The sequence below is a fragment of the Chrysemys picta genome, chromosome 11 (genome assembly GCF_011386835.1).
Source record: "Chrysemys picta bellii isolate R12L10 chromosome 11, ASM1138683v2, whole genome shotgun sequence".
In the NCBI taxonomy this organism is placed as follows: domain Eukaryota; kingdom Metazoa; phylum Chordata; order Testudines; family Emydidae; genus Chrysemys; species Chrysemys picta.
In genome coordinates this window covers 8593579-8737757 of record NC_088801.1, presented here as the reverse complement: position 1 = coordinate 8737757, position 144179 = coordinate 8593579, and the positions used below count along the sequence as shown (strand labels likewise).

General features: G+C 42.6%; 3 protein-coding genes across 21 annotated transcripts in view; 1 reads left to right on the top strand and 2 right to left on the bottom strand.

Annotated features, from left to right (window-relative positions):
* Positions 1-4174, bottom strand: part of RALB (RAS like proto-oncogene B) — an 85688-nt gene extending 81514 nt beyond the window's left edge. The window contains exons 1-2 of one of the 2 annotated variants that reach the window (XM_005279772.5): positions 4017-4156; positions 1648-1743 (exon numbers count right to left, since the gene is read on the bottom strand). The gene's annotated coding sequence lies outside the window, so the exon portion shown is untranslated. Of the gene's footprint in view, positions 1-1647; positions 1744-4016 lie in introns of both variants that reach the window. The other variant, XM_024104787.3, reaches the window with a different exon arrangement.
* Positions 4175-23578: 19404 nt separating this feature from the next.
* Positions 23579-50672, top strand: LOC101939473 (uncharacterized). Of its 2 annotated transcripts, XM_024104785.3 has the most exons (8): positions 23582-23844; positions 38870-39136; positions 40157-40236; positions 40624-40702; positions 42659-42705; positions 43485-43605; positions 45420-45606; positions 46276-50672. In XM_024104785.3, exons 2-8 carry the CDS (start codon positions 38974-38976, stop codon positions 46973-46975), a joined length of 1377 nt encoding a protein of 458 aa, XP_023960553.2. In that variant the 5' UTR covers positions 23582-23844; positions 38870-38973; the 3' UTR covers positions 46976-50672. The 2 variants fall into 2 exon arrangements, with proteins under 2 accessions (XP_065416566.1, XP_023960553.2); XM_065560494.1 differs by lacking the exon at positions 40624-40702 and having other exon boundaries at positions 23579-23844.
* EPB41L5 (erythrocyte membrane protein band 4.1 like 5) lies at positions 45419-143189 on the bottom strand. Of its 17 annotated transcripts, XR_010591253.1 has the most exons (27): positions 141779-141803; positions 139433-139617; positions 131594-131698; positions 123039-123081; positions 121791-121869; positions 116624-116668; positions 115258-115310; positions 112508-112628; positions 111905-111992; positions 111166-111254; positions 109891-109960; positions 108060-108229; positions 106307-106413; positions 105485-105512; positions 99963-100005; positions 98578-98693; positions 81254-81414; positions 80054-80148; positions 73343-73471; positions 72700-72761; positions 71804-71914; positions 66468-66561; positions 65367-65444; positions 64474-64515; positions 63725-63858; positions 52152-52273; positions 45419-51668 (listed from the first exon to the last, which is right to left on the bottom strand). XR_010591253.1 is itself a non-coding variant. In XM_042843054.2 (26 exons), exons 2-26 carry the CDS (start codon positions 139610-139612, stop codon positions 52252-52254), a joined length of 2265 nt encoding a protein of 754 aa, XP_042698988.2. In that variant the 5' UTR covers positions 139613-139617; positions 141779-141803; the 3' UTR covers positions 45419-52251. The 17 variants fall into 17 exon arrangements, 13 of the variants coding, with proteins under 13 accessions (XP_042698988.2, XP_065416560.1, XP_065416562.1 ...); XR_010591254.1 differs by lacking the exon at positions 71804-71914; XM_042843054.2 differs by having other exon boundaries at positions 45419-52273.
* Positions 143190-144179: the final 990 nt, after the last annotated feature.

Here is a 144179-nt window from a genome sequence, read left to right as displayed (position 1 = left end):
ACATAGTCTCCACATGACATTTTCATAAACAAACTACGGAAATGCATTCTACGTGAATTTACTATAAGGTGGATGCACAGCCGGTTCAAAGACCATACTTAGACAGTTATCAATGGTTTGCTGTCAAAATGAGAGGGTGTATCTAGAGGTGTCCCGCAGCCGTCAGTCCTGGGTCCGATACTAGTCAATATTTTCATTAATTGGATAATGGAGTGGAGAGTATGCTTATAAAGTTTACAGATGACACCAAACTGGGAGGGGTTGCAAGCACTTTAGAGGACAGAATTAGACAATTGATCTGAATTCAGTAAGATGAAATTCAATAAAGATAAGAGCCAAGTACTTAACTTAGGAAGGAAAAATCAAATCTACAACTAAAAAATGGGGAATAACTGGCTAGGTAGTAGTGCTGTTGAAAAGCATCTGCGGGTTATAGTGAATCACAAAAATGTGATGCAGTTGCGAAAAAGGCTAAATATTCTGGGGTGTATTATCAGGAGTGTTATATGTAAGACATGGGAGGAAACTGTCCTGCTCTGCTCAGCACTGGTGAGGCCTCAGCTGGAGTAGTGTGTCCAATTCTGGGTGCCACACTTTAGGAAAGATATGGACAAACTGGAGAGTGTCCAAAGAACAGCAACAAAAATTATAAAAGGTTTAGAAAACCTGAACTATGAGGAAAGGCCAAAAAAACTGGGCATGGTTACTCTTGAGAAAAGAAGATTGAGGGGGGACTTAAATATGTTAAGGGCTGCTAGAAAGACAACTGTGATCAATTGTTCTCCATGTCCACTGAAGGTAGGACAGGAAGTAATGGTCTTAATCTGCAGCAAGGCAGATTTAGGTTAGCTATTAGGAAAAACTTTCTAACTATGAGGATAGTTAAATACCGGAATAGATTGCCAACGAGGTTATGGAATCCCCATCATTGGAGGGTTTGAAGAACAGGTTGGACAAACACCCCTCAAGGATTGTCTAAGTTTACTTGATCCTGCCTCAGTTTAGGGGGCTGGAGATGATGACTTCTCAAGGTCCCTTCCACTTCTACATTTCAATGATTCTATGATAAGATATCACTGAGACTAATAGCTTAGTAGGATTCAAAAAAGGGACTGAACATTTATATGGTAATGAGAATATCCACAGTTACATCAGATGAGATAAAAGGGATATAAATCCTCATGCTTCAGGACATAAGTCAGCCATTAACACATGGATATTAGAGAGAAGATTCCTCTATGAACAATTTATTCCATACATTTTCCACTACAGGATTTCTTGCATTTTCCTCTGAAGCATCCGATACAGGATTCTGCACTAGGTGGACCACTGAGTTGATCTGGTACAACTACGCCTATATTCCTAAGTCTAGATCCAGCAGCACATAGGAAGACATTAGACAGACATCATGGAACCGGATGCACCGTGCTCCCACATCTTTACCAGCATGCTTTGGTTCATGCAGAGCTGCACTGGAGAAGCAGACCTTTCTGAGTGAAGAGCAAGCATGTAAGAGGTATCCCTCACCTTCTAGATCTGAGTGGAACTATCAAAATGGAGGAGGAGCCAGAGAAATAACGGTTTGCAATGGATGAGTGTCCAGTAGTCAGCTGCCTTTAACTTCCAAGACAATTCTAAACCCCTTACCTTCTGAGTCTTCTCTGGAAAACTCACAAGACAGAGGAGATGACAGTAGACAAAGATGATCCTCTCTACTGTTCTCCTGCTCAGGCGCTGATAGAACTGCAGTAAGCAGAGAAAAGGTGGATAAGAAGCACAGCAGGAAGGTATTGGAGGATGCACTCAGGCACCACATAATGAAAGAGGTGCAGCTCCTGCTAAACTCTGATAGGCTAAACTATGCCTATATTGTTAGCAAGTCAAGCCACAATTATTGGTCCCTCCCTTTCATTCACAAAAATATCACCATGCTATCTGTAGGTCAGACTCAAAATGAAGTGCATGCATGTAAACCACAGTAGGAGCACGTTACTAGCTTGTATGTATCTTATAGAAAGTGTAGCAATTCTTTTTTGTTTTGAAAGGAACACTTTGGAATCAGACTGGCATTTGCTACTATAATAGGGTTACCATATTTAAAAAATAAAAAAAGAGGACACTCCACGGGCCCTAGCCCCGCCCCTTTCCCACACCCCGGCCCCGCCCCAACTCCGCCCTTTCCCCGCCCCTTCCCCAAAGTCCCCGCCCTAATTCCCCCTCCTCCCTCCCAGCCACGCGAAAAGGGCTGCCCAAGCGCTACCGGCTTTACGGTTTGCCGGGCAGCCTCCAGACCCTGCGGCCCCGGCCGGCGCTTCCCCAGCGCAGCTGGAGCCCGGGAGGGGAAGCGCCCAGCCGGGGGCGCAGGGTCTGGAGGCTGCCCGGCAAACCATGAAGCCGGTAGCGCTCAGACTTCAGGCAGCCCCTATGCCTCCGGACCCTGCGCCCCCGGCCGGGCACTTTTCCTCCCCGGCTCCAGCTGCTCTGCTCCTCCCCGGACTCAGACTTTGGCTCTGTTTGAGAGCCAAGCTGCCCAAGCCAGCGCTACCGGCTTCGGGCAGCCCCCGTGCCTCCGGACCCCAGCCGCCGGCTGGACACTTCTCCTCCCCGGCTCCAGCTGCTCTGCTCCGGCGGCGCAGGGTCCGGAGGCATGGGGGCTGCCCGAAGCCGGTAGTGCTGGCTCGGGCAGCTTGGCTCTTAAACAGAGCCAAAGTCTGAGTCCAGGGAGGAGCAGAGCAGAGCAGCCGCGGGAGAGGAAGTGCCCGGCCGGTATTTTTCCCGGACATGTTCAGCTTTTTGGCAATTCCCCCCGGACGGGGGTTTGATTGCCGAAAAGCCGGACATGTCCGGGAAAAACCGGACGTATGGTAACCCTATACTATAACAGCACGTCTTTTGCAAGCAGCTAGGAAGGGGGTTGCTTCATGAACTAGATATGGGGATTGATTTGAGTGTTTTATATGGCAGTTATAAAAATTTTATACTGAATATTGATATTTTAAGTTTTATGAAGTGTATGAGTGACATAAAACCTAAAGGTTGGATTCTGCCACTCTTATCAAGTAGTACCTTATTCTGCGAGCAGTCCCATTAGAGTCAGAATAAGGTAATACTCAATGTGAGTAAAGAGTAGCAGATTCTGGCGCTATGTTTCAGAGGCTGTTAAAGTAAGTGAAATGTGAAATTGGACAGTATCCTTTTAAAATAAATCAGCTTTCTGTGTTAATGAATAACTTAGCTTGTATCTACAGAACCACATTGCAGAAGGCAAGCTGAAGATTTGTCTTCACTATAAAACTCCTTATACTGGAAGTGGCTGCACATTGTATTTCTAAGATATTCTAGCATTACACAGACAACTAATACAAGAAGGTCCAGCCCTTGCACCACCAAGAATAGTAGAACTCTTTACATTTAGATCTTCCTTTGCTCTAAACGTCAGAGCTAGAAACAGATATAGATTAATGCAGAAGGAGCAATAACATTTGGTAGTTATGCTAAGGAGCGTCAATGACTCACTCTTGATAAGTTTGCTCAGTCTGTGAGCTTTAGGGATGAATCGAGATTAGCAGAAGAAAATGGCCTTTTGATTCCCTTTATATGAAGTTTACTGCCATCTCATACTCTGAAGCTCATTTAAGTCAAAGTAAGAGGTGCTTGTCATACAGCATTATTGCAATGTCAAGTTTTCGTTCAGTCACATGTAAACAAAGTAGTAGTTTTTTTCCCGTATCTCCATAGCGAGTGCTACATTGTCTCATACAATGAGTAAGCCTCATTCCTCCCCTGCCACTGGCACCCACCAATGATCTAATTTCTGTACTCTAGACAGCCCATCCGCTGCCCCTTTCACTCCAGGTATATCAGGAAACTCAGCTGTTCCTTGTTTGCTTCACTGATGGAAAGCGAAAGTGGGGTGTTGTTCTTTGGGTTTTATTAACTATCCCAGGGTGCAAGCAGTTTTCTTGATATTGCTTTCTGATTTAGAGAAATTGTTAGCTTAATTAGCTGATACTCACTGTGCTCAGAAGGGCTGTTAGTCTTCTAGCTGCTGTTCCTTAGAGAGTACGCATGAAGCAGGCAGTCAGTGGCAAAAGCAGCCCCACACAATCAGCTACAGCGTTCCAGGCCAGTTCACAGTGACTGCGGCTGGACTCCTCCTAGTGCTTCACAGGGCAAGGAGAAAGGGGAAGGGCTCAGGATGTGATATCATACACTCGTTCTAAACACCAGGAAACAGAGAACTGAAATGTCAACTCTTCTGAGCCATGGGATGGACAATATCTCTGGCCCTCCTCCCCCTCTCAATAAAAGTTACAACCAACAGACATGACTACTTATAAACCAGTATTTAAGATATCAACAGCCCAGCAACATCATGGACTTGCTGCTAAGGTCTTTGTCCTCCTTTCCTGCTTCCTTTGTTTGTTGCCCTCATTCATCATTTTATGAGGAGTAGGCCCTCATTTTGTGATCAGATCTATGCAGGGACATCCTTGTACCTGCACAGGGTTCCATTGACTCCCGCAGAGCTCATGCAGGCACGAGAGTCCACTTGCATAGATCCAATAGCAGGACCAGGACCTTATCTTTTAAATTCTTCAGTGAAGAAACCATGGGTACGATTTTCAAAAGCACCTCAGTAACTGGGGAGCCTAAACCCCATTTTCAGAAGTGACTTAGCACTTGGGTTCCTAAATTTCATTGAAAGTCAATGTGCAAGTTCAGATCCACGCTTTGTGCAGGTTTGGATCCAGCTCCAGACTTTGTGTCTCAAGACAATCTCTAATTGTAATCCCTTGTAAAAATAATCCAGGCCATGTCACTATAGTCTGTTTCTCAGATTACCATTTATATTCTTTAAAATAGGAATGAGTAAGTCTTTGGAGCAAAGCAGATGTTCTAAATTAACTGTCACCCATTTTTCTCCCTCACATTGTCAGGATACCCCTTGTTTATACAATGACCTCAAATAGCAGTCAAGAAAAAGCAATATAATTTCATTACACAATCTTTGAGCACATAAAAATGTTTTCCATGCTGTTTGCTGTGGCCAACTATTGCATCACTGCACTGCACACGCCTTCCAAATCTCCTTCCCAAGTTTACAATTCCCCATTTGCTGGACTTCCTCTCTAGTTGGTCTCCTGGCTTCAGCTCATTCAGGATTCACCATGGAGGCTACTCACCGGGACTGGGCCTCCACAGCAAACGATACAGTAACTCCTATTTCAGCACTCTTGTATCGGCCTTCGGTCGCAATCTGTGTTGATTTTTAGAACCTGGCTTATGACTTTCAAGGCATTTCAGTAGCTGGGTCCTTGGGATATTTCAGATTTGTTAAAAAAACCCTCCACTCTGATCCACACAGCAGTGTTGCTTTTTCAGATCCAGTGTTTAAACAAGTCCTTAGGTGCCAGTGTTCTTATTCTGCTTGTGCTCTTGGCCAGTGGAAGTCACAGCCTTTCACTTTCAGGAACTAGTCTATGTTATTTAAGAAGAGAATAGTTTACAGCCTAATCGCAGCAGCTGGTAAAATGCTTATTTCTCAAATGTTAAGGTATCCAAAGAAACCTCCCAAAAGAGCAAACAACCAACAGAATAAATTGAAACACACAAACATTTTGGTTGTAAAGCTTTTATGGTCACATTTTGGGGCTTTTCTAATTGATTCCACTTCAGAATGGATGGTTAAACATCTCCAATTACTATGGGGGCTTTGAGCAGTGGAGGCTGGTGGCATCTGAAATTGGGCAGACAAATCTGATGAAGTAAGGCCCTCCGATACTAGGGTGGTGACTATGGTGTAGGAATCTAGATCAATAGACACACGCATCCCCTCTTGGAGACTATGAAGTTTGCCCCCACAAAAAACACTCACACATTTTTGTTTCTCTTTCCTCCACCTTGATTTTTAATAGTATGGTGAAACCTCTACAAGAGATCACCCTTATTAAGCAACCTCCTATCTTAAGAAGCTACCCCAGAGTAGCTCCAAACACATTGGACCCAATTCTGTTCTCAGTTACACACTGATTTTTCACCTGTGTGTGACCTGATTGACCCCAGTGTAAACATGATTAGAATAAGGCCTACGATGTAAAATTCTGCTCCACTTTTATTAAGCCACCTTTGATATGCTACCAATTTCTGCTTGTCCCGTGCATGCATTCCTTGGGGGCTCTCATGCTCTTTTCTCTGTCAGAAGGGCCTCCTTCTCCTAAATGTTTGCAATTTTCTTTGATTCTCAAAGGCACAGTCCCTTGAGCTCTGCCTATCCAGGGCCTTGATCTTAAGAACTGGACCTTGCCTTAATTTAGGAGCCGAGTTTCATTTAACCTTCTGACTCCTTCATTGTAAAGCACTGATGCACCGCATGGATTTGACGTATTGTGTTGTTATTTATATGGCGCTACAGGTACGTGAGAAGGTGCTTCCTATATAGCGATTCAAGAGTGTTTGAGGCCAGTTCATACAAAAAGAGGCTCTCTTCTCTGGATTCAGGGTATCTTCTCTCATTATCAGACAGTGAACATTGATTTGGATACTCTGGGAAGTGATGGGTCTTAGGTGCTGGAGAAGGCCATGAGAGGGAACTGCAGCTGGTGAGAATGGAAGAAAGGAGACTTTAGTGTTGTGGAGGGCAGCAGGAGAGAGCAATGGTGAGTAGGAGGTAGAGGGAAATGATCACGGGAGGGAGGAAGCCTCCATAGACTATAGACTAATTTTTACATGGTGGCCATTTTAATTATAGTCCTGCTGCCTCAAGGTGATTTCCTGAAGCCACTCGCTGTCTGTCCCCAACTCCTGAGAATCTCTTCCTTCTCGCGTCTATCATAGAATCATATGATAGACGCGAGAAGGAAGAGATTCTCAGGAGTTGGGGACAGACAGCGAGTGGCTTCAGGAAATCACCTTGAGGCAGCAGGACTATAATTAAAATGGCCACCATGTAAAAATTAGTTATTGCTTAGGTACCTGTCACATTCCTAAATGAAATCTCTACAGTTTCGTGACAGTGGCTGGCATATAAATTGATTTATAAAAGTCTGAAGTTCATTCTACTTCCTTAGGTTTCTAGATAATTTCAAGTGTATACTGCATTCTTTGCTCTTAAATTACTGCAAAGAGTTGCTGTGAACTATTGAACAGCTGCCGTGTTCCACCCCAGAAGCAGCTGCATTTCAGTACTCGGTGATGTGATTCCTACAACACACATACACACAGAGGATCTGATTCTCCTTTCATTCCTCTGCAAATCAGGAGTAACTCTATTGAAGTCCTTCTAGTTGAAGCATGCTTTTCAAATGTATACTGAGATTGTTATTTTATGACATCATGAGTTACTGCAGTAATTAAAAATTCTAAATATTTAGCAGTGAGCAATGGGAGGTAGTGTTAATTTCCCAACACTGAAACCAACAAACAAAAAAGCATAAATTGGAAAAGGAATCCTCTGCCTTTACTTGCTATTTCTGCACTCAGGAGAATTCAGTGCGACTGCGTTACAATTACTTTCAGGCACCCAGAGGCAAAAGAGTCAGCAGAAAAAGTTAAGTGGGATGCAGATGCCGGAAAATAGCACAGAGGACTTAGCCTTACGTCCTGCCGCGAGCATATGGTCTCTCGGAGCTAAATCCCAAGAGGTTTAGAGCAGGAGGGGGAAATGCTATGGTTACGGATATTTGAATAATAAATCATACTTAGTGCTATAAACACATTAAGTAATTAATCCTTACAATACCCTTGTGAAGTAGGAAAGGACTGTGTCTATTTGACAGATGGAGAAACACAGCTAGAAAGGGCTACATTCACATCACACTCCATGCCAACTTTCCCAGAGTAGTTTCTGATGGAAGAAAGCCTGAAGCTGGAGAGAACACCGAACCTTTCCCTCTACTACCATGGGGAGGGAAAGAAGGTCAGATCTGTTGCAGAACTGGACCATGCTACCATTACCTCTGTGAAGCCCCCAGCGGATTTTAAAGATGTCCCCACCCAGTGGAGGGCAGGTAGCAGCAACCCAACCTGTCCCCCTCTTTGGGATGAATCTCCTGCCCCATCCTCCAGAACGAGAACATAAGAACAGCCATACTGGGTCAGACCAAAGATCCATCTAGCCCAGTATCCTGTCCTCTGACAGTGGCCAATGCCAGGTGCCCCAGAGGGAGTGAACCTAACAGATAATGATCAAGTGATCTCTCTCCTGCTATCCATCTCCATCCTCTGACAAACAGAGGCTAGGCACACCATTCCTTACCCATCCTGGCTAATAGCCATTAATGGACTTAACCTCCATGAATTTATCCAGTTCTCTTTTAAACGCTGTTATAGTCCTAGCCTTCACAACCTCCTCAGGCAAGGAGTTCCACAAGCTGACTGTGCGCTGTGTGAAGAAGAACTTCCTTTTAATTGTTTTAAACCTGCTGTCTATTAGTTTCATTTGGTGACCCCTAGTTCTTGTATTATGGGAATAAGTAAAATAACTTTTCCTTATCCACTTTCTCCACATCACTGATAATTTTATATACCTCTATCATATCCCCCCTTAGTCTCCTCTTTTCCAAGCTGAAGAGTCCTAGCCTCTTTAATTTCTCCTCATATGGGACCCGTTCCAAACCCCTTATCATTTTAGTTGCCCTTCTCTGAAGCTTTTCTAGTGCCAGTATATCTTTTTTGAGATGAGACCACATCTGTACACAGTATTCAAGATCTGGGCGTACCATTGATTTATATAAGGGCAATAATATATTCTCCGTCTTATTCTCTATCCCCTTTTTAATGATTTCTAACATCCTGTTTGCTTTTTTGACTGCCTCTGCACACTGCACAGACATCTTCAGAGAACTATCCATGATGACTCCAAAATCTTTTTCCTGATTTGTTGTAGCTAAATTAGCCCCCATCATATTGTATGTATAGTTGGGGTTATTTTTTCCAATGTGGATTACTTTACATTTATCCACATTAAATTTCATTTGCCATTTTGTTGTCCAATCACTTAGTTTTGTGAGATCTTTTTGAAGGTCTTCACAGTCTGCTTTGGTCTTAACTATCTTGAGCAGTTTAGTATCATCTGCAAATTTTGCCACCTCACTTTTTACCCCTTTCTCCATATCATTTATGAATAAGTTGAATAGGATTGGTCCTAGGACTGACCCCTGGGGAACACCACTAGTTATCCCTCTCCATTCTGAGAATTTACCATTAATTCCTACCCTTTGGTTCCCTGTCTTTTAACCAGTTCTCAATCCATGAAAGGACCTTCCCTTTTATCCCATGACAACTTAATTTATGCAAGAGCCTTTGGTTGGGAGGTTGGTCCAAGAGGTGCAACTTACACCTTCCTGTGCCAGGTTCAGTGAATCTATTATAAAAGGTTAAGGCCCCCAATTCTCCACATTGTCTGAGCTGCAATTTATTGCTGGGTGAGTGGGAGCCTCAGGGAGTTGATTATAACTACCTGATCCTTGCTGGCCGAGCCCCAGTGGAAGTTACAGCAGTGAAAATTACACTAGCCCCTCCGCTCTAATGGAGCCTATGCCTGCAGAGAATCAGGTGTAGTGGAACTCTGCTCCTCCACTCCCCGCTGCCACTCACGCCCCATCCCAGACATGCCCTCAGCCTGCTTCCATCAAATCCCCTCTTTGCCCTTACCACAGGGGTGGGGGAAGCAGTTGGTAAAAGTGTCAGGTATTCTGAGCTCCTAATTCTGTGATCAGCTTGCCATCAATGGATATTCCCTTTACGCAGGGGAAAATTCTCTGGTCCAAATCTGCAGCAGCTTTAAATTCACTTTGTGCTGCCCTAAGTAATCAATCATCTGGCCCAAAGTAGCCAGGGCCATGCAGTGGCCAAGCCAGGTATAGATTTCAGGAGTTCCTTAGCTCCTAACCCTGTGGTCAGTTATAAGACCATGTTGCCTTTCGGACTGTTAACCGTACGGCCAACATCAACTAACTAACATGGTCATTGCTGCACTGGTTTTGCCCAAAGGCATTCCCAAAATCTCTTTAGTTGAAATAATTTGATTACCTCACAATTAAAACAAACCCAATCCAACTTCTTCCTGTACTGGTAACTGTGTAATTTCACTGTTCTGCTAGTCAGAAAGAGGATTTTGTAATTTCTGTGCACAGAGGGTAAAGAAACCACAAGTGAGAGGCCACAAAAGAAAAGCCCGTCTGGAAACTCCCTTCACTGTAATTTCCTTTTTTTTTGGCACGGTATTGTTGTATCAAATCTATGGACACCTAGGATGTCACTGTACCACACACCATGACCCCTCAGAACTCATGATGACTGCAATGACTACATAATTTACAGCCTCCTGCTCCAAAAGCACTTTTGCTAAAGGAGACTCTCCACTGACTTCTAACAGTATAGGCACTATGACATACAGCTGTTCAGTTCTGAATGTATCCAATACCGTTAAAATAGTCCTTTCTCCCAACATGCCTTGCTGAAACCCTAGACCACAACTCTTGTCATGCCGTCAGTGCTGAGAGGGAGGGTAATTTCAACCCACCATGTATTTTGGGGCACCAGTCTTGGGCCCCAGACAAAGTTAATGGCCGAGGCTCAAACCCAGACAGCAAACTACCATCGGAGACCATCATGATACTGTGCCAGTAGATGAGGTGCACAAAGACTATCTGGGCATTGAGAAGATACTAGCTAGCTCAGGAAAGGAGGAGGCAAAGAAAAACAGAATGTAGGGTGGGCTGCTGTAGTGTTTGGCCCGCTCTGGGCAATTTAGTGCAAGCGAAGACAACATTCACCAAAAAACCCTCAGTAACTGAACTATCCCATTCCAAACCACTCACTGATAATAATACTCTGTATGTATATAGTATCTGACTTCAGAGGAGCTTAAAGTGCTGCGCACCAATCAGGAGCTAATGCTCACACTACCCTGTGAGAGGCAGAGCAGGTCTTATTTAATTAAAGCATATATTGTAACCATGACCTTGAATGGGGCAGCATATTGGCCATACCAATACAAATCTGAAGTAGTTCCATCTTGCGGGCCAAGAATGAAGGGCTCTGACCACTCACACTGGTGGAGGATAGGAACAACACCATTGAAGTCAATGGAGTTACACTGATATTACTGAGAAGAGAATCTGTCCCAAAGACATTAAATAACCAATAATCAAGCCAACCCCTTTATGCCCTGGGGAAAAGACTTTACAGGGATTTCATTCAAAAGGGATCAAACTCTTCAGCAAGTAAACAAGCAGGGTCAGGAAACTCCTTGCAGCTGCCAACAGGCAGCCTGACTCCCTTTTCCCTTCCAGCACTCTATCTGCATTCAGCAAGCTTCCTCGATGCATGCACACCTGACCTTTTGGAAATGTACAGCCAAACCCATCAGCATTTTCCAGGGCCCTGCGTCTCTGTTTCCGTTTCGGAAATTCTCTCTCAGATTAGGAGCCACTTCCTCCCTGCTTTGACAGGAATGGATCGGGAAGGAAAAGATCACAGCTTAAAAAAAAACAAACAAAAAAACCACCCAGACAAATGCTACCCCCCAATTACATTGGCTTTTCAGTAACACTGAACAAACTCAGGGCCTGATCCTGCAACTACATGTGTACCGGGGGATCCCTGGGCCTGTATGGAATCAATAGGATTCCACATGGGTGCAGGGGTCTGCTTGAAGGATTCCTGTTATAGAATCAGGGCCTCAGTAGCCTACTACTCTGACCAAAATACTCAGGAGAAGATAAGCATTCTCTTGCCCCATTTCCCCCAGATTGTTCCTGGGAGATTGAGTTTGCCCCCACACCTCATAGTACAAACAAGAGGTTCTGCCCTTCCACACTGCTGATCCCCCAGAGCTACAAAGATACCAGGGAACTGAGGACCAAAAAAACTAAGTGATTTGTACAAGGTCACACAAACAGTCTGTGGCAGAGCTAAGAACTGAATCCAGATCGCCCGAGTCCCACTCCAGCGCCATAACCACACGACTATTTAATCTAATGTAGCCATGCTGTAGTATCTAGGCACCAGCACATGTACCTCTGGTGTATGAACTGCACTGGACAAATGAATTAGTTGTAGGTGCGTTAAAGCTGTAGAGGCTCCATATGAAAACAAAACAAACAAACAAAAAAAAGAGTGAAATGCCTGGCACTGCTGAAGCCCTGAGCACTACAGCAAGAAATTTCCACTTTCCCATTCCTAGAATACTTTGGAAATGTATAAACTCCAGGGATCCACATTTTGTAATTTTCAGTGAAAACTGGAATAACATCTGTAAAATGTGACCAAGGACCATCTGTTGTTCCATTCCCAAAACACTGAGCTAAAACAGCCTTTTTCCTGCCAGCTCTGGTGCAGAGTTAAAGCAGTTCATCAATAGGTCGTTCTGCTCTCTCCGTTTGTCAGCTGCCTATGAAAAAGATGGCAAACAATAATAGTAAGAAGAAGTGGAGTGAAGCTGCTATGTAACGTAAACATATTTCCAAGGGAAACAAAACAGTTAACTGTAGGCCAAAGAGTCTGAAAACTCATCTGAGCTGGCTTATTGCCTAGGAAGAATACTGATGAGTGCAGGAAGACAGGAGATTTAGAGCCCAATGGTACTTCCTCTTACATCAGCAGGAATCAACAGCCTGATCCAAAGCCCACTGAAGTCAATGGAAAGACTCCCATTGGCTTCAGCGGGTTTTGGATTTGGCCTTAAATGGTGGGATGGTGGGTGAACTAGTGTATGGTAGGTTCCAGGGTATTAATCACTGTGTTTTCTAACCCTTCTCAGAGTAGGTCTAGAAGACACAGTGATTGGAGAGCCAGGGGCTGCTGGCGCATTGTATACACTAATGCTCCCAAAAGTGCTACCACCTGGAACTCAACTGATGATAGCAATAATGGGAAATTGTAGCAGTGGAAAAAGGCCTAGAGTAGAAAAGGCTACCGAGTACGCATCAGTTCTGGGAATACAAAGCAGGAACTCTGACTCAAAGTCTTCTACTTTAACTTGTAATTCATTTGCCCTCAGTTCCCCATCTGTAAAATGAGGATAATACCACCTCCTATATCTGCCTTATCTATTTAGCTTGTAAACTCTTCAGGGCAGCGAATTTCTGGCTATGTGTATGTACAGGGCCTAGCACAAAGAGGCCTTAGCTGAGATCAGGGCCCCAAGATGCTACTGTAAAGAAGTAATAAAAATAAGTTCACTACCAGTTATTCAGGTGGTGGTGGAAACAGTGTACAGAGCTGTCAGAGCCCCTTGATGAGCTGGAGGAGAGGAGAACTCCCCTGGTAGAGTCACTGGGTAAGTCAGCTGCAGATTGCCCTATGAGCCTCCCAGCCCTGTAAGCCACAATATAAGGGGTGGGACTGCAGAAATATAAGGGGAGTGTTTGGAGCAGGGTCTTCCCTTCCAATGCTAACGCCATTCTAAGTAAATCCAAGATGCAGAGCTATTCATAAGCAGTCCAGGCAAGTCTCCCAGAGCTGCTCTAAATTATGCAGGGGGCCATTCTGACCCCCAAAGCAGCCCAGAATTAGGAGGGCACCGAAGCTGGCTTTGAGCCACCTTCGCCCGCCTTTCCCAGGGGCTACGAGTTCTGTTCTGTGCTTCTATACACATACAGCACTTACAGACATTAAATAATCAAGCACCATAGAACTCATGAGGTTTGCAAATATTATCAAAACTATACTCATTCTACAAATAGATAAGCAGAGGAACAGAAAAATGGCAGCAAATCAGTGATATCCAGGAATAGAACCCAAATTCTTGGATCAGCATAACAGACTTCTCCCGAGATTCACCATACTTTCTGCTACTGGTTAGGCAGAAAGATCATGAGAACAACCTCCCACACAGTGCTCGGGCTTTTCTACTTCCAGCCCTGGCTGGAACCCAGAAGTAAAGAAACAGCCCTAAAATGAAAAAGGACAGGGTTTTTTCCACTGAGTATGGTGAAGGAGTTCCTGGACTGATTCAGCCATCCGTGATCTTCAGGGTGCCATATGGACTGGTTAGCAGTGGAGGGCAGCCATGCTCATCAGACTGAAAGGAATTCCACCACCCTGCCCACCATCACCGTAAGAAAAGGAAAAGAATCACAACATGGCATAAATTTACTTCCCTGTTCTTCAAATATATCTACAGAACATCTCTGACACTCTTCCATATCCCACACTGATACAGAACACATGCAGGGTGTGTTAATCAGAATAGGTTCACATGAACAATAAATTGTTATATTCATGATTCTATTTTTCACCCTACTAGAGATCAAAGCTGGTCAAAGTTTTTTGAATTAAAAGTTTCATCAGAAAGTGGCCTCTCATTTGAAAATGAAATCTCTTTGTGAAACACACACACACACACACAGATATATATATATATATTTTGGGTGAAAAATGTCATGCCATTTTTCAGTTTCTTTAAACAAAAACATTATCAAAAATTTTCATTGGTAAATTTAAAACTTCATTAATGTTTTCCATAAAAAATTCAAATTACGATTTAAAAAAGAAAGATGAGTCTGTTTTGAATTGTAATGTAATTGATTTCATAGCTCCAGTGGTCTAAACGATAAACCATTGTGACCACCTAAAAAAATGTTTGTGAGTTCCAGCCCCATCGTGGTGAGATTATTAGATTCAATGTAAGGATTAGCATTTATCACCATGGGTGGAGTTGGGACTGGATGTTCTCTGTTTTGCACCTATTTCTGTGACTGCTGTATATATTTAAGGTGCACATATTTTGTTTCTATAAACATTACTGACAAAAAATCCAAAATATTGCTTTCCATCATCTGGTTCAAATTCTGCTCTTAGTACACTGGTGTAAATCTAATATAACATCACTGCCCTCGATTAAGTTACTTCAAATTTATGATGCATACAAAAGATGAAGTTGGTCTTTTGTCTTTAAAGGAACTCTATATTTACAGCCAAATAAAATCACATACAATTGTATATTCTATAGCACAACAGCGCCATCCAGTGGCTATTCCAAAATGTGCATTACAGAAATCATCCCAAGGGAAGTTACCAGTAGCCAAAGACTGCTCTTTAAAGCTGATAATCAGAACTAATCTGAGCATTTACTGCCTGGGTCAAGATGATCATCTTGGGCAAAGGTAACTGTTTTTAGTCATTTTTCCATAATGAAGTGGCTTAGACACAAAATTTAAATTTGCTGTTTGTTTAAAAATAACTACGAAGATTAGAAACGGGTGAAGCAAAAGACTCAATTTGGGTTCAGTGGAATTGTTATCCTGATGTATAAATGCTGTTCTGAGAATAATCGGAATTTACTTGGTCTGCAAAACTGGGCTGGAAGTCCCATAAGAACAAGCTTGGGTATGAGATTCCTGATCTTTCTGCTTCTAGTGCTGGCTAGAAACCAAATATGAAGAAATATTTATCTGAAAATGTGAGAACCTCAAAAATAAAGAGTCAATGCAAATTCCCCTCTAAATAGCTGACAATTCAGAGGACAAGAGAAAACGTAAAGTTTCTCTTAACTACCCATCCTTCCCTGTTAAAGTCATTGACCTACATTTTAAAAATGAAGGGCCTCCAATACTGCAGGTGCAAATTTTTCTTCTGCACTTGCACATGAATGCTAAATTGTGACAAAGAATGGCACTCTGCACCCATTTAGATGCCCAACTACTTGATTTGCAAACTTCTATTGAGTACCACCACAGGGTACATCAGAGGGCCATCGGTTCCAGTTCCTCCCAGTTGGAACTCCATTTGAGTCAACGGAGTTCCTCCATCAATGTGAATTTGGTCCATTAAAGTAAGTTTGCCCAGCTTCAAAACAATTCTGGTAATAGCCACTCATTTGATGTGGAAGATAATGATCCACTTACATTTTTCTCTCCAGTCTGTAATGCTTCCCTTTGTAGTTATCGGCATCTCATGCAGTACAGCTGCATTACAATGATTCATGGATTTGTTTGGCCTGATTGCACACTGATTAAATCATTTTGTGCAGTGTTCCTGTTAGTGTTCCACATTCATCTTAGTTTGAACTGAAATTCAATTACCTGGGGTTCTGAGGTCAGAGCTGCAGATAATCCTTGTAGGGCAAAGAGTTGCTTCCCAGAGACCCACAGTTTCTGCAGTGGACCCTCTCAGTAGCTAGAAAAAGCTGGTGAAAGAGGAGTCTTACATCTATATAAAACCCATTTTATTTTCTGCACAGATAATAATTCAGTTTGGAACCCAGCAAACAAGGATCCCACCCTGCTGCCACTGGCTTCAAAATGATGGCATTTTTGCCAGAATTCAGTGAGAGCAGGATCATATTCAGAGAGAGGAATTTAGTTGGTTGTGTTTGAGCACTTGTACGTTTGTCATGACTGGCAAGGCCCCAGATTTCTCAGCATCACATTTTACTCTGTTCTAGAGGATGCCGAATTATGCACCAAATTACACTAAAATTGTTTGATCGTATTTTAACTAGAGTTAGATCCAAACTAAATTCTCATATCCAAACATCTCTAAAATGTTGGGGAGGGTTAAAAAAAATACATTCTCCACGGAAGAACAAATACTTTCAACATTGAAAATTTGTTTAGTTTCTCTGGACTAAAATTAATACAATCTGATCGAAGCAGGATAGCATAGTATAATCAATTTGATTTACTGTACAGTTTGATCAATAGGTTAAGCTCTTTGTACATTTCCTGAGACCACGCATATTACAGAAAAACAAATTAAAACTTTTTTTAAATCAACGCAGACATTACTAATGGGGGGCTCAAGCTATGCTCATGCAAACAACAGTGAAAACCATGACTTTTTCAAAACTTCAGAAGATCACATTTAGTCTCATGCTTAAAAAAATAAAATCTATTACACTAATTCCAAAGATAATTTAATGTTTGACTGGAAGAATTGTAACTAACTACATTACATCTGCCTAAGAAAGTCCCAGTCCTGCAAATCCTTACTCAGGTGAGTATCCCTTGTCTAGATGAGTTTATTGGACTAAGCCCTTCAATAGGGCTATGTCACATGGGGCAAACTGCTGCCCCATGTGACATATCTCTTCTGAAATGCAGATATTCTGTTGCAGCTGAGAGACTGCAGTTGCTAGCAGCGGAGACAGGGTTAATGTTTTTTTCAGAAGGAGCTTTGGAACACAGATGGGGGATAGAACAAACCAAGTTGCTCTGCCTGAAATGCTACTTGGTGATTATGATCTTCTAAACCCAGCTAATGCTTAATGTTTAGAAATAAAAATAAAATCTTGCTGCCTAGAGGCCCAACTTTGAGGGTAAGAGAGACAGAATCTTTACAGAGTCCACAAAAAGGCCAGTCAGTAAGTAGTGCATCAGTTCAGGACACTTGGATCAGCCCATACAGAATGGCAGAGGTGCTCAGCTCCCACAGTGATGTGGTATGTAGCTGGACCGATTTAACGGTCACCTTCTGTTTCTAGTGAGGGCAATGTAGCATCCCACCAAGATGACTGAAACTATCATTTAGTCTTATTTCAATAAAGTGTTTAAGAAATGGTAAAAATAAATACTGATTCATCAATATCAAGAAAAGCCTAGTTCTCATACAGCAATTTTCATCATTAGATCTCAAAGCGCTTACAAAAGACATCAGTATCATTATCCCCATTTTTATGATGGAGAAACCGAGGCACGGAGCGAGGCAAATGGCTCACCTAAGGTCACTCAGCAAGCCAGTGGCAGAGCTTGGACAGGTCTCTTGAGTCTCAGTCCAGTCCAGTCCAGTCCTCTATCCACTGGGGCCATGTAGTATCCCCTCACATGCATGGTCATATTGCTAATACCTTCTGAGGGAGCTTCTGCTTTAGCAGCTTGCCTAAGGGACTGCTGCTGTCACTGAAGTCAGTGGGTGTTTGGCCAGAGTCAGGAGTCCTCCATGAATGATGAGTTGAGGGCTTCCCTCATGTTATCAAATGGCCTCAGAATTCCCATTGTGTGAGGAGTGGTTTGTTGTTTTGAACCAATAGCAGAAAGCCAGGCAGAGGGTCAGGTGAAGGTTCTGGGCCGACATTCTAGAGTGAAACAGAGAGAGAGAGAGAGAGAGAGAGAGAGATAGATGGTAGGTTTAGCAGTAATATTGCTACACCCTCTTGGCCCTCTACCTTCATGTTTTGATTTGCAACCCACAAGCTGGCCATAAAAAGTCACCTCATATTCACCTCAGTTCCTTTCAGATGTGTCAGTTCCTGTAGTGCATGGCGAGCAGTAGGAAGATTTTTCCAGCCCTTTTGTGTGCTGTAGACTAGAACATGTCAAGAACAGTCTAGAGTGTGGGGCATGACAAAGGACATGCTGGTTTGTCTAAATAGGTGAGAACCAGCAGAACTGGACTTAGCTCATATGTGTTTTACTGAACAATTTGAATGAACAAAAGGGAAGGTGCTAGGGTGCGTAGTTAGTTGTAAAGGCTGGATAGATCTCAACCTGGGGTCATGACCAGCGGATTGAGACCACCCTCCCTTTCTTTATAGCTAAACAGGAAGGGGTTTCCTAAACTTTTTAACAGAAGGTCAGAGTATAGAAAAGTTTGAAAATCACCTGAGATAGTCATAGTCTTTGCTGGGATGGGGAAGGAAATAGCTGAAGCAGGTTTGCAAACCCCATTTTCCTTATCTGTCAGAGCACTACCATAAAATGCTTTCCAAATTACCTTGTGTGGGGGTGACAACAACGGAGACACACAACGAAGCAAAACTACTGTAAGCTATTAGAGGGGAGGTAAGTCAATTTACTTACCAATTCTGTGCTACAGAGTTCTTCTCTCTGACTTCAAGTATTTGCACAGACCAAGAATTTCTATCCTTGCAAGAGATTTTTTTGTAGGATCCTTTCCAAATACTAGAAGTGAAAATTATAATAGGATTCACTTTCTTTCTCTTCCTAGGAATCCAGTACCAGTCTTTACCATAAGACAGTTACCCATTCACAAGTAATAATTTCAGATTTCTTTTATAACACGCCAAAGATCAACCGTTACAGCATAGCAGTTACAATGTACCCTACTTAGATTAACATCACTAACTAAAGATTTGTTATTTTTCCTTTAAAATAAAGAATATAACACAGGCCCTAACCCCCTAATATAATACCTTACAAAATCAATATAGGGATTGGCATTTCTGACAATCAGAGAGATTCTGCTTTCATATAGGCCCACACTGGGTATTATATTGACAATTAAATAAAACATTTAGCTGTTCTGCATAACCAGTTGTTTCAGCAGCTACATAATTAAGGATGTACACAACTTCAAAGAAGAAAGAAAAAAACCTTTACACTGACTGTAGCTGTTATGCTCACACACTGTCTGGTTCAGTGATGTAGTACACCTCCCAAAGACATTTGGCCTCCAGTCTGTAATTGCTTCTTTATGGTGTTTCCCCTGTCTCAATTCCACTGAATTCTGTAAAATTACAGGAAGCTGCTGTGATCCAAACCACAGATCAGTCTGGGTTACCCATGGCAGCTCTATCTTCTCCCTGCAGGAATGGGCTAGATCTGACTGGTGCTCTACTAGTCAGGGCACAGGGCCATACCTTGCATCTCAACAATAGATATATCACACAAATGTAATTGCCCTACTTACTTAATTCTAAGCGTACTTCTTGGAATAACCAGAATAAGGTAGCAGCCTTTTAGGCAAGTAGCAAACTTCCCTATCCCCTTAACTATAATCCACAGCTATATAAAAAAATACTTATTTTCCTTCTTGGGATTAAGGCCAATAAAGACACCTTAACATATAACTGCTGCAGACCAATAATGTCCAACTAATTTGTAAAATTACAGGAAACTGTATTGAGATCCAATTCTCAAATTAGTCTGGGTTACCTCTGGCAGCTCCTATCTTCTCCATGCAAGCTGGGCTGGATCTGATCAGTGCTCAACCTGGCTGCCAGTTTTGTACCCCTGACAGAAATCATTACTGATTGCCCAGGAGCTTACAGCTTCTGACTAAGTGGTGTGGAGTTATATGTATACATGCAGGAATGTCTGCCCTTAATAAAGCCTTCTACATCAGCTTCAAAACTAGGGTTGCCAACTTTCTAATCGCAGAAAACCGAACACCGTTGCCCCACTCCCTGCCCCGAGGCCCCGCACCCTCACTTCATCTCCCCTTCCTCCGTCGCTTGCTCTCCCTCACCTTCAGTCATTTTCACCAGGTTGGGGCACGGGTTCGGAGTGCAGGAGGGGGTGAGAGCTCCGGGATGAGGCTCGGGGGTTCAGAGTGTGGGAGGGGGCTCCAGGCTGAGGTGTGGGAGGGGGTATGGGCTCTGTGCTGGGGCCAGAAATAAGGGGTTTGGAGTGTGGGATTGGGCTCCGGGCTAAGGCCGTGCATTGGGATGCGGGGGACGGGGGGGGGGAGGGGAGAGGGATGCGGGGGCGGGCTCTTATGTGGGGCCAGGGATGAGGATTTAGGGTGCAGAAGGGGGCTCTGGAGTGTGGGAGGGGGTGCAGGCTCTGGGAGGGAGTTTGGGTGCAGGAGGGGGCTCAGGGCTGGGAGTTAGGGTGCGTGGTGCGGTGTCTAGGCAGCGCTTACCTCAGGCGGCTTCCAGAAGTGGCAGCATATGCCTCTGGGCGGCTGCTAAGCAGAGGTGCAGCCAGACGGCTCTACGTGCCGCCCCCGCAGCTCTCACTGGCTGCAGTTCCCAGCCTCCCAGCCAATGGGAGCTGCGGAGCCAGGGGCAGCACATGGAGCCCCCTGGATGCCCCTGCACCTTGGAGCCACAGGACATATTGCCTCTTCTGGGAGCCACAGGAAGCCTGCCTTGGCCCTGATGTGCCACCGACCGGACTTTGGGAGGCCGGGTCCCTTTTTGACTAGCCATTCTAGTCGAAAACCACTGCTGGACACCTGAAAACCCTATTAAAAACAGCTATTGAGCATGGTTACCCACTTCCTCTACTGTGCTGACATAGCAATCACTTTTTTTGCAGTCACTCAATGCTCTATACCAGTGGTTCTCAACCAGGGTTACACATACTGCTGGGGGTATGCAGAGGTCTTCTAGGGAGTACATTGACTCATCTAGATATTTGCCTGGTTTTACAATGGGCTACATAATAAGTACTAGCAAAGACAGTACAAACAAAAATTTCATATGGACAATGACTTGTTTATACTGCTCTATATACTATACACTGAAATGTAAGTCCAATATTTATATTCCAATGGATTTATTTTATAATTATATGATAAAAATGAAAAAGTCAGCAATTTTTCAGTGTGCTGTGACACTTCTGTATTTTTATCTGATTTTATAAGCAAGTAGTTTTTAAGTGAGGTGAAACTTGGGGGTACACAAGACAAATCACACTCCTGAAAGAGGTACAGTAGTCTGAAAAGGTTGAGAGCCACTGCTCTGTACTGCCACCTTTTCTGAGAGCAGGTAGAAAGAGCAGCTGTAATTACAGCAAGTAATGTTTTTGGCTGACCACTAGGAAATAAAAAAAGAAATTGGGGTTATACTGTCATAAGTCAAGGCAGCGACCATAGGGAGGAACCTAAGGACTGAGGTGTGTGACTGGTAGAGCCCTGCAAATCTGCAGATATCTGTTTTACATCTGCGGACCATGTCTGTGGAGACAAATTTTGTATCTGCGCAGGGCTCTAGTGATTGGAAATATTGTTCTAGCATTTGATTAATCAGACTGATTATTTCATCACTGCAGGCACAATTACAGCTGCTCTATTGGTTTTATCGTTCTAGCCTTTAATTATTAATTATGATTACGACATTATGGAGTGCACAATTACAGCCCCTCTATTGGCTCTACTGTTTGATTATCAAGGACGATAAGTTTACTGCACACCTTACTGTCATACTATTGGGTTTACTGTTCCAGCATTTGATTATTGATGATGATTTTCATATTATCGCATGCACTATTACAGCTGCTATTGGGTTTATCATTCTAGCATTTGATTAGTAATGATTATAACATTTTTGCATGCACTATTACAGCTGCTACTGGGTTTATTATTCTAGGGTTTGATTATTAATTATAACATTACTGCCATACTACTGGATTTATTGTTCCAGTGTTTGATTATTAATGATGATTTTCACATTATTGCATGCACTATTACAGCTGCTATTAGGTTTATCATTCTAGCAGCATTTGACTATTAATGATTATAACACGATTGCATGCACTATTACAGCTGCTATTGGGTTTATTGTTCCAGCGTTTGATTATTAACGATGAGTTTGACATTATTGCACAATTACAGCAGCTATTGGGGTTATCATTTTACCAGTTGATTATTAATGATTGTAACATTACTGCATGCACCATTAAAGCCACTCCATTGGGCTTATCAGTTCAGGGTTTAATTATTATTGACAATGATAAGGTTACTGCATTGCACTATTGCAGCCACACTATCAGGGGTGAATTTTCCAGCATTTGTTTGCTAGCAAGGATTAAAATGTGAACAGCTGTACTAGTATATTGGTGTAGATTTATTAACCCATCCCTACTTATTACACCCTACACTGGTTACATTAATTATAACATGTGCCTTGCAAACCTGTCTGGCATGTGCTACCACGTTCACCTCCATCCCCGATGGGCAGCAGGGGGGTGCGGCAGGGGTTGGCTGGAGACAGGGCAGGGGGCGCGGGGCTGGCTACAGGCAGGGCAGAGGGTGCAAGGCTGGTGTGGGCAGGGATGTGTGTGGGGCTGACTGGCTTTGGGCAGGGCCGTGCAGCAGGGGTTGGCTGGAGACAGCTCAGGGGGTGCGACGGGGCTGGCTGTGGGCAGGGGGTGCGGGGCTGGCTGCGGGTAGCGGCAGGGCAGGTGGTGCAGGGCTGGTGCGGGTGGGGGTGCGGCAGGGGCTGGCTGCGGGCAGGGCCCCCTGGGGAAGCCGGGCCACCCGGGTCCAGCACACCGGCTCTTCCCGGTACACTGTACCGGGGCTTGGGCGCGGGGCCCAATTCAGGGGAATTGGTTGAATTGGCCTAAAGCCGGCCCTGGCCCCAAGGCTGAGGTGTGCGTTGCCCCATGGCAAGGGTTCCAGAGCCGTTATACAGGGGTGGGGACCGTCCCGTGTGTGAGAGAGAGCAGGGGGCTGTTCCCCCCGGCTGTTAGTTGAGGAGGCTGCTGTCTCCCCCCACTGCTGGCTATTTGGGGGAGCTTTGGTTCCCTCCCTTTCCTGCAGCTGTGGGTGGGGGAGGGGCCTTTGTCCCTCCCTCTCCTCCTCCCCCCACTGGTTGGGTTGGGGAGGGGGCTTTGCCTCCCTCCACCCCCGTTCTGTGGGGTGTGCTCTGCTCCTAACCTACCCCCCTCAGTGTTTTTGTGAAGGGGGCTCTGTCTCTGGCCATCCCTGCCCCCCCTCAGTGTGTCTGTTCAGAGTGGGCTCTGTCCCCAGCCTCTCAGTGGTTGTGTAGATTGGAGGGGGGATTTTCTCTGTGCCTAGTCCCTCCAGTGTGTTTTTTTTATGGACACCAAGACCTTGTGTGAGGTGGGTAGAGATTGAGGCTCCAGTACACACCACCTGTGTGTAACCCCTTTGGGGTTTAGAGCGCATGGCCCTTTAAATCTTTGCCCTGAGGGGGGGGAGTGCTGATTGTGCCTGAAGGAGGAAGTGCAGGGGGGTGGGGGAAGAGCGACAGGGTGTGTGTCTGGAGCTCCAGACCGAAGGGCTGCAGCCAGCGGGGCCCTCACAGAAAGCAGCAGCCGAGAAGCTGCCCGGAGTCTGCGAGGGACAGAGCAGCGACCGGGACACCACAGGACAGGAGCCAGGGGGAGCACTGGGCCAGGGAGGAATCACCCGAAGACAGGCCGGAGCTGGACCCGGTATCACTGCTGCCCAGAGCTGCATGGGGCTGTGAGTACTGGAGCTTGTGGCCTTGCACTGGGGATAAGGAGGGAGGCAGTTAGCTAGTTAAGTGGGGAGGGGGTCGCTCTGTGTGGCTGCAGAAGAGGGCCCCGGAGGGGTTTGTTGGGGAAAGTTCACTAGCGCCGAAGACGACCAGGAGCACTCAAGACTCACCACGGGACTGGAACTTTGCCCACGGCTCCCGAACTCTGAGTGCAGATGTATTGCTCAGTGTCTGCCCTTTCAGACTGTGCTACCACAGGGCCTGTGCAGGGCCTTGTGTTGAATGCAATTCTGTTTTACCACTCTCCACGTCTTTCCCCCTGTTATTTTTCTCCATTCATCCCTCTGTGAATAAATATTTCCCTTTCCTATATTCACTGTACTATTCCAGTGTGTGTGTGTTCACTCTGGGGGTTTGGAACAGATGTCCCTAGGGTAGAAGGGATTTTTCCTGATGCAAAGCAGACCAAAAGTTACACACGTCTGTGGGCACTGGAGTCTGACTTTGGGGGATGGGGTTGGATCCCCTGCTTTGAGGATATGTTTTGGGAGAGAGCACAAGAGAGCCAGTTTGTGCTATGGGAGAACACCAGAGCCCTTCTGCTTTTGCAAAGGGGTCTGAACTGCTTGATTAGTGCATTGGGTTGGCAGCTTATCAAGGGTCCAGTTGTCATGGTTGCAAAAATATGGTGTAATAAAAAAAAGGGGGTGGGGAATGATGTAGACTGCATTAACTCATCCCTTATAGTAATTCTCTCAGAACAACAATCCCCATCCCTTAATTTGCCAGAACACATGTGAACCGACTGGCTGCCTCCCAAGTGCCCCCTGTTCTGTCATGGTCTGAGGTTGCTTTGCAGGCCCCTGCCTCTGTTTCTCTTGTCTTTAATTCAGGGCCCCTGAACTCAGATTATCAGCACAAACTTATCTCTGATTCATCAACACCCCAGCTCAGAGCTAAAATTATTAACATAAAACAGTTCCCAAAATTAAGTTCTCAGAATCCCCCTCAAGACCATACTCCTAGGCCTTTCCTGCTTGAAAACTTTTCCCTGAAGATTCAAGGTTTGCTACTGTGTTCTGTTCATTTCTAGCAGTTTCTATAGTACACCTCTACCCCGATAGAACGCTGTCCTCGGGAGCCAAAAAATCTTACCGCATTATAGGTGAAACCGCGTTATATCAAACTTGCTTTGATCCGCTGGAGTGTGCAGCCACACCCCCCTGGAGCGCTGCCTTCCCGCGTTATATCTGAATTCGTGTTATATTGGGTTGCGTTATATCGGGGTAGAGGTGTATTTCACTCCCACTTCATAGTGGTGGTTAGTCTCCTTAAGCATGTCTCACTCTGTAGCTTTCTGTTGCTCTTCATTGGGGAATCAGCTCCTAAATGCTCAGCTGGTTCTAATAGTTAGACCCCACTCCTCATCTCAGGTGTGACAGGCAGGAGTAAGAGGCCAAGGCTGGCTGATTCCAGACCTCCAGCCTTTAAAGGGGCAAGCCATCCTATCCCACCCTGTGTAGAATCAATGAGGCTACAGCATTTCCATTCATACTGTGAGAAGAGTTTGGCATTTAGACCCTGCTAAGGGATAGTCAACATGAGCATTTCAGGTGGTAACTGCCACCTAGTACATGTAAGCCAAAAAGTAGCTTCTTGATGTTTTCTTACAGTAGAAAAGTACATTCTCTTCCACATCTTCATAGGGGTCAAAAATAGATGAGATTATCAGAATTGACAATGTCCAGAAGCTCCAACTGAGATCAGGGCATACTGTGCTAGGTACAGTACTGATACGTAGTAAGCAACAGTCTTTGCCCCTAAAAGCTTACAAAAGATAGACAAAAGGTGAGAGAAGGGAAGTGTTATTTCCACTTTACAGATGGGGAGCTGAAGAAAAGAGACACCAAGTGACTTCCCCAAAATACACAAAGTCTATGGCAAAGCCAGCAATTGAACCCATATCTTCTGAGTCTCAGTTCAGTGCCTTCACTTCAAGACCATTTTGCTTACTTCCTCTTACTGCCCTGCCCTGCCCCAGCTACCTCTTGCCTGAGGTGAAGCTTGGACAACTTTAGTTGTAAATGAGAATTTTTCAGAAAGTTAGGCTCATGCATGATAATAGAGACCCTCTCTTTCTGGTCCTTATCTGATGTGAGAACAACTTGCCACCCTTTCTTCTAGCCCTCTAGCAAGGTCGTTTGTCAGAACCTACAAATACATGCACATCACCAACTTCATTCACATGAGTAATCCCACTGAAGTTGTTGGGATTATTTTTGTGAGTAAATGTCACTCACATCCATGCCCTAAGTTTCTGCAGCTGCAGGCTCTATTACTGAGATGCACATAATGCAGCCCAAGGGTCAAAGGAAAACAACAACATCCTTAAACGCAGCCCTTGTAGTTCAGGGTAAGGATAAGCTAATCAACTAAAGATTTTTTTAAATTGCTGGTGCACTCAAACAATAGCCCTTGTCATTTTGATAACTGTAGCCTTCTCCTACCTGGCCTCTCTCCCTGCCTCTCAGGTCTCTCCAGTCAAGTCAGACCAAAATCCATCCGTTTCTCTCACCAGTCCAACCTTTCACCTCCCTCCCCGCTTAAATCTCCCATTTGGCTTCTGTCTCTTACTTCTGTCATGCGTCTGATGAAGTGGGTATTCACTCACGAAAGTTTATGCTCCAATACATCTGTTAGGCTATAAGGTGCCACAGACTCTTTGTTGCTTTTGACTCTTACTTTGTAATATTTAAACTCATCTTCCTCTGTAATGTCCTCACTACTGAATATTGTCCCAGGCTACATCTTAGCTCTCATTTTGTCCTCTACTCATTCCCTACACTCTTCCCCGTTGCGCCATGCAGCTCCTTTCCCCCATTCTCTTTCAGTACTTTCCCCATGCTAGCCCCACTGCCAACTTACATTTATACATCCATCGGCATCCCATTTGAGCGCTTTAGCTTCTGCCATCTGGTTCTTGACTTCATGGTCAAGTGTCCTTTCTCCCCACTTTCAAATCCCTGCTTAAAACTCCCCTTCAAGTAACCCTATTTCTATTATCATAATTAATACCTTCACTGATGCGCCATGCTGTATGCCACTGCCCTATGTTTTATTTAGATTGAAAGCTCTTTGGGGGCAAGGAATGCACATTATATCTTGTATAGAGTGCTGCATAAATTAGTGATTGTCAGTAAATGTATTATAAGATTCTATTCCATTGTGGACTGTACAGAAGATAGAAGTACAGTACGTGTTCAGCTGCAAAGTACACACACATTCTATGAACTTTGGCCTAATTTTTTGATGGCAGGGGAATAAATAGCCATTAATTTCTATAATAAATCTATTTATCTCACCGGAGCCTTGAAGATTTTGGAAGTTGCAATAAGCAGAGTCTCCCTTAGGAGATAAAGTGTTTGGAAGTTACTTCACAGCACCTCGTGCACTATTAGGAAGATATGTGCAATCACAACTGATTGCAGATTTATGGCACTCAATCTCTAGGGCATTTAACTTATTGTAGCTTGGAGGAATCGGACTAGTGGTTAAGTTGCTTGCAGTTATTGTGACATCCCTGAATGAAATCTAGGAACCAAAAATTGCCCATCTCCCAAAAGGCCAATGATTCAGTTACTTAGGTACCCTGCCTCAAATAGCGGGAAATGCTGTATACTTCAAAGGAAGGTGCAAAAATGTGAGAATTGTGCAAGAGTGAGTCTCTTCTTGATTTCACAGAGGGATTCCTTTAATCTTGAAGCAGTAGAATTGCGAGTCTTTTTCCCTCCCACTATATTTAGAACACAGCAAAATTACCCATTCAACACATAACATTATGCTAAAGTCCTGCAAAACTAAGCAAACAACTTTTCAGTGCTTACCTTATACAGGAAGTGGCACAGCCTTAATTCTGACAACTTCTTTTGCTTGTAGTGTGTACACTCTGCTATTGTTGAGTTCTGTAAGAGAGCTGGTGTAACAATTGTATTAGTATCAAACTTTGCAGCACATAGCCTTATGGAATTTCCTTGTCTGGACTCCCATTTTTTTTTTTTTTTTTAAAGATTCCTTAATAACCTTGTATTAGCATTTTGGATTTGCAGTGGCTTAATCTTGATGAGATGTCATGCCAAAGGGCATGGACACACATTGAGGGGTGTGTGGCTGAGGTCTGGGCCAGCCCCCATGCGGGGCTGGGAGGGAGCACCACCCAACTCTGCTCTTGAACCCAGCAGCTGGCTCTCTCATGATGCCTCTTTCCCCATCTGTAAAATGGGGATAACAGTAGTTCCTTCTTCCACCCTTTGTCTTGTCTGTTTAGACTGTAAGCTCATCAAAGTACAGACTGTCACAGCACCTAAACACAAGAGAGCCCTGACTTTGGCTGGGGCCTCTAGGCCTGACTCTGATATAAATAAAGAATCAAAATGTATGTAAGAAATACAGGCCTGTGCTTCTGAGGTGCTTAGTACCCAGAACCACATCAGACTTAATTTTGAATTTTCAGCAGCTCTGAAAATTAGGCCTTGTATCCTGGGAAATGTGGTATGAGTTTAATAGAGCCACAATTTAAGAACAACTACAATTGCATCCTAAGAACATTGAAATTTGTAACAGAAATATTCTGGCATTGCAAGCAAATGTGATTTAGTGGAACCAAACCTCTGTAGGGACTATCAATTAATTCTAAATAGGTGGGTTTTTTTTAAAAAGGGTAATACTTCCTAATCCCCTCTGCAAACCAATGTTCATAGTGTCATCCTTTCTCATGCAAGGAGCCCAACAGCAATATTTGGATGAATAAGACTATTCACTGGAGAAAGGGCTCGCAGCATAAGTTCTCTCATGAGGTTTCACCAAAAGCTGTAATGTATATACACACTTCTAAACAGTGCCACCACTATAACATCTGGCTGCCCAATATGAAAAACACACAAACAGTACCATTTGCAATGGGAGTTCTGGGTGGAAAGGCTGCAGGATTGCATGCATAAGATGTTGAATATTATTTAAAAAAATAACAAGTAGAAAAAACTAACAGAAATTTTCTTTGTTTCTGTGCACATGAAACATACATGCTGGGATGAGAAATTGTTACAGTTCTAAAGCTTTTGATTCTCTTAAAATCTGAAACTTTTCTCAACAGCATATTAAAAACAGAGGAAAATTAATCAGAAGACCGGTGCTGGGAAATCAGATTGTATAGTTCAATTAATTAATACTTTATTACAGGAAACATGAGCTTCTCATCTGCTTGAGAAATCATGTTCTAGTAAATATACAAATAGCTATTTAATGATCATGTAATATGCCTTTCCTGAAATTATTTATTTTCCCCCCTGTATTTCCTGAAATTGTTCCTTAATTTTTCTATTATGAAATACCAATGGGGCACCATTAATTCAAAAGTGTATTCTGTGCTATGGTCAACACTTTGTATTATTGCCTTCTAGGGAAAAAGCTCCTCTTCCCCCACACTCCAAGCTGTCTAACTTGCAGTTAGATTGTGTGGTAGGTATTAAGAATGAAGGGGCAAAAGGGCTCTAAAAGCAGCAGCCATTTTTTGTTCTTTACTACTGCTTTGGAAACAGTCATTTGAAAAGATTCTGAATCTATTATTTTACTTGGCACTTGGGCAACAAAGGTGGCACTTTCTTTTGGAGAAGAGATCTTATGCAGATCTGCATGTGCATTCTGTGTGTGTTGCCAACTGCAAGTATGTCTTTTTTGGGTTTTTTTTTTACTTGAATAAACTTCTGCTATTTAGAGATCGGAGAGTATCAGAAGTAACTTGTATAGGTCCCTCTTTCCTTCTTTCAAATAATAAGTAACGTTCAGCTCAGCAGGTTTTGTTATCCAGATTTATTTTTGAGAAGTGAAAAGGTAAAACGGAGATCAGTATTTAATCCTAGGGACAATAACTGTTGCTCAGCAATGTTTCCACTATAGCCATTCATTTCAGAAATGTAGCAGTTTTCCTTTGGAATCAGCACTCTAAATGGAGATTATTAAGCACTCGTGATGGGCACAGTACAAAGGCACATTTGCAGACAATGCATGCCCAAGAAGTTTACAGTTTAAAATGCAGACACTGATAAGGCAAGACTCACTGGGAGACCCAGAAGAGAAAGTGGTTAGAGCATTACATATATTTTCTAATCAAACTTTCTTTTCCTTCTTACACTCTTCCTTAAAAATCATGGGATGGAGAGCTCAGTTAACGGCTTGTGGGCCTGTTGTCAGAGTCCTCAGAAATTATTTGAATTAGGAGATTAAGGGGCCAAATGCATTGAGATTGCAAGGTCATTTAGCAGTGGTGCCCAACCTTTCTACACGAGAGGTCCACATAACCCTAAGCACAACCTTATGTGGATCAAACAGATTCTACATATTTTTGTAAGGTTTAAAGTCACCTGTATTGATTTATATTTTAAGTTCAGCCTTTTTTTTATATATTTAGACAGGTTGTTTCTATGTACAGTGTTGTCTATTTAAAAAACAAAGAAATTAGTGAATAAAATGTGTATCAGGATGACAGAAAACAGGAATAAACCAGTAAAGAACAAATAACCGTCTCCGTAATCACAAAGAGTGCACTTTCTGAGTTAGTGAGAAGTCTAAGGTGGTTTCTCAGCAACCAGTTTGTTGAAATTTGGCTCAAAGTCAGAGACGTTCATCTGAAATACAGCATGCAGGTGGTCATCTGTTAGGAGATACCGCAGCTTAGACTTATTCTGCTTCATAACTGAGAAAATTTGTTCGCAGATGTATGTGCTGCCAAAAATGGTACACATTCATCTAGCAAATTTGCGCAGATTTTGGAAACGATTATTGGGCAGCAGTGAGGAAAACTCCACCAGTTTCTTTCTGTGAAATATGTCTTTTAAATAGGAGTTAAATTGCAGTTCAGTCAATTCCATTTGCACAGAGACAAGGACATTATCCACGTTAGAAACAAAACAGTCAATTGCATATGACTTGAATTTGGAAAACCTGACTTCAAAATTCTCATCCAAGAGCTCTAGTAATTTTACCATTTGGGCACATGGAACCGGAACACTGACATTTTCATCCTGAGTTCTTCACAAGAAGGAAAGTGAGATAGTGTTCCCCTCTCTGAGTGTTGTCACAAGAGTTTCAGTTTTGCGTGAAAGGCTTTCACATCTGAGTATAACTGGGAAACAAGCTTTTCTTTACCTTGCAACTTCAATCTGAGATAGGTCAAATGGTGTGTTAAATCTGTTAGAATTGCCAAATCCCTACAACCATATTGGATCTGAGTGTTTAGGTACATTTTTAGACTTTTCATTCATGAACATATTGATTTAATTCTGCAAGGCGAAGAAATGTTTGAGCACATTTCCGTGACTAAGCCAACATACCTCATTATTCTGAATCAATTTCCTTCAGGAATGCTTGAAAAGAGTGGTGATTCAACCTATGTGCCCTGATCAAGTTGACAGTGGCCACCATAGTTTTCATTACATTTTCCAAGTTTAGAACTTTCCCTCACAGAGCAGGTTGGTGATTAATACCATGCAACGCCATTGGCCTTTCAGCATTGCACAAATCAATCTCCTTATGCACCAGCCCAGTCAGTCCAGTCTTGTGGTCTACCATGTTGCCTCCAAGACAGACTGAGTTCCCTAATAGTGTTGGCAAATCTCCAAAACAAGTCTTCACCTGTAGTTTTCCCATGAAGTGTCTGGAGTGCTGCAAGCTCCTCAGTGATTTGAAATGCCTCGTCTATTCCATGAATGAAAATTAGCAGCTAAGCACGGTCAGTAATGTCATTGCTTTCATGCAAAGCCACTGAAAAAAAATCTCAAAATCGCAGAGCTGTTCTTTTAAATCTGCACCAACATCATCTTCAAGTAATGATCTGGCGAGACGGACTTACTGCTTCCATAAGTTCCCTTTTGTCAGGACACATTTCCTCCATAACCACATTCATACACTTTTTTATGAACTCCCGGTCAGAAAAAGATTTACACTTAGTAAATACGTAACAGTAGCTTGCCTTCACTACTGCTGCATTTTCTTCTTAGCATTTGCTGTAAACTTCCAACTTCTTTTTTTCCCAAAGACGTGATCTTTGCAGTTCAGTGTGCACCTTTGTAGTCATCATACTTTCCTTGTGTTTCATGTCGTAGTGTCACTTGATGTTATATTCCTTCCATACTGCAGCTGTTTCTTTACAAATCAGACCTACTGATTTCTCTTGATAGGGCACAAAAAAGAATTGATTGGTCCACTTACCTTGAAAAAAAACAACATTCAATGTCCATGTTCTGTTTTTTGTTGGAGGCATTTTCGCATCGCCCATCAAACGTATTGCATCTGGGATAGGCTATAGCTAATGTGCTCATGTCCAAAGGCGTCCTCCTGAATTTTTATAGCAACAATCACTAAGGAAGTATTGGTCTGGTTAGCCTATATCTGAGCTGCGAACAGAGTTATTATTGACAGGTTTGCGCTTATATGAAACGTGACACTTTTTTTTAATTAAACCCATTCTTGATCACATTTTTTGATACTTCCTTGTGTAAACTACAATGATGTAAACGTGACAACAAAAAGCTAATGAATCGACGGCTAGTATATTGTATTGAAGCAAGCTGCGGGCCTTATGAAATGCTCTGGTGGGCTGTGTACGGCCCGCAAGCTGTAGGTTGGGCACCCCTGAAATAGTGCACAAGAAACAAAATTGTAGAAGGCATGAATTCAGTTCAGCCCCAGTTTTCCATTTTTAGCCTTACTTTATTCACGACGTGAGTACTTCCAATGACGAGAATAGGACTCAAGTAAGGCAAGGATGATTTGATCCATAATTGACCACATAGATACCGGGATGTCTTCCTTTCTGAATGTTTGCACTAACATATGGAAGAAATGTAGCTGTCATATAGCATTTTTCATCAGTAGATCTCAAAACAATTTGCAAAATAGGTAAGTATAACTGTCCCCATTTTAAAGACACATGAACTGATGCATAGAGAGGCGAAGGGACTTACCCAAAAGCCAATAGCGAAGCCAGGAATAGAACTCAGGTCTCCTGAGTGCCAATTCAGTGCTTTATCCAGTAGGCCTCATTACACCATAAAACATTAGGAACTCTAAACAAGCATCGATTTGGTTAGTCCTTCAAAGTGAAACCGGCTGGTGTGGCCTTGCTAGAAAGAAAAGACACACTCATTCTTAAGCAGCGTCCTTAAACTTTGTGTTCGAGGAGTGTTTAAAAATATTAATAAGGAAACGAGATTGCAATGTAGCTATAAAATTCAGCTTACTTTGTATAAAACAGATTAGCACATTCTAATAACACTAGCTATCAAAATTGCATTTACAGTACTGGTGAGTTTAGTCCCATGGACTGCAGTGGTGTTCTTTAATAGGCAGCACTATGCTCACTAGTATAGTAGTTCAGGCCCCTACACTACACTGCTGGTTTTTGTTGCAAATAGAATATTTGTTGCAATAGAATATTCAAAAAATCAAAAATGATTTTTTTTATTCCAGACAGTACGTAGGCAATAATCTGAGCATGAGCTATTGTGATCTCCAGAGTCCTGGTAACGCCTTATGCTGTGCTGTATAGATTCACTTTGTGCACCATACTTGTTACAAACTGTATCCTGAACTATTTTACATGTGTAACTAATGAAGGTATGAAGAGAGATCAGTAACAGCAGAGGAAGAGAGAGATTGAGGTATAGGCAAAGGAGGAAACTTTTTTTTTTTTAAAATATGAAATGTAAGGCAAGATGGACGGTTGATGTGAGTTGAAGAGATATAGGAAGGTGGTGACAGGAGCTGCAGAGAATGAAGCTATTGCACTAACAGCGGAGAGATTGTTTGAAGGGGCAAAGAAGAAGGTAGTGCTAATGAGTAGAGAGAAGGAGCAGAAAGAAGTAAAGACAAATAAGGGCCACGAGGTTTCCTGGAATAAATCCATGGAGGTTTTTTAAAACCAGGACAGCCATTTTTAATGGGTTTTGGAAATGAATAGGGGACCCAATGTTTGAAAAAGTCTGGTTGTACTGTTCCTTGTGTGTGAGACTCTCTCTGAATGAGGGAGGCTGGCATATAGTGATTGAATACTTAGAACGCTACTAAACAAGAGCTTAGGTTCCAACATGGTAGTGAAATCTAAGATATTCTGTAGCATTTCAGAGGGGAAAACAAAGAGGGTAGGTTGATTATAGGAGGTTGTAAGAACAAACAAAGGATTATGCAATTGGATAATTCCTGACCGCTATTACTCAGCCAGCGTGTTTACGAACATAGAGAGCCAGTCTTACAGGATCCTTCTGTGATCAGGATTTTCTTGTGTATTAAAGAGTTCATTAATCCTTGAATCTAGTGCAGCATCAGTTTTCCTTTTATAACAACATAGGAACAAACGGCAACTTGACAGAGGTCCAAGTTCTTTTGTAGTTTCTGTGTCACTGTATGGCACTGGTCCTGTAATCACAGCTATGGGAGCAGACCTGTGTGCCTGGGCAGAGCCTCATTGACTTAAGTATGGCTAACTATCAGGCACCTATGTTATACTATGTGGATGAGCACGATAGAAATACCTAAATGTAGGTCTGAGAAACTGGCCCTTTAGAATCTAATCTCTGTGTTTGCAAAGTGCCATCTTGGCCCAGAGCAAGCTCAGTTTATCAAATCCTGTTCCGGAAAGTGGCTTCTAATCAAAGAAAATTGTGTGTAACAATGTGTTGCCACTTACATTGTGTCCTTGTGACCTCACCTGCATGGATGAAACTTCATGTCTATATATGATAACAGAAAGCTGATATTAAGAGACGATACCTTGTTCAATGGCGCAAAATATTTTTTTTTGGAACAGATTCTCACAAGCCTCATTCCACTTCAAGAGATAGCTCATCCCAAGTTTAGGAGAGAAATAAAGCTAAAGAATGAATGTGAGGTAATTTGGATAAATGCATTGCCAGCTTTATCACTGCTCTGATGGAAAGAGGAGTTTAATATGGTTTGTCCTTTGCCATTTAAAAAATATTTTCCCGAACTTACCCGTTATTTTCACTTCGCTTGTTATGGTGCTGCTTCTTATGGGATTTCCGTGAAGCCTCTAGTAGAATTGTAGCGAATAACACATGAGCCTGTTTGATTATGTTGCCCGTGAAGCAATACTGGATGTCTCTGTTAGTTCTGCAAACAGGAAGATATAAAGAATAAGTCCTATTGCCAAAATGATCTTGAATGGTACTACTACAGCTGTATAGCTTGAGTGAGCCTCAAAAACTTACTAAGCAGGTTTGAAAAACGTCCTAAGCACCTATTAGCTAGAGCAGTGTTTCTGTGGCCATCAGGGGCTTTTTTTGTGGCCACATCCTGCTGAGCAGTGATTTGGGGGTGGGAGGAGAGAAGACAAAATAGTGGACTCTCCCCTGGGGCTGCCAGCAGCGGTTGGGCCCTGCTCCCCTTTGGAGACAAACACCAGAGGAGCAGCCACCCAGTGAGTTCCCCACTTTCCAGGGGCAGGCTTCAGCCCTGGGGTGATGAGTGGCAGGCTCCACCGCATGGCAGTGGGCTCTGTCCCCAGGCTCACCACTCCTCCCCATCACCCCTGGCCCCCGCTGCCTCCTCCAGCCTTGGGCTGTGGCTTCGACCCTGGGCTCCACTGCCTCTTCCCCCCCATTGCCCCTAGCCCCAGCTGCCTCCCCTGACTCCACACACACACACACACACACACACACAGTCCCTGGTCCCCCCTCCTCCCTACCCAGGGCTTAATTTGTCCCCTGGCTTGCTGGGGCTGAACAAATCTACTGTGAAAATCTGATATTTGTATGCTGGTTAATATCACTTTTCACAGCAGAGTTAGTAGCTAGCTGGGAGGCTGTGAAAAGTTATATTAATAGACAAGTATCACTTTCCACAACAGCAGACTTACTAGCTAGCAAGTCTTAAAAAAAGAAAAAATAAAAGAAACCACAACAACAAAAGAAGGATGTGCAAAGCACCTTATTTGTGCTGCTATTCTGTTTAGGTCCAGTAAAGAACAGAGACAACTGTGCATTATTTTTACTATTGAGGCCGCAAAAAACACTATGTAAATGAATTGCAATGATTTGGACCTGTATACTTGCATATTTGTTTGTTTTTCCTAAAGTTAATTAAGTATTTTAGGATAAATTGTCAGAGTGCTAGCTGTACTCTGAGGCCATCAAAATTTCTTTTGCGAGAACCCCATAGCTAGAGAACTAAATCACTAAGCTAGAAGTAGATATGCAATTCCAGTACCTGCTTTTACTACTGTTTGCTGCCAAGCATGAAACTGACAGGGTTAGTGACAGTTTCACTACTGGGCACAGAGTTATGAAAGTTCCATTTACTCTTGTTAATTTCACTTTGCTGCCGCTCAGGAAAGCTGTGAGCAGCAACAGAGGCAATGGAGCTTTCTGGCTACAGACTCAGATGATGTAATTGCTTTATATGCAAACCGCATTCAGATTTAAATTGCACCTCTGATCCACTGGGATGCCAAAGTGCTTCATATACTGTACACGGGAATAGCCTCTCTCACCACTAAGATGCAGCAACTGTTTCACAGCACACAGTAACAGTGTACTGTAATAGTGGACAGGAAGTGAAGTGTAGCCACAGTCCCTTAAGACTATAAGGAGGAAGTGAGATTAGCAGCATGTACTATTAATAAGAGCTGTCCTTTAGCAAAACACCACTGTTTTTATACACCTTTTTGTTTTTTTAAACCCTGCCATGATCATTTTCAGGAGCAGAAGTGGTCAGAAATATGGCTAGCATCTTCCTGTCTACAGGATAGTACAGAATACCCCTGTGTCCACAGAAGCAGTAGTATAAAAGAGAACTGATAGAGCAATTTTAAAACCCCAGGTTATTTATAGCATCACAACACACATTCAGTTCCTCAAAGTGTGAAGTGATAAATCCAAGAATATCCACAACATAGCAGTAGTTAAAAGTCCCAAAATTATCCACATAAATGAGCTTCACCAGGCCCCTACCTGCTTTAGCCATGGATTCTGCTGTCTTTAACTCTCAACCAAGCAGACATCTCCTCCCTACAACACTTAACAAGGAGAGCAATCTTATTAACCACTGACTTATTCTTCCCAAAGATTTTTCTTTTTCCGTAGTGGCAGCTCGCCTCTTCCATAATCCTTTCCTTTCCACATAGATTTAATGTAAAGGTAAGGGCAAACTTTTGCATATGAGTGGGGTTTTTGTTTGGTTTTGGCTTGGCATGTTTATCTTGGCAAAGGAAGGGTTTCAGACCCATTCATCTAGTTAGCTTAAGGATATTTCCAGATCCTCAGTCACTGAAGAGAGTGATAACACGTCGTCTTTTTTGCTTTGTAATTATTATAGTCAAAGCAGATGCCCCATGAGTAGATTTCACTTAGTCCTGCAGCAGGTCAGATGGCTCCCTAGAGCACTAGCTATTTAGTTTACATGCACACCTCTGACTACTGACTGATGTTTTCAACTCTGCTTTGCCTGCTAGTCTGTAATCTGTAACCTTAGATTTCCACCTTTAGCCTCTTTCTCAATTCTTGTCATTCTGGACTCTGGCCAACACCAAGAGTGGCACAATCAGTTTCACAACGGTGTGTCTTTTAAACTGAACGGCTGCCACTATTAAAATGATCTGTGCTACCATAAAATAAGCAGCCTTAAGCATTAGCCATGCCCCAACAAGTTAAATCTTTAAAAAAATGGTAGATGAATGCTCTTGCTGTTGCTGTTTTTGCACCGAACACAGTGACATCTTGTGGCAAATTAGGTTAAAGTATTATTTTGTTTTCTCCAGGTCTACCCTGAGTCCAGATGCCTTTGAGTGTGGCAGTCTAAATTCAGTCTGGGTTACTTCTTGTGCCCCACTTTCATCTCTATATTTTATCCTTCCAATTTGGTATCAGACACAGATTACAAGAGGATGTAAAACAGACCTAGCCACAGTCCCTATGGTTTTATTTCTGTAACCTTTCCCAGACTAAGCCAATTGTCTGTTACTGCCCTTTATTTGCAATCTTTCAACCACTTTTCAATTCACAGAAGTCTTAAATTCAAACAGTGGTTTTCAAACTTTTTTTCTGGGGACCCAGTTGAAGAAAATTGTTGATGCCTGCAACCCAACAGAGCTGGGGCACAGGGATTTGGGGTGCGGGGGGGGGCTGTGGACTGGGGCACAGGGATTTGGGGTGCAGGCTGCAGGGAATGAGGGATTCAGGGTGAGGGAGGGGGCTCAGGGCTGGGGCAGGGGATTGAGGCACGGACTTACCTCTGGTGGCTCCCGGGCAGCGGCGCAGCCAGGGTGCTAAGGCAGGCTTCCTGCCTCTCCTGGCACCGTAGACCGCACTGTGCCCCAGAAGCAGCTGCAGCAGGTCCGGCTCCTAGGCCGAAGCGTGCAAGTGGCTCCGCGTGTCTCTCACCCACAGGCGGCACCCCTCCCCCCCCCCAGCTCCCATTGGCCAGTTCCCAGCCAATGGGAATGTGGAGCTGGTGCTCGGGACAGGGGCAACGCATGGAGCCCTGTTGTCCCCCTGCCTGGAAGCTGGACCCACTGCTGGCCGCTTCTGGGGCGCAGTGCTGTGTCGGAACGGGTAGGCACTAGCCTGCCTTAGGTGGGCAGCACCACCGACGGGACTTTTAATGTCCTAGTCAGTAGTGCTGACCAGAGCCGCTAAGGTCCCTGGGTGCTGAGCAAGGCGACCCAGTGCCTTACATGCCGCGATCCAGTCCTGGGTCATGACCCGAACTTTGAAAAACGCTGGGTTAGGAAAGGAAGATTTTGTGAGTCAATGTATCAAATGCTTTACTGAAGTCCAAATGTATTATAATCAGTGTGTTATCCCAATTGACCAAAGAAGTGATGTTGCTGTGGAGTTCATTGACTGACATAATTTAAATGGTATAAGTTTTGGTGGGATAGGAAGAAATCAAGAACATTTTGTATCATAGGGCTGCATCAAAGTTCTGACACTATTTTCAATTCTCCCTCACTCTCATTCGCAGACCCTACCAAGATGAGATTGGGTCCCTGACTTTTTGGGAGGATCTCCCTAGTACTGCTGCCCTTTACAGAAGGCAATGGATTTGGCAAGAACCCAGATGTAGGGATGAAAAGGAACACCGCAATGTGCCTATGGAAACCTGTACCCCAGAGCAAGCCTTTTCCATGTGATCGGTTCAAACATGCCTGCAGCATCTGCAGAGGATTTGTTTATCTTTACGGGGGTCGGTGCAACAGCAGCCTAAGTGACTTCTGGCGGTACAATATAGGTAAGCCTGTCCCTCCGCTGTATGACTGGATGCAGAGTCACACATGGATCTTTGTGAAATCGGAGCCACTCCATGGCATAAGAAGTCTCTAGGCCACCGGCTCCCAAACTTTAATGGTTCATCTGCTACCTTCTTAAATTGTAAAGTGAATAGATGGAATATCAAGTTCACATTCCACAGTTTGGGAATGGCAGGATTTGCCATATTGATCCATCGAAGCTGGTATTCTGCTTCTTGCAAGTGCCAGTGCTGAATGGTTGTGGCGTAGGTGAAAAGCCCATAATGCACCTAGATAATTATGCAATGCGGTGCACATATGTTCCTGTTGTCATTACACACCGAAGCATGGCATTTGTTTTCCCTGAGTTATTTTAAGCCAAAAATAATGCTTTCCTTAAAATACTCTGATTCAAGTTACATATTAAAAATACAGACAATGACTACAATGTTTTAGTACAGAAACAGAAATAGCTGGATATTGTAAGGCTGAATTATCAAATTTGCAACTTCCATTACAAAGAAATAAAAACAAACACTTTTTTTTATGAAGTTCATTTAACACCTCAGTGTTTTGGGCTCCCCATTCTGGCCCAGATAGTATCAGTTAACTAGCATGAATCCCAATGTTATGCTGAAATTGATGCTTGTGGGGTACCAAGGCTTTGTTGTACAATATATAAAAAACAATAACAATTTTAACTCTGTTCAAACCAAGAGAGAGAGAAAATTGTTTGCCAAATAGAAAAGTACAAACCTATTTTGTGGGAGGAATTAATTCAACCTTCCATGCTAATAGAAAAAAAAAATGGAGAATGATCAATCCAGTTAAAGTTGTTTACATTTTCACCTTCCCACACCAGTCAAGGGGAAAACTGTGCTTGATCCCAGTATCAATCTTGGCTCATTTTGGAAGTGCAGGCAGAACCAAAGATGCCTCCTTCAAAGCATCTCATTTTCACCCTACTGCTGACTTCCATGTGGTTTGTGTGTATCCATTTTAGCTCCCCTTTTGTTTCCTAGCAAGCAACAAATGGGAAAAACTGGATTGTTCAGAAGATGGCCCAGAAGAACTGGAAGAACATTCAATGGTGGCTTATCAGGTGAGTTTAAATTAGTCCTGCTCCTAATGTGGCACAAACTGTTGAGTGTTGCTGTGCCCTGTGAAATAGTTGTCACCTTCCCCCACAGATGTGGTTGCATTTCAGTGGTGATATCTGTATGTCGTTTGTAAAATGTTTTGATAAAGGAGATAAATAAGAATTACTATATTATCACTAACTGTATCACTGGATGATTTTTTTTGCTATCCTTATACAGCACTCAAATAATAAAAAAAATTGCTTAGTCGCACTCCTGTTCACTGGTGGCTGTGCATTTTGGGGTTCTTTATTTGGTGATGGGGGCTTTGTCCTTTTAAAATTATTTTTAGATTTTTGTACTGCACTTGGCCGCCTCTGGGTGATGCACGAATATCATTGTGCTTGCAGGGCATCCTCTATATTTTCGGTGGGATGTTGGATTCTGCTTTTACACAGGCGAAGATCCCTCTCTGGATGTATGACATTGGTATGGAACAAGATAACCAGTTTTCTTCCAAGAGGCAACAAAACAGGCTTGCTCAAATATACAGTAATTCCACAGAGGGTAATAAATAGTAAGGGCCCAGTTGTGTTCTCTGATGTACGTGTACGTACACATGCTCACATTTCCCTTTGGCTTCATTGGGAGTTTTACACACAAAACCACAGATAGAATTTTGTCTTAAAAATTAGGCTGTGAAACTGCCAAACAATCAATTTTCCTTTCCACTGGGAAATATTTTGTAGCAACATTTCTGTACTCCAGGTTTTCAGCGTTTTCATTAGACTCCTGACTTTTAGAATTTTATAAGCTGATCTTTAAAAAGTTCTTTAGCAGTGAAATAGCAGGCTTAGAGATGAGGGGATTTTTTTTTCTCAGTTACGTCCAATGGTAAAGAAAACACAAGTTTTTGTCTATTATGGGAGAAAAATAGTAACATATTTTGCATTCTGAGAAACACTTAGAAGGGCTGGCACCAGGGCCTTGTCTACACTACGGGGGTAAGTCGACCTAAGTTACGCAACTCCACCTACGTGAATAACGTAGCTGGAGTCGATATAGCTTAGGTCAGCTTATGGTGGTGTCTACACTGCGCTGTGTCGACAGGAGACGCTCTTCCGTCAACTTACCTTATGCTTCTCGTTCCGGTGGAGTACTGGAGTCGGCGGGAGAGTGATCTGTGGTCGATTTAGCGGGTATTCACTAGACCTGCTAAATCAACCCCCGGTGCATCGATCGCAGCAGCGTCGAACCCCGGTAAGTGTAGACATGCCCTAAAAAGGTCAAATAAAGTAGAAAACTACTTGAGATGAAGAAAAGGGAAAAATGAAAACTGCATTTCTGAAAATTTTTCCTGTCTTGAAGGACCAAATTTTTGTTTGTATTATCAGTGATTTAGCTCTAATAAAGGCAATGGGACATTAATATTATAGCCAATAATATTTTACATATTTTCCCTGGGAAATATTACAGTATTTAATTTTATATGCTGTTAAATAATTTACTATTAATAGTTCAATGTAACATTACATAAGCGTAGTATATATATTTTCCCACGAGGGGCAGTATGGCTAGTGGCTAGAGGCGAAAACTGGGAGTGAAGCGCCCTTGCTACTACTCTCTTCTGATTTCACTATGTGATCTTAGGCAAGTTCTTGCCTATCTCTGCCTCAGTTTCCCATCATGAAAAGTAGAAATACTCACTCACCTACCTGAATTAATGAATGTTGAGATCCTCGGATGAAAACGCCTATCAAAGTGTAAAGCATCACATGAAATAGGCTTCCCTGCGTCATAGTACTAAATTGCCCATCAGTAAAAATTGGACTCTATAGGGTATCAGTTAAAGATAGACTTTTTTAAAATTCCCCTTATTAAAAATATTCACTACCAAGATCTCAAGGTAAATGGAACTTTTGAACATCTAGACTACATTACGATGTTACAAAAGAAGAGCATTCCCCAACAGAAAACACAAACTTTTAATGAATAACATACAGAATAGTGATGGTGATATTTACATTGAGAAACCTTGGTATAGGAAGTAGGGTGACCAGACAGCAAATGTGAAAAATTGGGACCCGGGGGGGGGGGGGGGGGGAGGGGGGAGAGGTAATAGGAGCCTATACACGAAAAAGACCCCAAAAAAAGACCGTCCCTATAAAATTGGGACATCTGGTCACCCAAGTAGGAAGTCTATAATACAGTCTAATATTTTCTTAGCTCAGAGTATGAAAAGACAACTAAGATAAAGGCAATTACAATATGCCCTTTGGTAGCTCACGATACTGCTATGTTAGTGTTATGTGTTTCATCCTTGCTATATGGTAAATACACCAGGATGCCACTTTTAAATTGCTATTCAGATTTTTTTTTTTTTTTAAGAAACAGTGTCCTCTTGTGTTCTTAGATATAAACTACACTTTGTTAAAATCCTTTTAGATTCAGCGAGATGGACTGAGTGCAGGCACACAGCAGTGGAGATTGAGGTAAGGGGAGCCAGGGAATGCGTGAATCAAATGCATGTTGATTGCTTTAAAATGGGTTCCCCAAAACAGTTCCAGACTAGACTCCTCAGGGATATGTTGCTGTAAAGTACACTGCTTTCTTTCCCTTCAATTTTAATAGCTGAGGTTTCCCCCTTCTGAAAAACTGGGATACTACATACCTTTGCAAAACACTTTGATCCTAGGATGTAAATGCTGAATGTTATTAACTCTACTGTTCTTTTAAAACACTTCAATCAAGAGGGCCAATATTAAGCCTGGGTTGCCACTTTACAAGAGGCTTATTCTCTTAAAACCAGGATTGTTTAAAAATATTGACGATATTCATAAACCTCAAAGTTTGATGTTCACTATTTTCACAAAAATCTAGCAATTTTTTCATTTCTTCAGTCTAAATTAGAGACTTATTTGGATGAAAGTGAATCAGTACACACAAAAACAAAAAACCCACTCCTGTTTTTGAATAAAAACCTCAAAATGTAAATGTTGACTTTTTGTTCAGCTATGGGATCAGTTTTCACATCAGCACATCTGAAGATTTGAACTTTCATGTTTCTGTACAAAAATTCATATTTCATACAATTCGGAAAATGGAATCACCCAAATCAAAATGGCTACGATTTTCACCCAGATATCACTAGATTTTCTTTTCTTAATTGGGGGCAGAAAGTGGTACTGAGATAAACCTACATAAATCCAGGATGTCTATATGTCAAAGTCTGTTAAAGTGATTTTTCATTTCATTACTAAAATGTTTTCAGAGCACTGCTCCAGCTAACAGAAAGGGCCACAGCGCAGTAGTGTACAATTCCAGCATGTACATCTATGGGGGATACTTCGACATCAAAGGGATTTCACAAGAGTTTTGGGCTTTATGTTTTGGTAAGTTAAAGCTTCTCTTAGGATCTGATCCAACACCCAGTAAAGTTAATGGAAAGCCTCCATCATGACTTCAGTGGGATGTGGATCGGCCTCTTAAGAAACCCTTTATCAACAGGGATGGTATAGAAACCTGTGTAAATCCTCAGATTTTGCTATGGTGGGCAGAATTTAATCCTTCATTTTAAAAAGTTTTTTTCCCCTCACACTCTGATTGCAGAGAAAACCCATTTTAGGCTGGAATTAATGCTAGCAGGGCAACGTAGTTCTGAAGGAGTCTGCCTGTTCTGCACTAGTCCTTTGGGCTGTGGTCTCCAACACAATTTCAGAGAGTTCACTGTACAGAGATCAGCTAATAGCTTTTGCTGTCTACTGTCATATTTTTCAAGTTTTCAAACAGGACTACTAAAAACCTTAAGCCTCAGCTACAATGGTGATCTTCCCTGATTCCACGATTCAGTGGTCACTCTCCACTATAACTGCACTCATTCAAACCTCTCATGTAGACTGGGTAAGCTGCAATTTGCATTGGTGCATCTTATCCCTGTTTCAGTGGCTTTGCGTGTCTACATTAGGGGTTTGTAAAGGTGCAGCAATACCAATGGCTTGTTACTGGTGTTAATATTCAGGGCAAGGCCTCAATGCTTGTTAGAAGTGAACCCTTATCTACATCCCCATAAACATCCACTCTGTAAACAGAATTCAATTCCTGAATTAGAACCCTACTTTTAATCTGCCACTCTTTACCGTAAATTGGTGCCGTTGCAACTGGCTTTTCAACTGGAGTCTTAAACTGCAAAGGAAGACAGCTATTCTCAGGCTAGGTCTACACTACCCGCCTGAATTGGCGGGTAGAAAATCGATCTCTCGAAGATCGAATTATCGCGTCTTGTCGGGACGCGACAATCGATCCCCGAATCGACGCTCTTACTCCACCAGCGGAGGTGGGAGTAAGCGCCATCGACGGGGAGCCGCGGAGGTCGATTTTGCCGCCGTCCTCACTGCGGGGTAAGTCGGCTCCGATAGGTCGAATTGAGCTACGCTATTCGCGTAGCTGAATTTGCGTATCTTAAATCAACCCCCCCATCCCCGTAGTGAAGACCTGCCCTCAGTCATGTGTCTAAAAGCTGTTCAACAGACAGGGTCTGCTCTGACAAAGTGTGTTTTACTGCAGAATTTTAAGCATCTCTAATTGCTCGGACTCAGTATAAAATACCACAGGAACCAAAATCCTGCATTGGCAGGGGATGGTTTCATCTGCATATTGCATCACCAGTCTCTATTATCCTGGTTTGCAAACCAGAAAATCCCAGGCTCAGAGTGACTGAAAGCATGTGTCATCTAATGGCTGTTCAATGGCCTGTTTGGAATGGATTGGTGTATCTCTATCATCCTGGGTTCCTCCTACCCATTGCCAGCAGAGGCACTAATGAGTAAGTGTGCATGATGACTGATGTACCCTCTCATCCCTGGAGAGCAAAGCAGTCTTTCCAGCTCAGAGTTGAAGCGCAGGGCAGGGCAGGGCAGTGCTAGGAAGCCTGCAGTACTTGCTCTGTAAATAAATGCCTCCAGTCTCCAGGGTTGCCCATCTGGAACTTTCATTAACACTAACACTTCAAAATAGGTTTTGGGTTTTTTTAACCACTATACTTTTGATTTCATATATTTACTATGGCATCTCATGCCGGATTAACTTTAGGGAATGGAGAGGAAATGAAACTATCCTCATAGCTACATGTTGCTTTGGTCTTTAAATACGGTTTTTCTCAGTTATCAAACATTTTTGATATCTCTGTAATGTTACCTTTTGCTTTCAGATACAGGAGAGTGGTCACAGGTATCTTCACTGACTTGTGACGCTGGTCCAGGACCCCGGCATGGTCACTCAGCTGTGGTTTACGGCACGGGCATGTACCTGTTCGGAGGACTGATGGGGCTGAGTGAACAGAGGGACCTATGGAAGTGGGACTTTACAAGCTGCAAGTGGTCCACTATCAGAACAAGGTAAACCTCATTCATTGTCATACTAACTAAATTAGCGAGAGAAGAGTGAGGCCCCACCCATGGCACTGTATCCAGGCAAACGGCGCTTAAAGTAGTGGAAGTATTTGAATCTTTGAAAATTAGACAGAGGACTAAGGAATAGAACACCTGGAACAATTGTTCACCCTTGTAACACACAAGAAAATTTTTGCAATTTCTATGATTTCTTAGGGATTTAAGCTAACTGCATTGGATCAGGTTTCACTGTTCCTTGGATTTGAGTTTGAGACACAGGGAAATACAGCAAGGATGGAAATGGTGTGGCTTCTGGTTGCCCCTATCTTTAACAGGAAGAGGCAGGCTGCAGAGACTACTGGGCCCAGGGTGGGATGTTGCGATTTTAATCGAAGTAAAAACTGTCCAGATTGAGAGGGAGCATTGCATCCTGGGACCTCTTGTCTCTGTGGATCACCCTTCCATATAAAGATGAAGGTGGCTGCAGTCTGCTGCATTTTATGTCAGGAAAATATCCTTGATCTTTGGGCAAGTTGCCAAGGCAGCTTTTAGCTGGACAAAGTTTTGATGCCCCAGGGCAGGCAGAAGTGTTATGACCATTTTCTTTTCCAACTGAAATTATTAATATTCTTGTTGTTCTTCTAAGCACTAAATGTTGCCTGTCCTTGTGTTTAGCCAACGTCCTCCAAAAGTGGTGGGACACTCTTCTGTGGTCTTTCAAGACTCCATGCTGACTTTTGGCGGAGGGATTTCAAACTCTAGGCCTAACAACAGCTTGTGGAAGTACCATTTCAGTTCCCAGATATGGGAAAAACTGGCTAGTACAACAGAGGTAATTCTTTCTTCTAAAAGGTATCACCGCATCCTGGGAATTGGTGTTGGTTTCCAACTGACGCCAGGTTTCTCTGGGGTATCCCCCATCAATCACTGGTGTCCAAAGGGGAAAGAGCCTCAAAAGTTGGCGGTGGTCTCAAAGCAGTGTGCCCATTTTCATGGCTACTTTCGCCAGCAGCCTGTACACCAACCATTCAGCAATGACGATGGCAACGAGATAGAAATGAAAACCTTTAGCCAGCCTCTGGAGCCATTGGGCTTTTGCTCATTCCAAACCTCTTCCGAGGCAGAACTGTGCGCAGACAAAGCACAGAGCATATTTTCCAAAAATGAGCATCTCTCCCACCTCATCGCTTCCCAAGAACAAGCTCTCACTGCCACTGAAGTTACAAAAAACAGGAGAGGAACTGACTGTCAGCCTGAGAGACCTGGGAGCATGGCAGTTACCAGCCATCCTGATATGCTGCTCCTGATTGGGGGCAAGCCCCTGTCCAGTCTCTGTGAAATCTCACTCTGGCAAATGGAGCTGAACAGCATTTAAATGACATACACATAAGAAGGGAGAAGAGAGCCATTCCCACCTGCTTCTCAGCAGAACTAACCAGGAAGTATTATATTCAGTGGCCTACTGCACATTCTGGGTGAAAAACAGTCTTCCTAATAACTGACCTGAACTTCTTTTTATACAGTCTTGGTTCATGAAGATTATTTGGCAAGCTGTGTATGTGTTCAAAAAGAAAGTGAGGAGAGCCCAGAGGGAGAGCTTGCTGCAGAGGAAGACTTGGAAATTGTTAATAAAGAATCTGCCTGTTTATTTCTACTGTGTTCAGGGAAACAGGACCTTGTGTTCAGTCTCTGTAATGAAACAAGATGGCACCAAAAAAATATTCCTGACTCATATTACCAGTTTATCCTTCTAACTGAAACAAACCTCCAAGGTCCTGAATATTGGCTAATTGTCTGGGCCAAGTGGGCAGCAGTATTATGCTATTTAAATGGAAGATTTGGGGGTTTTGGAAATAGAGACAGACCAGCATACAGCAGCCATAAAATGAGCAAATGAGGTCTTGAGTTGTATTAACACCGGGACTGACGATAACACCAAAGGAGTTATATTGTTAGGCCCTGGTGGTACTTAGACCCTAGTTGAATACTTTGTGATGTACTGATCACCATCCTGCAGGAAGTATATGTGGCCATGGGGAAGGCATAACATAGTGCTGCAAGATAGATCCTAGGACCAAGGACATGATAAAAGGCTTGGACATTTTCTTACTGGAAAAAGAGAGAGCTTTTAAGTGAGCTTTTTGGTTCAACAAAACTGACTGTGAAACTGTTCATGCTGACAGAGCTCAAAAATTGGGGCCAGAGTCAAGGGGAAATGCCACTTCCTTTCTAATTTCTGCTTTAATCCTCAGCTCTGTCATTTTTAAAAAACTGTTTTCACATACCTTAAAATAGCAAAGTGCATATCACACATTTCCCTTCTACAGCGAGTGCAAAGAAAAGAAAAAAACCATCTCCATAGAACTCAGTAGTGGCTCTCCTGCAAATGCTGGGAAAAGTTGAAAGGTAAAAGTACTGAATGTACATACACAAGCTATTGCAAACATTTTTTGCCAGATGCTGCCATCTCATGGCCTGAACCTGAAGAGTTTGGAGCACCCTCAATTGCCACTGAAGTCAAAGGCAACTAGGGATATTCAGCACTTTTCAGGAGATTCAGTACCTGGCAAGTTCAGGCTATTTTTCTCAATTTCATGATGTTTTTAATAATGTATTTTTATGACCCCTGAATGTGCAACTTGTAACGAAGGCCAAATGTAGCATAAATGAATGAGGTGCAGATATATGGCAAAAGTGTTTGGGCCCTCATTTTATTTAGGATTTATTTTAGTATATTTAAAAAAATCCCCCTCCATCTAGTTTCATTAACTAAATGTATCACTTTTTAAAATACTGTCACAAAACTTCTGCCTTTATATCATGTATTTGTCAGCCTAGCCCACAGAGCTATTTGATATTTCCATATAAATTAACTACAGAGTTATTTAACTTAATGGTTAATCTTTAGCTTCTCTTATTACTGAAGTCCAACTTTTAATGATACTGGTAGCAGTGTTATTTTAATACCAGGTACTTAATCCAAATACTGGGTTGGAGGAGGGTAGTAAGTTGCGTAACCATGGAATTATTTCAGATCGCTGTGAAGGCAGCTGAGATGTACATTAATTCCTACATCTGGAAAAGGAACAGTTCTGACTACACCATCAGAGTACAGGAGAACCTCAGAGTTACAAACACCTCGGGAATGGAAGTTGTTTGTAACTCTGAACAAAACGTTATGGCGGTTCTTTCAAACGTTTACAACTGAACAATGACTTAATACAACTTTGAAACTTTACTATGCAGAAGACAAATGCTGCTTTCCCTGTCTTTTTTTAATAGTTTATGTTTAACAGAATACTGTACTTGCTTTTTTTTGTCTGCTGTTGCCTGACTATGTTCTTTCCAAACGAGGCATGTGGTTGAGAGGTCTGTTCGTAACTGAGGTTCTACTGTACTAAGCCTGCATTACTTTTCTACGCTCTAATTCGTGATTTTCTATAAAGGGGTTTCTAGTCTGAATCACGGACTTATTTTTACACATTCTAAACATCAAACAAGGAATTTACCTCTTTTGACACAGACACATTTCCAACCACTGATTAGACGGTGGAGGTTCCAGGAGCCTCTAGGATTGCCTAGACCCACAAAACTGTCTCAAGTCTTCAGTAGAGATGTATATATGTGCTATCTTTTGGGTTGGTGTGAAGTGACTGGTTACAGCGCAGGCTCTGACTGAACCCAGCTCCCTAACAATTGGGCTCAGTGACATCAGAGTTAAGCATAGGCAGAGCCCACTAATCTTAAATCAGATGCATGTTTTTCCCTGGTTTACTGATGGGTCTGTTTTTATGTCAGCCAGAGTGAGCTGTATGGACCATATTGACTTTTATCTTCTCTAGGATTGACTGGGGAGGGAAGGGGTATGTAGCTGCAAAGGGCAGCTGTAGATCACCCCTAGATGCCAACAGAGACTGTTCATTCGCTGGCTGTCTTGCTTCTAAATCTTTAAAATCAAATGTGATTTGATCCTGGAAGGGAGGTTTTGAAATTCAAAGAGATCAGCTTTGTGTGTCACAGTCCCTTACAGACAAGAGCTCTCCTCTGCGGGGGCACGCGTGCCTTTTTGCCATGAATGTTTGTATTCCTAGCCTGCTGCTATAGCAAGCTGCAAGCAGCTTGAACTGAGCCCTCAGTAAGCAATATTTGCTTTCAGCACTGCATTACTATCAACTGGAGCAGCTTGCATTTCAGTGCTTTAGTAACAGTTACTGTAGTTAATGGCTGCGGTAATGTTTTCCAGAAACCTTGAATAGCGTCACCCTTCCCCTTGCTTGTTACCTAGTAAGATTTTTAATGAAAATGTTTATTTCTAAAAGGAGGGGAAAAGTTAGCCGACTTGAACAAAACGCTCCATAACCCCGTTACAGCTGCTCACCCTATCTATATATGCGTTTGGCAAGGATTCATGAATTGTCATTAGTTTAACTCTGGCCCAAGTTAGTCATGACCAAAAGTCATTACCATCTGGTGGCACTGCAGTGGTCTGTGTGAAATAATCAGTGGATTAGCTCCAGTTAGTAGCTATCACCGCCATTAGCATCTTTGTTGGCAAGTCGGGTGAAGGGACTCATTTCTCCACTAGAGCTGCTCACTTAAGCACAGGGAGCAGGCCAGCGTGGCAGAAGTTTGCACTGCTGCCATCTGTCCTGGACCTCTTCACTGCCTAAACATACTATTTTCCAATGCTTGAAACATTTCCTAAGCAGTACACTCACTTTATAAAGTGAAAGGGTATAACCAGGCTATTTGTATTAACCTGTTCTGGAACTGCAAATGTATCGTTATAGCTTGAAAAGGGAGACTGTTTTAAAGTCTAGTATATTTATAGAATTAAGATATACGAACAAATCCTTATTGATTTAATAACTTTTTGTAAGACACAGTAAATCCACATTAGGTCAGAATATTCTGATTCTTTGTTTACCATTGGCTACTTCTGAGCAACAGAAGAAACTGTGTATCAATATCGAGGGCAAGGCAGTTAGCTGCAAAATGGACATTTTATTGTGAATGATAAGAGGCAAAAGTAAATGTACGTTTTCTAATTCAATAAAAGTATGTTAAGTCAACCTGTTTCATGATTTTGTTATAAACTTTAGAGCAGGTTTGAAAAATATAGTTGAGTTAGAGGACATGGAAACTTTGTAGCTTTTGCTAGAGCTCTTCACTTCCTTCTGATTTAACCCACTCTTCCCTTTAATTACATGGCTAAAGGACAATTTTGACCTGCTCAGCTCTCACATTTTTCCAGTAAGGGGTAAGCAGAAGCGCCTTCTTGGGAGTCATGTTCTTAAATGGATGTAGCTGTGAAAGGGGAGAGAGCGCGAGCAAAAAAATAATCCCATTTATTTTGACACTTTCCTGAATTTAATTAGCAATAATTGGCCTATGTTTGTTTGTCTACAAACAGGTCTTCCAGCCCCCCCAAGTCCCCCCCGCCCTTTTTTGGACATCTCCAAGTCTTTACCTTGGGCTAAGGAACTAGTAATAAAAAAAGAGATATTATAAACCTCCAACTAAGCTGTACATTTAGGGACTGTGATGGGGTGTCTAGCGCACACAAGACTGGAAGGGGTTAAGACGGGCAGGCGGGCTGATTAATTCCACAGGCTGCACCTGGAGGAGCAGCCAGGGAATTGACTGGGAGCAGACTCAGTAGGACAGAAACAGGAGGGGCTTGTATAAAGCCCAGGAGCTAGCAATAGAAAGGGGCAGCAGTCACTCCCTGGGAAGAGGGAGTTGGGAGGCTGGTGAACCCAGAGAGGGGGAAGCCAGGAAGGTAGGAGAGGCTCAGGGGGGAAGCAGCAAAGCAGGGCCCTGCAGGCCTTGGATGCTGATGGAAGGGCCCCTGAGCTGGAGCAGAGGTAGGTCCAGGTTCCTCTACCAGCCACTAGGGATGTGGCATCAACAGGCAGAGGACAATGGACTGCCTGATACATTGTGGAAAGACTTTGGGTAACACCCCCACTTCCCCCAGAAGAGGCAAACACACCATGACCTGGCTGGAGGAATGAGTCACGAAGAGGAGGGTCCGCAGGGTGAGAGGATGCCGGGAGGGACACTGCCTGAGGAGAGTACAACACCTGAGTTAATCCCCAGTGCGACCAGGAGGAAGCACCACCAGCAGTGAGTGCACCCTGTGACAGAGGTTTCAAACGTGTTCAGGCTCCCATTTACACTCTTAAATAGCCAGTTTTTCACAAATGTTTTGCCAATAGGCCCCATTAAAAAATCTGGCACTTAATACTCTGAGTTATCCACATGTTTGAATATATCTTACTTAAATTGCATTTTAGTTTTAGTCACAAAACGGTCACAGACAAGTCTGTGATGGGGGGTCAGAGTCTTAACTTATTTAGCCGAGTACGGGTTAAAAGTTTTTCCACGAACAGAGTATCTTCAGCAATGCTATTTCATGCAAGGGGCTGCCAGCAAACCTTAACATTTGGGGAGAAACATGTGGCTTGTACTGGCTGGGGCTAAAGCTTTATTATAGATGATACACGAACTATAACAAGGATAGAGTGTTTGACAGTCATACCGTTTACCTGCAAAAAGCCCCTTTGCTTTGGTTTCACTGGAGCAGTCTTTTGATCTCCGATGGTTAATTTCCTACACCCGACTCTTGGCGAGCCTGTCCTGCTAAAGTCACATTCGCTGCCTTACAATTCTGTGGAAGTGACATTCGAAGGAAAGATGACTCTGGGAGACTGTTTTGCACAGATGTGGTATATTTAAGAGAAAACTACAATAAAAACAATTCACAATTGATTCTGAGTGGACTACAAATCACAGTTCTTGTTCCCATGTACAGACGCAATACGAAGCTCAGTGCAGTGCCTCTAATACAGTTTATACATTGGCTATTGTCGTGAAGCAGGAGGGTGAACTTTATAAAAACCAAACAAATAAATTATACGTTGAGCTATTGTCAAGCTTTACATATAAAACGTAAAAATACAGTAGCTAGTGTGATTAACAAAACTCTCTAGCTAAAAAATATTCTTGCATACTTCGAAATACGTTTGTCCAGTTAAGTGTAATTAGTTGTGTGTGTGTAGGAGGAAACCAGAGAAATGAAGTGCTCAGCCAGAAAGTAAAATGGCTGAGAACCTCACAGAAGATTCTTACCTTCCTCCCACATTGTGCAATACCCGCTCCCTACCGCAAACAGTTACATGGGGCTTCAGCACGTGAGCTGAAGGGGAACATCCTGATGCCCAGTGTCAAATGCTAATGCCGAGTGCTCCAGATCACAGGTCTCAAATGCAGACTCTTCAACTGCCTGGATTTCGCTCTCTAATCATAAAAACCTAGTGTGCTTATAAAAGTCATTTAATTGTAATGCATTGGAGTAGGGGGCCTGCAATATTTCTAAAGTCCTAAGAAAGATTCAGGTAGGAGGAGGACTGCTCTGGGCCAGAAAACTCCTCCCAGAGCTTAGCAGACCATAATGTGGCTCCCAGCTTTTCACATTTTCAAATGGCTGTTCTGTTATAGAAATTTTTAAACATGCCTCTGATGAGTCATCTTGTGCAACCCATGCTCTTTGCTACTCTGTGTTAAACTGGGTTACACTTGCATCATTAAAAGGCCATTAACGACAAGGATTTTTAAAATAAAAATGTACTATTGTCCAGCTATTTGTGAAAAGCCGTGGGTGTGACAGAGTAGTGCTAACAGAGTTTGCTGCTAATCCAAGAAGTTCTGATAAGACATCTCACATGACAAGGTGTTGGGCTGACAGTTGGTCAAGAGACAGCTGCTAGGCGAATGCCCTGACCTATAGCAGGTTTGGTTTCTAGCAGCGCACATTTAGTACTTGACAAGATAGCCCCATGCTGCTTGTGAAGAGGAAGGATGATCGCGTAGTACAGCATCTCCTGCAAGAGGCAGGAATGTGCTGAAGACAAAAAGCGAGGTGTGGGGCAGGGGAGAGACTGGGAAGGAGAACAAGACTGAAAAGAAGAGGCTGTAGAACGAAACCCAAATTTGAACTGGGCTATGATCCAGAGTCTCTTTCCTGGAGCAGGAAGTTTTTCCTTCCCAAAGTTATTTGTTCAAATAACAGTCCAAAATAAAGTCCTACTGTGCTACATAGGCTAATGCTCAAATTTGAAGAAATTCATCCTTGCGTATGTCCTGTAACTGGCTAATGTGTAAGTACTGCTTTATACTGTCTGTCTTTCTTACTAGCAGAGTCATATTCCTTTAGTTAAAGTGGTAAAGAGGCCTGTGGTTTTGGTCTCCAAGATCCTGCGCTCTAATTCGGATGCCGCATGTATATGGCATAACTGAACATATGATGTAAGTAGCTATGGAATTTATTACATAAGCATTTCAATGGAAATTATTACGGAGTTTAGACTCTCCAACCTGCTGCTGTCAGGCTCATCAGATGAGATCAGTGCTGGAGCTTTAAGAGCCATCACTTCCATGAGGTTAATAAGGTAAATTAGTTTCTATTTACATTTCCATTATCAAGGTGGTCACGTGGTCCAGCCACCCTTCTGCAATGTGTTTACAATAGTCACATTTTAATTCCAGACATAAAATATTTACTAATCCCTGTTTGATATCTAGAAACTAAACACCAACATAGTAAAAGAGGAAGAGGCAAAAGGCAACATTTAATTACTTACTATAAACTGGAATAAGCATCAGTAAAAAGTGGGGTGATAGTTTCGTAATTCAAATGGAGATTAACTCCTTGGTTCTGGGAACTGTTTTTTTCCCTCTTTGAACGCCACATATTGGGTGGTACAAATTGCCTATTTCTCACTCTTTTCAAAATTTAAAAGGGCTGTTTTGCTGTACTTTGTAACTGTTCAACAATGTCATTAAATGTCCGAACAACAAATTCAAAACCTGGACGGCAGAATTTTATAGATGAAGCACTCAAGTTAAAATAACTAAATGCCAATGGGCAACATTTTACAGGCTAGCTGGGCCTTCTACACAACCAGTTGAAAACAGGAAATGATAAGAAATGCCCCCTTCTGAGTGGACGAAAGGCAGTAATTGATACTCTATAGGTGTCACGGTTCCTGTATTTTTCTTTGTTTTGGTAAATATGGGTCCTCTGTAATGTTACAATACAGATTCAACAGCCAATCATGGCTACTGCACTTACATCTGCCATTTTGTAAGTAACATTTTAGTGAAACAAAACTATAAGCCTCAGATCATCATTGGAACAGAATAGGATTTACAGGTCACAATTTTCCAGAGTGACTAGCAATTGTGGGTGCCCAACTTGATATTTAAAAGGCCCTAATTTTCAGCAAGTGGGGAGCACTCACTCTCTGAAAATTAATGGTAAAATCCTTGTCCCTCTGTAAGTCATTAGGAGTTTTGCCACTGACTTCAATGGGGCCAAGATTTCATCCCAAATAACTGAAGCTGGGCACCCAAATGCAGGCATTGAAAATCACTAGTTACTTTAGAAAAATCTTGGCCACAGAAGGGATTAAAAAGATCACACTAATTAATTCAGCTTTAAATTATTTAGATTTTAGGGGCACAATATTTTCACCACCATGTATAATTTATTGGACTCAGATGGTCACTGGGAAGAGGACTGGGGAGGGACTGCACATACTATGCACTATGCTTAATTATTTTATTTTGTTAAGAGGCTCTTATGGCTAGTGCACAGTTCACCTCAACCTGCTGTATCAATTAACAAACTTGTTTTAAATTAAAATTCTACAGTCTTCTGTTTATTGACAAAACCAGCAAATCTCTCTGGCAGGTGATGCTACTGAGCAAACAGGTTAACAGGAAGTGCCAAGTTTCTCCATCACAGTAACGGCCTTGTTCCTGCACCTGTAGCTTCCCATTGCTGAAGCAACCCTTTTTGGGCAAATGTAGTAACCCAGACTAAGATATGAGCCAGGAAGCCATATCCATCCTACCCAGCAACAAAGCTTGGGCATGAAGAGTAAACAATCCAGAGCTCTACTACAGTGGATACAATTGAATGGGGAGTGAGCAGAACCAGCACATTTGACCTATGACAGAAGTTCACTTTGAGGATGAGAAGTGCTGGAGTCAGTGAGGACTTGGGCAGCTCAATTCCTCTCACAATCAGTGCATAGAGAGCGTGGGAAAACCTGTGGTACCAGTCACAAATCCCTAGCACTGGTTCCTGTAGCAGTGCCTGGGAACCACTATCCACGCACAGTCACGGGCTGGTCTTCCAAGCCCCACTGCTACTTATGTTTTCTATTCTTCCCTATGTAAGGCCGTATTTTATTTTATTTTTTGGAGGGGGAAGAGACTGAGGAGAGACAGTGGGCCATATACAATGAGCCATTCCTTCCTTAACAACATCACTCTCAATAAGCATCTTGCAGACACAAGCACAAGCCCCTGACAGAACCAGCCACATTCAGCAGCAGCAAACTCCGTTACGCTGAGGGAAAAACCAGCCCAAAACTAACCCATTCTCTCACACCACTACAGTGGTTTAGTCCAGTTTTTATTTTCCACATTTAGAAATGTGCAGGAGTAAAACTGGGCAAAAGTTTAAGAATTGTCTTTAAAAGTGTTTCCTCCAACATGAACTATCTGCATGTAAATATTTATAAAATACAGCACTACAGTCACAAACACAGAAACCTAGCCCCCTTGCTATTTCAACCAGGCATTCCTGTTAGGACCCTGGCATGATAAAGGACATCAAATTATTGTCCAATTGGGCTCCCATTTTTTGCTTTCCTTTGACCTTTTGTTAAAAGTTTTCTATAGCATTCATCACCATAGTATCTAAATACTCATCTGTGTGGTTTCTGCTGGGGACCCTATTGCCTGCAGCCCTAATGGTCTCTTCAACTGTCTGTATCTTAATCCTCCTTAGTACATGGTAGCAAACACGTTTACCATTAGTACAGGAAGGTCAGCACTTTGCAGTGTGTAGTCCGGTCACCATTCTTGCACAAATGCTCCTACCTTCCACCTATCCAAATGGGCGAATTGCCATTAGAAGACATTTGACCCTTGATCCTCATTCTGTCCCCAGCTGACCTCTTTCCACTCTCACTCCCACCCACACCTGATATTGAAGTTTGGAACTGAATACAGGCGGGATATTAACTGTTCTGTTTGTACACTTGTGTCACTAACAAGCTAGTCGGGTGTTCCTAAACAACAGCAGCTGGAAACACCCACCAAACCAAGATGAACAGTGAAAAGTCCCTCCTAGCCCTAAAATATATAACAGAGACCAGCCTTTGGAGAGTCCCAGTGTTCATGCCCTTCATCCATAGGTCTCGCTTTAGCATCCAAACTAGGATGCATATCTATGGCTTAAAATACATCAAAACATGTTTGCTAAGTCTTCTAGGAAATGAAGATGCCTGGGGCAAAACATGGGACCTCCCTACCTTTCTCTGGGAATCCTAAACTGTTTGGCAGAAGAATTCTTCCTTTCTCTGGGTATGAAGAGCAGCTTAAATCCAGTTACTGGGGTAAATGGGCACCCATGGGCTGGATTTTCAGTTCTCTCCAGGTGCTGTAAAGAGAAGGTGCAAAGACTACAAAGGGGGTTAAGGCCAAGAAGGCTTGTCCATGTTGGTACAAAGAAAAACAGAGAAGGGACATTCACACAGAACAGAATGGCCTTGACTGTATAAAATTACCATTATCGCTATTAGTCACCATTTATATTCATAACCAGCAGGTGGCCCTAGAAGTTCTTCTAATTTCCCCAAGTGTCAAGTTATGAAGCTCTGGGCCATGACTTTTCACAAAGCTAGTGGGCTGATATCAGATGAACACTTTCCATCTATGAAGCAGTAAAAAGTAAAGAGACTAAGTCGAATATGGATAGAACACTCCTAGATTTCGTTATTCATGCCCAGAACTAGTTCCAGTTTGTGTTTCATCGCTCCTGAGAGAAACTCATGCATCCTTGAAGCTTTACATCCTAGTTTATACAATAGTTCTATCTGAACTTCAATAAAGATGAACGTTTCCCTCCAGATTCTCAGCAAAGCAGCTGGTCGTTTGTGGCCACATCCAGCAAGAGCTTAATCCCAGGTAGGTCCTTCCAAAGGGCTCCTTGAAGATGCTAGAAGGTTTGAGTTTTCAGCAGATTGGAAGCACTGAAGCTCCCTCCTCTCAGAGTTCAGTGGTGAGTAAACATTTCGGCTTTATCGCAGGATCCTCCGTGACGGGGCTAAAGAGAGGAAAGCAAAGCAAAGACTCTGTAAATATGCTCTTCCATGGAACCATCTGCTGGGAGGAGTGCAGGATGCTACTACTGGGGCAAAGACCATGAGTTTAGCTGTGCTCCAACAACTCTATGGAAAGCTGGTACTGACTGGATGGTAAGAGCTCACAGCTGCTGAGGAGAAAAGGATACCGTCTGCTGCCTGAAGTACACCTAGTAGCTAGCCTACATTCTTGGCTGCTCAAGAGGAAGGTTCAGAAGAACGATTAGCACTATGATGTCTCGGCACACCTGGACTTCCAAGACCAACACACACTAGCATGGTTTAACTCTGCTCCAAATCTGACTGCAGGGAAGGGTGCAGATTTTTAATGCTAATTTAACGCACGTTATTTTTTCATCTGAAGTGAGTCACCTGCATGTGAAAGGAGCCAGGGTGACAGTTGTACTGCACCTGTACTGGTATGCCGGTGAAGTAGCAGCAGTACCATCTTTCCCCACACTACCTCAGTAGTGCACCTCACCTGGGACCTGGAGAGGTCCCTAGGGATGAAGGGCAGTTCAGTCTCCATAGCTTCTCCTCTGAGATTCCAACAAACTTCAATAAGGGCCTATGTTTGGGGTGTAGCTACCTGCCCGTTAGGAGTTGTATTTATTTCTGAGAGCAGGCAATGTTGCACATAGTTCTCTTTCAAGCAGAAGTAAACAATGAATGTTAGCAGCTTCCATGGTAATGCAGCAAACGTCTAAGATCCAGATTTGCGTTGGTTGTTTTCAGTGGTTGCGTTCCCTTTGTATAATAACTGGGAGGAGGAACAGACCTTTCTATTTTCTCCAAAAGGGATCAGCTGCAGAAGGACAAGTTGGAATGGATTTTGCCTTGTGCATCAGCAACAGCACTGCCAGCTGAGACCTGGCTGCAGAATCTTTATTGGTAGTGAAATACAAAACAGAAGAAAAACCCACTGAGCTGAAACTCAGAGTGGGGACTGCCATGCTGAGAATCACAGAAAGCCCTGCTACTCCAAGTACCCAACTAGCATGTGATCCATGGGGGAGAAGAGTCACCTACCGATGGCTCCTGTTGTCTGCCTTCCCGTTAGTAGCCCCCTCCCTGGCATCAGAGGAGTTAACCATGTCAAGGAGAGAAACATGCTCATTGTTTTTGGTGTTGGAGGTTTGGTGGCCTTGTTTGCATAGCGATACTGAAATCCTTGCTCTCAGAAACTGAAATCTGACCCACATGTTGAGGCCGATTATGAGGTTTTCTTTCTCTCCGGGATTTTTGCCTCCAGTGATGTTTCCATTTGGGGAGTGTGGCTGGAACCCTCTTTTTAAATGAATGGCCTGAGTGATAGAGCCAAGGATTTTCTGCTGAGTATTTGTAACAGTGCTGCTCTCTAATAACTGCCATCTGTGCTTGACAGACATTTTATGTAGAGTTCCTCTTTTGGGGTCTGTTAGTGGTTGCCTGATTTTTATATTTTGGGTAATAATAATTATAGCTATAATATCACCTAAAGGTGTCAGAAGAATGAAGTAATTCCAAGTTCGCTTGGACACTTTTTACTCTCATCATGAACCCATAACTCACGTACAGATGTGGTTATTTCTCTGCATCAACCCTTCTCCCACCCCATCCCTGATCCAATGAATGTGTAATAGCATTCTGACAGTGAATGCAAATGTTTCCGATTTGGATGTTCCTATGAGTTCTGTTAAAACCTCAAAAACCCCTCAAGCAATTAGCTTATTTCAATAATAATACACAATACTTAGCCCTTGTATTGAGTTTTACATCTATAGATCTCAAAGTGCTTAGAGGTAAAGTTTGATTCTTAAAATGCCACAAACTGTTAATTTGGAGATCAAAGAGAGAGACAGATGTAGCTTCAAAATCATGTAAAGAGGAAATCTTTTTGCATTCTGAAACTGATTAATCTACACCACTCCTAGGATTCCATACACAGGTACATGTGCACCTGCATCGCAAGGGAGAGATGTTTGTAAATCTCATAACAAACGTACATAACACAGAGGCTACACCAATCTGTGTATGGATGCAGGGGTACATCTGCACAGAACAGCTGACAGAGCTGAGGCCCAGATTATTCTTCCTTTAACTTGGACATGGACATGTCCAACGCTGAATCTGTTAGGTCCTTTCATGTGGAAGGGGTCTCTGATCAGTGCTCTAAGCAAACTTTTTTGTGCGTTAATTCTGTCCTTTTCCTCCACAGAGGGAAAAAAACAACATGTTATGTTGTTAATTTGGAGTCAAAGGAGTATTCTTTGGCTTAAAGAAATAAATACATTTCCTGATTTAGTCAGAGTTGCCTATGATCAGAGAAAAATGTTCATTACAAAACAATTTCAAGAGGGGGTGGGTGGACATTATCAGGAGCAGTATGGCAAAATAGGAATTCTTTTTTTAAAGGCTTTGATGATAATCAGCACATTTTATTGGCTCGCAAAGTGAATTGGAAAAAAAATGAAGGCAAGGGCTGGAGATTGTATACACTCAGCTGAAGAATTTCTGGCAACAGTTCACCAAATATCTAATTATGAGATCTATATTTGTTCTCATTTACAACATGCTTTTAAATCTGAAATGAACCAAACTGTATCACAGAATCTCTATGGATAGTAATTCAATGCTCAAATAATAAAAATATAGCAGTAGAGATATATTACTGACCACCTGACCGGGATGGTGATAATGACTGTGAGATGCTCAGGGAGATTGGAGGCTATTAAACTAAAAAACTCAATAATAATGGGGGATTTCAACTATCACCATATTGACTGGGTACATGTCACCTCAGGACAGGATGCAGAGATAGTGTTTCTTGACATCTTAAATGACTGCTTCTTGGAGTACTAGTCCTGGAACCCACAAGAGGAGAGGCAATTCTTGATTTAGTCCTAAATGGAGCACAGGATCAGGTCCAAGAGGTGAATATAGCTGGACCCCTTGATAATAGTGACCATAATATAATTAAATGTAACATCCCTGTGGCGGGGAAAACACCACAGTGGCCCAACACTGTAGCATTTAATTTCAGAAAGGGGAACTACACAAAAATGAGGAGGTTAGTTAAACAGAAATTAAAAGGTACAGTACCTAAAGTGAAATCCCTGAAAGCTGCATGGAAATTTTTTAAAGACACCATAACAAGGCTTTTAAAGACACCATAATAAGGCTCAACTTAAATGTATACCCAAATTTAAAAAACATAGTAAGAGAACCAAAAAAGAGCCACCGTGGCTAAACAACAAAGTAAAAGAAGCAGTGGGAGGCAAAAAGGCACCCTTTAAAAAGTGGAAGTTAAATCCTAGTGAGGAAAATAGAAAGGAGCTTAAACTCTGGCAAATGAAGTGTAAAAATAAAAGTAGGAAAGCCAAAAGAGAATTTGAAGAACAGCTAGCTAAAGACTCAAAAAGTAATAGCAATTTTTTTTTTTAAGTATATAAGAAGCAGGAAGCTGCTAAACAACCAGTGGGCCCACTGGACAATCGAGGTGCTAAAGGAGCACTCAAGGATGATAAGGCCATTGTGGAGAAACTAAATGAATTCTTTGCATCAGTCTTCACGGTTGAGGATGTGAGGGAGATTCCCAAACCTCCATTCTTTTTAGGTGACAAATCTGAGGAACTGTCCCAGATTGAGGTGTCATTAGAGGAGGTTTTGGAACAAACTGATAAACTCAACAGTAATAAGTCACCAAGGCCAGATGGTATTCACCCAAGAGTTCTGAAGGAACTCAAATGTGAAATCGCAGGACTACTAACTGTAGTCTGTAACCTATCATTTAAATCAGCTTCTGTACCAAATGACTGGAGGATAGCTAATGTGATGCCAATTTTTAAAAAGGGCTCCAGAGGTGACCCCGGCAATTATAGGCCAGTAAACCTGACTCTAGTACCAGGCAAATTGGTTGAAACAAATAGTAAAGAACAAAATTGTCAGACACCTAAATTAACATTATTTGTTGGAGAATAGTCAAAATGGTTTTTGTAAAGGGAAATTATGCCTCACCAATCTATTAGAATTCTTCGAGGGGGTCAACAAGCATGTGGACAAGGGGGAATCCAGTGGATATAGTGTATTTAGATTTTCAGAAAGACTTTGACAAGGTCCCTCACCAAGGCTCTTAAGCAAAGTAAACAGTCATGGAATAAGAGGGAAGGTTCTCACATGGATTGGTAACTGGTTAAATGATAGGGTAGGAATAAATGGTCGGTTTTCAGAATGGAGAGAGGTAAATAGTGGTGTCTCCCAGGAGTCTGTACTGGGCCCAGTCCTATTTAACATATTCATAAATGATCTGGAAAAAGGGGTAAACAGTGACGTGTCAAAATTTGCAGATGATACAAAGCTACTCAAGACAGTTAAGTCCTAGGCAGACTGCGAAGAGCTACAAAAGGATCTCTCAAAACTGGGTGACTGGGCAACAAAATGGCAGATGAAATCAATGTTGATAAATGCAAAGTAATGCACATCGGAAAACATGATCCCAACTATTCATGTAAAATAATGGGGTCTAAATTAGCTGTTACCACTCAAGAAAAATCTTGGAGTCATTGTGGCTAGTTCTCTGAAAACATCCACTCAATGTGCAGCGGCAGTCAAAAAAGCAAACAGAATGTTGGGAATCATTAAGAAAGGGATAGATAAAAAGACAGAAAATATCATATTGCCTCTATATAAATCCGTGGTACGCCCACATCTTGAATACTGGTGCAGATGCAGTTGCTCCATCTCAAAAAAGATATACTGGACTTGGAAAAGGTTCAGAAAAGGACAACAAAAAATGATTAGGGGTATGGAACAGCTGCCGTATGAGGAGAGATAAATAAGCCTGGGACTCTTCAGCTTGGAAAAGAGACAACTAAGGGGGGATATGATAGAGATCTATAAAATTATGGCTGGTGTGGAGAAAGTAAATAAGGAAGTGTTTACTCCTTCTCATAACACAAGAACTAGGGGTACAAAATGAAATTAATAGGCAGCAGGTTTAAAACAAACAAAGGAAGTATTTTTTCACACAACGCACAGTCAACCTGTGGAACTCCTTGCCAGAGGATGTTGCGAAGTCCAAGACTATAACAGGGTTCAAAAAAGAACTAGATAAATTCATGGAGGATAGGTCCATCAATGGCTATTAGCCAGGATAGGCAGGGATGGTGTCCCTAGCCTCTGTTTGCCAGTAGCTGGGAAATGGGTGATAGGGGATGGATCACTTGATGAATACCTGTTCTGTTCATTCCCTCTGGGGCACCTGGCATTGGCCACTGTCAGAAGACAGGATACTGAGCTAGATGGACCTTTGGTCTGACCCAGTATGGCTGGTCTTATGCTTATTTGGTATTTCATCTTTCTTTTTCAATGTGGGATCAGTTTCAAAGGTTGTACCTGTAAATGATGATGTGCCTGTTCTTGATGTCTTTTAGGTTTTTAAACCTGCTGGATATGTTGTTTTATATTGCTCCAATGGGGTATGGAAGAGATTTCCAGAAATTCACAACTTCTGTTTCCTTTTCTTTTCCATACACAGCTGACTAAATTGCTTTGTTATTGGCAGACTGTATGGGGACAGATTTACCTCTGAACTCTACAGCTGCATTTCTATTATTCACTGTACTTCCTTTTCCTGGTCTGTTAACGTCTTTTCTTATAAAAAGCTTATTTTTTTATACAGTGCTTTTCATCACTTGCTCTATCTATTGATATACAAACTATACACAGCAATTACTTAAACACTGCAAGGTGAAATGAAACCACTGTACCCCCACAGCACACGGAAGTTTAGGAGAGGAAACGAAACATACTATACCCAGCTGCAGGAATGGGCAGAATGTAACCACTCAGGCTGGAATTTGAGCAGGACACCATTCTCCCCAACCTCCACTCAATGCATCAGATAGCTGGGAAAGAGCCCTTACCTTGCAAGGATTTCAGCTGACTGCTGTGATGAGGGAGATCCAGCTGGGATTGACAATGCTTCGGTGCTGCCTTTCACTGCCTTTAGAGCTAAAACAACATCATTCCCCAAAGGCCCATTGGAAACCAGCCCACTCTGAATTAGGGAGAACGAAACAGGAAACTGGGGTCAAAAGCACTGCTGTGAGGGGACAAGTACATTTGTCAGTAGTGCCTAACTGGTTGGAAGTCACAATGTCAGAGGAAACGAACATGCTCCTAGAGTTTGGGAGGGTGGGGGGGAAGGAAGGGGTGTCAACCAAATGGAAATCATTAAAGAAACTTTATAGAAAATAACTCAAATAGAAGACTGTGAAAATGAAATTTATCTTCTTAAATAGAAATAATCCCACATATGAGCATTACTAGTCATGGCCAGGAGGAGTTTCAAATGTGTTATTGATGTTGTTGCCCTATGTTTGTTAGATTCATTTCACTCAGACTGGACAATGAAACTGTGCAAGTCAGTTTTGTTTTGTTTCTTGTCAGTTTCATTGCCTGGATCCCAACAGCACAATACTGTTGTATATGGCTTTTGAACAGCAAAGAGGAATGATTACATCTAAAAACCCATTGGCACAGATTTAAAAAAAAAAATCCCATAAAAATAGCTACCTAAATAAAATTTAACACAAAACTAAACTATTTTTGAGAACATCCCATTAAATCTTCATTCTGAATTATAAATAAAAAGAATGACTGAATAACTCACTGGCACGATCCACCTGGGTGTAATTGTGGGCTGGGAAGACACCTGCCAAAGGAAAATAAACATGCTGGAAAAGTTTCAATGAAATGCAAAATGCTTTAGAAACATTATTTCCTCAAAACAATTTGACGCAAAAGTTAATTTATTGCTAGCAGCACTATCACATTATTTATTTCTTGTCAGCCTGCACCATTGCTAAGGGCCCATCCAGCACTATGGCTTTCAATCAAGTTGCTTGTAGCAGTGACTGACTTTAAACATGATTTGTGTCTGCACATCACATGGCTAATTGATTAGTACAATGGTCAGCTGACTAGGTTTCAGCACATAGCTGCCTTCCAGTAACCAGTTTTTTGGGAGTTTTTTTGCAGTGTGTCTCGGACCCCTTTTCTGCAACTGGTTTGGCAGGTCTTCCTCCTCCTCCCCAGCTCTCTGTGCAGTAAAGGCACTCCAGAGCACACTGTCATGGGTGCTGCTTTGGGTGCATGCCTTCCAAGTACTCCCTATCCCTGCTGAGGTGCTTGGGGCAGCTGTCCAGATTTTTCCAGAATGCACCGATAAGCAGTGCGGTATTCATGGGGAGGGCAGAAAACTGCTCCAAACTAAACTATGATACTTGTAACCAATTCAGGTGACCTCACTTCTGGTCCAGAGCTGTAATGTGGCGAGCACCCATATAGTGCCCCGACAGATCAGAGTGTTAACCTAAGGCACACATGGATTATCAGACCAGCAACCATGCTACTACTACAATCAGACACAAATCCAATGGACAGATACCAAATGACATATCTAGAAATAGATTACATTTTCCTTTAGAAATAGTCAATAGTTAAATCAAATCTGTATGCATGAAGGAGGCTCCCATTAAGCAACTGGTTTTGAAACATAGTTACCCGAGGAATGGTTTCTGTAAAGTCAATTAGATTCTCCGTCAGTGATGTTAACAAAACATCAAGGTCATCTGGACTGCTCTGTAAAATAAATCAGTTATTAATTAAATCCCCATTAGTCACCAGATGGAGTATTTTAGTGGTTTCTTGATTCCTGAGCGCCCTCGTCAATTTACTGTTCCATTGCCAGGCCTGATTTTTGTTAATCTTTTAAACAAAAACGAGTATTATCAGATGTTTACTAACAAGCCCTTCTGTTCTCATCTCCTCAGCATAGGCTTTGTGCTAGAAGATTTTACACCTACATTGCTGTGTAGGTGTAAAATCATCCATTGCACTTGTGCATGTGGATGATACAATTGTTTAAGTGGAGTCTCTGGATTGAAGATCTAAACTTGGGAAAAGTGGATATAGCCGTGCACTGGAATCAGCAGCATAAAATCGGTTAGAGGTGCAGCAGCTAAGAAGCCTTCTCTTTTGGGGATCCAGAATCATACACAGAACCCCTTAGCCTAGTGAAATATCACAGGAGTTCCATGTTACTATCATTTAATTGTCTGGAGATGGACACAGAGATGCTGACCATGTCACATGCACATAAAACATCTACTATTTGTGCTCACTGGTGCACCCATGGAGAACACACTATCTTTGAATCTGAATAAAAATCTAAGCAACACAATAAAAACTTCAGGATCAAACCCTGCCCTTGCTATTGACTTCAGTGGGAACTACACCTGTGCAGTCAAGTGGCAGAATTTCACTCTTAGAATCTGTTCCCTGAGACACCAAAACTGTGGGATAAAGCAGATTCATCCACACGCGAGTTTAGAAAATACTGTGCTCCAGGTTGCCATCCTGGAGTATTATGGAAACCAGAGTGTTGGACAGACAACACAAAAGGACATAACCCAGAGTGGGGTTTAAAATGGGGTCATATGGTATTTGTTATTACAGCAGAAGTCACGATTTGGTAAATGTGTGGCTACAACAAATATGCTGCTGTATTGTGCACAGAGCCGTTCCTCTTGTATTAAACTGATAGTGTCAGTGTCTCAGTGTGAAATGAAGAGCCTTGCACACAGACAAACAGGTGGTGTATACCTTTAAAACTGCAGTCTCCTCTGCTGGAGCCAGAATAGCTGGAATCTGTGATTCTTCAGGGCCAGAGACAGCACTATCCTCTTCTAATGCATTACTAAAAGAAGAAAACATTCTCACCACACTGCAGAGGCCATGTGAAATAACCAGCGCTGCTTTTATGACAGTTTAGCCTAGAAACACAATAACAAATCAATATAGGGCAAGGAGGAGATTCATGCTTATGAAGAGGAAAGATGCGGATGTGATTGCCAAGTACCTGTAGCCATCTCGGCACCTGCCACTGCACTGTACTGCAGACATCCCAGGCAGTGAACAATGTCAACATCTTCATCCCAGAGGGGATTTTTTACAGCGCTTGTCTCAAACTTGTGTAGTTACTCACCTTGTGCAGTAATGATAGTTCTTCAAGGTGTCCCCTCCCCATGGTGCTCCGCTGTAGGTGTGCTTGCGTTCCTGTGCTGCTGATCGGAGAATTTTGGTAGCAGTGTCCTGTCCCCACCTTGTGCTCCACACAACGCTAACCGGTGTTAATGCAGGTAAACCCTCCTCAGTTCCTTCTCTACCACAGAGTTTATGATGAGAACTCCAAAGTAGAGGAAAGGAGGGTGGGTTGTGGAGCACCCATAGGGGGACACACCTCAAAGAACCATTGGTACTGCACCAGGGGAGTAACTTCCTCTTCTTCTTCAAGTATGTCCCTATGAGTGCTCCACTGTCGGTGACTCCTGAGCAGCATCCCCTATAAGTGACTCAGAGTCGAGTCTGTTATGGATGATAGTACTGGGGTGCCCAATCTGGCAACTGCAGCGGAGTCCCCCAGGGTGGCATAGTGTTCTGCAAAGGTATGTGCAGATGCCCAGGTAACTGCTCTGCAGATTTCTGATATAGAGATACCCTTGAAGAATGCAACAGGTGAGGAATTCTATGTTGCAGAGTGCATAAGGATTATGGATGGAGGCGCTAAATTGCAAATCCGATAACAGAGTTTGATACAGTTTGAGACCCATTTGGAGAGTCTTTGAGCTGAAATCGCTGTGCTCTGAGACCTATCCCCAATGGAGAGGAAGAGCGTAGGAAATTTTCTAAAAACCTTTGTCCTGTCCAAATAGAAGGCCAAGGCTCTCCCTTAGATGTAGAGGGTTGCAATGAGGATTCTCGACGTGTGAAGTCTTGGCACGGGTCTGAGGCTGGTTGGAGGGCCGCTTCCATTAGAAGAAGCTTAAGTCTCAGTTCTCTATCTTTTCTGGATCTGGGTTTCAACTGCTGGCATAAACCATGCTTCTGGGGAATGTGGTTTTCTCCCAGGCGGTGGACACACTAAGAATGTCCATCAGTCAGTTGGATAGATTCTTTGCAGCTGAGACACTTCTTGAAATGTGATGAACCGGGCATATGTCCAGGGGGGTCGAACAAAAACAAAATTTTAAGATTAAAATAAATAAATAAAAGACCAAAAGAACGTAAAGGAAACTAAGTAGTATCTAAAGTAGGGAAACGATTAGCAAGTCTGTAGAAGTTAACAATCTGTTAATGGACAGCTAGAGCGCTGCCTCTAGCCAGGGGCAGTTGAGAAAGAACGGAGGAGGGTTCGCCCATGCAACGCTGGTTAGCCTTGTGGCAGAGCACAAGGGTGGGGAACAACACATGTGTGGACCGAATGGATGCTGCTACCAAAATTCTCCAATCAGCCGCGCAGGGACGCAAGCACACCTACAGTGGAGCACCAATAAGGGCACTACTTGAAGAAGAACTGGAGTTTCATGGCTGCCTCCTTCTCACCTGTGTCCTCTGCATCTTTAGGGGCAAAACTGGAGAATGCCAGGTATTTCAGATTTCTCAGAGAGAGCATGGCAATCTCAGAAAGATCCAGAAGATTCCCCCTTCTGCTTTGTAATGCATGTATGCCCACACTCAGACCAAGTCTATATGCAGAAATTGTATAATTTTAACTAAAGACATAACATTAAACCCATTTAGTTAAACTGGTTCAGCTGTGTGTGTAGACACTCTTACATTGGTTTAGCCAGAGCTTACACTGGTTTAGTTTGCACATATACTTGAAACCAAGGTAAAAGTGCCCATATACAAAGTGGCATCAGTTTAACGTCACATCTTTAATTTAACCTGTGCAATTTCTGTATGTATACAAGCCCTCTGGATTCTCCAGTGTTGTTTTAATATATTTATTAATTACAGTAGAACCTCAGAGTTATGAACACCAGAGTTAGGAACTGACTGGTCAACCACACACCTCATTTGGAACTGGAAGTAAGAAATCAGACAGCAGCAGAGACAAAGGGGGAAAAAGCAAATACAGCACATTACTGTGTTAAACATAAACTACAAAAAAATAGAGGGAATGTTTAAATAAAGATTTGACAAGGCAAGGTAACTGCTTCTGTGTTTGTTTCATTTAAATTAAGATGGTTAAAAGCAGTATTTTTCATCAGCACAGTAAAGTTTCAAAGCTGTATTAAGTCAATGTTCAGTTGTAAACTTTTGAAAGAACCACCAAAACGTTTTGTTCAGAGTTATGAACAACTGAACTCTGAGGTTGTACTGATCTGGAAATGGCGGTAGGCTGTGAGGTAGAAAAATCTGCAGATGGCTAACCTAGATAACTGTGTCAAGTCTAGAGAAGACTGTCAGAAACTTCAGAATCTAAACTAGGTGAATGGGCAACATTGATGGCAAATGAAGCCGATGTTGATAAATGCGAACTAATTCACATTAAAAGGGAAAAAATTATCTACTTTTACTCCTTACAGGGTTCTAAATTAACTGTATCAACTCAGGAAAGAGACTTGGATATCACTCTGGACAACTCAATGAAGACCTCAGCCTATGATGAGAAAAAGCAAACGAGGTCAGGATGCACAACTAGTACCATGGAGAATAAGGAAAATATTATAATACAATTATGTAAATCAATTCCATCTCAAATTATATGGTCTTATCTAGATTACAGTGTGAAGTACTGGTCACCCCATCTCACAAAGGGTACTGCGGAATTAGAGGGTTCACAGAAGCAGCCACGAGAATGATCAAGGACACGGATAGACACTCTTATGAGGGAGATTGAAAAGACAGATTGTTTACCTTACAAAGGAGACAAATAAAAGGGGATGTGCTAAAACAAGGAATGGTCTAGAAGACAGATCAGAAACTTCAGTTCTCACTATTTCACAACACAAAAGAACAACAGGAGTTAATGAAACTGAAAGATGACAAATTCCAAAATGATAAAAGGAAATACTTTTTCGCACCAAATGTAATGACTGTGGGATTCGATGCCATTGAGGTAAAGAATTTAGTAAGGTTTAAAGAGGGATTGGACATTTATGTGAATAACAAGAATTTTCAGAGCTGTTACAGTTAATGCTAACAAAAAATTTGGAACAGATATAAACCATGTGCCTTCAGGGTTTCAGCCAGTCTCAAACTAAGGGATCAGGATGAGACCTTCATGGGGGGATATTAGCCTATGTCTACCGACTGTAGGGTTCTTCCACCTTCCTCTGAAAAATCTGCGACTGGCCACTAACAGAGACAGGATATTGGGCTAGACTGATCACGGGTCTGATCCAGTCTAGCAATTAATGTGTTCCTACTTAACAGGAGTTATTCGTACAAAGAGAGAATGCAGACAAATTGATTTAAGTATAGGAACAAAGAAAGACGACAAATCATCCTTGTCCCCTATGGAAATCTTATGATTATCTGCTCTCTCAGATTACATGACTTTCTCTTTCTGATATGGGGTGCTGCTGACCCCAGTTCAGACTGCTGCCAAAACGCTCATCAGCTCTTCATGTTTATATGTGATACGGCTGGAAAAACCCCTTAGAAATGAAGGCACTACAAGCAGTAAATCACAAAAAATCCTCACTTCTACCTGTTAATAGATTAAGCAAATGAGGAACCACATGGATATACATTTCCCACCATAAACACGTGTAATTATAGTATGTAGTCTATGCACAAGGGAAGTCTAGCATCAAGGTCAGCAGCTCAAGAAATAATGTTACAAACTACTGAAAATCTTCATTAACACACTGATTTCCATGGAGGTTGTAGAGATGTGACTAGAATGAAGCTGGTGTACTAATGTATCTCAGCATATCAACAGAATCATTTACAAAAAGGACACTAGGGGCCAAATGCTGATCTTAGTTACACCCCTATTTTGAGAGCTGGATACAGATCCATCTAACTGGGGAAGAAACACTTACACACATCACTAAAAGCTAATGCACCTTTTCCATGATTTATACTGCTTACCTTTTTGCATTCCACTCAGCCAGGATAGTTAAACTAGTGACTCTTAGCACAGGTGATGCTCTCTAGGCACTGGAGGACCAATTACTGTCAGAGTTTAACTTAACTCTACCGGAAGAAAAAGGTCATGTGGTTTAGGCATCGGACTGGGAATTTGTGTTCTGTTCCCACTCATTTACAGACATCCTGTTGGATCACGAGTAAGACACTCACACTCTCTCTTTGAGCCTAAGTACCTCATCTATAAAATGGGAATAATACTTCCTTGGCCTCACAGGTGGGTTGTGAGGATAAATTAATTTGAATGAATGGCTCACATGCTACTGAGCTGAGTGTCAGAGAAAGGCCTGCAAATAAAACCAGTAATGACCATTTTTAGCCCTTTTCATCCATAGATCTCAAAGTACTTTTCTATGGTGGGTAAGCATTAATCCCCATTTTACACATGGGAACACTGAGGCATGATTCCTTCAAAGCCATTCAGTGAGTCATTGGCAGTGCAGGAATAGAATCCAGGCCTCCTAACTCCAGGGCTGGTGCTCGTTCCTAGTTTGCTTAATTTCACTCTCTTTCCCAATCAGTTCTCAGGCACTGCTGTTGCGTTTAGGTTCATGTGGGGATGTTTACACTAAAAATACCCTGTTCTCACCGCAATCTACAAAACCTCAAACACACTTGTATTTCTATTCTCTTTTGGTATGTTTTTGACTGCACTTCCTTGATCAAATTCCTTTTAGCTATTTATTTGATTTTAAATATTTTAACAGGCAATTACACAGGCTAAAGGATAATATTAAGAACAATTTCTGCACATCCCTGCTGCATCATTCTGCTCTGTTGCCATTTATTTTCATGCACCCTGAAGACCCTAGTGAGTGTGTGATAAAGAAAAGTCAGCAGATGAAGCCAGCCAAGCTTTTCTCCTCCTCCTCCTCTCATTGGTGAGGAAGTGTTGTTTGACTGCTCATCCTGCTAGCTAACAGCTGTTTCTCATCTTTCCCAGGCTAATCTCTGAGCTGTTTACTTATCCCAGTAACATTCCTTCCCAGAGCACTTACGGAAGGAAGGCATTTGAGGCAGGGATTTCTTTCAGCACTTCTCTTGATTCCTGAAATAGTGGGTTGGTTGCCAGCAGGCTGCTCTGTGCTTTCCCTGAGATCAGGATGCCCCTGCAAAAAGGAACAGGTACAACTCCTCATTGCCAGTTCTTTATCCGTCTTCAGGAGAGACATTTTCTTCCTTGCTAAACCAAACTCTTGTCAGTTACTTGACTACGCAAATGTTCTGGGGCCTGCCACATAATTATCTCAGATAACTTGTCCCAAAGTTACTGCTTTAACCTCTACGTACCTAGTTCAAATCCAGCCAACCCTGGCAATGACTTGTGTGAAATGAGCTGTCAGTGCCAGTTTTTTGCACACAGGTGTTCACTTTATATAAACTCCGTTGTAACTGATCCCGTTGCTGGCACTCTGAGCAGTGTGGCTAACTCTAGTGGGGCAATGTGGCACAGTATGCAGGGTCACTGCGCATACTGTGCTTGTTCTGTGTATCAGGATATGACTTCAGTGTCAAACTGCCCAGGTAGCAACTTTCACCATGCTAAATTACCTAAAAAGAGGTAATGCCATTAATGGGTTAAGGAAGAAAAAGATGGAAAGCTCAGATTGAGTATCTGAATTATCTTGTACATAACAAAAAACACTTGGCAAGTACAGTGCATAGTGATGTTTTTCTTTGAAGTGTTTACACATATTAAAGAATTAAACCTTATAAGACGCTAAATTAACAGCTGTGGAAACTTAAATTGTCCTCTTTTCACAGGTGGACTTAAATCACTTGCTCTAAACCACTGGTAAGAATATCAGGAGTATGCCTCCAGCACTCCAGACTCCCAGTCCTGTGCTCAGGTCACGTGAGCACACTGCTTCTTTCCTCCAGCCCTATGCAGTACCTGGCAGCGGCATCGTGAATATTGGCTTTCTTGTTGTCCAACATGCTATCCTCTCTTGTGATCTAAAAGGAAATGAACACGAAAATAAGTTTCCAAAATTTAATTCCATCTTTGTCTCACTTTAGAGACTCATGGAAGTCTGGAGTTTCCCTTCCCAAGGGGAGAGTGCGCAATGTGTCTGCTATTCAAACAAAGCACAGTCAATTATTTTTCTCTCATGAAAACCTCAGTGCTATTGTAAAACAATCCAGCCAGGTCCTCCAAGAAACAATTATCACTTCTTAATACATCTGCTAGCAGTGCAAGCACCAAACATATTCAGATCCTTATCTCTGTTGAAAGGAAAAGCTGGAATATGCTGAGAGGGACCCCATTAAGGCCCAAGACTGGCAGAGTGGTCAGTGGATCTCCCTCTGAAGGGCAGAAGGCAGTTCCACTCTGCCACTGTTTGACCCCCTAGTTACACAGAGCCTTCATACCTAAAGACTAGTCCCATACAGCAGCCTCTCCAGGACAGCAGAGTATCAAGAGAGTCAAACTCAAGCAGAGAGTTATGCTTTGAGGCTTCTTGATGGTGTCCCTTCTAGCCAGTCCTAAGGGGAACACCTGAGAATGGCATAATCCTTCTGAGCAAAGTATGTACCTTGTGCACTGCCTCTGCCTGCGCCTTCAGGATGTTGCTCTTTATGTCTGCAGGAAGACGCTCTGATGTTGTTACTGGGCTCTCAATTGCGTTATTAAGACACTTATCTGTCAACTTCACCACCTCATCCTAGAAATGGAAAATGTTCATTAGGGACATCCCCTGCATGACAAAACTTGGGCTGGGCTGAGTCCATAAACATCAACACCCCACGTTAAATAGCAAGGCTTCAGTGGAAAAAATATCAGAAAAGGCGAATATTCAAACAGAGAAACAATTTCTGACTTTGTTTTGAAACTTGATTGTAAAACAGTAGTTAAAGGGTTAACTAGCAAGGGTCTGATCCTACACAGCACAGGGGTTGAGTGTTGCAGTTAAAGCCAGGCAAGATGCAGTATGCAAGAGGTGGACAGCATGGGACTCCGATCCCGCAAGAATGAGCATACTGCTGCAAGGCCACAGTTACACCTCCTAACTGCAGTGAGACTTCGGGGGAGCACTGAGTGAAGTTCTTCGTTACCATGTTGAGAAACATGTTTCAGCCCATGTCTCCTTAGTCATTTGTTAGCCCCACTCAGCTCTTCTCCGCCTTGCACAGGTGAATAAGGGAGTAGGTGCACAATGGGGGTCTTAGACTCACCCACTGCTCAGTGCAGATGATTGTGCCTAGTGCTTAACCTTACTTGTATTATGTGCAGCGTCCGTTTGCCTTGTGGAGCACAGCCCTTGTGCACAATACTGGACAGTACACAAGGACATGCAGGATCAAGGCCTTGGTGCTTACAAAACGCTCTCAAGAGGAAAGGTGCTAACTATTCTAAATCCTATCGTTAGAAAAATGATGCGTTTTACTAATAGCATCTTGGCACAGATCTGTTTCTACAACCCTGTGCACATAATGCTTTGTACGAATATAAAGGCTTTTGAAAATCAGGAGCTAAGAATTTACATGAGCAATGCACAACTTTCCACAGTATGTCAATCTGGTGAGTGGAACCATATGGAATTACTCACCTAGCAACCGGACGGGATTTTTAATACAGTTTTAAATCCTATTAATGTAAACAATAAGGTACCTACCATCTTAAATCAATTTATCCTAAGTAGGCAGCTGAACATTTGCTCTCAAATGCAGCTTCAAGAGATTTTTTTCCTTAGACTCCAGTAGTATATTAGACTAACGTGCCAGACATATAATGCTATCACAATACTTTTCCCACTAAATTACTTCAGAAGTAAAGTACTAGACAGACACACACTGAGATCAGTCAAAATCTGCAATATCTATTCTACAATAGTTTGGGGGTTTTTGGTTATATGTACTATTTTTCTTAATTGCAAAGTGTTAAGTTTTCCATCTGCTAACTGCTATTTGATTAGTGACAGATGCTAATCAACTGAGTGGAAACTAAACCTTATGACCCTTCTCTTCAGGGTGCGACTCAGCAGGGGAAGTTCCAGAGCCCTACGTTCCTCACCATATATTTAGTCACTTGATAAGCAAGACTGATTCTTCTTTAGGCAGATCTTCTCCCCCTACAGTGCTCAACATATTGCCACAATACTGCAGGCCTTAAACACTGGAGAAATCCCACTGAAGCCAGAGGAGCTGTTGGCGTGCATAGAAAGAGCATTATTTAGCCCATAGGCTTGTAAGCGGAAACCTACACATGCTCATCACCAAAGACAACAAGAGAAGGGTAACCCCTTCACTGCTGACTGACATCCCCCCCATCACTCTTAACCTTGTCAATTAACTGGCATTGCAAACGAAGATTTTCAGTGAGAGCTGCTGGATGTTCAGTTCTTTTGAGAATCAGACCACTTATTTAGATGTCCAAGTATGGATTTATAAGCCTAACTTTAGGCACACAGATTTAAAAATATTGGCCTAACTCAGCAATACCCAAAGGCAAAAGTTGGGCCAACCTTAAAGGGCTACTGTCAATGTAAAATAGGTTGTTTTTAATTGTTTCCAATAATTATGTCCAAAAGAAATTTTAGGGGGGGGAAGGAAGAAAGACACACATTCACACTAAATATATGAAATGCTATTAAAAATATTTAGTGGATGGTTTATAACTTTATGGAATAGTTTAACAAAAACAAGCTTTCTATTGTACCAAGTTATTAACCCTCCCCATTAATTCTCCCCATATCCTTGAGATCTATCCTTTCCTTCTCAGTTTTTCCATCTCGCTATATCTTCCCTACTGCCCACTCTTGCTGAGTGCTACGTGGAGGGCCAAGGGGAAAAAAGTTAGAATGTTCAGATATTTGCAGCATCTTTACATAATTTTCCAGCCCTAGTTAGAGTGTTTTGTGGATACAATGGTCAATATTTGACAGGAGAAGCAAGTAAAATAATCACACATATGGTCGTCGTACTGACTCCTTCACTGCTTTGACTTCAACAGAATAAAGTCTCTAATAAATGTCATTCCAACCTTATTCCTGTGGAATATCCTTACAAATTAATCCAACCACACTGGGTTTCAGAGTTAACATCCCACTCAAAAGAACAGGAGACATTTCTGATCTCTTTGAGCTAACAATTAAGGGCCAAATTTTCTAAAGTGCATAGCATCCACAAATGGGGCCAGATGTTCTGACATGCTCAGCACCCAGCTGCTCCTATTGTTTTTCGTGGGAGCTGCTTCATGTTGAGCACTCATAAGGCTTAAATCAGAGTTGAGCTCTTTTCAAAATCTGGCCCCAAGTATGTCGGCAGACTCACTACATCTTCTCTGCACTGGTTCACATTTAAAGGGTTATTTGCTGCAACCAGATTGTTTTATAAATGAAAACTTTACATTCTGCAGAAAACATTGGAATTACAAAAAATCTAGAGACTCTCAATCGGTATTATAGTATGGAATTTCTACAATTCATTTTTCCAGTGGTGCTACAGTAACTGATCATTAAACCTAAAAATATATACATATATTATTTACTTTTCACTATTCTGTGGTTTATTTTTGTTGCAGTTTCCTCAGTATGGACAATGAATCTAGCCTAATCACTTTCACTCTTCTTTATCACCAGTTTCACTCTCTGATTCTCATGCAGTTGCACGTGTTTAGGTTCCCAACATTGTTGGGGAAATATTTAAATAAAAATTTATTGTTGATTTTCTTTGAATGCCACAAAAACATTTCTATTCAGATTAACATACATCTCCCTGCACCAGTTTTATTCTGTGTTTAACGAAAGGGCAGAGTAGAGAAATCAGAAATGGCGGGGGATAAAAGTATTTGGCACATGACACTTAATTTGGGTAACAGGGTAGCAGCCGTGTTAGTCTGTATCCTCAAAAAGAACAGGAGTACTTGTGGCACCTTAGAGACTAACAAATTTATTAGAGCATAAGCTTTCGTGGGCTACAACCCACTTCTTCGGATGCATACAGAGTCTATAGCCCACGAAAGCTTATGCTCTAATAAATTTGTTAGTCTCTAAGGTGCCACAAGTACTCCTGTTCTTTTTAATTTGGGTAGTTGGCAAAGATACCTAACTCTGCAGGTTTGTGAATATCCCAGGTCCATGGCAGTTCTCATTGTTCCTGCCTACTGGAATAAGCTTAGACTGTTTGTTCATTAGTAGGTATCTGTTCTATAAAGCATATCTATAATACATCAAATTACATCCGAAGACTATACAAACACTTCAGTGTAATGACAGAGGGGGTGATCTTCAAAGACACAAACGAGAATTAGGAAACTAAATCCTATTGACTCTGAATGAGAGCTTGGCACTTACTTGCTTTTGGTACCTTTGAAAAAATCTCCCGAGTCTGGAACATCCACACTGTCAAGTAACTTTCCCACTTTTCTTTATGATAGTTTAAAGAGCACAAGACTAAGAAACCCCCAAAAACCACCTCGGGAGTAAAAACATTATTCAGGAACTAGGGTTACGTTTCATTGTTCTTTTAATTCTAGAAGCTGATGAAAGTGTATTTAAGAACTAATTGCTCTCCTTTGTTAGGCTGCTGAGATTTGGCCAATGTGCTAGTCAAAAGCTTGGGAATGACAAAGTTACATGCTTCCATTCAAACAAAGTTTGGCAGCGAGCAGCTATGAAAATCCAGCAACTGGCTTGGAAGAATAAAGCCATTCATTCCACATTTGCAAATTCTTATTCCAGATAGTTTCTGCCCTTTCTAAGGAGACTGATAGATAGGTAGATATTTCCTTACCAAAGAACCAATCAAGAGTGGATGTAAATCTGGAATTATCTAGAGATGATTCTGAGAGACAAGCTCTGATCTTTAGAGAAAAACATTCACGTTTTTCAGCTAACAGAGCTGATGAACAATTCACTGGCATTTGGTGAAGTTCTTTTGCTCACTAGTACAAGACACTGCTTTCACAAGCAGAGAACTACTGACCCATTCTGCTGGCAATACAATTTGTCATGCTTCTTACAATCTCTTGCCTTGTACATTCCAGCATGCTACAACAAAACTGAAGATATTTTATATATTATTACAAAGAGAAAAAGACACAGCATGCTGAAATTAGCAAGCAAAAACAGAGAAAGAGAAATAGCTGGGATAATAAAATCAAAAATAAAGTTAACTTCAAGATTTTAGTTTAATTATTTCTCTTTATAGTAATACACTGTGGCAATTTATACTATTGCTCTTCGGTCACCATTTTGGGGATCATTTCATGAGAAACATTTGATCTATGAGCTGTGACCCTCTAAATGACCTTGCAATTTCTGTCCAGCTCAAAATTGACCTCCTCAAACAATCTCTAGCTCTTTTTGTTTTTAACCATCATTCTCAAATTACCACTTGCTTAGAGTCAGCCTAGCTTGAAAAGCTTTAGCCAAACAACTTTCTCCTTTTCTACCAGAGGAAACATACTGATTCAAATAGAGTTTACACCCTACATTTTCACAATAATCAGTTTTAGAATGTCATCCGCAGGTCCTTACTGATAGGTGTCTTTGCTTACAAAACTAAGTAGTCATATTATAATTCATCCTTAATTATCTAGACCTGAGGCATGCAAAACTCTGTTATCTAAACAGCAATATGTTGCCCAATAGCTATTAAACTGAAAATTATTTTGATTATCCAGAACTTCCATTATCCAAAGTTATTCAGTGTCCTGTGTGACATATGCATAATCAGGGCTGTACGATACAGGCATCTGTTTGTTAGACTAGCTCATTATACAAGTCTCAGTGTGTTTAGTTTACCGTAGCCACAATTTAACACTATGAACAGAGGGTTTCATTCTATTCTCTCTTGATTTAATCTACAGAATTGTTTCCCTCTTTGTTTAAAGCCAACAGGGAGATGAACAAGTCAAGATATTCTGAAATAAATGGTGTTCATTTGCCTTTGTTTACATTCGGCATAACAAGACCCACAGCTACCCACTAATCTTCTTAGAGATTCGGTAATCTTTGTAATGCAGTCGTGAAACAGAAAGGTACACAAGGCATCCCAGTTGTCAGCCCTTAAAGGAGACATGAACACCACACCCAGTAGCTACGAGCATATAGAAGCAACAGCCTTTTCTTAAAACAAGGAAGAAACATAGGAATGGGCTCAGCCTACAGATGTACTTCTCCAAATCTTTAACAGATCTTGAGCCAACTTAACTGAAAGAGAAAACCCCATTGACTTCAATGGGAGGTAGAGCAAACCCTTAGCCCTCCTGGGCTAATTCTGTGGTGTGGTGTGTGTTCTTTTGCCTTCTCTTCCTATTCAAAATACAGTGGGTATCCTGGGTGGTAACATGGGGGGAGAGGACTGAGTTGCTTTTAATCAGATTGCTTTGTAGCAGCATCTGAAGGGAAAACTAACCCAAATTCTTGGGAAATCCCAACGGGCTTGTGGGACTGTTATGGGCAAAGGATGTCATCAGACATGTCACCTTTTATTCTATGTGATCTGTCTGTTTATAAATACTTTTTATTAGGCTAATGCTTTATAGACCATGGCCCCATGCCCTGCCCCACATAGCACCTTTTCTTATATTTGCCCTGAGGGCATTACTGACATTAATGAATTCAGATGCAGAACTCTCCTGTAAGGAAAATAAGCACAGTGAAACCTTCTCTAAATATTCATTCAAAGGACTGATATAGGTTATTTAACAGAAGTGGTCTCCCATCAAAGATCAAGTTATTATCCCTATGTAATAATAATAAAAATATTTTGCAGATGGTGAACATGAGGTGCAGGGGGTGAAATCCTGACCCTACTGAAATCAATGAGAGTTTTTTTTTAGAGAGTTGAAGTAACTCTTGTTACTTCATAGTGTATGCTTTGTTGTATATTGGATTGGAAACAATAAAACAGACTAAAAGGTAAAAAAAACTCCTCTCTTCTCCTCCCTCAACTCTGTCCTTGTATGAAATTGAGTAGTGTACTAGATTGTGCACAATTTGCATACATGGTTAGGTGTCTAGGCACCTTTGATAACCCCACTAGGCACTTACCTACATGTTTAGGCATTTACAAAACCTTTGTAAATCTGGTCTTTAGCTAATTTCCAGCAGAAAATTATTCACTTATCATGCAAAACAGTCTATAAAACAAAGTATATGCATTTGATTTTCTTGTGTCTCCAACATCATTGATAGACATTTTCAAACAGCCTGCAAGTGGGACACATTAACCAAAAAGCAAAAGGGGTCTCAAAATCATCACAACCTGCTCAGCAACTTTCAGGAATGCAACCCGAGTACCTGTTTATTGATATTGATGTTTATGTTGGAGTGGGGCGCTGGCATCGGGCTGGGTGTTGTCTCCAGATGTTTCAGTTTCAACGTGTCTTCGAATGCTGAAAAAGATGGCAGAGACAACCCTGTTAGTGCAGCTATGGGGTTATCTGGCATTTCACCTTAACCTTCCTGACCGCGAATTATCAGAAGATCAAGCTGTCTGGGGCAGTATGAAATAAAGCTGCGTGTTTACACTTGAACAATTTAACTTCCATGGATTGGGCTGTATGCGCTGAATCCAAAAGAGGGAGTCTTGTACTAGTACAAAGTTCAACGCAAGTGTGGGAAGGTAAGTGAATCTGTCTCTCAGGAATTATTTGCAAGTACAAAAGTAGCTCCTCAGAAGAGAGTGCATTTATGGGTTCTCTCACATATTCTGTAAAGAACCATTATACTGTCTCTTGGTTCTGTACTCATACATACTTGATTTGAGAAATAAATTGCTCCCAGCTGAAACCACTGACTGTCAAGCTCAGCAGATCCAGGTTCAAACTCCCTGCTCAGCCACAGACTTCCTGTGAAACCTTGGACAAGCCATTTAATCTGTTTGTGCCTCAGTTCCCTATCTGTAAAACTGGCATAACAGCACTTCTTTACATCACAGGGGTTTTGTGATGATAAATACACTGAAAATGTGAGGCACTGAGACACTAAGGTAACAGGAGCTATTTAAGTATCTAAGGAAGATAGATACACCAATAAGAATACCATGTTTCTAGTTGTGACAGCTTGGATCACGTACTATCAGGATTATAAGCCCTGATGCAATCAGCACACAATATGGTTGGAAATGCAGGCTGTGGTAAACATACCAGTAGTATTTGTGCTGTTTCTGAATCCTGAAATGTATTTTTTACTGGAATCATCAATATAGTTATACAGCATGTTCTATCTACCAAGACCTTTCGCCTGTACTGTCAGGGATACTTAATTTTCTTTTCTGAACGATGGTACAACGTTGCTGTGTGCTATTAAAACAGCTCCTATATTATATTCAGGAGGTGGCTGTATTTCAGTGCTGAGCAAAGTGATCCCTATATATGTAGTTTGTCATATCTGTACAGTCTTTTGGGATTTTGGAGGAAAAGTACTCAGTCATCACAATAATTCCATTACTCTCTCTATATGGGATGATAACAGCAATAATTCAGGAAGTTTCCTTACCAGCAGGTTCTGTTTTTTCAGCAGCTGTCTCCTTTGTGCCCGGAGGAACAAAGCTAAGATCTGCCTCCTCTGGAACTCCTGCTGTCAAACTAGCAGCAGGCTCATCAATGCAAGTCTCCAGCAACTCCTTGCTGTCTAGTAAATCAACAATCAGATGCATGCTGCAAAAGTAGGAAGATGGACAGAGATAGGTAGAATCATTTCAGAAAGGTGACAACACAAGGCAAGGTTTTAAAATATGCAACCTCAGGTAAAAAAAGCAGGTCACTTTCCTTTGCCTGTTGTTTTTAAGCACCCATGCACATTCTTTAAAAATTGTTTCAGATAAATTTACACTGGGTTTCAAGGGAATTTAAAATCTACAAGGTAGATACCTTGAAGAACGAGCTTCAAAACTCAGGACAGGTCCATATATTATCTTCACTTCTTCCGCTATATGAAAAATCAGTTCATAGTAGAGGAAAAATTCTCTGTGAAGTGTGATCATCAGCACAGCATGACCAGACTGGAAGCAAAAAAGTGTCTACAAACAATCTCACTGAAGTCTTTTATATGGAGTTTGCATGCAAACATAGCAAATGGGAATGGCTGCGCTGTGCGACACCTTTACTTCTTATAATACTCAAACAGCTAATCCAAATCCTTCCCAGCTATGGGGAAGTTGGAACCCGAATCAAGATCTGGATCCAAGCTTTGAAAAGCAGATCTATCCATTGTTGTAAAAGTGGACAAGCAGCTATGTAAATTTAGCTTTGGTCAAATCCTTGAGTACTTTTTAATCAAAATTTAAAACGAAGATAGAATGTATCCCTTTGCAAAAAAAAAAAAACTTTCCCCCTTCTTAATATTATTTATAAAGAGTTATAGAGATGCATGGCACTTTACAGAACAAAGATGGGTTCCCCTCCCCAGAAGAGCTCAGAATCTAAGTTAAGGCCAGAACACAGGGAGAGGATGAGGAAAGGGTAAGACAAGGGCAAAGACAGTAAGACTACTCTCTATGTCCAAGGATCTAAAGGCGCTTTGATTGGACTCACACCACCCCTGTGAGGTAGATATTATTTATTCTTATTTTGCAGATGGGTATGGAGATTAGAGCCTGATTTTCAAAGACGGGCATGTACAATTGTGTGTTCCTAATCTGTGTGTGGAAGCACCACATCTGCTCAAGGAAATCAAATCTGCACTCACATGGCCAGTTAGATGCATAGTGGTTGCCATAAAAGAGTAAATATTTGCCAGCAGATACCACACCTTGGGATCCGAGGTACCACAGATTGCCCTATGCTTTGAATTGGAAATAATGGTGGCATCTCAAATGCCAGATGTAACATCTGGTCATTGTCTTCATCTTTGATTCCCATCCGTCAACTCAAAATTGATGATGGGTCCAAATGAAGTCTATCCATCAATCACTTTCTATCTTGTGCCAGTTTCAGTTTCATTAATCTTTAAACCTTTTTGTTCTATGCCATTCTTCAATTACATTCAAAGCATCCTTGGTCTTCCTCTATTTCTAGTTCCTTGCACTCTGGTATGTATCACCATGTATGATATTATCTCTGGGTCCATTCTTGACACACTTCCAAACAATTGCAGTAATCTTTCTTGAATCTTCGGTAAGTGTTATTTCTTGCCCTAGCCATTTCCCATCTCATTTTTTATTTTCTGCAGTCTTGAAACTCAAAGTGTCCCCTGAGCCAGTTCATTTCTGCTGTCAAAAATCTTTCATTCATTGCCTTTCCTCATATTCCAGCATTCCAACTCATACATCAGTACTGGCATGACAGTTGTCGCATATACACTAATTTTTGTTTTTCTCAAAATGTCTTTATTCTTCCAGGGCTTTCTGAATTTTCCAAATGGAATAGCAGCTACTCTGACTCCTCCTCTTATGTCATCTTCACCATTTTCATTCTTTGATACTAGTCCTCCAAAGTACACGTGTTTTTCCATTTGTTCTTGTCTTGTCTCAGAGTTTGATCTTTACCTCTCTCGTCTTCCAAATGCCATGTTTTTTGTCTTCTCCGTGCTGATCTTCAATCTAAATTTTCTACTTTCCTGGTGTGACGGGTTGAATCACAGAAACCCCCTTGGGAGCTGCCACCCAATGTACCAAGACTACCCCTGTTCCTGTTTTCCCTGCCAGCTCAGGACTCCAGCACCCTGTCTTGCTGAGCCAGACACTCCCATCTGCTCCAACACAGACCCAGGGTCTGAATCACTTGCCCCAAAGCTGCAAGTTTACCTGAAAACAGCTCACAGAAGTGTGCTTGTCTTTAGCACTCAGATGCTCAACTCCCAATGGGGCCTAAACCCAAATAAATCCGTTTTACCCTGCATAAAGCTTATGCAGGGCAAACTCATAAATTGTTCGCCCTCTATAACACTGATAGAGAGATATGCACAGTTGTTTGCTCCCCCAGGTATTAATACATACTCTGAGTAAATTACTAAATAAAAAGTGATTTTATTAAATACAGAAAATAGGATTTAAGTGGTTCCACGGAGTAACAGACAGAACAAAGTAAGTCACCAAGCAAAATAAAATAAAATGCGCAAATCTATGTCTAATCAAGCTAAATACAGATAATCTCACCCTCAGAGATGCTTCAGTAAGTTTTTCTCAGACTGGACACCTTCCAGGCCTGGGCACAATTCTTTCCCCTGGTACAGCTCTTGTTCCAACTCAGGTGATAGCTAGGGGATTCTTCATGATGGCTCCTCTCCCCCTTTGTTCTCTTCCACCCCTTTATATATCTTTTGCATAAGGCGGGAACCCTTTGTCCCTCTGGGTTTCCACCCCCCCCCCCCCCCCCCCGGACTGGAAAAGCACTAGGTTAAAGATGGATTCCAGTTCAGGTGACATGATCACATGTCACTGCAAGACTTCATTGCCCACTTGCCAGCACACACATATACAGGAAGACTAACAGGTAAACACAACCATCTGCAGACAATGGTCCTGATTAATGGGAGTCATCAAGATTCCAAACCATCATTAATGGCCCACACTTTACATAATTACAATAGGCCCTCAGAGTTATATTTTATATTTCTAGTTTTAGATACAAGAGTGGTACATTTCTACAAATAGGATGATCACACTCAGTAGATTATAAGCTTTGTAATGATACCTTACAAGAGACTTTTTGCATGAAGCATATCCCAGTTGTATTATATTAACTTATTATCAAATCTTTATGAAACTATCCCAGTTACATTATATTCACTTTTGCATGAAGCATATCCCAGTTACATTATATTCACTTATTATCCTGTTTTTATAAAACCATATAGACTGCACAACGTCACACCTGGTCTACCTCGTCGTTCTCTGTAAATCCTCCTTGGTCAATATCATCTGTGAATCTCAGATTATGCACGGTCTTACCCCATAACGCGACTCCTCCCATTTCACCTCTTAGGCTGGGTCTACACTACCCGCCTGAATCAGCGGGTAGAAATCGACCTCTCGGGGATAGATTTATTGCGTCCCGTCGGGACGTGACAATCGATCCCCGAATCAACACTCTTACTCCACCAGCGGAGGTGGGAGTAAGCGCTGTCGACGGGAAGCCGCAGAGGTCGATTTTGCCGCCGTCCTCACAGCGGGGTAAGTCGGCTGCGATACGTCGAATTCAGCTACGCTATTCACGTAGCTGAATTTGCGTATCTTAAATCGACTACCCCCTGTAGTGTAGATGTAGCCTTAGTGCTACAACCATTATTGGTTCTAGTACCAAGCCAAACAAATCTGGTAATCGTGTGCATCCTTGTCTCACTCCTACAGTTGTCCTGAACCATTCCATCAGTTTTCTACTCCCACTGTACTCACTGACTTATAGTAGATGTTTTCTATCACCTTAATCAATTTTTCAGGAACACCATTCTGACATTGCACTCCATATGCTTTATAAAAATGTTTTGTAAGTGTGAATATGATGCAACTGGAATATGCTTTATGCAAAAGGTCTCTTATAAGGTATCATTACAAAGCTTATAATCTGAGTGTGTTCATCCTATTTCTATGACTGTATCATTCTCGTATCTGAAACTAGGAATATGAGGTACAACTCTGAGGTCCTATTGTAATTATGCAAAGTGTGGGCCATTAATGGTGATTTAGAATCTTGATGGCTCCCATTGACTAGGACAACTGACAGTAAATGGCTCTGTTTACCTGCAAGCCTCCTCTGTACACGTGCGGGCCAGCCCAGGAAGAATGGAGGGGGTCTCACAGGACATGTGAACATGTCACATGATACTGGAATCCATCTTAAGCCTGGTGCTTTTCCATTTAGAAAGAGGAGTGGGAACCCAGAAAGAGACAAATGATTCCCGCCTTGTGCCAAAGCTATAAAAGGGGGTGGAACAGAACAAAGGGAGCTTCTAGTCATGAGCAAACCCCTAGTTTCCACCTAAGATGTCTGCTGGAACTGACAAGGACTGTACCAGGGGAAAGGATTGGGCCCAGACTAGGAAGGAGTCTAGTCTGTGAAAGAAGCTTATGGGAACATCTCTGAGGGTGAGATATCTGTAATCAGTTTCCTAATGTATTAGGCTTAGACTTGTGTGTTTTGTTTTGCTTGGTGACTTACTTTGTGCTGTCTGTTATTACTTGGAACTCCTTAAATCCTACTTTTTATACTTAATAAAGTCACTTTCGTTTATTGATAAACCCTGAGTAAGTTGATTAATACCTGGGGGAACAAACAGCTGTGCATCTCTATCAATGTTATAGAGGGTGGACAATTTATGAGTATACGCTTTATACAGAGTAAAACGGATTTATTTGGGGTTTGGATCCCATTGGGTGCTGGAGATAGGTGACCTGCCAAGCAGTTTTTGGTTAAAATCTGCAGCTTTGGGGGCATGTTTCAGACCCTGGGGCTGTGTTGCAGCAGGCTAGCGTGTCTGGCTCAACAAGGCAGGGTTCTGGAGTCCCAAACTGGCAGGGGAAACGGGTTCAGAGGTAATCTCAGCACAGCAGGTGACAGTCTCAAGGGGGTCTGTTACCGAACCCGTCACAATCATACATTATCATAGCATTTGGCAGAAAGGATTATAGCAAGTTATCAAAAGCCTGATGGCTTAGTTCTCATATCGTGCGATAAAACACAGGTCAAATTTCTCTTCAAATATTCTTCTGCTTATTTACACTGTTTGTTTATCCAGTTGTTTCTAGGTCTCTTTGCTTTCTATTTTATTTCTATTGAACTCAGCTCTTTCATCCTCCTTTTTATAGTCCTTCAGCTTCCTACGCTTGTTGCGCTTCATCTGTTACCACCTTGATTTTTTTGTTTTGACTTTGTTGCCCAACACAATTTCAGCCACTCTCATAATCCCATTTTTTAAGACTGTTCCACATCTCTTCAATGTTCACTTCTTTCATCAGAGAGGTGATGTTTTTCCACATGGCTTCTTTTTAGTCTTTTCTGGTATCTGCTCTTTCAACTTTTCCACATCATAGATCTTAGTTCTTTGGCGCTATTTCAACTGCTTTCAGCCACAGCAGTAACTCATGGTCTTCTCCGATATCGGCCGCAACCGATCTCCACAACCGCACACTTGATTTCTATCTGCAATTCTCAAGCACAAAATCTATCATGTTCTTTGTTTGCCCATCAGGTGATATCCATGTCCACTTCCTCTTTGGCTTAGTGTGTTATCACCAGGTTGTTACTTAGGCAGAAATTTAGTAGCCTCTCTCCTTTTTCCATGTTCTCCCCCTACTCCAAATCTGCCGATTGCTCCAATTTAGGAAATCCAATCCGATCCTACTGTCACATTAAAATCTCCTATCTCCAATAATATGTCCTGTCCAGGAGTACTGGTTGTAGTGTTCTGTATTCCTCTTTGCCTGTTAAATGTATTGATAGCAATGTATGCCACAAAATATACAAAGTTTGTAACGTAACTAAAAGAAAGTTAGAGAAAACCTTGGCTTTTGAAATTTCCTGATTCTGTTTGATTTCTCAACAGCCACACCAACAGGGTGGCCATCCCCTTTAAAGGGCCAGCCAATCTGGTCCAATTATCAGACCCAACTGGGAAGGGTTCAGATCCCTATAAAGGTCTGAGAGCTCAAATGAGAGGAGGTGCAGGAGGGAGATGGGTTCCAGCAGTAGTCTCTGAAGCAGGGGAATTGAAGGGAGGTCCTCCTTTTAGTGCTGAAGGGGAAAAGCCCATGGAGCTGTAGCTTAGGCTAGGTCTATATTACCCGCCTGAATCAGCGGGTAGAAATCGACCTCTCGGGGATCGATTTATCGCGTCCCGTTGGGACGCGACAATCGATCCCCCAATCGGCGCTCTTACTCCACCAGCGGAGGTGGTAGTAAGCGCCGCCGACAGAAAGCGGCAGAAGTCGATTTTGCCGCCGTCCTCACAACGGGGTAAGTCGGCTGCGATACGCTGAATTCAGCTACGCTATTCACGTAGCTGAATTTGCGTATCTTAAATCGACTCCCCCCTGTAGTGTAGATGTACCCCCAGAGTGGGCAAAGGAACTGCTTTTGGTTTGGGAGTTTTTCATTTTAGGAATTGAACTATGCTCAGAAAGAGACTTGAGCATGGCAGTGAATCCTTCCTGGGACGCTCGGGAGATACAACCTGACTGAATAAACTGACACCATAGCTAGCCTGAAGCCAAACCAGGTAGGTAGCACTGTTGCACACTGGAAAACACTATCATTAATGCACCTACCAAAACAATTAACTCAACTCAAACATTCTGAGGCCAGGTTTATGCCAGAGCTGCGGCTGCGGCTGGGGACTGACTGGGAACTGACAGAGCACTTATACCAGGAGTGGAGAAAGAAAGATGGGACTGGGTTCCCTACCTCCTCTGGACCCAACACATAACCCAGTGACCCATGTCACCGCTGAGGGCACATGGGCCAGGCTGGGGTGCTGAGCCCAGCAGCCCATCTCTCTCTTCTCCCTCCAGTGGCACCAGATGGGGATGGAGTTCCCTTAATCTTTTTTTAAAGGCGGGGAGGGGAGTGTGTGAGAGTACACCAGGCAAGATTTCTTCTAATAACGGAACCCCCACCCCTCCGCAAGCAATCCATTCACAGGCTCCTTCCCATTAACAACTCCCAAGACCCAGCTCTTCATTCCCCCTCTGGGAAAACAGCTCTCTCTTGATGCCAGCTGATGTAGTTAGTTGTGTAGTGCAAGAGGAAGCTGTCTGTGCGGTGGTACTCAAGGTTCAAACCGTGATGATGTGAGTGGGGTGGGTTGTTACAGCTGCACACAATAGGATGTTTTGTATTTTAACCTTTTTCCTTCAAGAAATCATGGGAAATAACATGCAAAAAATGTTAAAAGAACATTATTTAGATTGCACAGTCAAGCACTTGAAAGTTAAGAATTGCCAGATTTGCTGTGGCTTAATTCAGCCCTCTTGGGGTCCTGCCTATGGACTGAAAGAGATGCTGTGGAAAAACTATTATGTCAATGCGCAATTACCAACTGGCTCATAATGCATATGCACAAGTGAGCCAAATTAAGATTGCACAGACAACCTTAATTCTGACATTTCTTAGCCTCCATGTGCTTGACTTTACAACTCAAATAATGTTCTTTTAATGTAGTTTTTGTATATCATGCATTAAGAAGTTGAGTATCTTTTTTACTTCTTTCATTTTTGGTTATTAGAAGGTGACCTGGAAAAAGAAGGAGGAGGAAGTAGGTTTGTGACCTTTTTAAAGTTTCTACAAAGAAATGGAAGGTGTTGAAAAAAACTAAGGAAGGCCATTCTTAGCATTCCTAGATTTCTAAAATGAAAGCAGAAAAAGTGCTTGGAAACATGTAGTTTCAAATGTGGATTGCAAGCTCTCTGTTATTTAACAGATAGGGTCACACAATCATTAAGACTTCTTTTCACCCATGTGTTTGTAGAGGGACTGACAAAATCTGAACTTTTCCGAAGGCAACTCCCAAGCTGTTTTAACGTTACGAGCCATTCATTATTATTTCCAACACTGACTGTGTATTACAGGCTGGCATCTGTTACAAGGGGAGAGGAGCTCCTTAGGAACAGGTGCTGGTTGCAATGGAGAGATGAATGTTGTGTGGGCAGTCACCGTTAAACCATGTGGCAACACTTCTGGGTGTTTCCACAAGGCAGGGGTAATGTAGGAGGAGGACAGTTGCTATTAAAGATTTAATTGAAAATGTATATCCCAGAATCGTTCAGACACTTGAATAGATTGGTACTGACTAATGGAGGATTCGGCTATCATGTTGCATACATTCCAGGCTAAAAGATATTTTTCTGAAAGGGAAATATGAGCCAGGGGATGGGAAATAGGAAACAGAACCTTTTACGTTTATCTCACCAGTTCAAATTCATCCATGCCGAGAGTCACGACACGATTTTCAAGTGTGCTGAACATTTGCACTTCCCATTGCAGTCAATGACAAACATTGCACTTGCCAGACTGAATCAGACCTGCGCGACTGTCTAAGCCCTTTATCCACTCTGACAATGGACAGCACCAGATGATTCAGAAGAAGGTGCAAGAAACTCTGCAGCAGGTTACATGTCTGATCATTTGTCCCCCATGAGATTCTCCTCCTACCCCCTTATAGTGAGGTTGGCTTAAACTGATCTCTGAGGTTTATTCTCTCTTCCAAACCATATTTTGTTTTAGCATTTATTGTAACAATTCTGGATATTCTTGTAGCCGAAATTCAGCTCCTTCGAAAAAAATCAGGCTACGTGTTACCAACATCTAAAGTGGCCAATGTGACCACTAAAGGTCTTCAGTTCTCAGTCTGCTAGCTTGAGTCCTCAGTCTTCTGTCACTTACCCTCATGGAAAGCAGCAGTAACTCCACTGAATTGCACCAATGTAAATACAGTGACAGAGGAGCATTAGATCCTTAGGAAGAAAGTGAGATTCAAACCCAGCTGGCAATAATATGCAACATATACCATGCCAAAAATAAATTCATTTCCAGGCTAGTCCATTCCAGGATAACCATTAGCCTGAGTAGACTTTTCACAATTGAATGAGCTGAGCCGTCCTTCCAGACCAAGGTTTATCTAATGAATATGCCAACCAAGCTTTAATGATAGCGTTACGGTAACACAATAGCCACCCAATGTGCATTATACCACAGCCCACTAGAAGAGGTAGCTAATTTCTTCATTCCACCGAGTGCTCTCTGCCATCTGGATTTCAGTCAGTATCTGCAGTAAACTGAACAACCAACATGTTTACCTTGGAGCTAAACACAGGCTCTTGGATAACATAGTAGAATAAGCATAAAGCCATTATGAACTTTTTAATAAAATAAGTATTTATCATTATGACAAAGATCCAAAAATACTTTTAAAAAGTGGGATGTTTTGCCATGCCATTCCATTACATACACACAAAAACACTCTCTCCCTCACTCATGGACTATTTAGCTGGTAGGTAGAGTGCTGTACCTGCTTGGTATGATAGATTTCATTTTTAAGTTCTTCAAGTACTTCTGAAATACAGAAACTAACACTGAAAAGAAGTAGTATTTGCGTTAGTAAGAAAACCTTCGTCTGAACCTACTATCCACTACCATCAAACGCCTGCACAAATAAAACTAACTAAAAGGAGTCTGAAGCTACTCTAGTCACCTCTGCTCACCTTATGGATCATTTATACACAGCGATCCTATCCTTTTTTTAATACAATAGTAAATGGAAACTTAAATTTCGTAAGTAATCTGATTTTATCTCCCCTTCTACACTGCTCCCAAATATCTATGGAGAAATTTCAATTATGCCCTGACTACACCTACTTTGTTAGCACCTTCCATGTGCAAAACACTTTAATCTGTTTTAAAAGGAACTTTCACCTTTAAATTTGCAATTAGCAATTTGAAAATTATTCATAGAACAATATGGATCAAACACGTTCAGCAACACGGACACTTTCTACTCTTAAAGCTGAACGGAGGAGAATTTTTAAATGACCTTTGTACCCATTTTCCCATTTGGTTTTGGACAGGAGGTAGAGAGCATTACTGTTCTTAAAAGAACTGACTTGAGAGAATTCCCCTACAAGAATTGTATCCTTTGAGCCAACAGTTGTCTCCATGGATCATTCGGTAGAATGGGTGGTCTTCAGGCAGCCTGCTCCATCTCATCTGGAGCACAGCAGTAAGGACCGGACAAAAGCACAGAGGAAACAGTGTCACAGCTTTGCATTTTGATATATGTTTTAGAGAAGTTACAGTTTAGCCTGGAAAAAGATTAAGTTTGATGGTTATTAACACTTGTTTGACGCCTGGGACCAGTCTGTCAGTTCTTAAATACCTGAGTGGTCTCTGACTCTGGATAGAGTCAATGAGACCACGTGCATGAGCAAAGGGTGCAGTATCAGGTCCTCATGGCTGCAAGTCACACATAATTCTATTATTGTTTTCAGGTAAGGGTGGGGAGGAAAGACATTTAATAATGCATATGGTTTCTGTAAACCCAGATGAGTTTGGGATACACTCCATAGATTTTCTGGAAATATTCACACACCTTTGAAGCTAAAATCATTATCTGAAAGGGTCTAGTGCAGGGGTGGGCAAACTACGGCCCGCGGGACCGTCCTGCCTGGCCCCCGAGCTCCTGGCCCGGGATGCTCACCCCCGGCCCCTCCCCTGCTATTCCCCCTCGCCCACAGCCTCAGCTTGCTCGCTCCACCACTAGTGCAATGCTCTGGGCCGTGAGGCTGTGAGCTCCTGGGGCAGCGCAGCTACAGAGCCCAGCCTGACTCGGTCTCTGTGGTGCGTGGTGGCAGTGGCGGTGGTGTGGTTGTAGCGCCACCAACCATTGATGCTCCAGGCAGCGCGGTAAGGGGGCAGGGAGCCGGGGGGAGGTTGGATAGAGGGCTGGGGAGTTCGGGGTGGTGGTGGTCAGGGGGCGGGGGTGTGGATGGTGGTCCAGGAGGAAACGGGGGTTGAATGGGGGCAGGGTTTCCGGGGGCAAGTCAGGGAAGAGAGGGGGTTGGATGGGGCGGCAGGGGACAGTCAGGGGCAGGGTTTCTGGGGGCAGTCAGGAGACAGGGAGTGGGGGTGTGTGGATGGGGCAGGGGTCCCAGGGGCCGTCAGGGAACAGGGGGATTGGATGGGGCAGAAGTCCCGGGGAGGGGAGCAGATAGGAGGTGGGGCCACAACTCCCTCCCCTAACTGGCCGTCCATAAAATTTACGAAACCCTCAGGCCAAAAAGTTTGCCCGCCCTTGTTCTAGTGTGAATTCTGAGACTCCAAACTGCAGCAGCATCTGGCTATAAAACCAACGAAGTTAGAGCAGGCTCAAGATTCTCACTAAGCCAGTGAACTGGGTTATTGGTTCGTATGTCAGTGACTTTTTTAAGAAGTGTATTTCCTAATTGCAAGACCACAAACAATAGAAGGTCCATTGCCATTTTTAAGGGGGAAATGTCCTCTTTTGGCAGGACGGAGAACAGAGAGGCATCTATAGACCTTGTAGTTTGGCAAACTCCCTTTAGACCAAAGATGTTTGTATGGCATGACCTTCAGAGCCCATAGATCCTATTCCTAAATCAGGTGAGAGGGGTGTAGCAGACCCGTGGGTAGAGACAATTGCCAAATAAGGAAAGAAAATCTGTGATCCAACATGATAGTATATTGTATTGACTATGAATGTGGAGCAAGTTTACACGTAGAGCGCTGCAGCGCGTAATGAAGACATAACCTACACCAACAGGAGAGATTCTCCCGTCAGCATAGGTACTCCACTTCCCCAAGAGGCAGTAGCTCTGTCGACAGGAGCAACACTCCCGTTGACACATTGCTGTCTACATCAGGATTTCAATCGGTACAACTGCATCTCTCAGGGCTGTGGATTTTTCACACCTCTGAGTGACTCGGTTATACCGACATAAGTCTGTGTGTAGATCAAGCCTAAGGTCTTTCTCTCATTCTCTCTCCCTCACATACGTGCGCGTCTCTTACTTCAGACTGTTCAAAATGTTTCCGTTTATGAGGTAAACTCACCCTGACAATTACAGAGACTAAAATGGTATTTTCCCAAAGTTAGAGCATTTTCCAAACTATTGCTTCATACCAGTTATTTTAGTAACAATAACCAAAATACTAGGGAGCTAAAAAACTCATGGCAAACTGTTTTCTGGAGTAGCAGTAATAGTGTTTATCCAAACTGGGGTGGAGTGTTGCTAGGAGGACACTGACAACAGGCATAGAATAAAGCCTATGGTTCAGTGTATTAAGAACTGAGCTCTTCTTAAGTGTACATATAGATATGGACTGAGCTTAAGACAAAAGCCTTAAAACCTTCCCTACAGTGAAAACTGGGGATAAACATGGTTTTCCTGTACAAGCAACTAAGACATCCTTCAAAAATATACTCTCCCTGTCCCGTCCCGTCCCTCCCTCCCCCAATTCGACTCTGGACTCTACCTTTTCAGGGGCTCTGATTTGTTTGGTTTTTTTAAATAAAACAATTTCATTTAATTTCCAAGAAACATTTTCAAGTAAAATAACTACAGAACTTGTTACCAACAGACTTAGAGTGCGTGAACTGTAAGTCACCCATTTCTCCCATGCTTTTTTAAACAAACAATTATGGTGCAAGAGGAAGGGCAGTTATACACAATGATGGTCCTCTGATTTAGTTTGATTCCTGAAACCACACTTAATACCACAGGTGCAATACCCAACTTTGTTACAGATGCAAACTCCTGCAGGGGTCCTCAGAGTTACAACCAGCTAAAATCCTTTAATCGTTAAGAAAAATCTTAACACAATTAAAAAGATACACATACTCTTTTCAGTACAAGAATACCTGGGGTAACAGACTAGTAGTGTATATGCTATTTTTTCTTTAAAAGATTCAATACAACAGCACCATATGCAGGGCCTTGGCACAAGGTCTGGGTTTTCCTAATCAGCTCTGGGTCCATTGTCCTTATCTTAGAGACAACTCAGAAAAGGTAACGTTCCAGCCTGTGTTACAGAACAGCCTCAAGCTCCAAAAAGGCCAACGTCTCATAGATCGGTCATGGTAGTTTGGACAGCATAACCAATGGCATCACTATGAATTCCTGCATTCTTCACATTGCGCTCATGGACAAAATCAGTGTAGTGTCTATCCGCAGACTGGGTCGAGGGCGGGGCCCATGCGTTCCATACACTTCCACCACGTTGACGGCAGTCAGCAGCATCAAAGGGCCTGGATCATTGGGGATTGGGAGGGGGCACAGTTAGTAATTAGCAACGGAAGGGGAAGGGGGTGGAAGACAGTAGGAGGTGAGAGGAAAGGAGGGAAGAATGATGTGAAAAAAAGAGTAATAAGGAAGAACTAAATTGCCGAATGTCAAACACCTAATAAAGGAAGTGTGCAAGGATATACACAGAATAAAATAGCTGGAATGTCAAATTAACCCCTTCATTGCTGCTGCCAGATTGTATATGTAGTTCTGCAAAAGCTTCAAAATGGAAAGTTAAGGCATCCCATGTATGCAATGCTTGTAACTTACAATGTGCTTTTCATCTATAGATTCCAAAGCATTTTACAAAGCTAAGTGTTATCCCCATTTTACAGATGAGAAAACAGGCAAAGACATGAAGGAATACACCTCTTTGACAGAGTGCTTTACATGTTTAGCAACATTGAAGGATTTGAATGACATGTCTCAATGCACAGTGAAAACAAGCTACTACATGCAACAGCAAGGTTCAAAGCTACCAAAGAAGGCAGGTTCTCAAGGCAAATGAAAAGGGGGGAAAAGGAGGAAAGAGGACATCATAAAAACAAGCATTATAGTCAAAAAGGGGACTACAGCACTACCCACTACAGCACATCTCACATTTCACTAAAGAACTAGACATTACTGAAGAACCTGATCATAGCTGTACTTGATTACCTTGAATATGAGAATATGATTGGAGGTGGATTATTTTAGGAAAAGGCCAAGACTTTGTTTTCCAATTTGTTTGAAAAATGTAGTAATACAAAAGTGACTATACAGAACCAGTGCGAATGCAATCCACACTGCGAATAAAGTCCTCAAGGGGTTAGGAAGACTAACAGGATACAGCACGATTCATGTATAAAGCACTGTCCTGACATTAATATATTTATGCAAGTGCCAAGTAATTCTTATGTGGGAAGCAATAAGGCCTTGGGATAATTAACTTGCTCCACTGAAACAGACACACCTGCATGATCTGATTTTGGAATTATTAAGCGTTTTCTTATAAGAAGCCTCAAGATGGAAAAAATGAACCAACATGTAGAGACTGCTCCAGCCGTTTCTCTATCCGACTTGGAACCCTGCATTAGAATGGTTTGCGTGAGGCTGAAGTACACTTCTGTAAGACATGCTCACAAAAAAAACAAGCTCTCTCTCTCAGCTATTCAACGGAGCAAATTCCTAAAATATCCTCCTTTAAATAGGGTAATTTTAGAGTCAGTCATTTAGTTTAACTATAAACAAGTCAGTGGATCATCAGATACAGCTACAAAGTGTTCCTATTTCATGAGTTCTCATGCCCCAGTAAGTTCAGTTTAATACTTTTAACCACACCAAAACAATTGAGCAGGCAGCTAAAAGATCACATTAGCCAGGGAAGCAGAAAAGACATGCAGGATTCACAACAGGGGTAAATGATTAGACAGTCCTCCTTCAGAAAGGAGAGAAGATTTGCATGACATTCACCCATAGGTGCTCAGAATTTTGTTCTTTGCAATTCATATTGTGAAGAAATGGCATATGAAGTCCAAAAGTTAAAACAGCCATCAAATGGTTTGTTTGTAAATTATTCCCTAATTTTCATAATTTAAGAAACCAAATTAAAAGCTGCTCACAGTAGGAGGTAGTAAGACGTCTGCCTGCTCCCTGACACCGAAATAGACTTGCTAACCTGCTATTGCTTCTTCCCCTATTTTATCCCAGAAGCAACTCTTTTAGTCTAGCACAAAGCCAGAAAGATGCTGTTTGTGTTTGGGGACCTCCAGTTTTGCAGCTAATACCTCACTTTGTTTGATGGTTACATTTTGATTTGTCTGGCCAAAAGGGTGGAGAAACCTCTTCTGTACTGAGGAATTTAAACAATGGAGCAGAGGATTTCAAAATCAGAGAACAAAAAGACTGAAAATCCTTCTTATGATCTGGCTTATTTTTAATGACACCTGCAGCATTCCAGTTTTAAATTAAAGGAAGGGCTGTAATGTAGCCAGTAGAGATATCTGCAAGGAACAATACCCAGAAATTGACAGGTTAGATCCTTAACCCTAATCCCTTCACCCCAACCACCGCTATAAAAAAAATAACCTGAAATATTTCAGTGTTTTCAGCTATCCATGGACATTATCTTTCAAAAAGGAGGACTGTTTTTCTGTGACAGAAGCCAAAGCCAATTCACGCGGAAATAGGCCAATTAAAGGCAGAGGGCAGTTTAGGAAAAAACCCATTAGCTGCAACAAGACACTAAGATATCAAGTCACGTAAGTCACAGCCCTCCAAATAGACATATACGTTCCGACAATGCGTCCACCTAACCCCATTTCCAGCCTGTGAAACTTGAATGCAGCACACACAGTTGACAACACAACTCCAAACTGTTCTTTATTTCCCCATTTTAAGGCTAGATTCATCCTTTACCACAGCAGGCAGAACAGCTGCTAGCAAACCATGTTAAAACCACATTACCAGAAAGAAAACTGTCTCCATGAGTTACTACAATATTTTTTATAAACACAGAGAAAGTTTTATTTTCTTCTGAGTGAATATATTAAAACTGTGTCAAGTAGGAATGGATATTTTCTGGGGTATGTTACGTTAGGTAACACAGATAAATTTTATATTCAGCCAGCATCTTCTACAGACAAACTTCCTTCTGCAGCTGAATCTAGCAAAGAAGCCTAGATTTCCTGACAAGGTCTGTCAGCAACACAGGTTCAGGCTCTTAATCCCAACCCAGGCACACTGGGATCAAAACTGCCACAGATGGGCCTGTAAGTTCTCTCAGCTTCTGGACAGAAGTAATGAAACTTTAATGTAGAACAGAAACCTTATTACTGCTACATAACAGTATTGCTACCACCATAAAACACCTATGTAGAGCCGTTTGGAGCTGGAGTCAAATGTTCCGAACAAAGACGTTACCAGATTCTAGCAAGCACCTTGCAGTTAGACTGAGTAAATACAAAACAAAATCATACTGAGAAGGCTGAAAGAATAAAGATACAACCACCTTTCACCCACCACCACCAGGGAAGGAATCGACCGATCAACGAGATCACCACAGACAACCCAGAGATTTCAGATACTAGGCAAATCATGGGCAAAAGAAAAAGAGAAAGCACCATTTCATCAAATGTTTTGCAGCAGAATTTCAATGCAGCAGATGCAGAGCAGAATTACTCTCCCTCTTTAAATCTAAGATCCAGTATATTTAAAAAAACCCACTTAATATGTAATTAGTTAGATTTGTATAATGCATTTCTTTACACCATTACTGTCCGGTATTACCCATATTTACATAGTTTTGTCTTTAAGAGACATACAAGCAGAAGAGAATCAGATTCTAGCCAAATGGAGGACCTTTTATTTTGAGGATTGAAACCGCTTAGGATAAGAGCTTTAAATCCATTGCATCCCATCACAGCTGCTCCTCAAAGCCTAACAAATCAGAGCTCCACTTCTGAGATTACTGTATCCCCGTTTGAAGTCACAACCCATGCTAGAGGATACAATGGGTTAAAAGACTACGAGCTACTCTCTCAATCTCACTCAAATGCTGGAGTACCAAGAGCAGACATTTTATTAAATGAAATCAAGCTCTTATCCTTCAACTATTTCAGTTTCCCCAAACAAACTCCTCCTCTCTTTGCACTGTAGAATCAGTTTACCCATTGCATAAGATTTCTGGGAGACATCCAGAAAGAACTTGATTTACAATTGGCACGTTTTCCCCAGGATCTAACAGGACAAGTCTCTGCTCCTGGGCTGCATGCCTCCAGGCACTGGGTTACAGAGACTATGTTGGCTGGAGAGGGTGGAACAACTCCCACCAGAGCTAGAAAATGCTGCAGCAGATTCCTCCATAGGAATAGCAGCAAAGATTCCCTCAGAAGCTGAGCAGGGTGCCTCTGCAGCACTCCCAGCCTGGTCTCAAAGCACTGATCCAGCTTTATCACCACTAACCTGACTCACAATTTATTCTCCTCAAAGAGACAATACAAGTAGTTTAACCGCAGATTAACTATAAAAAGAAAGGCATTTGGACTGTACATAAGCAAATGACCTTTCCTTTTCAACCAAAGAAAAACTAGGAAGGGCCTGGAGAACGCACCATTTCATGTCTTGCTGGCTGGCTCCAGGGCTCCTAGGAAGGTTTTCTATTTCCACTAAGACTGGGCCAGATGGAACTGTCATTTTGACAGGCAGGGTCGGCTTTGCATTCCAGTTCTGGGAAACAAAACAAAAACAAGCAAGTCATCTTAAGCACTTTACTGCATGACAATGACACATGGAAAAACACAACTCCTCCTCCTGCCCAAACATGAGGCTTGACAAGACTTCTCCCATAGATACTTCCCCCCATTGGAGATGAATGTCCCACTTTTCAAGTTCTGGTAACAGTACCAGGGTCATACTGGATAGAGCGCTGCTCTTGGATTTGCAGGTAACAGCTGCAGCGCCCTTTTTCATTCATGGTTTGACCTGGATGCAGCAACTGTTCCCCTCTGGGACTAGCTCTGCAACAGTGATCTACAATTTTGTAACCTAAAAGCTAGATTACTGCAATTCATCTACCCCTGAATAGCATCCGGAAGCACCAACTGGTGCTGAATAAAGCAGCTCATCCTTCAAGTAGAGTAAGTGGTTATGAACACAGAACACCAGCACATCTGTTTGCTTCCAGATGTGGCTGAAGGGATTATACTTTTAATCCTAGGAGGACACCACCAGGGGGTGATCTATCTGTGGTGATCTGCTCTGTTGCACTTACTGTCTGCCCCTTCAGCTAACATACTCCAGAATGGGTGGCAGGGCATTCCAATCGAAGAGTCCATGCCTCTGGAACCTGACCCCTCTGGTGTATCATTCTAATAACTCTGGAGGGAGGTGGTTATGTTTTGGTAATGGTTAATTCAGTGACACAAAGCACCTACCATGCTCAGATGCTGAGGGGATGAGTGCATCAAAACTTTTATTAAAAACACAAAAAAATTTAGATTTTGCCAGTAATTTATCCTTGATGTAGCAGAAGTACATGTCCCTTCAAAAATACCAGAGCAGTAACCCAGAACACTAGCAAGAGATGGAAGCAAAACTGCCAGCAGGCTCTGCCCTTCTCCTTTGTGTGCAGTTTAACATACAGAGCATTAGTACAGTTTTGCGGGTTACTATAGTACTCAAAGATCATACACAGTTCAACAATTTATGCATAATTTAATATGTTTACATGTTGGAGGGGGTGGGGAATCTCCCTCTCCAGGTAGTTAGCTAAAATCCTCCATGCCAAGTTAACCAATGATCCCACTTGTCACTTAGTAGCTGAAATAAGAGTCTAGTTTAATGTATCACTCTAGAATCTAGAGTCAGAGTCAAAGGAAGCCACTGCATTTAAAAAGGTTAACATAAGGCCCCAACTCTTGAAACCTGTGAAGACCAATGAAGCTTTAGTGTTTAGGGAAACAGTCTCAGAAATGAATGACACAGAGGTTGCCTTACTTGTTGTGATCCATTATTTTGATGCAAGACATTGTTCGGAATGCTGAAAAGCAAGAAAAATTTAAAATCAGAATCTTTCAGGGATCAACATATGTGTTTATAAATTTTGTGGGGGACCAAAATCAGATAGATTTCAAGTAGAATGCCAATTTACTAGAGGTCTTTCTACCCCCATTTAATCTAAAAATCACTATCCAAATAAAGTTAAAAACCTTATGCTTGTGGTCAGCAACCTCAGTCCAATGAGAGCAAGGCTAGCAGACTCCCAATTTGTTATGGCTGGAGTTTCACTATATCCTGTCTCACTTTTCCCCTTCCCATTGCATGATGTCTAGTTGGATTATATGAAATCTCCTTGAGGCGAGGACAACACTAAGGCATGCCTTTAACACTTAATGCAATTTTTGCATATATAGAGCCAGATTTTATAAGACAGATGGCAAAAATACCTTCCCTATTCATTACTGTTATATGCTCATTGTATAATTAACTTTGGATAAAAATGGCTAAGATTAAATAACTGCTATTATCTGAAGTCTCATGAAGTTGCTCAGAAGGAAGGTTCTAAAGCAACCATTCACATTGTATATTACAAGGCTACTCTCCCCAGAAGCCCAGAATATTGCTAGCCCTAGTCAGATACTCAAAAATAATAAGTCAGGCCACCAAAAAATTCATGAGTTAAAAAAATACATTTGGGATTCTTTTTATTTGTCTTAGAATATCTGAGTATGTAGAGTGCGCACACTTCACATTTTTAAGATCTTCTCCACAATTATAAGGGATAGAAATGTTTTATATTTAAATGAAAGCTGAGATTCTCATGTATTCACATGACTCCAAGAGCTGGGGCTATAAGAAAAAAATATATATCCTGGGAGATGGTAACACTGAGTCCAATCAATTTAGAAGTGGAACTCCAAATGTGTTTCCCTCCTGCCTTCTTCACTAGATGGATGGCAGCTGTAATAACGGGTTTAGGGGAGGGGATGCTGAAGGAATTCAGGGCTCAGTCTTAGATAGGGTTTCCTCACATGCTGGGCGTGGGGCAGAAAGACATGGAAGAGAAAAACATCACAACCACACAAATTCATGCCATTGCGGTTCTTAACCAAAAATGATAGGACTTGATCTAAAAAAGCTTCTTTTCCAATCTCTCATTTAAAAAAGAGTTTCAACCAGATTCTATTAATTCAATAAATGCCCCAGTTGCTTCTGGCCTAGGACAATTGGTATCATTTGCATAGAGTAACCATCCTGTAAATCAACCTGCTAAGTAAACTGGTTTCAATATTTCTGAAGTCCTTTTACTTGAATAGCCTTTTAGGTATAACACCAACCAAGATCATACAAGCTGCACTCTGGCTGTCTCTTACCACGCTCTCTGCACTGAGGGAGAAGTGCAGAGTGGCATTACAAGCACAGAATACTGCACCTTTAAAAAAAATACTGAGGAATGCTTGTACAATCAACACATTCCTCACCGATGAGTTAATACAAAAGAAAGGAACAACATGCATCTTTCATGATGCATTTTAATTAGTGATGCTTGAATGTGCAGTTTCAGAAACAGCACTGATTGCTCTGGGGGTGAATGTGCCATGACACAACACCAAGCTGAGTATCAGGGAAACTAAAGCCTTCAGCACAGGCAGGCGGGGAAATTGTATTGAGCTCCTCTTCCTGCACCCAGGCTGGTTTGAACATGAGATTCAAGTCAAATGGCACACTGACAAAATGTGAAGAGCAATTATTAGCACTAATAAATAAGCTATACATCTACCACCCCTGTCAGAGGATTTCAAAACACTTTACAGACTTTAATTAAGCTTTCGAACACCCAGCATCACTGGGAGGTAGGTCAGTATTAACCTCATTTTACAGATGGGGAAAAATGATGCCCAGAATAGTGAAGAGACTTGCCCAGAACCATACTAAGGGAGAGAACCCAGAGGCTCAGCCCCTTAACCAAATATTACTACAACCCTCTATCTATGAAGATGGAGCAAAAGCAACCTTGCTCTGTGGAATCTATCAGCTTCCTTGTCACTTCAGTTTCGAAGTACGGCTACACTTAACCCGCTCTCTGTGACTTCATATCTATCCACTCACTTCCTCCAATCTGGTCCTCAGTTGCTATTACTCTGAATATCTTGAATGGAGAAGGAATCTCATTCTCTCACTAGCAGTGGCCTATCTGTGTAGGGCCGTGGTTCTCAACCTTTCCTGACTACTATACCCCTTTCAGGAGTCAGGAGCCAGAGCCACACTGCTCGGGGCTCAAGCATGTAACTTAGCTTTGGGGGGCCCCCTGTGGCGTGGGGCCCGAGACAGTTGCCCTACTTGCCACCCGCTAATGCCAGCCCTGGACTTGCGACCTCCCCGTCCAAAGCCCATCCAGCAACTCCCAGGTTGAGAAACACTGATCTAGATGAGTTGACGTACCCCCTGGATGACCTCTGCATATTTCCTGGGGTACGTGTCCTGCTGGTTGAGAACCACTGGTGTAGGCTTATCCTTCATACCATTCAAGTCTCACCTCAAAAAAAATCCTCCTCCTTACTGTAACCTATAGTTTACTTAAAACACTGCCTATCCTTTCTCCAACACAAATTCACCTTAAAAACTCTTTCCGCTCTCCCAATCTTACCTCCACCCGGTTTTCTTTTAGCTTCCCTGCCACAGCATGCATTTGCACTTTTACTGCTTTTAAATTTCATCTGCCTCTACCCACAGAAATTGCCAGATCAAATATCCCTCAGCATCAGTGATTACTGAATGGTGGAGAATAAAAAACAGCCCACAACAAAACAAAATACTGAGGATTTTATGATGTTTTTAAATCTTATGTAATACTTCAACAAGGGGATTTTCAATCTGCTTTCTTTGGCGCCAGTTAATGGGTGGCAATCAGACAGGCCAGGGAAGTGACAGCATTCACCTTGGTTTTTCTTCTCTGCTCTACCACTCAGTCCCCATGCTAGCTCCACCTAATGAGCTGGATTCACATGGAGTTACTAAATGAAAACCCAACTGAAAAGGAGGGGAGAATGTTAAGGAACAGGAAGAAACAAATCAAAGAAAAACGAGGCCATTGCAGCTACTCTGAAACATTAAATTCAATGAGCTAAACAAACCTAATTCCCCCTTGAGTCACGGAAGAAGAGCCAATAACTTGTTATAATAATCTAGTCAGCCTTGAAAGGAATATGATTTTGGCTCTGGAAATAGATGAAGCCCCTATAGAATGTCATTATACAGGAGGCACTGTGGGGGAAGAACGATCTGCCAGCCTCACATTGGAAAATATCCAGGCCTATGTACCATGGGCAGTGGAGTGCAAGTACACTGGGGTGTTTGAGTGGGTTACCTTGTATTTATAAGCATGTGTGACCTTAAGAACCCCAGTATTCACACTCTACCCACTAGTGTACTGATCTTTGTACAAAAATATGCCTTGTAAGGTATCATCTGAAAACTAATAACTCACTGATCATTTATATTCTTGCATAATGTATGTACATGGTTTGTATTAAGAATTATGGCTGCATGCTGGAATTATGACTAAAGTGTATTTAAATTGGGCATATCAGAGGGAGCTGGTAACCAGGTCTCCCTTAGACAAAGGAATGAGTATTTGATTCTCTGACCAGATCCTCAGGCAAAGACAATGAAGGTCTGTTTTTTACATATTAGGTAAAAAAAAGCTATCAAGCTAACAAATGGGGGAAGAAAGAGTATGGAGCTTCCTTCATCACTAGACTCCATGTCAGCTTCCTCACAGCCTGACTAAACTTTACTTTGAGCGTAACCCTCAGAAAAATTCATTTCAAAGACATTGGTGTACAAACATTGGGGGAGGGGGTGGGGTGCTGAACCTCAACTACTTGTATACAATATTACAATATTATAAAAGTGTATAGAGTGAGGTCTTTTCTGGAATCTAATTACACTGGTAATTAATATTGTTGTGAAATGTATGTATTATTATAATATAAGGAAATACAGATACTTAACAATATTATACTTTACTGTCTGTGGCCATACAGGTTCCCTCCCAGACAGGAGAGAAAGCAGTTATTCACCTGTCTCCTACGTAAATTCAGCATGGTGGAATCAAAACAGTGGAAGCCCTACTTACATACAGGGAGGTGGAAAGTCCACAGGAAAGGAAAAACAGCATAAAGCCATCCTGCCTCTTGAAACAAAGTAGATATAAGCAAACAGAAGCCATCTTTGGCATTCATCACTAGACAGACAAAATGGAACAGAGCTCTTACAAGCAGAGAAAGATGGGTCCTTCAACCAAGGGGCGGGATAGAGACTCTGGAAACTGAATAAAGGTGAGAAACCATCGTGAACAAAACCTACCCCATGGCTTTCCTTGTGACCCTTTCTGGCTGACAGAGAGCAACACACAGGCCCTCAATGGGAGGGCCTTCTATGCTAGGTCTTGGAGATGCAAGGGAGAGAGGTGAGAACCAGTGGAGTCCAAGGCCTACCACTTTTGGTGTACATTTCACAACTCCTTTGGGTAGGCATTGAGGGGGTTGCCCCAACTGCATTTGGAATATGACTCTACAAGTTACCAGAATCTGAGGGCTGAAAAAGAGAGCGCTGTTCCTTGTGGATGTGAACACTTATGTGAAAAGAGCATAGATACTACAGTGATATGAGCTTTAGAGATGCACATTACTACTACAATGATAATACAATCCTGGAAGACCTCTTTCAAGAAGGAAGAGGAGGAATGTGAAATAATTAAAAGGGTTGATTTCTAAGATGTAGAAAGAGAATTGTGAACTGAAGAACATTACTTATTATTTGTATTGCAGTAGTACTTAGGAGTCTCAGACATTGACTAGGATTCCACTGGGCTAGGGGCTGTACAAATGCAGAAGAAAATTACAGCCTCACTCCTAAAATGTTAGGCACTCTCCCTTCTGATTATTATTACAGGTCAAGGCATAAGTGTAAAAATGAAGAGAATAATTTTAGTGGAAGTGTCTAGTTCTACAGTATTCCTCCCCACTCCTGAATTCCACAAGCTTTGTATTTCAATCACATCATCGTAGTAGATAGACGTCAGCAAGAAGAAATCCTCTTATTCCTGCCTGCTTGACCCTCTCACAGGGCACAACGGAAAAATCCTGCTATCCTCCTCACCAACACTTGAAAGCAAGTGTGGGCTGGAGTTAGTCATAAACCCTCTACCCCAGAATTCAAAAGTATTTTTGCCTGCTAGGACGCATGCTTGGCAATATCCTCCAAAGAGACAGCATCACCTAAAACCAGCAGCTCTCCACTGAAAAATAGGAAGGACCTACCCAAACTGAAAAAGCAACTTTCACTGTGTTATTCAGGAGGTCAGGCTAGATGATCAAATGGTCCATTCTGGTCTTAAAAGCTAATTGAACAGTGCTCCTTTAGATCTGAACTAACCTTATAACCTGCCCCCATATACACACATGACTAAATACAGACTGAACAGAAAGGAAATTAAGTAGCAGAATGTCTCCTACCTTGTTTCTTCAAGTTTAGCAACGTTTGCTGCAAAAAAATCCAGACAAGATTGATTACAAATTTAAGTTGCATTCATTCTGTTAGTTAGTATTTATATAGCACCATAAATATCCATGACACTTAAAAATAAGATCTCTTCCCCAAAGAGCTTACAACCTAAATTAAACAAACACAGGAAAAGACTAGAGTAAAGACAAATAAGGAGCTGCAAAGCAAATACGTATGAAGCATGACAAAACACATTTTTACACTGGAGACTAGGATTTATGAAGGGATCTGAAAGCAGACATGAAGGTCATACCAGGCATAAGCAAGAGTGAGAGAAGGAGACAAAGGGAATATCAAGGCAAGAAAAACTGGCAGCATGTAGGTCACAAGGTGGGACAATGGCTGAGATGCAAGCAGGGAAAGAGTTGTTCAGGGTCTTGCAAGGATGGGGAGTTTTAAGCTAATACACAAAGTACAAACAGACCACAAAGGGATTCAGTGAGGGATCATGGTCATATATTGGTTAATTCTTTACTTATTAGACCAATTATTTTTCTATATAAACATCTTACAGTAGTCACAGGTGACTTAGCTGTTAGGTAACCTCACAAAACGTCAAAGACAACTTGAAGTCATCCAGTTTGTTAAGCATGCTGTGTTGCAAATATGTCCCAAGAGCAATGACTCAAAGGAAAGATGGATCATTATAAAAATCATCATCCAAGATGAGGAGAAACATCCACACAAGAACTCCTGTCTAGAATCAGCACAAGATGTTACTCTATCAATCTCATTGTGGCCTGTGCTGCCCACAATATGTGGTCACAGTTTACCTTTCATTTGTAGTGTTCTCCTTGAATATCGCTTGCTGGGCCTCCTTTCAAAGGATGCTGATCTTCTAGCTTTGTTGGTCTTGGTTGTCTGGTATTCTGTTTTCCCACTAAAAGTGCAAGTTAAGGTACACAATGATGGGACAAAGCACTTGTTTACAAAGGCAGAATATAGACATAAGGACAAAATACCCTGTCTGGCGTACTTGTAGGCATTTGCTTTATGACTCAGCAGTCCTAACTTGCAGAGACATAAACAACTTTACACTTCTGATGAAAGCCACAATAGAAGGACTCAAGAACTTTGCAAACATTTTAGTCTCATCCCCTGCTGAGGGAGGTATTATCCCCATTTGCAGCAGGGGAAACTGAAGCAATAATTCCTTAAGGGTTAGATTCCTCAAGATACACACAGTCATTTTAAACATGCAATCACAGTAACTGTGTGCACATCTTGGGAAAAAATCAGAGCCCAAGAGACTCAGCCAGTGTCTTATAGAAAGAGCTAGAAATTAGAACTTTGATGCTCTGACTCCCAATCCTATGCTGTTTTCTCGAGACCGGTCTTCCTACTTAGAGAGGAACCTGAGGGCTCATGATACAGAGCCTCCATCTCCAGCTCCTTTGCTTAGCAGACAGGCCAAGGATTGGGGAGCAGCTGAACCACCTGTATGCTCTAGCAAGGTAGCACGTGGTGAGTTTGCACTGTCGCTGCTTGTACTTTACCTGTTCTGTGAATGTAAGTCACTTCATTCTCCGGAACTGACAAGCCAATGTTTTCAACATGCCCTACATTCACTTCCTTAATAGCTCTATAACATTTTCTAGGGGTTCTGCCCAAACTGCAGATTATGCTTTCCAGAGATGGGCAAGTAAATTACTTACTTCTATTTGACAATGTCCTTAAAGTGACCCTCATACCCTTTACAAATGGTGATGATGTCTATGTTTATTATATTTTTCAATGAACACAACACACTTATCACAATGCGTACGCAGATGGACTTCACATGATCAATAAAGCGAAATGATAACAGCTTAATTGACCCAGGGCCCAATAAAGAGAACTAAAAAAGAAAATCCCAAACAGAGGAAACTAAACCTGCCTCCCCTAGCAAATCCACCCCATAGGTAAAAGACCCTGTACAGTGTGCTCTTTGGGACAAAGACGAGGCCTCGTTATATGCTTATGCAGTGTCTGAACCAGTGGGGCCCAGATCTTAATTGGGCTTTCTGGGCACTGCTGCAACACAAATAATATGAATTCCAGAGTCAAAAGCCTTGCTCTGCCATCAAATGTGTAAGTCTACAGGGTGTCAGTTACATGCACCACATGGGACACGAAGTAGACTCTCAACCAGAACCAAAATCTCACGGCTTCATGAATCAACCACTTGAACTGTACCTGGAAGTAAATGGGAAGCCAGGATAGTCTACAGAGCACAGGTATAATATACTGCATGTAAGAAACAGGACAACCTGTTGACTTTGAGAAACTGCCCCTAGTACATTTTACTGCACAGATCAGAAAAAGCCTAAGTTCAGTTAGCAAATCTGGAAAGGGTTGTTTAATAAAGATTGTGCATTATTTTGGCCAGTTTAACAGCCTAATTTAAATAATTTATCTAAATGCAGTTTGTGACATTCAATCTTCTGTACACTATGGAAACTGGATACCACTTTCCTCACTTGTGCATTACCCCAGGGACTGGAAATGGGGAGAGAAGAGACACAGTGAATGAGAAATGACTCTGACCTGTATCTGAACCGTGATCCCAGCCGAATGAAGCTTGATCGGCTTGAGCCTTTTTGGACGGGTCCCCTTAGGCGGAAGAAAGCATGATGTTCCACTGCACACTTCCACAAGTGTTTGCAGGCTTTGGGGTGATCCAGCCTAAACACAAAAGTGTGCTCCTGCTCCTTCCCCTTAAAGCACATAAAACACACCATGAATTCAAACAGCCTCGAGTGAGTCAGAGTTCCCCACAATTTAATGAATGCTCAATAAAATTTATATTCATCTGTGGTGAAAAAATCTCCCCCCCCTTCATCTCTGCCTGAGAATAGATAGATGAAATACTCCAAATACAAGTGCAATTGCTAGAGAGAATATTCAGTATTTTTAACTCTAGGAACAACTGGATTTGGCCATTTCTTTTTCATGGAATAAATTTATGATTAAATATACTTGTTAGTGCCAGGACAACTCTATGCTAGGAGCAATACATCAGGGCATCACCAACATCAGCTAAGATTTGCTTCTGACAAGTTAGCAAATAGCACTGTAACTAAACAATGAATTCACTACACGAGGCATCTTAAAAGGGTCACTGTCCAACCTGGCCTGCCCAAAACGTATACACATTAGAGCAGGGGTCGGCAACCTTTCAGAAGTGGTGTGCCGAGTCTTCATTTATTCACTCTAATTTAAGATTTCGCGTGCCAGTAATACATTTTAACGTTTTTAGAAGGTTTCTTTCTGTAAGTCTAGAATATATAACTAAACTATTATTGTATGTAAAGTAAATAAGATTTTTTAAATGTTTAAGAAGCTTCATTTAAAAATTAAATTAAAATGCAGAGCACCCCCAGATCATGGCCAGTGTGAGTGCCACTGAAAAATCAACTCGTGTGCCCCCTTCTGTACGCTTGTCATAGGTTGCCTGCCCCTGCATTAGAGTATGTGGTTGTGGGGCAGCAACATTGAAACTGAGTATTAAAATGTACGTTGGCAACTTTGCACTCAAAAGAGATCCTACAATAAACTGATTTGTATGCAAGATGGATGAAAAATGTTACACAGGGATAAGAGATCCACAGCATGGCTGCACCTAGCCTAGGTCATGACTTGGGCTCATGGGGCTTGGGCTGCAAGGCTAAAAATCACTATATAGACATTTGGGCTCAGGTTGGAGCCCGAGCTCTAGGACCCTTCATCCTCACAGGTTCCCAGAGCTCAGGCCTAAGCCTGAACGTGTACACAGCAATTTTTAGCCCTGCAAGCCCGAGTCAGTTGGCCCAGGCCTGCCGTGGGTTTTTTATCCTTGTGTGGACATACCCTAGGAGGCCAAGCTCAGAACAACTTGTGGACTGATGGGAATATCACAACATAAAGGTACTTCTCGCTGTGGCTGACTTCCTGGTTCTCGTTTTAAATCAGATTCACCTCCATGTGATACCAATCCTCACTTTTATAATCTGCTCAAGTCAGAGCAATTTCTCCTTCGGGGGGCATTTCTGGCATCTGTTTAAGGAATGAGTTCCAACTGCATGGCATTTACACTGCCTACCTTTATTAGCTTTCTTACATAACACACCAAAGTACACCTGCTCTTTCCAAATTCTCTGGCCCATACTAGTTAAGCAAGGCATTGCCCTTTTAAAAGCTGAAAAGCAAATCAGACACACTGCTAAATTTCTTTTACATGTAAACTCACCGCCCCCAAGAAGTCACAACTAAAAACACTCCTATGCTGCCATGTTACTCCTGCAAACTTAAGTGTGAAATGAGTGCAGGAGTAACTAACTAGAGCCTGTGAATCTTAGTTACACAGCAGCTAAAAGAGCTAACAGCAAATTTTAACTACCTGCTCATCGTCTTCAACAACAACTAGCGTTAATTTGTTCTTCTTGAAGTCCAGTCTGGTTATCTTTGGCCTGTCAGATGAAGAAGAATAGAAATGTGTAAACACATCTTTGTTGGTCCATACAAAAGAGTCATATTCACTGTTCTGCTCTAGAACTCACCCATTTTAAAAACTGATATAAACAGACTGAGATCCTACAATAAACGTCCCAGTGAGGTGTGTATTAGCTGGTGGTTTAAGACTTTGTCATTAAGAAGTTATGAATTGAGGAGATTTCAAAAACTATAGCAACTTTTAAAAAGATGAAGCTTCTATAGGGAGTCTTAACATGGATTTTTAGCTGACATCAGTACAGTCTATTGTTCCTAAGCAGGGAGATGATAATTAAGGCATATGGTGTTTTATACAATTAGATTGGATCCAGTCAAACAAACTTGCCTGACCACCCTCCTGCCCGTACCTAACCAGCACGGGAATAAGCATGAGAAATAGGGACCAGAAACCAGGGAAAACAACTTTGGACCCTTAAGCCTTGCTTAAGCCTACACCCAAATCTGAAAGTGGGTTCCCCATCTTTCCGCCCGCTTTTCAACCATATGCAACTGTACAAGTCCTATGGAACTGCTCCAAATACCTCCAACAAACGTGTTACCCCAACAAAAGCCTGCAGAATGGAACTGCAGGTGTTGGTAAGCATTTTCACACTCTTTACCACACTATATGGTTATGTGCTTTTATCTAGGCCTGAACCCATTTCTGTGGTACATGTGGGGCAGAAAGGGGTCATTTCCAAAAAAGGAAGAAACCACCTGGAGGATGTTTTGCACTCAAAGGATTGCAATACCCACACCTCCTCCCGAAAAAGAAAACATTTTGCCAAGATGCCAACTTGACTGGTTGAACGCTTTCCCACATATCCAGTACTAAACACATATACAATGAATCCAATAAAGCAGCCTGAGAACCTGGGAAGGCATACTTGATATTATTAGTGATGCTGGAGGGGTTTCATTGTGTATATATTTAGCACTGACATACGGGAGAGAGATGAAAACACCCCAAACCCACTCACATATTTGTCAAGGACACTAACCAAGGAAGATAACATTTTGGACATTAAAAAAACAACATAATTTTGAGCTATGGAGTATTTTGCAGATTACTAATATTGACTAATGGTCTCAGACATTGTGATATTCAAGGATTCTTGGCTAGTGTAAAAGAGTTAGGTATTTTACAATGCACAGTTTTAAGTCTTTCAATTAGCCATCTCACCAGAAAAACAGACCAATCTTGGTGTCACCTTCAAAGACCAGAACTCCCGTCGGGGTCAGTCCAAGGCTGTAATCATTGCCGTCCCTCGCCTAAGTATCACAGACCAAAACAGGTTGTGTTGAGTTCCACGTGTAGGATCCCACGTATGTATAAATCATTCCAATGGGCAATGTATCCCTTCCTTCAGTGTTAAGGTTAAATACTATTTGTTATTTTATTACAATAACAAAACTCTACAAAGCCTCCTACATAGCTTATTCTACTCCACAACTCTTTAGAGATCAGGATAAAGAGGGAAGGAGAAGAAAGGGTTTCTTTATATGCTTATGGGCTAAAGAACCTCCTTGTGTTATTCTCTACCCTTCTTCCTTTACAATCTATTTAGTCTCTCTATAGACAACTGTGAATTGATACCAGATTAAATCCCAGTCCAATTTTGATTTAATTTACTATGATTTTCACGTAGGTTTCAGTCTGACTGAAATCTGCAGCACCTATTTCATATTTAAAACACAACATAAACATAGATAGATTAAAATTACAGCCTCTAGAAGCACACACAAATTAGTTCGTGCCAAGTGATTGCGCATAATCAGCCTAAGTGCTATACAGTTTAGAAAAGCACCATATTATTACCTTAATCTCATTTGTTTTCCTATATGGCACTTTTAGCTTTGCACAACACTTGGAACATTTGGTCTGCAAGAATAACCATTTCCAAAGAGGTCATCACCCTTACCTTGACTATGTGCATGTCCACCCCATACATTTCCAGCCACTTAGCTTTGTTCAAATAGTTAGTTTCAGCTTGGGCTGGCGTTTGCCCCCTGAAATAAATTTGTTTAAAGTTAAACAGAATCCTGTAAAATTACGAGCAATGAAAAGAAAAACTAGCATATGGAGGGAGAAAGAGGGGAAAAACTGATGTTTGTGGGTCTGCGAAAAGCAAACATTGCTGGCTCCCTCTCAAACTTTACATGAGCACCAAGGCCACCTTTGCAAATTTTAATCTGAAACACTGATTGCTTTTTGAAACAAAGCCTTAGACAAATTAATGATTTTACTGAAATTATGGAATTTTACCATTCATGGACAGGAGTAGAATTTCACCCTGCATTGAAGAGGCAGACATGTAGAAATATCGGTTTTCATGTTACATTCTCAACCAAGAACTGTTAGATTTGGTTTCTTATGTTCTATGATGGAATCACATTAAGATTACATCTGGGTGAAAGACCACATAGAAATGTCAGCATCATCCCCGTTGTATCATTTGCATTTGCTTTACCCATGGAAGAGTCAGAGAGTTGATTTGGCAAGCACGAATCTGGAGCTACAGTACCTGTATTCCTTCCACTTCTCGAAAATGGCCAGTTCCAGCTCTTCAGTTTGAGTGGGCATAAACCTGAACTCAGACACCAGGTCAGGAACATGTTCAGCAGGATCATAATCTCCAAGTTCAGCTACAAAGAAAGAACTCGGTGAAGTGACATTCCATTCAAGATAAATCCTAGCTCAAGGGCAATAACAAGAACTAGCATGAGCTGAAGTGTCTACTATGATTTGTTTACTTTGTTAAGTGTTTGAGACTCAAAACTTCTCCCACTCCCTATCCCCCATATTTATTGTTTAAATAGTTACCAAGCAATATTTCAGTAAAAATTGTTGACTTACAAAGAGAAAAAATGTAAAACTTTCAAGAAAACGGACCCATTTTCAATCCTGTAAAAAGGAGTTTCAAAATTTCCCCCAAAACGGTTTTTCCATTTTTCAACCAGCTATGCCTACAGATCTCTCTGCAAAAAAATAACTTAGGGGTGCAAAGGCAAGAGTAGGGAAGAGAAACTATTTTTCCTCTTTCCATCAGTGTAAGCACACTCGTGTCACAATGGCTGCGCGACATCAGAGAACTGGCTCCTTTTTCCACGGCTGCTAACACTTAAAGGCCAACCTTTTCCAAACATAGTTGCCTAAAGAAGAGTGATGATATCTGTAATTAGAAATCTAAATTAACGTGGTCTCATTTTCAGAGGGGCTAAGCAGTCACCGCCTCCAATAACTTCAAGGGAGTAGCTGGTGCTTCACTCACCTCTGAGAATCAGGAACCTAATTTTGGGCCCCCAAGTTCTGGTCAAAAGTGCAAGCAAGAAACTGACCTGCTTGAAAAGTGCAAGTTTTTTGTGCAAAAAATAAAGGGAAAAACTTTTTGGAAAAAAAATGGAAAAGCCAATTAAATATCTAAAATTTCTGAAAGGTGCAAAAATTGAGTTAATTAAATATTTTGTTGTATTTACTATACACACACATTTATTTCTTGGAGTTCTGAACACAATACCTTTACACAGCCTTTTCATATACTTTAAAAAAATACTTTGACCCAGAGGAAGTCTGTAGATCTACAGTAATTTACTCCCACTCTGCCACCTGCCTCTGTTGAAAGGAATGTTGTCAAAGCCTGCTTAGGTTCCAGCTGATTTAAATAAAATCTGCTCAGCTTTCCAACAGGCAGTAAGATTAAAGCACTGCTAGAGAACTCACTGTGGAATTAAGAACAGATCTGAAAGTAGGAAGGAAATGCCAATATTTAAGAATAGGATATATGACCTATTAAGTTCACCCTGTGTTTCTAAACACTTGATCTACTGCACTATTAGATCAAAGGCATTTATCAATGCCAGTATCTCTCAGAATGGATGCATTCAAACACTGATTAATCTAAAGGGAAAAGCAACAGGTTTCTCTGCAATGCACTCCCTCCCTTAACTACTGGTTCTGATTATCTATCTGTACCCGGGGTTCTCAAACTTCATTGCACTGCAACCCCCTTATGACACCAAAAATTACTACACGACCCCAGGAGGGGAGACCGAAGCCTGAGCCCGCCCAAGCCCCACTGCCCAGGGCTGAAGCCAAAGCCTGAGCCCTGAGTGGTGGGGCTCATGCTTTGGCCCTGGGCGGTGAGGCTCGGGCTTCAGCTTTGGCCCTGGGCTCCAGCCAGTCTAATGCCAGCCCTGTTGATCCCATTAAAACAGGGTCGCAACCCACTTTGGGGTCCTGACCCACATTTTGAGAACCGCTGATCTACACTGTAGATTCTACAGCACTATTCATACTTGAGCTGAGCAGATGTTTTAGAAAATACCTAGGAGAATAAAAGATTTCAGTGATTGACTTAGTCTTGTTTATGAATCACGGCAAGAACAAGCACGGTGCCAAATAGGTTTTTATAAGGTATCTGGAGTATATAGAGCGGGACATTTTTCCAGAGCGGAGTTTGGTACATTAAACATAGATCACATAACTGAAAAGAATTTCCCTGCACAATTCTCTTTGCACCAATAAAAACAAACAAAAACTATAGCCTTCCATTTCTGTGTGGATCCCATCCACCCTAGAACTGTCAACTCAAGTGCAAGTGGAAGGAAGCAGACAGCGGCCTGGTCCACATAGAAGTTGTACCAATGTAGCGAGGCTGGCATAAGCTAAACCTGCATGATCCAAGTATAAACCAACATGGAGTGTCCATACACAAAACTGCACTGGTTTAACTAGACTGGTGCAACATCATAGCATTGGTTAAACCAGTGCAATGTGTGTGTAAACAACCCCCCTGTTTGGAACCATTGTAGTTTGGTGTGTGATTCCATCAGACCAAGGATGGAACCTCAGGAAGTGACTGCACTGAGACACCAGAGGGACAGCCCTGTTCCTGTACAAGGGCAGTTCAAGCAGAGTGCACTGTGAACTGCTAGTCTGAAAGTGGACACTCTTACACGTCTGAGGAAAGAAAGTTTTAGTGGAAAATAAAACCTAACACGTCCAGTTCATATTGCATTCTGCAAAGTGCTTGGTGCCAATTACATTTTAGCCAAGGAAATGGTTTCTTCAGAAGCTCCTTGCACCCTTCCCTGATGTGGCAAAGCACTTTGTAATATATGCTGACAAATTAACAGGCAAGGAAAGTAAGATTTTGCCACTTTAGGATTATCGAGCCCTGGGCAAGAGGCTTATCCTTGCACCACAGTGGCAGAGAGAGAAGGGAGCAAGACTACAAGGAAAAGTCCACACAGTCATTTCCCCCACCCCACTCACCTTGTAAGGTATAAGCTGCCAACTGGACTGCTGTGTCAAACGGGCATTCCAACCTGCCACAGGAAAAATGGCTCATTAGATAAACCTTTGAGTGACTGTGTTTGCAAAGAGGAGACAACACTCAAGCATTTGAGAGCGGAGGAGCTGCGGTTCCAGTGAATGTCGGATCTTTGGTAAATTGATGTTCGAGATAAGCACTATAATATCCAGGCTACTCTAATTTGACTCTTTGAACCAGCACTCCAAGAATACGCATTTGCATACACACAGAAGGTATCAAGAGAAAAATATATTCTCAACAAACTGAATGCTGGGTTTCCTAGTTTTCCTAAGAAACTGTGTTGTTAAATCTCATGTTAAACACATTGTAATTGCCTGAGAGACTCAATGCAGCACACATACTATACTCCTGGGAGAACTGTGCGTCACTGCGCGTGCGCAGAATTCATGTCCCCCTGCAGATTTCTTTGCTTCCCCGCAGAAAAATGACTTCTGATAGGAAAGCAAAGGGAAGCTGCAAGAGCAGTCATGCGCCCCCTCCCCGGCAGCAGAGGCAGGTTGGCTCGGGTGCCCAGAGAAGCTGGTAGAGATGTAAATCACCGCTGGAGGGGTGGGGGGACTGGGCAGTCGTGCAAGTGAGAGAGAGAGAGAGAGACACACACACACACACACACACAGTCCTTCTTGCTCACTATTGCAGCACACTCCGTGTGGAGTGGCAGGGCTTCCGGGTGTTTCTGAGGAGGTAGGCATGGGGCAGGCTCTGTCCCCTCAGGCAGAGCAGAAGGTAGTGGCATGCCTGCTTAGTGAATTGTTTCCATTGTCTTTGTGAATTCCCCCAGGAGTATAAAAGAGATGTAAACATTTTAAGGCTCCTTCACATTGCCAGAGGGGTGTAAAGGACAGTATGGCCTTATAAATGCTCATGGTGCTTTCGTGATTAGAACTGGTCTAAATTTTTGCACTGAAAAAATTTCCTTTCAAAATGTGCTCCATGAACTGTTTGCTACTGACCTTTCTGGAGATTGTCAGTAGCCAACATAAATTGTGAGTTTGATTCCACAGCCCTCACTTGCTCTTCAGTTGCTTATGATGTAACACTGAGCATATGGCTGCATATATTTGTTGACTAATAACTAGATATAAAAGGTCAAATCTAGTTACATTACTATTTGGCAAGGGGGGTTGGGGATTTCTTCCATTGCGCCCCACTCCCATTCTCCATTCATTGTACTGTAGTTTCAATTATTTCTGTACTTTATTTAAATCAGAGTGATTATATTGCATTATTTTAACAAATAAAATATGCGGAATTTTGAATTTTTTGGCACAGAATTCCCCCTGAAGTAATACTAATGGTACTTACTTTCCACTGAGAATATCCTGTTTTAGCTGAAGAACAAATAAATACCTACGAAGGTAAAAAAAAAAGGACAAAATCATCAATTAGAGCTAGAAGTTCTAATGCCAGTCAGTCAGCAGGTGGACAGAAGGAGCTATAACCTGACATTTAAGAACTCAGTAAGGTGCAACTTAGATTTAAGATGCTGCACACTCATCTTTCAAGGTCTCTCAGTCTGGGCTTGTATAGACTGAGCCCAGTGCAAATGAAGAAAAACCCAAATGATGACGTATAAGAATTCAGATCAAGGACCTAAAGGAGCAAGAGGAAGATGCTGCAGGATTAGTCCTGCTCGTTTCTCTCGCTTGCCCCACCAGGACTCAGTAATGCACCATTTGACGGTCAGCACCACCATTCATTCAAAAGCATGAATGTCTAAAATTTTTCTCAAAAGTGCCTTTGCCTAGATCCCATCCTGAAAACCGGTCACAGGAGAGTGGAGCTGGAAGAAAGTAAAGTGTCAGGTTATTACCTTGTTCTCCATAGCAAGGCCCTGCAGAAAATCTTGGCTTACAGACTGCTCTTCCTTTGAATTGGGAAGGAAGGGGGGACTAGCGCACCTAGCAGTGAAAAACAGCACTACCCTTTTATTTTTCTTCTGGTGGGGGATGCCCCAAGAAGAAGCTACATGAAAGAAATGTCACTTACCCTACAATAACTGTGGTTCTTCTAGATACTGTAGTCAGTGTGGATCCCACTGTAGGTGTGCATATGCCTCACGTGTGAAAGACTGGAGAGGTATGGTTAAAATAGCAGCATCTGTCTGAGCTGTGCATGCGCCCCTCTTAGGGTGAACTCGGGGCGTGGTTTCAACCCCACCATGTCCCTATGAAAGGATGTGTAAGGTAGTTCAGCCATAAGAGGTTGGAGCTGACTGACTCAGAGCTGAAGTGATGTCCATAAAAAAAAGACCATTGTGATGTTAAGGTGGTGTAGTGAACACTCCAACAGTGGTTCAAAGGGAGGATCTGTGAATTGAGGTCTCATGTGGGAGTGAGGTCTCTAACCAGAGGGTAAGCATGAAGGAGGTCACTGCGGAATTCTGATACTGTCAGATTTGAGAAGATTGAGTATGACTGTACTGGACTGTGATACTCTGATATTCCTTCCAGGTGAACTCAGAGAGTGTTAAATGCTAATCCAACCTGTTTCTGGTGCAGCATGTAGACAAGGATCATCAGTCTTGGGGCCTCCACTGGGGCCATCTGGTTTTGGGTTGCCCATATGGAAAAGTTTTCTATTTGGAGGAGCAAGTCTTCCTAGTGGGAAGCTTTCTGCTTTGTATGAGAATCTCCTGTGCCTGCAGGGAGCAGTCTGTCAGTAGTGCTCAACCAATCAACATCCAAAACATCAGTGCAACGACTGCAGATCTGGGTGCAGAATCTCACTGTTGTGCTGAGATATTATGTGCAAGCAGGTCAGAAAGTGTATGGGGGGGAGGGGCACAAGGACATCTGCAGTATGTCAAACAGCCAAACTGTCTTGGCCAGCATGGGGCTATCGACATGATTATAGCCTTGTCCTGTCTGATCTGGACCATTGGGTCCCATTCCCGAGAGAGAGAGAGAGAGACCACAACGTGTGCACAAGGGGCCAGAGACTGTGGCTGGCATCTGTCCAGACTCATGGGGGTTTAGAAGCACACAGATCCAATACATGGGTCCAACTACAGAAGCCTGGTGTGTGTCCACCAGGTCTGTGATAGCAAGGAAGGGTGTCACCCTGTCCCATGTTAAAAAGCCATATTTGGCCAGTAAGGACTGGCAGTTAGCCACCCACAGCTGTGTGCAGCGAAGTACAACTTTCTCCCAAATAAGTTGAGTCTTTTGAGGTCCTTTGGGTAACTCTTAACTTCAACTTTTCTTCTACCGCAACTAAGGAGACTGGGTGAGGAGAGCCTAGAAACACTCAAACCCCACAGGAGGTACTTAATACCTCTTCATGACTCATTTCACAGTATCTGCCACAGCGACTTTTGCAGGGCCAAGCAGTCCCTCATTTATAGGGAAGGCAATACTGGCAGAACCGGAGGCAAACAAGGTATCAAAAAGCTTGCGGGTTTTCTCCGATATGACTGACGTCTTGAACTCCAAAGTCTTGATCTCCAAAGTCTCTACAATCATCAAAAGGAACTTCTGGAATGCTTTTTTAGTCATCTGGTGCTGGTACTGCTGTGGAAAATAAGTTTGACTAGTCCTTTGACAACAATACACGGTATTGGTACTGCTGTGTCCCTGGATACGGCTTTCTGGTACTCTGGCCAAGGATGCTGATGAGGAACGTCCTCTTCCTCTTTTTCAAGAGGAGTGGAGATGAGCTTCTCAATGCCTGAGATGACAGGCCCTGGGTACCCCAATAGGACAATGGTGGTATGCCATAGAAGTGCGGCTGGCTTGTTGGATATTGGCCAATCCACAGCTCTTCCTGATGAGCTGGTGGAAGCTGAGCCTGTAGGGTAACTATCTGTAGGCAGAACTATCTGCAGTGTTGACCACTAACCTCAGAGAAGAAGTCTCTCTACTGGAAGATGGAGGGTATGTATGCCCCAGTGATGGTGAACCACCGACCTCCTCCAGGGACAGCACCGAAGAGTGTGGTGCTCTCAATACTGGAGTCTGTACTGGTGCAAATCAGTGTCTTGGTACCGACAGTGGTCTTGCTTCTCCTCTCAGCTCATCCTCCTCAGTCTGTTGATGCTGATGGATGCATCACTGGAATCGGAGTCACTGCTAGAGGAATCTGCCAAATCATAGGGTGCTCCTTCTCAACCCTAGATGCCATGTAGGGCTTGAATTTATCTCCAGAGGCTTTATGGCACCTGCCCTTCTGGGAAAACACTGAGCTCTGTCTGGAGTCTGTGCCTCAGTGTTTGGAGTGGCACTTCTGTGTACAAGACTGACACCAGAGGTCATTCCTTGGTACTGTCTTCTCTGCACCGATCTTAGGCATTGTTCGTATGCTAGATGGGGCAGCAGGTGAAACTGATTTGTCTGCTAGCAGAATTCTTAGAACTTGCCTCCTCTGAGTCTGATGAGATCTTAATGAATTGTTCCAGAAGAGGGAACTTTAGCCTCACATTTTATGACTTGCATGTTCTGGTGGAGAACGAGAAGCAGACCAAGCATCTGTCTGCTCAGTATATGAAATTCCCCCAAACAGAAGAGTCACCAGCTGTGCTTATCTTTCTGGGTAAATAGTTCATCGCAGGATGGACAGGGCTTAAAGCCCACAGGTTTTGAGTTCACTATGCTAAGCTTGAGTTCACTGTTCAGCAAGCTCTGATTGGCAGAGTTCAGTTCAGACAGATGGAGATGGCTCATGGTGGCAGATACAGAAAATCAGAAGTAATTCTGAAGATTGTTTCAAAGATTTGTAGACATTTAGCCTGAGCTGAGAACTAGCAGGTCGGTGCTGCTCCCATGGGAAGAGGAAACTGAGGGAGCTTTGTAGTCACCCTGTCTTTTATCCCTTGGTATAGAAGTGCAAAGCAGCACAAGGTGCATGAGCTGCCCCAGATGCTGCTATTAAAAAAAGCTCTAGCCTCACATGCAAGAGACAAACATGCATTTAAACTGAGATCCACACTGACACTTACTTGAGCTAACAGTGCACCATTGCCTTGCTTATGAGTAACAGAAGATCTGCAATGCTTACAATTAATGGGAATAGGAGAACACGAGTAAGAACTGACCACTCTTGCCAAGACAGTTTCTCCACTAATAGGACTGACCCACTCTGCAGAAGTAGAATCGCCTTCTGCAAATAATCTCTGTTGTCCAAACCTGGTAAGTTTTGCTCTTTTTCTGAACTCAGCTGGGAAAATCAATGACCCTTCTGGTATATATTTATAAAGCAATCTTGTGGTGTCTCAATCTTGTGGTGTCTAGATATATATGTAGGTTAGCCCCAGATGAAAAGGAGGACTTCCCAGGGATTTCAACAAGCTCTTTTCTGACTGAAACTCAGGTTTAGCCATGACTTAAATCCTGCATATGTACTACTATGGACTCGCATCTCAATATGATGGTGAAATCATCTTCTTCACTTTGCTTATGCTTTGTATAGATCCTGCAAATGATGGGGCCTGAGTTCACTTATACCAGAGAGAAATCCCCAATTACAAATGCATTTTAATGTTTTTCTGTCCAAAAACATAGCTAGATATCACATAGCTTTAAATTAACCACAACTGATAAGAGACTGAAGACAGGACTGGGATAAAACATAAGCTGCCCACTGTCTCACTGGCTCCAAACCTATGGCCATCCTATTAGCAGAGCTTATTAAATAGGCAAACAAAACAAAACAAGAAACCCAACAAACCCTCATGTCAAATAATGTATTCAATGAATATTGTGGAAAAAGGACAATAGACACATGATTCAAAAAAATCCCAACAGCAGCCAAACACCTCTAGTCATAGAACTGCAGGCTTGGAAGAAATCCCAAGGGGTCATCTAGTTTAGAGGTTCCCAAACTAAGGAGAGTGCTCCCTTGGATTATCAGGGGGTCGTGAAGACCTGACGGGCTGTGATGATGGGTCAGGTCAGAGGGGGCTCTGTCAAGCAGGAGAAGTGAATGGAGCACTGTGTGGGCAGTTCTGGCTGCGAGGACCAGGCTCTCTTCCCCCACTGCTGCAGCTGCAGCAGCCACCAATCAGCAGTTACCATTCTCCGCTGGTGAGGCCAGTAGAGACTCTGAAAGTAGGGAGTGGAAGGATAGACCTAAGAAGTACTGACCCACAGTACAGCCACACAGATCCTCCTCCTGATTCGGCCCTTCAGAGTGGCCCAGGGCACAGAGCCCAATCTGATTCCTCTACTGGACAAAGCCTGTACAGGGAAGTGGAAAGGGCCAAATTGAAGGGGGCTCTAGCCAGCAGGGGGGCCCAATACTCCAGGGTTGCAGTCTTCCACTCCACTCTCCCCCGACCCTTCAGCGTGGCCCCATTCACTTCTCCCTCCATAGTTCCCTTTCTCCTGATAATATATCCCAGAATGACATTTGCATTTTTCACAACAGTGCCGCATTTTTCACAACAGTGCCGCATTGTTGACTCGTATTAAGTAGGCAACCTCTGCTAACAGAAACAACATATGCCCTACAATTGTGGAGATCACACTCAATTTACCTTGTTAACTCTTCACGGAGATTGTTAGGCTCAGAGGAGTAAAATTTTACACGAAGATGCAGACAGTATGGTGGGCCAACTGCAAAGTAAATGAATTGAAGAAATTGATAACAACAGGTCTATTACCCGGGGAAGGTCCAAATTTGTTATAGAATAGAAGCATATACAGCAAAAGTCTGCCTATCAATGGTTTTGACCCAGTACAAGGTGTTCGAGAAAAGAATTCCCTTGTGACATAATTTAAAAAAAAAAATTCACCCACTAAGACACACTAAATAGTTTGTTTTACATATTACAAGTCAACCTAGCCGTCTTAAACCATTAAATTGATTTGTCTTGCCAAGACCAGACAAATCTAGGTTAATCCCAATATTTAAGCACTCTATCCATCACTTAGCCATGGATTTTGGCTGTGCACTCAGCCAAATTCTTAGAAACTCTGCTGGCCTATGTAAAACATTTGCAGAGCTCTGGGGAGTACCTGCTGTTGACAGGTTATGCCACCATATTCCACAGAGTTTTAGACCCCTTTTGGTGGGGTTTAACAGTCCCTCTGTGGGAGCATCATCTTTCTAGAAGGCAGAGAGTTAATCCAGACAAAGACTGGATTAACGGTTCTTTGAAACTGCAGAGCTCTAGATGGATTTGTGTATTGAAACTAGGATCCTTTTCTCTAACATTCCTTCCAAGATTTACATTTTATTAAAGTAGCATGCAAGACTCTAAAGACTGTACAGTTGGCAGCGAAGAAGCTGTTGAACAAAGTCAGCCAAAACTGACATACTAAAATATCCAAAATTATCAGCGTGTGCTTCACTGAATCTATCCAATAAGCTGTTACCAAACTTTATGCCATATGTGGTGATTTGATAGGCAGACCACACACGGATTAGGGCCTTCTATAACCCACCAAGCAGAGAGGGCTGTGAGACAGTTTTTCATTTAGTGAGGACAAGGCTCTACATCTGCTGAAGAAACTGCAAGGCTATGATGCTAAATAAATCATTTCATAGTTAATGATCCCCCAACATTAAGGAAAGTATATTGAATTAAGTAACAGGATCCATGGAATATTTTTAAGTCACCAGTAGGCATGTGCCAAGATTTTGTCACCACATCATCCCTTTCAGAACACTGCCTGTTCCTGGCAGGATGACTTCTAGTGTAGCAAATACACTAGACTACATGTCCCCACAATGTATATTGCTACTTGATTGGCCGAAAAAAGAAATTTAAAAGGATACTTACTTTTAACTTGTTTTTTAATGCTCTTTGTGTTGTCCAACCAATGCTGAAAGACACAGAATCCTTGAGTTGAAATTGTTTTATCATAAGGTAAGGAGAAATCTTTACAAAAAGAAACACAGATGTAAAACAAGTCACAAAAGTTAGCCATACATTAGGAAGGACTGTCTTAAAATGGCGAGCAGTCCCACTAAAACAAAGCCTAATCTGAATCCTTTATGGCTAACGCCCCAGTCTGCTTATCAAAGCATTTTATTCTAAATGACGGCGGTTAACCCATACAAAAAGTGTGTCACAAAGCAGACTCTTTAGGGGAATAAGTGAGCACAAAAGCACCACATCATAGTGCATTACAAGATCATTTTCACTTGAAATAAACTCAAGGCACAGAATTAGTTTCAAGTGATTACAGCAGACAGCATCCATGCAGCAATACAACATGTAAAAGTCAGTCCTCAACAGAGCATTTATCTGTCTGGAGTATTGATACACAAACAATCCATATTAATGACACCACATTCTTCCAGGAGAACAAATCAATTCCTGCAGGAGCACAGACAGTGAGAGATAAATTCACATCGCATTAAATGAGGATTTCAATGTCTGATACCTGCCTCAGTTTGTGTTCTACATTTTGGGGAAGGGAAAAATAATGAAGGAATTATTTTTCTCCCTCACAAACATTTCCTCTAGGCATACATGGTTAGACAAAGCCTTGGTGCTATTTATTAATGACTATACATGGGGCCTTTTCCTTAAGAGGAAATTCTGGTTTTATTGAAAAATACTTCTAACAAATAACTTTTAAAAATGCTGAAAATGAGATAGTAAAGTCTTAGCGGTGGAAAAAAATGGGAGTAGAAAATACAACATCATTTCAATAACGTTAGTTATAAGCTAGATACCAGTTAATTCTCAGAGGGAAAAATCATGACTTATCTTATGTTCGCACATTAGACACATAAGAGAAAAGGCTGCACATCCACACGTAAGAAAGAAACCTGGGCACAGGCACGCATGCAGCGTGTCCGGAAGGAATTGTGCAGCTGTACTTCCGGTACTGCAGAGGTTGTACCATGGGCCAATGACTGAGCTGGGCCCAATGCACAAATGACAACACAGACCCATGTCAAAGGGGCATGATCTGTCCAAAACGTGTGACAGGGCAGGTAACAGATGTTGCATTATCTGAGAAGAGAACTACACTGGCTGAACCGCTGAAAAAGGTACCAGGCACACCGTTTTGGCTGGAATGTAATGCTGAAAGAGGCATCTCAGTCAGCTGATCTCAGATGTCTCCTTGCTACCAATACAGTTGAGGATCATAGATCAGCAGTGCTCCTCTGGTAAAACTATGGGTCACGCTGCTCACACAGGGGCCTGGTGATTCAGATACTTCACAGAAGGTAAGATGGGGATGGGAGGAGAGGAAGGCCATTTTCAGACTGCAGGACTATGTGCACATCTGTTTAATCTCCAATCTGTTTTCTTTCATCTCCTCCACATTCCAGTGGTAGGCAGTTAAGAGGCCGGAGACAGGCACTGATAGCACTTTACTTGACTCAGCTCCTAACACCAATGCCTCCAGGAGTTCAGCGTGAATGGTAAGGGGGGAGGGGACCATGGGAGAAGGGGAAACAGAACTGCTTTTACCATAGGAAACCTTGGAGGGACTTTAAAAAAAAAAAAAGAGAGAAGGCTACATTTATTCCAAGTGATTCAGATGGAATGCAAATGGGGCTGACATAAAGTTTACATTTTGATGAGAGAGTTTATTCTACATGCTCTAGTACCTTTATCCAAATCTAACAGTCACAAAGAAGAATGAATCACTAATGACCAATGAAAACTGCATACTGAACAAACAAAAAGCGCTAAAAGTTATTCTTAAAACAATTTGGAATTGATCGCTTCAGAAAGGGAGACCAAATAAATAGGAACAGCAGCTTTTTAAACAAAGTGGTAAGAATAAATCTTGTTTGACAAGAAGTAATAGCTCTTCTCTTGCGATGTGGAATGAATTGCTCTGTAATTTAGACAATGCTATGCAAGTCGCGTTCAGTATTAAGAACTACCATAGCTGAAGTATTTGCTAGAGTATAACAAAAACAGTATATTCCACAATGCATTAAACTTACGTAGCATTTGACTCCATAATGCTCTCTCTACATTAGAGTGAGGTTATAAATTTGCCACAGTTTAAAGTTCAGCACTTCCTTCTTGTTACAGACTATGTTTTCTATGTTATTAAAGGATAAGCTAATTAGCCTAACAAGTCTCATGTCATCTTTATTTTCGACACCTCTAGGCTGGGTTATACTGTTTGACGTTGAATTGATCTAAAGCTAGAGTACTTGAATTCAACAGCAGCCTTCCCACTGACCACAATGAGCTTTGGCTCAATCCCGTATGCTCTAGAAACAGGCACAAACGCTCCTTTTTGCCAGCTTCTATCTTTGTAGCACAAAAAATATTCCTAATCACCAGACTAAAAATTAATACAGAGGTCAGGTGAGCAAGATATTCTTTCACTTCACACAGGATTGCAAAATTTTATTTGAAGAAAATAGGTCAGTGGTTGGATCTCAAATTGCAAAATCTTAGCAAGAGTGGTTAGTAATTTTCCTTGCCACCTCCCCTCCTAACTCTGATGCTTTTATCTGTAGAGTAGACCAAGACCCAGGGCAACAGACAGAGATAAAAAAATAAGAGAAAAGGGATATTCTTAACATTTTATTTATACTTCATTTGTTAAAACGGACCTGTTAACAGTTTAGACTAGGTACTAATTTCCTTTTATTTGTAGTTAAGCAAATTCTCGTGTGTGTATATAACTGCTTATTACACACACCCACACACATTACTGCATTACGTACCCTCCTCACCTCAGACAAAAAGCCAGGGGAGGGTTTTTTGTTTGTTTTTAAAGATATCCTTCATTTAGGTACAACTGGTCAGTGAAGCAATTTTTAGTCTCAGCCTAGGACAACAGAAATGGCTAGCCGCCTCTGAAATGAAGAATTATTCTGTGGTTCAGGCATTAGACTAGGGGTTCTCACAAGAAAAATTTTGGTGGCCTCAGAGCGCAGCCACCAGTTATTGTTGGTGACGGCTCTGATAATTTTTCCTAAAATACTCAATTAACTTTAGGAAAAAACAAATAAATATGCAGAGATACATGTTCAAATCGTTGTAATTTATTTATGTAGGTTTTTTCGCAGACTCAGTAATGAAAATAATGTACAGTTTTCTTTGTTCTTTACTGGATCTAAACAGAATAGAAACAAATAATCTGTTTTCCATGTTCTTGTCTTTTTGTTGTTTCTTTTGCTTTTTTTTTTGGTAATTTTTTTTTTTTTTTTTTTTTAAGGCTTGCTAGCTAGTAAGTCTGTTTCTGTGAAAAGTGATATTTGTATTTTGTTAATATCACTTTTCACAGCAGCAGACTTGCTAGCTAACTGGGAGGCAGTGAAAAGTGATATTAAACATACAAATATCACTTTTCACAACAGACTTACTCAGCCCTGGCAAGCTGGGACTAGGCCCTGGATGGGGAGGTGGGTAAGGAGGCAGGTGAGGGTCAGGGGTGATGAATCCAGGGACCGGAGCCCTGCAGATGCGGACTGGGGCCAGAGGACACAGTGGGGGCCAGGGGCAATATGGGGGAGGAGGGTGAGCTTGAGGCCGTCAGTCACTGCCGCACAGCTAGGGGCCAGAGCTGGACCATGTGGCCCCATGGCTGGAGTCCGAAACCCTGTGGCTGGGGTGGGGTCAGAGCCCTCTGCCTCACGGCTGGAGCCCAGGGCCAGAGGAGGCAGCAGGTGGGGGGGAGGGTGAGCCTGGGGCTAGGGCCGGGGTCAGGGCTCAAAGCCCATGGCCAGGGAATGGAGCCTGCCACCTACCACCCCAGGTCTGAAGCCCAAGCCCCACCACCTGCCTGCTCCTTCAGCGTTTGTGGCTCCAGAGAGGGACAGGCATGGCCGGTGCAACCACTAGGCGAACTAGGCAGCTGCCTAGGGTGCCTGGTAGTTGAGGGCGCCTAAAAGCCCGCTCAGGCGAGGAGGTGGAGTGGAGGTGAGCTGGCGCGGGGAGGACTGCCCACAGTAACAGGGGGAGGGGAGGGGCGCACGGGGAACAGCTCCCCGCCCCAGCTCACCTCCACTCTGCCTCCTCCGCTGAGCACACAGCCCCCGCTCTAAGTCTCCTCCAATCGGCGCCACAAGCCTGGGAGGGGAGGAGAATTAGAGCGGCGCCGGCATGCTCAGCGGAGGAGGCGGAGCGGAGGTGAGCTGGGGCGGGCTCCCCGGACGGGGTTAGCTGTCGCAGGGGGGCTCCTCTGGTGGGGGGGGGCGCGGTTAGCTGGGGATGGGGGGGCGCGGTTAGCTGGGGATGGGGGGGCTCGCAAGGTGGAAGTTTCGCCTAGAGCGTGAAACTTCTTTGCACTGGCCTTGGGGACAGGTCCCAACTCCTGCTGGCAGCCCCTGGGGAGGGGCCACTGCTTCCCCCACCCTCACCCCCCACATTGCCACCCAGGAGGCTGTGGCCTCACGAAAAGCCCCTGGTGACTGCATTTGAGAAATGCTGCACTAGGCTGTGACTCAGGAGGTCTGAATTCAATTACTGACTCTGACACAAGCAACAGAGAGGGTCCTGTGGCACCTTTAAGACTAACAGAAGTATTGGGAGCATAAGCTTTCGTGGGTAAGAGCCTCACTTCTTCAGATACAAGTAATGGAAATCTCCAGAGGCAGGTATAAATCAGTATGGAGATAACGAGGTTAGTTCAATCAGGGAGGGTGAGGTGCTCTGCTAGCAGCTGAGGTGTGAACACCAAGGGAGGAGAAACTGCTTCTGTAGTTGGATAGCCATTCCCAGTCTTTGTTTAATCCTGATCTGATGGTGTCAAATTTGCAAATGAACTGGAGCTCAGCAGTTTCTCTTTGGAGTGGTTGCTGGTGAGAATATGCTCCCTCACTTTCACAGACCTTGGGAGGCAGGCCAGTCCTCGCCCACAGACAACCTGCCAACCTTAAGCATATTCTCACCAGCAACCACGCACCGCACCATAACAACTCTAACTCAGGAACCAACCCATGCAACAAACCTCGATGCCAACTCTGCCCACCTATCTACACCAGCAACACCATCACAGGACCTAACCAGATCAGCTACAACATCACCGGCTCATTCACCTGCACGTCCACCAATGTTATATATGCCATCTTGTGCCAGCAATGCCCCTCTGCTATGTACATTGGCCAAACTGGACAGTCACTACGCAAGAGGATAAATGGACACAAGTCAGATATCAGGAATGGCAATATACAAAAACCTGTAGGAGAACACTTCAACCTCCGGGGCCACACAATAGCAGATGTAAAGGTAGCCATCTTACAGCAAAAAAACTTCAGGACCAGACTCCAAAGAGAAACTGCTGAGCTTCAGTTCATTTGCAAATTTGACACCATCAGATCAGGATTAAACAAAGACTGGGAATGGCTTCTTGCCATTTGGCTCTAGTCTTTTCAAAATGAGAAGCTTACTACAGTATTTAAAAACCTTACAATAAACAAGGGTCTAAAATGAAACATGTTAAACAGTGCGTGTAAATGCGCACGACAGTTATAAAAAGGAAACAAACCAAACTGAATTGCCTGCAGGTAGCATGTTACACTGTCTCGATGAATACTCACCAGGAATCACCCAGACCGGAAATACTAACCTGCAGAGGGAACCTAACTCATCCAGGAAACCTAACCCATCAGCTATTTTTGGGGTAGGAAAGATACTTCCTCACAACCCCATCACCTGAGGAGGAGTCAGTGTTCCCAAATTTTGGGATGGTGGGTAGGAAAAATAGTCACACAGCTTGGCTTAATAAGTGGACTTGAATAAACTCTGAGCTCTAATAAAAGCTACTGGCACATGGAAACTCTTCATAGGGAAGATGACAGCATGGAAATCAGTTAGACTATCTCTATGCCCTAATGCACAAAGGATGCTATTTTGGTGAAAAGAACACAGAAGTGTGATGGAACAGTTTATGAGCAAATTGAAGTGCAACAATCTCAAGGGGCTAGATTTGTATTGCAGGTGTAGCAATACAGCACACAAAGACATCTACAGGGCTTGTAAATTCTTAAAAGCAGTTTCAATAGTCTCTCATATCAGGATAGTAATCATCTAAATGTTCCATGGCATATGGATAAATAGAAGCAACAGGTGCAGATAAGGAAAGGGAAGTAAGAGAACATTTTCTTTAAAGTGCAAAATAGTGAAGGGGATCTCAGTATTTTTGCTGGTGTGTATTTTATCTAGTAAAATTGCCAGAGGGCCTACGTCTTTCTTTGGTAGTGCATGTATGTACCCACCCTCCTCTTTAACTACTTTTCCACCAAGGTGACCTCAGGTGCTGAAAATTATTTCTCATCACTAGCCCTCCAGCAATCTTCCAAATGAGTGTTTTTGCTGACAAGTCACCAGCAGGCAGGCAGGCAGATCCTGCTCCAACCATCTCTGCTGGCATCTCCAGGGTGGAAGGAGAACCCATGACTTTTCTCCCACAGTGCAAGATGTCCTCTGTAATCCACGAGATCAAGCGCCATATTCACTGCTGGAGTAAATGAATGCCACTCAGAGAACTTGAGTGGAATTGCGCCTACTCATGTCATCTGTGAAATTGGCCTTAAGTATCAAATGTTCAAGGTCAGATTATTTTCCTAAAGGAAACCCTCTCTGCAATACAAGTTAAGTGTGACGACAGATCCATGGAGCCTGCTTTATGTAGGATACCACCAAGATATGCAGGGATTTGGGGACAGCTCATCCAGAATCTAGAGAGGCCAGCCAGCCTGTTTGGTTGCCTTGTCTGCCAGGGGAGGAAACAAGGAGAACTTCATGTTTTAGCAGCAAGTCAACTAACATGCTATTTTAAGGTAAATAGTTCATGTCTGCCCCTAAAAATTTCAACTTTTGACAAATATTTCAGAAGTCAGTGGACTAGTGTCAGTACCTTTATCTTGCAGACTGAACTAGAGCAGTTCAGCTATTTAGCTCACCAGCAGCTGCCTTTCCTACCCTGCTGACTTTGGTGTGTTACTTTTGAAATAAATCTGAAGTGATTTTGAAATGCCTGGACAACCTGGTCAGCTGTACCAAAGAGACATGTGATGGACACCCAAGCAATTCGAAAATCTAGATACAGAGCCCCTTATCTTAGGCCTTGGCTACACTTACCCGGTAGTTCGGCGGCGAGCGATCGAACTTCTGGGTTCGACTTATCGCGTCTAGTCTGGACGCGATAAGTCGAACCCGGAAGTGCTCGCCGTCGACTGCGGTACTCCAGCTCGGCGAGAGGAGTACCGCGGAGTCGACGGGGGAGCCTGCCTGCCGAGTGTGGACCAAGGTAAGTTCGAACTAAGGTACTTCGAACTTCAGCTACGTTATTCACGTAGCTGAAGTTCCGTACCTTAGTTCGAATTAGGGGGTTAGTGTAGATCTGGCCTTAGAAGGGCACTTTTCCCCCCGTTACAGGAAGAGTTAGTCCTGGGTCAGGTTAAAGTGTTACATTACTGAGATCCGAATCTATTCCCTACCTTGCTCCTCATGAAACATCATAGCTATTTATTTTAAAAACACTAAAGTGTCAGTACAAAGTGTCACTTTTCCCTCCAGAGGAGGAGAAAAATGAAACCAAAATGGAGAAAGCAAGGCTAGCTAAGTAGCCAGTCCAAAAGTCGCATTGCCTGGTTCTCACTAGGGGCCTGATCTTCAGAACAGTGGAGCACCCACACCTCCAACTGCAGTCAGCAAGAATTGTGGGTGCTCAGCACTTCTGACAAATACTTTAATAGTCCCTTTCTATGGTTTCAAAAGCAAAAGCTTGTTTAAAAAACAAAAACAAAAAACCCTTACTTTTTTCTTTAAAGTCACACTTGTGTGAATCTTTGCTCAAATCTCTCAAAAGATTTAAATAGCAAAGCACCGGACTGCTGCAGTCACCTCTCCCCTTACCTCTAACTAAGGCAAGAGGTGTTCTCAGTGCTGATTAGTTGCAGGATTGGGCATTAATATGGCATTAAAGAAGTCAGCTGTCTGCCTTCCTGCCCTTAACCTGACAGTGGATGTTGACAGGATGCTCATTGCAGATAAAAATGCCCGTGGCACCATGCACTGGCAGAGAAGGCCTCTCCCTGCATCACTGCCTATAGAAGAAAGACCAGGCAAACCCAATCCTAGCTAGTTCCACTCTGCAATCATTAGTAACTAACATTTACTGGACAAAAGTGCTGTGGTATCAAAGTCCTTCTGCAACAACTGTCCTGACTTTAAAACCAGAAAGGAGAGACAGGAATGGGTCAGAAAAGTGAAGGACAAGAATATGTAAGGGACTGTGGTGGCCAACATGGGGTTGATTAAACTTTGGTATGCTCTACAGTTTTTGCATCCAAGATAATTTAAACCACAAACATTTGCTTTTTGGTAGTCTGTTGGTCTGTCACATTAAGGTTTAAACTTAATGACTGTCACTAGAAAAAACAAGCCTTTTTGTTACTCACTGCCACTTGTGCGGAATCCATGAACCTCAGTCCAAAGTAGTCATTTTCAACGAGGTCCAGGTGATACATGATCTGTTCAAACAGATGTTGGCCTTTGGCTTTTTTCTGAAATTGCAAAATGAATTAGCATGTAACAGGTAGATTTGTTATTGCAGTTGCCTTTTCAAGGCTATGAATACACAAACTGAGTATGCCAAAAAAATGTTTCTAAACACAAAGTTGGCAACAGCCTCATCTATAAAGTATGAACAGAAAACATTTGAAAATCAAACGTTAAAAATTTGGCATATTGTGTCAACTGATCAGCTTCAAACAAGTCAAATTTACATATACATAAAAATGCTACACACTTTTTCTATTCAATTCCTTTAACAAACACTATTCTCCAGGAAGCACTTTATCAAAACTTTTATGTCTACTGCTTGATCTTGACAGGTATTTCTCACTTAGTCTCCTGTAAGAGAAAATATTTAGATACAACATCAAGATAATAAAAATCCATTAAGAAAATCCATGGGTAAGAGTTAAGATTGTTAAGTTGTGATGAAAGATATATTATCATCAAGTAGAAAGAAATGTATTTATGTTTATTAGTCAGGCAGTGTACATTTTTAAGGTCCTTAACTATTTATTTCCTTGCTTGTAAGTGGTTGGGTTTTGTAAACAACTGATGTGATTGTCAATACACTGTTGTCACTCAGCAACTTTAACAGGTGTATACACTTATGAGTTGAGTAAAACCCAAAAACTTTTGTACCATACTATATGCCAACTCACTAGTAGCTCGCTACCAGGTTGAGAGAGTCTGTATCACAGAATTCTTGGCTATGTTTGTTGGGAAAAGTATTCAAATGAGTTGAACACAGATATAAAAGCCATTGAGTCCAGTCTAATGATTTCTGCTACAAAATTTGCTTTGTTTATAAAGTAATAGAGAACTAACTATAATTTTTATTCTCAGAAGTTCCTCCATCTCTGCTTCAACCACTAAATCCCATACTAAAAAGAGCAAGCAAACTTACCACCACCCTATATAGTACTCTGATCTTTAAATACTTTGCATTTAAATAAAATGTAACCTGGGTTAAACCTCTTTTTCAATATGATTTAAACTTACATTTTATACTGAAAGCTCTAAATCAAATGACAAAAGCCTAGACCAGTGGTCCCCAAACTTTTCAGGGTCATGCCCCCTCTCACCCCTGTCCATGCCCTTCCCTGGGGCCAGAAGTGGGGCTGCGGCTCCCAGAGGTGGGGGTCCATGGACAGGGGTAAGGGGCCAGAGGCTGGGGCCACAGCTGGGGGCGGGCCCAGGAGCCAGGGTGGCAGTAGAGCTAGGGGTGAAGCGGGGCTGGGTGGCGCTCCCTCCCCGCCGCCCCCCCAAATGTTGCTCAGGCCCCCCTAGGGGGGCATGCCTCTCAGCTGGGGACCTCTGGCCTAGATACTGATTTCAGGCTGTCATGCCCTTCTGTCACTCTCTTGTTACTAAGTATCAGGAGGACTTGGAACAACAAGTGATCTCACATATATGCACAGCAATAATCAAGTGTAAGAGGAGGCACTGGGGACAGTGCATCAGCCCCTTCGGTTAGTTTCAGTTAATAGATTCATTATTACCAAAAAATGTATTAAACATTGACCAAAAAACTCTCCGAACAACTTTGTTACAACTCGTGAACCAACAGGAGCTCATCTGTTTATTTAAAATAATAATTTCTTCCACTTTTAAAGACATTTGAGCCAAGGTCCTCTTTCTTCCAAAACACATTGAGCTATTAATATTTTATCTTAACAAGTGGATGTTTTCTGCAGCATAAACAATAGACAGGCTGATCAAAGTGAAATAAATTCAGGTTCTGGGAAAGGTGAAGTTACAAAAGGCATCAGCTCACAGTAGGGGCCTGGTGCTGGTCTAAAGCCAAGGGAAAGCCTCCACAACAACTACATTTTAGATTTTACTTTTATTAAAATATATCTATATATAAACAGCTATTCAAGCTACGTTTCAAGCTTTATAATGCGAATAGCTGAACGAACAGGTAATGAGAGTCCTTTACCTCCATCCAGGATGTCAGTTTGACTCTGGCTCAGGTTGTAAAAGCTTTTATTGTCCAAAAGCCACTCAGTGACACCTGAAATTCATGGATGTTTATTTCCCAGTGGAAGGATGTCCACATCACAAGTGGCACCTATCTTGGCAGTCTAAGCAGAGGGACAAAGGCCCAAATGACTCAGAGACTGAACTCCGCGGGAGGCAGTCCCTCAAGAATGGGATTTAAGGCATTGGTGGGAAAGCCTGCATTACTGCCTGTACTGTGCTTCTGACTTAGCTACAGGCCCTGTCAATCCAGCATCCCTCACGCACAGTTTTATGTACACAACTTATACCAAACAATAAATGTAAAATACCCATTTGGTGTAAGTTAAACAAATTTTAAAGTTTTAGTTGAAAACTCCACGGCTGGGAGCCACACATACATTCCCAAAGGTTTGTTAAACCAGTCTCAGACTGTCTATGTTTAAGTAATGGAAGCCAATGGATGAACAATACTCTACAATAAGTTACTTTTTATGGGGTCACATAAACTTACTTGTGTTCATTAAAACTGCCATTCCCAGCACGCTCCAAAGAAATAGCAAAGATACAGTTCTATTGCATTTCCATTCAAGAGACTATAAAGTAACAACTCAGTTGAGAAACACTCAATTTTATTTAAGTGGCATTTTGATCTCACTCTTATCTTGTGTGTTTTGGCAGACCTGGGGTTACCTCAAAGGACAAGCAGTTAAGCACTTCCAAGTTGCTTAATGATTTCCAATAAAGTATTAACTACCTCACCCACAAATAGACCTAAATTTGTGACTGGTTCTCCCTTCAGGGGTCAAATTAACCTCCTCATGTATTAATTGCTTGAAATCCCAACGCTTGATTAATGTAGATTATTACCTCCTGCCTAGTTTAATAGAGAGAGGGAAAAAAAAACCTCTAACAGCAGGAAAGCCAGCAAGTGGGCTGGGTTGTTTAAATAAGTCTTTAAATAGTGCAGGGCAGCTAAAGGCTTGTCTACATTTGAAATTTACCAAAATAGCTATGTCAGAATAATGCCTTGTGTGGACACGCTTGTTCCAGAATAAGAGTGCCCTTTACTCGTTTAGGTTAATCCACACAGGGGCTTATGCTAACATAATTATTCCAGAATAATTATTTTGGAACAGCTATTTTGGGTAAGTTTCCAAGCATAGACAAGCCCTGGGCCTAAATCAACTGTCAGCTTCCTGCTGAAGAGTGAGACACCACTCTTTAGGAGGAAACAATCAGGGAATACCACGTACTAGATCCCCAAACGCTTCTACTGAGGGATATTTATGACTTTCTATATCAGAAACATGAAGTGTCCTCATAGTGGGAAATAATCCTCCCCCCCCATCCCCCCCAAAAAATTAACAATGGGGAGGAGCCCTTTTAGTATGGCTCTCACCTCTCCTCCATGGAGGATGCAGTACTGCACACTCCCATGCATCACCCCTTACTAGTCCAGTCCCATGGTTTGCTTCATCAAAGGTCAACAATTGTACTAACGTGCAGTTGTTTGCTGATACAGAGACTGGAGTTAAACAACCAATCGTCAATGGTAAGGAAACCAAGGTTCATATCTAGGTCACCAGTGGTGAAGGGTACCCTTATGGACCATCAGCCATGTTCACGTGTGTGTCAGATTTGTACTTGCAGTATAAGCCAGCACCTGCTCAGTTTCAGAAAACGGGAGTGCTTCACAACCTGCATCCTTCCAAAAAAAAGTTCCCAGTAATTGGGTCAGATCATCAGTTGGTGTAAGACAGCTTTAATGGAGCTATACTAACTTACATCACTTGAGGATATGACCCTTACACTGTACGGATAAGTGCATTTTCAGAGGCTGGGCAGCTCACACTTTTACTATTCTACACTGCCGCCCCCCATCTCCCCCCAGTGAATAACCCAAAATAAAGATTTATTTTTTTTTAAACCCACAACCATTTTACTACCCAAGGAAGTTATCTAGAGGTAATTTCTTTCCTGCACTCCCACCCCTTTTGGAGAGAAAGGATTCTCTATGCCTGAAAAACACAAGATCTCCACCGCATCTCCATTAAGTCTACTAAACTCACTCTTCCCCAAACCAGCTCCCTGTTGCAGTCACAATACTTCTAGGAAAAATGAACTGTAGAAGATTCCTGTCAGAGTATCAGAGATCAGTTAAGAAAAAAACCGTCCCTTCTGCATTTACCAAACACTCCGCCCTAACCTGCCTATCTCATCCACCTGCTATATCTTGTCCTTTAGATTGTAAACTCTTTGGGGCAGGGATTATCATATATTTCTACCACACTTGTCCTCTAGGCAAGAGGTTCTCAACCTCTTTCTGAGCCCCCCCCCCCCCCCCCCGACATGCTATAAAAACTCCACAGCCCAGCTGTGCCACAACAACTCTTTTTCTGCATATCCAGTAGATTAAAAGCCAGGGCTGGCATTAAGGAGTAGCAAGCAAGACAATTGCCTGGGGACCCACACCACAGGGGGCCCACAAAGCTAAGTTGTTCACGCTTCGGCTTCAGCCGATGGAAGAATTCTATTTTTTATCCCATTTGTGGATCTTTCAGGAGTTTGTTTTGATAGAAGCATACAAGAGTCACATCATGTTTGCAGTAATGAAAACCTTTATTCAATTCAACTGGAAAGTTGTGTCGCTGACAATGTTCGCTGTTATCCTTTTATGTCATATGATTTAGGACTGCCTATTCAGTTTCAGTGCTCCACCAGTAAAGACGTACTTTGAGGCTTTGAGAATTAGGGACCACATCCTTGAACTAAGAGAGCCAAATTTTCAGGACTGCCACTTGTGGTCATGAAATGTGTTTTTGCAAATGCATATTCATTTGCTCAAAATACCCTTTTTGTAGGCTGAGAGCATGTGATGAAAATTTAAAATCTGACATTATTTATGGAACCATTCAAATAGGAAAGGAAGGAGACCGATGAAAATGTTACTCACCTTGCAGTAACTGAGGTTCTTAAGAGATGCGTATCCCTGTGGGTGCTCCACCCCAGGTGACGGTGCATCCCAGCACCATTGATCGGAGATCTTCGATAGCAGTGCCTGGTCGGGACGCACGCGCTCAGCTGCTGTCTCGCGGTGTCATTAGGGTCTGCCTGAGCGCACGCGTCCTGCACCCCCCTCAGTTCCTTCTCTACCGTAGAGTTGTCTGATTAGTACTCCAAAATAGAGGGGAGACGGGTGGGTAGTGGAGCACCCACAGGGACACACATCTCTAAGAACCTCAGTTACTGCAAGGTGAGTAACTTTCTCTTCTTCAAGTGCTGTCCCTGTGGGTGCTCTACTCCAGGTGAATGTGAAGCAGTACCCACTATGCTTGGTGGGATTTTGGAGTTGCATGAGGGACAATGGTAGACTGTACCATATGGACTACTATGGTGTCTGCCATGGTATCCCGTGTGATAGCATAACGTTTGGCAACTGTGTGGTAGATGTCCAAGTGGCCGCCTTGCATATGTCTGTAATAGGCACGTTGTGGAGGAAGGCAGTGGATGTCGACATTGCTCTAGTAGAATGAGTCCTAACATTCTCTGGTGGTTGAACATTCTGGGTCTGATAGCAGGATCTGATGCTGTCTGAGATCCACTTGGAGAGTCTTTGCTTAGAGATAGCCTCACCCTTTGATCTCTCGGTAGTAGAAACAAATAGCCTAGGGGATTTACGAAATGGTTTAATTCTGTCAATTTACGTGCCAGATATGCTAAACATTCGTATGCCCCTCATGCTTTGGCTACCATTCCAGAGGACATGCCTCCACGCTGATGATGGGTTCTGCTCGATAACGATCCAAAGCAGCGTGTACCTACACATGTCCATTTTCATCATCATCTGAGCCAGCAGAAGGTTGATTTTCTTTTTTGGTGGTTCAGGTTCCGTAGTTTCTGCATTGGAGTGTTGCTCTTTTAAGACTTCTGAAAGCATGCTCCACACCTCGTCCCTCTCAGATTTTGGAAAGCACTTCAGATTCTTAACCCTTAGGTTCAGTGCTGTAGCTATCTTTAGAAATCTCACATTGGTACCTTCTTTGCGTTTTGTGAAATCTGCAGTGAAAGTGTTCTTAAAACGAAGAACATGTGTTAAGTCATCATCCAAGACTGCAATTACATGAAATATATGGCAGAATGCAGGTAAAACAGAGCAGGAGACATACAATTGTCCCCCAAGGAGTTGAGTCACAAATATAATTAACGCATTTTTTTTTTAAGAAGTGTCATCAGCATGGAAGCATGTCCTCTGGAATGGTGGCCAAAGCATGAAGGGGCATAAGAATGTTTAGCATATCTGTCACGTAAATACCTTGCAATCCCAGCTACAAAAGTGCCATGCAAACGCCTGTTCTCACTTTCAGGTGATGTAAATAAGAAGCGGGCAGCATTATCTCCCATAAATGTAAGTAAATTTGTTTCTCTTAGCGATTGGCTGAACAAGAAGTAGGACTGAGTGGACTTCTAGGTTCTAAAGTTTTATGTTGTTTTGTTTTTGAGTGCAGTTACGTAACCAAAAAAAAAAAAATCCACATTTGTAAGTTGCACTTTCAGGATAGAGAGATTGCATTATGGTACTTGTATGAGGTGAACTGAAAAATACTATTTCTTTTGTTCATCATTTTTACAGTGCAAATATTTGTAATCAAAATAATATAAAGTGAGCACTGTACACTTTCTATTGTGTTGTAACTGAAATCAATATATTTGAAAATGTAGAAAAACTTCCAAAAATATTTAATACATTTCAACTGGTATTTTATTGTTTAACAGTGCAATTAAAACCATGATTGTGATTACTTTTTTGAGTTAACCACGCGAGTTAACTGCAATTAATCGACAGCCCTAATTTTAACATATTCTTGAACAGTTAATTACGAGAGAAAATCCATTTGCTTTAAGACAGGACATGCGGAGCAACCATTCTGAGCATTCACTTTAGCCTCAGAACAACTCCCACCGAAGTCAACAGCTCTCGTGATCTAGCCATATGTTAAGAGGGCCGCAGCTTCTCAACACTGGGTTGGTCAAACTCAAACAAGCCATCACTGACATAGCTATAAACTAAAGAGAGGTGAATGGCAGCAGTCACCATTGTCAGTCTTGCTGGCAAACAAGCACTCACAAATTATCTTCAGCTCTTTAGGCTGCCCTGTATTTTTAAACAGACACATTACACACAATCAAATATATTATTTAAGGTTCTTTATGCAAGCTTATCAGAGAAGTCAGCATTCAGATTCTTAAGGATGTGAACTTTCAATAGTCTGGTACATGCCAACAGTGATCTGTCTCCATATATATCAAGTAGAAAGCTGCTGAATGAAAAGGTTGCAGAATTTCAGAAACCATCTTCATTTCCCTGCACATCACTCCCATTAACTGAGTTACACCAAGGGGTTTAACTTCTCCCTCAATGTGCATGCACAGGACTGAAAAGGGAATATGAATCATCCCAAATGCTGCTAAGCATCTCTCCTTCTAAGCTAGACATACCCTCAATATGCCACCACACAGTAGCACAGTGAAAAACATTCAAGATTTACAGCACTATGATACCTCTATGAACATGTTAACTGACAGCACTGACTAACCACTATATTATCCTTTCAGCACCTATTTATAATCAGAGGCTAATAGATCTGGGTTGGTTGCTATGACAATCAGGCATATCTTTATCCAGCTCATAGAAAATAAAGAACTCAATCTGACTGATGCAAGTCAATAGTGTTTAAAAAGCAGCTGTCTCTCTCTCATACCGGTAAGTCCACACTGACATCAGTTCCATCCAGCAACGATACTCGACAAGTGATGATGGATTTTGCATCTCCAGCTGCAGGGATGTGGGTTGCAGCTCTTTGGGCCTCTCTTAGCCGCTCCTTCTCCACATGCTTGCGCATAGACCGACGCCCCAGAGTCCGGCGAAAGAAACGTAACATCTTTGCTATGGAGCCCCAAGACACAGAAAGGACAGATGTTAACGTTTCAAGAAAGTGAAAGAATCTAAGACAGCACTTAATGAAGCCTGCGATTTTCCAGGGGGCCTAAGGGAATTAGGGACTCAAATTCAATTGAATTGTTTAGGGATCTGAGTGCTTAACTCCTTTCAGCTCCTTAGAAAATCCCAACTATAAGCCGTAGTGAAACACTGAATGGGAGTCAAGGATTGGTTCACAGCACCACATTAAGACAATTCAGGTGCTTAAAGTAAAGTATTTTAGGAAAATCCAATGACTCCTTATTCAGATCTCAGACTGTTAACAGTGAGCTTATACCCATGCCAGTCAAACTTCTCCATGTCCCTAAATTAGTTAGTTACTCTTTCTCCCAGGCTACTTTCCTGATTGATACGCTCCCCTTTGCATATGGAACAAGTTACAAACAATTCTTCATAATACTCTTGGGATTTTGCACAAAATCCAATTTATAAACAAATCAGACGATTTTTACACATTTATTCCCTTTCAGTCACAGAAACGCTGATTTAGGTGGATGAGTGTCTGTGCCTTTTGAGCTGGCAAACCTACCCAGGCTGCAAGTTCCTGTCTAAACTACAAATACAATCCCATCAGGGACTTTGGTCACAACAGTCCCCTAAGTTAGTTCCAAGCTTGGGTCACCATCCTGCAGGTGGAAGCCTGTACCTTAGCACAGGCCCGCTGACTTCAATTATGCTCTATGCAGGGATTCAATTGTTTAGAACCAGGGAACCTAAAAGCTGATCCAGTTTGTAGTATGATCTGGACCTTAAACACACAAAAGGCGTAAGCTGGTTATTAAACACAGGTAATAGCCAGCCTACATTACAAAGTGAAAACATGTTTATAACCAGTTCATGTGATGCCTCCTCTGCAGCCAGGTTCCATAGAGTCACAGAATATCAGGGTTGGAAGGGACCTCAGGAGGTCATCTAGTCCAACCCCCTGCTCAAAGCAGGACCAATCCCCAGACAGATTTTTACCCCAGTTCCCTAAATGGCCCCAAGGATTGAACTCACAACCCTGGGTTTAGCAGGCCAATGCTCAAACCACATAGCATTTGTAATGCACATGAGGCCCAGAACTCTGCTATTGGGAGGGTTGGTCACCCTGAGTGAGTGATTTAAACTGTGCTATGACAAGCACCTGGGAATTTGCACCTTGCATGAATCACACTCGAGACAAAACAAGCTGGTTCCCTGTAAGTTTCAACCTTAATCACAACCCAAAAGGAAAAAACACCAAATGTATCTTTCGTCTTCTGTCTGGACTTGCCTGCCACATGCTATCAGGTTGCAAATCAGAAATTCCTATAAGGTTAACTAAGACCAACAGAAAGACGTAAAAAAAAAAAAATTACAAATATGACTTAAGCCCACAATAATATCCACTCCCATTCATAACATAATCCAATAACCTCTGCTGCCATTCATAACGTCTGTTTTACTGAAACCAGTAGACTAGAAGGAGGAGGCCTATGTGTCATATTTAATTAAAATGAAAAATATAAGGTTTAAAGGGACAGAGTCAGAAAACCTAACTAAGAAGCCATACAGAAAATGGCAAACTGAACATCAATTCATTTCTGTCTCCTGCCCCAGCCCTGTCTCCGATTTGTCTTCACCCCCCACCCCCAAAAAACAGTAGCAGAATTTACAAAGATACCCACTGCAGTTCAGTATTTAAACAGGACTGTGGGAAGCCACATGCTTCTGCTATCACTGTTCACAGACACATCCGACAGGTTGCTTGCAAGGAGTTGCTGAGCAGTTCAGGCTTCCCCTGGCCCTCCCCCACAATGCTCATGCTTGGCAAATCCACCCAAACAAGAGCAACTGAAGAGGAAGATACACACAAAAAACAAAACAGTGTACAAAACTATTTTGCCTCACAAGTTGGACTGTTCCAGTGATCGCTAGCTTTAACCGATTCCTGTGTACAGCAGCTGCCTACAAAAGAGAGCTCTGTTGCTTAGAAAACAAATACATATCGCTTCTTACCCTATCTGATGCCCATAAAAATACCATTGAAACACCTTTAAATAACACTTGAACCACTTAAAACGAGAGAATGAATAATCACTAAGGAACACATGCAATCAAACTACAAAAAGCATATGTGGCCTACCTGGATTTTCAGAGGAGAAAGCTGATGCACTTATGCCCCTTATACAGCAGACAGTCACAGACTTCTTTCTAGGTCCACCCAAGAGTTTCAATACACACACAAAAACCCAGGGCAGCGGGTTCTGAGCCTGGGTCAACTGACCCTGGCTTATGCTGCGGGGCGAGAAATAGCAAGGTAGGCATTCGGGCTTGAGCTGGGTCCAGGGCACCAGCCTGAACCCAAACATCTGCCCTGCTGTTTCTAGCCCCCCGCATGAGCCAGGAGCTCTGAGACTGTGTCACAGGGAGGTTTTTTGGGGCTGTGTAGACACCTAGTGTCACACCTCGGTGGAGATGGGATTGCTCGCTCCCTCCCTCGGCTATGCAATGAAAGAGAGTCCCAGAGGGGGGCGAGGGAAGAGGTCATGACTGCACTGGAGCTCAGCGGTTCTCCCCTGTATACCGAGACTCTCCCAGCGCCTCCAGTGCGGTCACGCGGGTAGGGCCGGGCTGAGCGGCCCTGACCCAACCAGCCGAGACGGGGGCAGCCCCGCTCCCCTTGTTGCCAGGACGGGCCGAGCCGAGCCGAGCCGGGCGGGGAACATCTGTCTCGCTCCCTCCCGGCCCGTTTGGGGGGGTCCTTCCCGCAGCAGCCAGAGGCAAATCCACGGCCAGGGCACAACGCGGGGGGGGGGGGGGTGCCCACGAGGCTGGAGTCCCGGTACAACGGGGTGGGGGGGGCTGCGAGTGGGGGGGGGACTCGCCCTCACACTACACCACGCGGGGGTTGCCCTGACAGCCGCCCCGCCTGCCGGGGCCCGTGGGGACCCCCGGGGAGAACCGGGGCAGGGGCCTCCCGGCAGCGCCCCTCCTCTCTCACCTGCTGCCCCGCTCGGGAGCGGAGGCGGCCCCGGCTGCTGCAGTGCGAGCCAGCCCCGGCGGCGGCGGCTCAGGCTCGGAGGGCGGAGACTGGGGCGGTTTCGGGGGCGGGCACAGAACCGGCCGGCGGGCCAAAAATGGCCGCTCGGCACCGGGAGAACCCTCCCCCGCCTCCCCTTAAAGGTACTATGCCGCCCGCCCGAGGGCGTCAGCTCCCCTTAAAGGGGCAGTGCCACCCCCCCGGAGAACAGCTCCCCTTAAAGGGGCAGTGCCACGCGCCACAGGACCCACAGAGAGCCGCCTCCCCTTAAAGGGGCAGTGCCACCCCCCCGGAGAACAGCTCCCCTTAAAGGGGCAGTGCCACGCACCACAGGGCCCCTTAAAGGTCAGTGCTGTATAGGTAACAGGTCCTGTTACCTATACCCGCGCTCCTATCAACAGCACTGACCTTTAAGGGGCCCTGTGGTAGCTGCTCCTCTTAAAAGGGCCGCTCCAAGCAGGAGAGTGCCACCAGCCCGAGTCACCACTGAGAAGCAGGAGCAGTTCCAGTGGGGCTGGGGAGGGAGGCTGGAGGAGCAGGGGAAACTCCCTTTTAAGTGAAGGACCCCTCCCCCTGGGCCACGCCCCACGCTTGCAACCAAAGGCTGTGGGGGGGAGGTGCTATCCCTACTAGGTGCTACCCCTACTTTAGGCTCTTGTTAACTCTGAAGCCTAATTAAGACATTTTTACAGTTGACATGTCATGGAACCTCCCCAGTGCACCTCCCTCCCACCCCACCCCCGCGCCCTCCCCAGTGCACCTCCCCCCCCCCCCCGCCCTGGTGGCAATGATAGTGAAACTCACCACTGTTCCTACCCCTCTGACTACCAAAGGCACTGGAGCAGCCTGAACAAAGTTCTCCAGGCTCCGTTAAACAGTGATTACAGGAGTGACAGTATGCAGCACTGCCAACCCCAGCCATTCAAAAACTATGAGTCAGGCTCCACTAACCATGAGATTTAAAAAAAAAGAAAGAAAAAAAATGTTTTAACTTACCTTCTGCTTCTTGAGTCTTTAAGATTCACCCCCGTCACATGTTCAAGTCTTTTTACCCCCTCTACCCTAAGGTTTAGACACTTAGTTTAAAGAAAATAAAATTAAATATTTACGTTGCGTCTGACGAAGTGGGCATTTACATTGCGTCTGACGAAGTGGGCATTCACCCACGAAAGCTTATGCTCCAATACATCTGTTAGGCCTTGGCTACACTTGCGGATTCACAGAGCTGCCTCGGCAAGTGTAGTTTCCTAGGGGAATAGCGTGCAGCGCTGCGAGTGAGCGTGCAGCGCTGCAGGCGCTGATTACACTGGTGCTTTACAGCGCTGCGCTCAGAGGGGGTGTGTTTTTTCACAACCCTGAGCGCAGCAAGTGCAGTGCTGTGAATTGCCAGTGTAGCCAAGGCCTTAGTCTTAAAGGTGCCACAGGACTTTTTGTTGCTTTTTACAGATCCAGACTAACACGGCTACCCCTCTGAACTTGTCACATATTTATGTCTCACAGAAGA

Bases quoted from the DNA above. Each gene is read 5' to 3' on its own strand.
- LOC101939473 (XM_024104785.3), top strand. From the start codon at position 38,974: ATGAAAAGGAACACCGCAATGTGCCTATGGAAACCTGTACCCCAGAGC. The intron at 40,237-40,623 runs GTGAGTTTAAAT...TTGTGCTTGCAG, and splicing joins ATTCAATGGTGGCTTATCAG to GGCATCCTCTATATTTTCGG. The intron at 42,706-43,484 runs GTAAGGGGAGCC...AAATGTTTTCAG, and splicing joins ACACAGCAGTGGAGATTGAG to AGCACTGCTCCAGCTAACAG.
- EPB41L5 (XM_065560490.1), bottom strand. From the start codon at position 139,612: ATGTTACGTTTCTTTCGCCGGACTCTGGGGCGTCGGTCTATGCGCAAG. The intron at 116,669-121,790 runs GTAAATTGAGTG...TTACCTTCGTAG, and splicing joins CTCCGTGAAGAGTTAACAAG to GTATTTATTTGTTCTTCAGC. The intron at 63,859-64,473 runs GTGAGTTATTCA...TCCCTAATTCAG, and splicing joins CACCCAGGTGGATCGTGCCA to AGTGGGCTGGTTTCCAATGG.